The 144,179-nt window shown below is 36.0% G+C and overlaps 9 protein-coding genes across 15 annotated transcripts; 3 read left to right on the forward strand and 6 right to left on the reverse strand.

The window, feature by feature from the left end:
• The first annotated feature begins 11,765 nt into the window (after positions 1–11,765).
• Positions 11,766–53,190, forward strand: sema3fa (sema domain, immunoglobulin domain (Ig), short basic domain, secreted, (semaphorin) 3Fa). Of its 2 annotated transcripts, XM_026261250.1 has the most exons (19): positions 11,766–12,285; positions 13,110–13,279; positions 38,318–38,478; positions 38,595–38,657; positions 38,867–38,986; positions 39,787–39,876; positions 40,974–41,067; positions 41,215–41,334; positions 42,088–42,227; positions 43,413–43,527; positions 47,450–47,519; positions 48,840–48,984; positions 49,091–49,313; positions 49,679–49,767; positions 49,970–50,011; positions 50,219–50,376; positions 50,469–50,536; positions 50,648–50,781; positions 51,368–53,190. In XM_026261250.1, the coding sequence occupies exons 2-19, from the start codon at positions 13,150–13,152 to the stop codon at positions 51,800–51,802; spliced, it is 2,397 nt and encodes a 798-aa protein (XP_026117035.1). In that variant the 5' UTR covers positions 11,766–12,285; positions 13,110–13,149; the 3' UTR covers positions 51,803–53,190. The 2 variants fall into 2 exon arrangements, with proteins under 2 accessions (XP_026117035.1, XP_026117044.1); XM_026261259.1 differs by lacking the exon at positions 39,787–39,876.
• A 1,564-nt stretch (positions 53,191–54,754) lies between these two features.
• Positions 54,755–61,060, forward strand: gnat1 (guanine nucleotide binding protein (G protein), alpha transducing activity polypeptide 1). Of its 2 annotated transcripts, none has more exons than XM_026261282.1 (9): positions 54,755–55,038; positions 57,148–57,190; positions 57,336–57,477; positions 58,906–59,063; positions 59,171–59,299; positions 59,464–59,593; positions 59,685–59,838; positions 60,018–60,229; positions 60,342–61,060. In XM_026261282.1, the coding sequence occupies exons 1-8, from the start codon at positions 54,933–54,935 to the stop codon at positions 60,206–60,208; spliced, it is 1,053 nt and encodes a 350-aa protein (XP_026117067.1). In that variant the 5' UTR covers positions 54,755–54,932; the 3' UTR covers positions 60,209–60,229; positions 60,342–61,060. The 2 variants fall into 2 exon arrangements, with proteins under 2 accessions (XP_026117067.1, XP_026117075.1); XM_026261290.1 differs by having other exon boundaries at positions 60,018–60,219.
• A 1,618-nt stretch (positions 61,061–62,678) lies between these two features.
• edem1 (ER degradation enhancer, mannosidase alpha-like 1) lies at positions 62,679–70,079 on the reverse strand. The gene is made up of 12 exons (XM_026261270.1): positions 69,473–70,079; positions 68,825–68,897; positions 67,970–68,073; positions 67,594–67,765; positions 67,320–67,503; positions 66,683–66,857; positions 66,201–66,321; positions 65,377–65,547; positions 65,221–65,294; positions 65,039–65,135; positions 64,709–64,870; positions 62,679–64,180 (listed from the first exon to the last, which is right to left on the reverse strand). The coding sequence occupies exons 1-12, from the start codon at positions 69,934–69,936 to the stop codon at positions 64,091–64,093; spliced, it is 1,887 nt and encodes a 628-aa protein (XP_026117055.1). The 5' UTR covers positions 69,937–70,079; the 3' UTR covers positions 62,679–64,090.
• Positions 70,080–70,811: 732 nt separating this feature from the next.
• Positions 70,812–80,908, reverse strand: arl8ba (ADP-ribosylation factor-like 8Ba). Its single transcript, XM_026261303.1, has 7 exons — positions 80,659–80,908; positions 73,950–74,030; positions 73,763–73,836; positions 73,563–73,656; positions 73,405–73,472; positions 71,879–71,949; positions 70,812–71,779 (listed from the first exon to the last, which is right to left on the reverse strand). Exons 1-7 carry the CDS (start codon positions 80,779–80,781, stop codon positions 71,730–71,732), a joined length of 561 nt encoding a protein of 186 aa, XP_026117088.1. The 5' UTR covers positions 80,782–80,908; the 3' UTR covers positions 70,812–71,729.
• A 739-nt stretch (positions 80,909–81,647) lies between these two features.
• Positions 81,648–85,563, reverse strand: tnfrsf18 (tumor necrosis factor receptor superfamily, member 18). The gene is made up of 6 exons (XM_026261316.1): positions 85,400–85,563; positions 84,937–85,116; positions 84,642–84,729; positions 84,485–84,546; positions 83,777–83,947; positions 81,648–82,828 (listed from the first exon to the last, which is right to left on the reverse strand). Exons 1-6 carry the CDS (start codon positions 85,530–85,532, stop codon positions 82,683–82,685), a joined length of 780 nt encoding a protein of 259 aa, XP_026117101.1. The 5' UTR covers positions 85,533–85,563; the 3' UTR covers positions 81,648–82,682.
• A 9,803-nt stretch (positions 85,564–95,366) lies between these two features.
• On the reverse strand, positions 95,367–98,415 carry si:ch73-361p23.3 (tumor necrosis factor receptor superfamily member 4). Its single transcript, XM_026261328.1, has 7 exons — positions 98,240–98,415; positions 98,027–98,137; positions 97,718–97,849; positions 97,565–97,634; positions 96,743–96,915; positions 96,549–96,656; positions 95,367–96,438 (listed from the first exon to the last, which is right to left on the reverse strand). Exons 1-7 carry the CDS (start codon positions 98,319–98,321, stop codon positions 96,377–96,379), a joined length of 738 nt encoding a protein of 245 aa, XP_026117113.1. The 5' UTR covers positions 98,322–98,415; the 3' UTR covers positions 95,367–96,376.
• A 4,217-nt stretch (positions 98,416–102,632) lies between these two features.
• On the forward strand, positions 102,633–104,506 carry LOC113095994 (T-cell leukemia translocation-altered gene protein homolog). Its single transcript, XM_026261373.1, has 3 exons — positions 102,633–103,004; positions 103,166–103,220; positions 103,893–104,506. The coding sequence occupies exons 1-3, from the start codon at positions 102,794–102,796 to the stop codon at positions 103,933–103,935; spliced, it is 309 nt and encodes a 102-aa protein (XP_026117158.1). The 5' UTR covers positions 102,633–102,793; the 3' UTR covers positions 103,936–104,506.
• Positions 104,217–108,629, reverse strand: glyctk (glycerate kinase). Of its 5 annotated transcripts, none has more exons than XM_026261335.1 (5): positions 108,508–108,629; positions 107,383–107,793; positions 106,332–106,483; positions 105,728–105,903; positions 104,217–105,623 (listed from the first exon to the last, which is right to left on the reverse strand). In XM_026261335.1, the coding sequence occupies exons 2-5, from the start codon at positions 107,745–107,747 to the stop codon at positions 104,733–104,735; spliced, it is 1,584 nt and encodes a 527-aa protein (XP_026117120.1). In that variant the 5' UTR covers positions 107,748–107,793; positions 108,508–108,629; the 3' UTR covers positions 104,217–104,732. The 5 variants fall into 5 exon arrangements, with proteins under 5 accessions (XP_026117120.1, XP_026117133.1, XP_026117142.1 ...); XM_026261348.1 differs by lacking the exon at positions 108,508–108,629 and adding an exon at positions 108,336–108,485; XM_026261357.1 differs by lacking the exon at positions 108,508–108,629 and adding an exon at positions 108,332–108,472.
• An 18,462-nt stretch (positions 108,630–127,091) lies between these two features.
• On the reverse strand, positions 127,092–137,095 carry LOC113096003 (leucine-rich repeat neuronal protein 1-like). Its single transcript, XM_026261382.1, has 2 exons — positions 136,565–137,095; positions 127,092–129,550 (listed from the first exon to the last, which is right to left on the reverse strand). The coding sequence occupies exon 2, from the start codon at positions 129,312–129,314 to the stop codon at positions 127,161–127,163; it is 2,154 nt and encodes a 717-aa protein (XP_026117167.1). The 5' UTR covers positions 129,315–129,550; positions 136,565–137,095; the 3' UTR covers positions 127,092–127,160.
• Between the last annotated feature and the right edge of the window lie 7,084 nt (positions 137,096–144,179).

The raw sequence follows: 144,179 nt of genomic DNA on the forward strand, positions 1-144,179 counted from the left end.
ACGGCAGGTTGTCAGGTGTGCTGTGGAAAATTAACACTAACTTCCTTATCTCTAGTATATTTCATTGTTATTATTTTAAATTAGTGCTGTTGGTCACCATTATGTTTGTTTGTGGGTTTGACAAATATTTAACCAATGAAAAGCAATGAAAAGAGCTTGTGACTAAACCTCGTAACACCATTGGATCCTCAAATTGTCAGTCAAATTTCCTAACTCCACCCGCATCTATTTACCATGAAGTTTGAAGACAGGCGTCTACTTCTTTGCAATGCAAGGGTAAATCAAGAACTGATATTTGAACAAGTAAAGGATTTCCTTTACTCAAGAAACACTGTCTATGAAGGCTAATGCTTTTCTGTGTTTAAAGAGCATAGAAGAGTCTTAGCATTTGCTGTCTAGTTGTAGCCAACACACTTTTGTATGTTTCAAATATCTTGTGCATAGCGGTTCATCTTTTATATCATGAGATTTTGGCCAAATATATAAAAACAAGAGAAACTGAGTGCCCATATAGCTACAGTAAACTTTATAACCTGCCAACAGATGAAAACATGATGCTTTTCATTTACTGCCTCAGATGCGGCTGTACTAATGATGGACAAACACAGATCTCCATCATTCGGTCGTTTTTCCTGTGTATGAAATTAATCCTCTAATCATATCATTGAGTTTGTTTACATGTCAAAAATCAGCTCATTAGAAAAGTCCTGTCAACATAAGTCAAAATTAGTTTTGAAATTGACATGTTTTTCAGGTTTTGAGTTAAAAACATAAACACATATGCACTCAAGACTTGAATAACCCACCAGAATGTCTGCAAAGGAGAACAACATTTGAGTAGTGGGCAATGGTTCTTTTACTTCATAAAAGAACACAGTTTAAGATGTTTACATGAGCTTACATGTTGTTGGGTATTAAGCATAATCATAAACATACTCCTTGAAAAGTTGGGAGGATGTTCCTTCCACATCTGTGCTTTGTTTTTTCAAACATCTATACCGCCGATGGTGAGATGGTTGTATTTCTGACCAAACAAATGTTTCATAACACCTTTTTTAGGCTATGGCATGTATAATGTATATTGCCATGCTGCTAATGGGGCAGAAGTCTGCTATGACGCTAGTGAGGGCTAATGGGAGTTGACAGCAGAGAGCTGCCTGATGTCCTCAGTGGCCAAGAGCAGTCGGCTCACATTTACACTGATGACAGCTGATTAGAGGAGCACCAACCTCTGACTGACAGAGAAACAGAGAGGAAGAGGGAGAGAGACATAGATAGTTCTTTCATTTCTTCATGAGTGACTCATTTTCATGTTGGAGCATCAGTATTAATCAACACTGTGGCGCTGCATGTTCCTCTTTGCAGTTTGAAGTCAGTCAAAAATAACTGCAACCTACCTAGTGCATGAGGAATAATCACAAATATATTTGATGCATTACTTTTTTTTTTTTTTATCCTGGTCTTTAAGTTCAAACTCAGTATTTGCACTTATGCTGTAAATGAATTAGTCCAAATCAGGGTACGTTTTACTTCACACTGAGTTGTAATTATGGTGCCTTTTATAGATAAAAGCATGTTTGATGTGGATAAAACAAACCTTAATTTATTTAAAACTCAGCCCATTAGGAGTCCCCGTCTCTCTCACACACACAAATACTTTTGAACGCCTGTTATCAGCTTCAGTTCATAAGCAGGTCCTATCAGTGTATCACATTTCCCATAGTGTTGTTTGAGACCTGACAGAATAAAATCCCTTAGGCCCGTGAGCAGAGGTATCAGACATGCACTCACACATGCACACAAATGCACCGAGGGATAGTTAACGAGGTATATATCACCACTGCACAAACTATCTTTTTAGCTCTGCACAACCTTAAGATCTTGTGTGTTTTGTCCCAGGACATTTTCATATAAACTCTCAGAAGAGTGTGTACTAAAGCTGAAATCTCATATTCAGGATTGGGATTAGCTATTTAAAAAAAGCCCATATAAATTGACTAAAAATCTGAATGTTGATGAGATACATCACTGTCAATTTTCTATGGTGGTTACAGCCTTAGTCTATAGACTGTTTAAAAAGTCTATTTGCATAGTATACATACGATGGTCACTTAAAAGGCCAATACACACTGCACCAAACACGATAGAAATCTTCATGTGTATACTTTTAAATTATTATTTATTATTGTTTATTTGATCATGTGATCATAGGTGGCACCCTAACTCTAACCTCTAACCTAACCCTAACCCTAACCCTAATGTTGGGTGGCCAAAAAACACTGAGATATCTTCTTTATATTCTATAGAAAATGTTTGTGAACTATCCCTTTAACAGCCGTAGACTTCAGTTTTGTTGCTACGTTATCCAATTCAGAAATAGAGAGAAAGAGAGAGAGAGAGATAGAGAAGGTAACGTTGAGAATGTGTGAAGCGACAAATGCACCTCACGCATCAGCTAATGCCAAATTAAAGGTGTAAATTAAATTTCTAGTCATAAATTACTGAAGTGCTTTGAGAGAACCTTGTCAGTTTTATAGCACAGTGCTTGAAGCTAAGTCTTGGTTGAGATTTTGGTGTTCAGATATAAAAGAACCATTTTTTTTTTTTTTTTTTTTTTTTTGGAGGAAGACAAATTCCATCTAGAATGTTTTGACATGTGGAGAACAGCATATTTTGTTCTTCAAGATGTTAACTTTTGACTGACATCTCGCTGTCTATCAAAGCCTGACCCGCACACCTATTTTAATGAGATCCATACCATGATGGTTATCCAGCATTATCACAAATAAAAACCATATGCACGTGTTCAGTTCTACGAAGTCTGTTTTCAAAGAGATTCTTTTTCTGTGCCATTTTAAATAATAAAGTATATAAAGTTCATGTATATACAGTTCAGTAGAGACTTAATTTGAAATATAATATTTGTAGCATTGTTAAAGTCTTTACAGTCACTTTAGATCTATTTAATGCCATTTTGCCGAATAATTTTGAGTGTATGTATATATTAAACATTGACAAATTGTTATATTAGTGGCATGATTTATGAACAGTGAGTAGTTGTGTGCATATTTATAACATGTTACCTCGTCAATCAAACGCTCATCAGCGTAAAATGTTGTTTCTCATTAGTACCTCATTTGTCTGATTGATAATTAGCATGTCAAGTTGTGAGTGCCCCCCCAGCAGGGTCTTACCTGAGCCTTATGCAAACACTGTCTTGTGACTCTGTGCTAGTGGATGAATTTAATTTAACATGCGGTTAAAATTAGAACTGAGCATTCTAACTAAATATTTATGATTCAGAGTGCATGAGTAATGAGCACGAGGTCACATGAGGTTACAGTGCCTGAACTTTTCAGCTCATGCAGCAGAAATGTTGCTCAGGTATGGAGGTTTTAATTGACTCATTTTGGGAAAAGGTTACCAGGTTAACCATTCAGATCATTTGGTTCCTGCTGAATTTGCTTTTTTGAAGATTATATTATACATCTTGTTTAAAGGACATGCATACAATATGCATGCTATGCAGAGGTTATGCGTTTAATTGGAAGGTACAGTCTCTGGGTACAGGTACAGAGAAGGTACAGAGTCTGGGAAAAGATAAGTGTGCTTCATATTGTTTTAGATCATATTATGTTTTGATAATTGTCTTGTTTTGCTGCAAATAAACCTTAAAGCTGTTTCTTTTATAAAATGTTGGCAATCAACTTTCACATGGCTACTTTTTTTGTGATTGTACAAATGATTTGCAGACTTATTTAATTAGTACTTTTTGAATATCTTTATAATACAGGCAAATTCTGCTTGTAATTGTTTTAGAGCTGATCAGACAACAATTTAATGCTAGATTATAATGTCCTGATGACAACTGAATATTTTTTTGTAATAGTGCTTGAAAAAACAAAACATTTAATTATTATTTTTATTAAAATCTTAATTTTTTTTATTAGAAAATCAAATTATTATTGTTATTATAATATTATTAATTATTATTATTTTCTTAAAAGGGTTTCATTTTATAATGTTTAACATTTGCTATAATAATATCAAATGTTAATTTAAAATAATTTGTTTAATAGTTATTGGGTTTTTAAGTATTATTATAATATTATGATTTATAGTAATACAAGGGTTTTTTATATTTAACAGTTGGGGTAAAACAGCAAAGCAGCTTGTTATAAAGCAGGACTGAGGCAGATTTAATCTTTATGGGAAAGGACCTGCTGTTATTTGGCTCTTAAACATGAATAATTGCTGCTATAATCAATGTTTCTTTGACTGGCCGTGCAGTGAGGTTTATATAGACCCGTAGCTGCAGAAATCACTTGGGTTTTGTTACTTAAGGAGGTTAAAGATGTGGAGCACGCTGCAGCCAATCACAGACATTCCTCAAGGATTAATAAAAGGGCAGCTGTGACATCACTGTAAGATCAGAGCCACATGTTGTGTTTATTGGTGTTTAATCTGACCACAGTGAGTGTGCACATGCACACATGCACAAGATACCTCATACTAAGCGCTGACATCTGGGTAAGAGATAGTGGGTCTCTTGAAAACATGCATCCTGTTGGAAATTCCTGGAGCAGATGTGTGAAAGTAGTCATGTTTTTATTACATTAAACAAGATGGAAATCCAACACTGCTGCCATTCTTCTCTCCTAACATTTGTTGTTTTTACATCATCTTATATCATAGAGAGTTATATAATTGTATTTGTGGCGTCCTTACTAATTTTTTTAAGTTGATTTTGAATGTTGCCCTTGTGCTTAATGGATATGCTGATGTTACAGATGAATCATTTGTGTCATGCAAGAATTTCCTAGCTTCTTTGATTTTACTTGAATACACAACGAGAACCAAGAAGAGCTTTAGAATCTTTTTTGTGTTTTTTCTTTTAAATATTGTGTATTGTCTAATTGATATCCCCTGAAAACATTTATTCATGTATTGTATGATTTTAACAAAAGCACTGTAATGCAAATGAGGAAAGCACATGAAATTTATTGCAGGTTTAACACAGTGAGAGAATAGTACACAGACCAAGGTAAAATTTCAGAAGAGAAGGAAATTCTCCTCAGAAAACTTCTGAATTGTTCTTATTTTACTTTGGTTAAATACAAATTTTAAATGCTCTAATTGGATCAATTGGTCAAAAAAGTGCAGAGAACCCTTCTATTTTTTTTTATTCTGAGCTTTTATGGCATTTCTGTCATGCTCATCCTCATGTCCACCACAGGATTAACTGTTATTAATTCAGGGGGATTTAAACATGTTCAGAATGTTCAGGCTCAGTGATTCAGGGCTTTATGTGCCAGTCGCTCTCGCTGGCCTAAATCAGAGGGCAACTGTGCCAATGTGACTATGTCAGCTTCTCTGACCATTAATCAGCATTTTCATTAAAAAAAATCAGATTTTTTTTTTTTCTACATTGATAACAAGAAATTTCCCACCAGATCAGAATATATGAATAATTTATGAAAGATCAGGTTAGACTTAAATAAATGCAGCCTTGATAAGGATGATAGACTTCAGAACATTTATCTATACACTCTCTTATATATGTTAAACTGAGAGTTAGACGGCGTTGCTCCTTTTGTGTTCCATGAGAGATACAAGTCACATGAAAGCAAAAAAAAAAAAAAAAAAAAAAGTCAGACATTTAATTTTTAAGGTTAGCTATTTCTTTGAATGGGAGGCACCAGGAGTTTGTAGCCTATAGACAATTCAGAAATCCTTACTCTTTTGTATCCAGCAGACTGCAATACTGTATCTCAAATCTGCGGTGACCCACATCAGTAGTTTCTACATTTCTCATTGTATTCATCTAATCCCAAGTGAATTAGATCTAGCGAGTCCAGTTCTTGGATCATTCTTTTCCATCCCCCGAAAAGACCCACAGAGCCATATTTTTCTTGTTCTAAAACCATCACCTCCACTCCAGTAGAATCATTCATGTCTTCAGCCTATTTCCTTGGTCACTAGAGCTTTAGATTTTGTATATTCAGTACATAGTTCAGATTTGGAGCATGTTTCCTCAGCGTTCACCGGGCTAGTTGTTCATATATGGGCCATCAGTGGTTTTCTGGGGCGACGGGTAGGAGTTTGAGGTGGGTTTTATTCAGCCAACTCTGACAAGACGATGGTTACACAACCCTGCTGGCTGTGGGATGTGAGAAGAGAGGCTCTTTCAGACGGGGGGCATTTGAAATGAAACCATTGTTGTTATTCGTGGGACACCTCAGTTTGTAACAGCCATGATTACATCCATATGTGACCACTGCAGGGAAGCTCATACCCTCAGCCCTGGGAAAAAGGAAAATCCACTGACGCTCAGTCTATTGTTACTGTATGTACTGTAAAAAAGATAGTAGGTCACTCAGAAAATCGAAAACCGACCATAGACGAAACATTGTTAAAACACGACTGCTTTTCTGAGGTGACAAATCGGAAACATGCACAAGCCTTTAGTTAAACTTTCTCCCCCTCTCCCTTAAAACCACAGTCTTGGTTGCTTCAGTTCAGGATCTGGAAAAGATCAGGGACAAGCAGACTATCATCTTTTAAGCTACTTGTTCCAAAGATTGACAGATTGATCTTTCAAGCACAGCAGTCTGGCTTTCTATAACTCAAAACAGATCCGATAATGCTAGCCTGCTAAAAAGACTAGATTCATTATGGTTTGGTGCTGTTAAAAGAATAATTGAAATGAAAATTTTCAAAAATATTTTATCAACCCAGAGGTCATCCAAGATGTAAATGAGTTTTCTTTTTCATCAGAATGGATTTGGAGAAATGTAGCATTACATCACTTGCTCGCCAATGGATCCTCTGCAGTGAATGGGTGCCGTCAGAATGAGAGTCCAAACAGCTGATGAAAACATCACAATAATACACAAGAAATCCAAATCCAGTCCATCAATTAACATCTTATAAAGTACAAATCTGCATGTTCGAAGAAACAAGTCCAGCATTAAGAGGTTTTTTAGTTAAAATCTGAATGGTTAAAGAAAAGTTGAAACCATTGCAAGTAATGCTAAATTCCTCCAAATCTCATATATCTACTGGTAAGATATGAGCATTCTGGTAATGCTCTTTATTACCAATAAAATAATGCTTTTTGATGAGTTTTCAAATAATTGAGTAATATTTGACAGTTTCTAAATGCAACAAAACAATCGTTTAATAACTGCATGAACAATTGAATAAGCATTCAAAACTAACTGGTTAGAATGTAGATTTCTAGTAAACCCACTGAGAATGTAACAAACCATATTTGTTCTCATGAATATGCAGATGTGAATTAAATAGCCAGCCTTCATGTACAGTGAACTGCTTTTGAAACAGTGTTGCTGAACTAATCTAAACAGTCCTCCAAACACAACAGCTAATTTGTTTACAATCCAGCAGTCCTTTGTGAGCAGCCAGAGATAAAAGCCTAAGCTCCTATAGTTGTTCTCAGTGTTTTATGAGGATAAATTCAGCAGAGGCGTAGAATTTAATAGGAAGTCCACTGAAGTCTCTCCGCTCTTTGCTGTAGGTATATGACTTACAGGCAAACACGGCTATCTCTTTCCCATTTAAATGCTAATGAACAGTAGGCTGGGGTGCTGAGAGTGGCAGCGGAGGCTGTGCATTTTTAATGTCTTATCTCAAAGGTAAAAGGTCCTGTTCCGTGACTGAGGGTTGATACATGATCAGACATTGTTACAAGCACTAGAGGTGATCAGACCTGCATGTGTTTGTGTTTGTGAGAAAACTATTTTCATATAGTTGCATATGCATATTCTTACAGGCCTGTCATGACAGGAAATAGTCAAACGTAAGAACAGATATTTATGGACTTGATCAAGAGTGCATGTGTAATCTTTTCATGATTGTGCATGAATCAAAACTGTTAGCTTGAGGTGTACACACCAGAAAAAAAAATATAATTTTTTGTTTGTTTTTACAAAAAAGTATTTATTTATTAAATATATATTATGTCATTTTTTTAGTTTATTAAAATAAAATTGCATTAAGTATTTTTTTTTGTCATCCATCAATTTATTTAACTCTCTCTTTTAATAATTTTTATTTATATTTAATGAAAATATTTTATTTTATTTTTAGTTTTTTTCTTCAAGCATTATTTTTATCATAGGGAAACTACATCCCATATATATATATATATATATATATATATATATATATATATAAATAAATCGGATCTAGACAACTTTCCCTTGACCTTTATCTGTGAATTAACTACAATGAATTATGTCATTTCCTCCAGTCCATTTTTCCCCTTGATTTAAAGTGCTAAGTGTTTTTCCTTTCTACTTTAATGCCATTGACTGTATCCGTCCATTTCTCCAGACGGTTTTAACTATTATCAAAGATAATGTCAGAAGAAGCTGTGGATCCCACTAACAATATTCCACACAGTCATATCTGATTCTAACACACACCATAAAAATCCCAAGACATCTGCATCGTTCTGAATGTCATTTTTATTTGATCTAAATTACCCAGCATCTGGTTGTGCAATCATGGTATTTGATGATAATCATAAATGAGATTATGAAGTGTCACAAAGAACCGCAGATAATCTTTCAGATAATTAAAAAGTAGTGATAATCGTACAGTATATTTAGCTAACAGGCCTGCAGCTATAAATTACATGAAAATATTTGCATATAGATGATGGAATTTTTTATAACCTTTGAATAGTCAGTTTTGAATACTGAAGAAATATTTTGGGTTTGGGTTAATCGCACTTAATCAAACCTTTATTGAATATATCATATCACACAAGAATCATGCTTAATCCACTCATCCGGTGTGTATCGCCATCTCCTTTCTATGAAATGGATTGGAATGTACTCACACACACACAAGCCTGTGCTTTGACTGACTGCTGAGGCAGAGATAATGAGATGCTTTACTGTGCTGCGAGTGGTAATTGCCTTGGCTTGGTGTGTGAAAATCAAGGCCACTCTGTGTCTCTGTGTCATTGTCATCCTGGAACACACCTGTTATCTGTCTGCTCGAGCCGACTGCTACCAGACACTTACAGTTCACACACTCTCACTGACAGTACTCGGCTTAACCATTTCTTTTTAAATCAAGGATATTGTTTTGGCTGCATTTGCTTAGGCTTTTGAAATCCAGGCACAGTGAGTCATTTTGCCTATCGAGATTTCAGACTAGCTGTTCATTTCCTCTAGTGCACAAACACACACTGGCACAGAATGACATGCTTCGCTAGCAGACAGTCAGGTGTTGAAAGGAACAAATCTCTCCCTTATCTGTCTAACTTTATCTGTGCTTCTTCAATGGCCTCATCAGACAGAGAGAGTGTTTGCACACACATTCCAACTTCAAAGAGAAAACATCATCAAGAGATTCATCAGCTATCACAGAAAAGAAACTGATTTGAACTCCAGCTCAAACATTCCTTTGTTTTAAAGAGCAGTTTATTTTTTATATCATAATAGGATCATTATTATTTAGCTTTGATCACTTTAATGACTTTTTCTACTTTTGCTAATCAAAATATGTTGCAAGAAATGTTGCATGTTGAAGCATGCAATATAATACAGGGAATGAAGCATTCATTATTTTGTCTTTAAGAAATAGTTTTAAATTTGATGAAAATGTACTCAAACTCAAGCCACCCAAGATGTAGATGAGTTTGTTTCTTCATCAGACCAGATTTAAAGAAATTGAGCAATAAACTGTGCATCGCTTGCTCACCAGTGCTTCACTGCAGTGAATGATTGCCGCCAGAACGAGAGTCCAAACATCTTATAAAAACACCACAATAATCCTCAAGTAATCCACACCAAGAGCTGCTTGTTTGTAAGGAAACAAATCAAACATTAAGACATACTTTAAACAGTTTATAGATGAAATAGTCCCCTATAATGCCATGTTTTCCCAGTAAAATGCTGTCTCATCTGAATCAGGAAAGAAATATGCACAGATCAAAAACCATTTATAAGCGAAGATCATCTGAATCAGTTACATATATGTTGGAGGTTTTTGATGTGAGAGGACAACAGGGGGTTGACTTTTTCACTGGATGAAGCATTATTATTGACAGAAGAAAGGCCTAATGATGGATTTGTTTCTTAGAAACATGTAGCTTTTCACTTCAAAAAACGCTAATTTATAGACTGGAGTCAAACTCATCTACATCATAGACAGCCTGAAGGTAGGTAAATTTGAGCACATTTTCATTTTTGTTTGAACTATTTTGGAGACCGGATAGCAAGAATAATTATTCTGAAAATGCCATAAAAATTTTGCTTTTAACAAACCATTAGTTAAAACACCAATAAAGACAGACTGCATATAGACAGTTGTATTGGGTCAGAACATTGCAACATGACTTTCCACTCTAAATTACCCTCATTCTCACTTTCTTTTTATCACACACACACACACACACACACACACGCACACACACACACACACACACACACACACACACACACTCACACACAAAAGCACTAAAACAGTAAAATAAATAAAATGTAATTCACAAATCCGTCAGTGACCATTCTTAATTAAAGGTTTGTATATATTGTGGCTTGGATGTGTTTTGCAATTCATCCATTTATTTGATGAATAGCTCTCTAACTGGCATTTCTGTGGTTAGGCAATAGCTATTTTGTGCAAACTTGGTCTAACATCAGGTTGTGCTGTTTTTTGCACAAATATTTGGACACACAAGCATGCATGCAAAATCCATATTGCAAAATGACTCCAGGTTCTGCTGTGTTCTTAGGAAACGCAGGGCCTTTACTGAGAGTGCATAATTAACATCAACAAATCTACAAATCATGCTGTGCCTTTATGCCATTTTTACAGAAAAAGACACAACTCTCACACAGTCCTTATGTGTTCTACATTGACATGGACTCCTCTCTATTAAGGGCAGATTTCATACTTTACAGAATTTATTCTAAAATGACATGAAATAAAATCGTGGATTGAGTGAGCGAGTTTCACTGTGCTGAATAACAACAAACACATCTGTTTGTCATAATGCACTGTGAAATGTTTTTGATCCATGAGGTTGTCAACAAAAGTTCAACTTGGAGGTAAATTAATCCAGTCATGTTTATAATACTGCGAATTGTATTGCTAATCAGAATCCATGAACTTGTACATTGTGCTACAGAAGCCTTGTGATTTTTAGTTTTGTGATCTAATAAAATCAACAATTCACCCAGTAAAAGTTTAAGTGAAAGGAAAAGGTACACACACTTGAATAAAAGGGCGGTTGGCATTGCCCTTTGACCTAAATATTTTTGGACCTATATCTACAGTAGGTTACCAAAAAAAATATTGGTTTATTTTTAGAGATTTGTTCTAGTTTGGTTAAAAGCTGACATCTAGCAAAGTATCCTCTGTTTGAAAATCAGGTCTACTGATTAATGAATACTGTGTTTTTGAATATCATGCATGTTTTTTGCATGCTATGGAGCAATTGCTCATTGCTCATGGTGAAACATGCTTTTTTGTGTTTTTCCATCAGTATTTATTATTTTTTTTTTGGGGGGGGGGGGTAATCTTGCACTTTAGTGTCAGAAAAATACACGTTTTACATAAGAAGGGGGTTATGTTTAATAAATATATATTATTAGTCTATAATTTTAGACACAATTTTTTTTTTTTGCCTTTATTTTCTGAAAAATGCACTGAAAATGTAGCCTTTTATCTCCAAAAAACCTGTGTGCCACTGTTGTGAAGGCGTGTAGCGCGTGGGCGTCGCCCAGAGTGATAAAGAGTGAGTAAGAGCGCAGTCGTTCGCATGTTTGCCTGTGATTTAGTGAAGATAAGCGCTGCACCCCCATTACTAACATGTCCCGTGTTTTTGTTTTGTTAGCTCCGGATGCATTTGTAATGCCTAATTGCGTTGAAAACATAAATGGGTGTTACTTTTAAGGTAAGTCTCCGCCCAGGGGGAGTAGCAGCGCTCCATCCACCTGCCAGACTACTTCAACAGCAGACAGTCAGTGGACCTGAAGCGCGCTCGCTGCTGCTGCTGCGTGGACAAAAATACACGAGACGCGTTGAAAAACTCCGGGCGAGAGGGGATACGCGGACTTCATTTGAGCTTCCACGGAATCACAGTCACATAAATTAGTTTAAAGGAGCTACTACTTTGAAGACACGTGTATGCAGTTACTTTTGACTGGACGCATTGTTTTGGTTTCTGTACGCTTTCTTTGCGCTGGATTGCAAATGATTTGTACATCGGGACACACAGGAGCGTTTGTGACGGACGTCTTGTAGGTGAGATCTGCATTCATTTAAGTTTATTTTATTAGTAGTATTGTTTTTATGCTTCATGTCACGTACATCACAAACACTTGTTTATATAGACAATCAGCACAGTTATTATCTAAATGGTTTCATACGCGCTTATTTTTAAGAGGATCAGTCCATTGCACGGCACTGAAATCCGATGAAATCCAATATTTTTAGCGATTTGTTGAGAGATTTTTGGCTGGAAAAGGGAATGCCACTGCTATTGATAATTGAAGTTCAATTGCAAGTCATGTGCTGATTTTTTATGTGAATTTTATTATTATTATTATTATTATTATTATTATTTGATTGAAAACAAAAAACAGTAGGCATAGCTGTGACAGAAATCAATCACTTCAGTTTTTTATGACTGATACTTTACTGGGTTTTCTTTTATATCTTTATTTCCATTTAAAAAAAGTAATTAAAAAAATAATGATTTAAAAAATATATATTTTCAACACAATTAACTTAATGACTATTATAGAGCAATAAAAATATGATGTGTTTTATGAATATTTTAATAATAATAAATGAATTATGACAAAGTGAAATGTTTCCACAAAGAATTTGAAACCGTATTTTACCATTTTTTGGTAGACTTAGTATTACGAAACCGATAACAAATTAAGTAGAAGTGTGTAAATATCTGTGAAGATATCACTCCAGCTGTAACTTATCAGCGTGTCTCTATTACCAATTTCTATTTTCTTCCATTCAATAAAAAGATAAGCGAATGGTTATGTGAAATCTCAATCATGAATGTATCAGTGGATCCTCACCCCCTTCCTCCCTCCCTTCCCATGCAGGACCGAATAAATCTCTTGTGGGTCTTTGGATAAAGTGATCATGCAGGGAGCCGGGACTTTGGTGCTGGGGACCCTTCTGGTGTCTGTGTTCTCAGCTGTCTCGGTCCACAGCAGCCCTTTGTCTTCCCTGCCACCCGCTTCTGTTCCACGAGTCTTCCTGTCCTTTAAAGGTAAGATGCATTTCTGTTGTATATGCTGTCTTACACTGTTGCTTTGTGGGTGAAATCCACAAATTAACATAGAAATATAAACAATCGCAGTTGATATGGTATAGATTGCATGAGAAACGTGCATTATTATATTTGTCTTCAGCATTTCCAGGAAACCGAGCCTCATTATATTAACTTTCAGTTATATGCTTCTACTGTAGTATTAGGAAGTATGTTTTCCTTATTGTTTTGTGAGAATCTCTTCAGTTTTTTGCTGAGCAAGCTACTTACATTTTTAGGTTACCTGTTTGTTCACCTTTCTAATTCAAGGAGTTTTCACAGTCTGCCGCCTGAACTTTCTTTTCTGTTGCATGTTATTGTGCTTCTTTAATTGGTTTTTCAAACACTCTTTGGTATTGAGCATGTCTGCCAGCAAAGACCTAAATTCAGAATTTGCGCTACACTCTGTGACTTTGAGTTTAACCCTTGCTGGGGGAATTGGATTTCATGTTGGGTCGTTTGAGGTTCGTGCACAGCTCTTGGTTGGATAAGCAATGCAATTAGTTTTTAGTTCTAAAGCAGTATTTCCCTTGGGATTCTCTGAGCTGTTTTTTCTGAATATCTATGTTCTTGATAGTAGCCCATTTTCCAGGACTACGCATCCATGATTTGTTAACAGTGCAGTTTTATTGCAATTTTATTCTCAGGAATTTCAATTGGAAGGCAGCTTAAACTATATGTTTACAACATTTTCTCCAAAATGGAATACTGATACTCTATGCGATATTGGACGGGTTTGTTTCCCAGGACCTTTATGTCCAATCGTAGTGTACTTCTGTCAGTCAACACTGACACTGACCACTCTTTACTGCCAAGATATACACTGGAGACATACTACATGCATGCACTGGATGGGATATTCCATCTTACGATATGACAGAATATGATCTGTGAGTTTCTGGAGATTATCAAAACACTGTAGATAAAATAAAAGATCTATTCTGCTTTATGTAGGTCGTGGTGAAAGCCCTTTGGATGGTTTAAAGTTTTTAGTTGTGGTTACTTCTGTTCTCTGTCCAGCAGCCTTGATTAAACACTTGAATCATGTTCCTCCCTTGAGAGTGAACGTCTTGTGAAGAAGGCTACATTTGTTTAGGGCTTTAACTCACTAAACACTCTGTTCTCTCCCACAAATAGCGTCAAGCTTAGTGGGATCTTGTTTTGGTTTTGTACTTGGATGTGCCATTAGAAAATCATTATAATGGCTGACCAAAATCCAGGCTTACGTTGTAATTGCTTGCCTCCGTGCCTTTACTCTTTGAGACACATAACATCCTGTTTTATATCCCTCTCAGTTACTTAAATGTGACTGTTTGAGCCATGAGGTCATCATCTGTTCACTGTTGTAACCGGGTTATGCACCATTCAGAATTACACCGAAAATACTTTGTACAATTTAGTTTTATTTTACGGACAAACTAAATTGGATGCACAATTACAGTTTGAATGTAAGGAAGTAGAAATACAATTAATTTAAATTCAAATAATTTTTACCTTGAAAAGAAACATTTTAAATGACCAATTAAAATGCTGACTTGGCAAAGCCTTGTTTCGAAGGTTATGAAAAGTTCACTGATTTTTCAAGCTTTGTATTACAAGGTAAATGAACAATGTCTTTCTCCGTGTTGCCTGCCTGTTTATTTATCATCGTTAGCCAGTCGGATCGACTGAGGGTATTTATGGATGTTGACCATTTTGGAAAAGGGGAATAGCACAGCCCTTTTTATCTGTTTTAAAAAATAGAAATTGCATTTGTGCTGCATAAACAGCCAACATTTATTAAAAGCCTCTCTTGCCAGTGGTGATTAGATAGATAGATATATTCTTCAGTTCTGAATTTTTAACATCCCTTTGTTGTAATATGTTGTTAACATTTTTGATATAGTAGTGGTTTTAATTTCATGCATGAATTGTAATGATTCAGTTTAGCTTGAGGTCCGGTTTAAGAAAAACTGAGTAAAGAAATAAATTAATAGCTTTTAAGTGATCATCCCTGGGGGGATGCAGGCATAACTCACTAGTACGTCCCTCATACACGCAAGCTTGAACACAAGCATAAATGCACCCACTCACACACACATTGACTGCGGTTCACCAAGATCTCCCTCTTTCTGATAGATTCTTATTCTCCAGTTTGAGTATGTAGGGAGGGAGGGCAGGGAACTCAGCCAGACAGAGTCAGTTTTCGTCTCCGAGGGAGGACTTGGCTGGTGTTTTAGCGGTGTCGGTGAGTTAAGAGAGCAGATACTGGTGTGTTCTTGTGCCCTTACACATTTCAGACAGTCCAGACCACAAGAACATCCCTGGAAGCCCAATCATCTGTGAAGTTCATGGTCTAGGGCTCTGCAGACATGACTTATGACAAGTTCAGACTCTTTTCTAAGGCTCTTCTCTTGTCTTTTCCCTTTTTATGGGAGTAACTATGATGCATTTGCCCTTCTCTTTCACATGCACACACTTCTTTTTAAATCCCCTCTTTCCCATGTATCTCTGCAAGCCTGGGATTTACATGCTAAAAGGTAGCCCAGAGGACTTACGAAGAGTCACATGACAGCCTAAGTTCATTTCTTGCATATGAGCCCTCACATAACTCCTCATTTTTGGACATGACAGTGGATTTATAGGCATGTTTGTGTGTATTATATCACTTTATAGTGGTTAGGAGAGCCCAGGGATGATTCAAGGAGGAATGCTTGTGTGAATTGGTATTTTTTGTGTGTGTGTGTGTTTGAAATTGGTGCCACGGGTGTTGTTTGTGCACACTGTTTTAATTTAAATTCCATCAGTAGATTCTCTGAGGGGCAGAGCGCTTATTGCTCAATTTAGACAAATGTTCTCAGACAAAGAACACTTTAAAGTAAGTATCTCAAGGTGCATCAGTCGTTCTGATGGCAGTGCATAAATTATCGCAATTAAATTAGTGTGCTTCATTTTCCTCTTGCTATTCATGTTAACCCCTGCAGAATGTTTTTTAAAAACACTAAAGCAGTAGTAGGCGATGGTCTGGATGAAAATAAAAGCTCATTGTCTCTGGTTTGAGAGCTTTAGGAGTTATCATATAGGGAAAAGTGCTTATAGACCCTATCTTCTTCACATAGATCCATGACCAAGAATTTGTTTTATTATTATTATATGGATATGATGCCCCACTCCAGGGCTTCTAGTCCAATAATAAATCAGAAATAATAAATAATAATTAAAAAAAACGATTTCTTCTATGTTAGAGTCTCGTCAAAGAGGTCAGTGGTGGTAGTGATAGTTTATTATTTTAATTTTTAAATGAAGTTTAACTGAACATTAGATGACAGCAAAGAAAGAAATAAGTGATTATAACATGAAAACATATTACACTTGTGCGTGGATTTGCATACATATGAATAGAACATAAAAGCTAGTGTGACAGCCATTGTAATAAAGAAATATGAAAATGACAAATGAATCTTTATTAGTATTTATAGGTTAAGATTTAAGATTATATGCTTGTTTGAGGGTGTATTATCATGTTTGAGTTTTATCTCACTGTATGTGCTGGCAGAATAACATCAAAGATATATTTATCTTTGACGCACCATCCTGTGAACTCGCTTAGATGCTTGATGTTTTGAAGTGTCATAAAATATCATGGTTCTGTAGGTGATGAATGGTGGTAAACCAGGCCTGGCCCATCTGCATTTCTTTTTATACTGTGTTTGCTTATCAGTACTAGCAAATAGCAAATACCCAAAAATATGTATACTCAAACTACTATACAGTACCTGCTTCCAGCTATATTTTGATGAGCATGTTGAAAATTATCTAGAAGTTTTAAAAATATACTCTGACCCGGGCACAGTATATGTGTGTGTGCATTTGTCTGTGCTGGAGGCTTTTTCTATCTTCAAACAAGCCCTAATAACAGCCTATTTGAGGGTGCCAGAGGCTGAGGTTGTGACCCCAAAAAAACAGAAGCAGGTCATTGTCAGGGTGATTCGTCCTTGCTGTGTGGGAAAGAGTGAACACATTCCTGCTATAAATGCTTGTAATGCTAATCTGCAGACCCATTTAAAAGCATTTAACTCTATTCTTGCTGTTCATTTCATTATTTCTGAGTAACACCTGGATGCGTAATTGGCCATGTCCAAAAAAGCAGAAAAAGCTGCTATACAAATATATCCAAACACCCAATTAGACCATTACACTGCTGCAGTGAGAACATTATCTCACATACAGCCACTGCAGACAAAGCTTCCAAGATCATTTTGTATTTCTAGAGCATTTTGCAATTAACATCTCATCACATTTTCAAATACACTGGCTTTCTCTTGTTAGTTCAGAATATCATTGTATTGTGTGGCTGAGGATGAAGCATGGTGGCTTTTCTTTTAATGCTGTAAAAGCATTTTCTCTATTCCCTTTTAAAAATTCTCATTTACTATTTATGTAAATGAGTTTGGCCTTAAGCATAATATCTGTTAGTGTTACCAAATGATAAACAAAGTAAAAAAAAGGGGAATGAAGACATTCAATGAAAAGGAATGAGCTTTTGTACCACATAGGGAACAAGAAAGAAAGAAAATTGCTATGCATTTTTCATGTTATGACTGATTAGATAATGGATGAATCTAATTAATTTTGTGTAAATAACAAATAAAACGACACAAATTAAACCAAGCCTGTGCCATTTTAAATGCTACAGGTGAATTTATGCATCAAAACTGTTTAACGTTAAGTATAAAAATGGAATATTCTTTCTGAGATTCGCTAAAGAGTATATTTAAAATATTTTATACCTTATACTATAACACTTATTCTACACTCAATACTTTCCACTCATGACGTGATTAGGTTTATCCTTCATGTTGTCTTTACCTGGGTTCTAACTGGGTCAATTGCGACACTAGAGACTTCTCTAAGTGCTTCTCTCTGACAATGCACACAGATACAGAGAGAATGAGAAAGCATATGTGTGAGAGAGAAAGAGAGAGCCCGGGAGCAATCACTGTCTCCCTGAAAGATGAACCTCCTTCGACTTGCCAAGATATGCCTGGGAGATCTGCTCAGACAGAAGGTGAGACACTGTCTCTTTCAGTTCGCACACTAGAGAGACACTACCTTACAGCTGCGTAGAGACTGTAGTGCCATTCAGTTACGATTATTACTTCAGAATCCAGCCCACCTGTGGTGCTGATGGGAAAGTATTTGGAAAGGCCCAACCCTCTTTTGGATTTCTCATTGGTGTCTTGTATAAATTTTCTCTTGATGAACCAAAAAAAAAAATTGTTTGTCTTAAGGTTACACTGAGGTTTTCTAATTTTAGCTGAAACATGCAGGCTCAGTCAAGCTCTTGCTTTATAAGTGAAACCGCAGCGGTGGATCAGAACGGTATTAAAATCCAAAAAGCGATGGGAATCATCAAAAATGCATTATTCTGAGCTGCTCCCATGAGGCTTTCTCTAATGGAGCTCTTGGCAGAGTAATAAACTTAACCTCTTGACCCTACATTGAGTTTCAGCTTCATAAGAATCACTTAGAAAAGGCTGCATGGGACACAGACAGGCGTAGGTTCGGAAAGGAAGGCCTGCTCTTTGTTCTCTATTCTTTGTTGTGTTTGTTTTTGCCAAGGGTGATGTGGCCCTGTGCTATATTAACTAAATTATGGTATCTTAGTCTCGCAGTTAATAATGTTTTCTTCCGAATATCTCGACTCTGCATCATTTTGTAGTCTTATTTTAGACCAAACACATTTGTATGTAATGCCATGGTGCAGCAGATGCTGTCTCAGTGCTGTTTGTGTCAAGGTGGCGGTGCATCCCAGCATCCTGTGCTGCGGCGCTGGATCTAAACTGTCACAGCAAGAGGAGAGTGAAGGTGACAGCAGTAGGGCTAAATATAGAGACCCTGCCCTCCTACACCCCCTCTCTTTCTCCCTTTTCTTTGTCTTCCTCTTTTTGTCACTAACAAAAATACTACAAAAGTACCCTGGTGTCATGGTTTTTTAGACTTGCATTGTATTATTTTCAGAACCATGTGCTGTCATAACAGTTTAGCAAGGTTGTTTTTTTGGAGATATAAAAAATATAAGTATATATAAATATACAGACTTATAAGTTACCACCACCTATCTCTCAAATGGACCATTGACACTCCTAATTGAGATTGTAGATAGTCAGTGGTCCATTTGAGATATAGGTGGTGGTAATGCACTTATAAGTCTGCGAACGCCATAAAGGATGAAGAAGATGAAGAAGAAGACTCCTCACATGCCATCTGTTAAGAACGCGCTCAAGATAGTTCGGACATTGCGGTGAATTGGAGGTAAAAAACAGTATAAATACTGTTCAGTTTCTTGGACAGACTGATGGTTTTGTTTCTTTACACATCAATGGTTAAATTTGTTTTTGTTTGTGTATGTTTTTTCTACTCTCAAACCGTGATTCCCATTCACTTCCATTGTATGACTGACAGTTCCTAGTTAGAATTGGTCCCTTAACTAGTATTAATATATGTAGTATTTTTTATACATTGACTGCCCCTTTATTGAATTACCATGGTATAAGAGTTCTACCCTCAATCTACTATAGTACTGCCACTTTAAATCATTCTGCTTGTCTATCCTTTTGTATGTTTTTGGATTCTCTGTCTAGCTCTCTTGTATTTTGTGCTGTTTTCCATCAATTCCCAATTCTCTATTTCATTACTGTCTCTCGGTTGTCTTCCTTAGCTTCTTCTTTCTGTTCTATATTTTCATTCTCTCTGCTCCCAGAGGAGGCGTCTAACATGTCACTCCCTGAAGGAGTGTGGAAGCGCTCCCATGAGATGAGAAAGAGTGCAGACATTCATTTGAGTGAGGTCTGGGTCACAGCTCCTCACATGAGTCATTCATTGGGTTGGTTGTGGGTGCGTATGTGGCAGAGAAACGTTCATTTTGAGAAAACTGTCATCTATGCAAGGAGACTGTGCATACTTTTTTATTTTTACAACATGTCATGTTGTTGTTGGACATCAGGACCCGGTTGTGAAAAAGATGACTGCTATGGATGCCATTATTGGCCTTTTTGTGGTTTAATGAAAAATCAGTTACACGATTACATCTGTTACCTAAGACATGAGCAGATTAGTATTTTAATGCAAATAACTTTATCTGCATGCATGTTAAGCCATGTTCAGTGTGATCTCATGGGAAAATGTAACTTATTTTCAAGGTGCAGGTTTTTAGTTTGAATTCATATGATTTTTAAATAGAGAAAAAGCATGAAAATTGAACACTAAACAAAAACCATCACATTGTGCTTGCTTTTCTGTAAAAGAACCATCTTCTGCACTACCATCTTCAGACAGATATTTTGTGTCATCAATTATTTTTTGTTATCTCTTCTTGTAAAACACAGCCATATCCACAGCGCTCACACACTCTTGTCTTGTAACACTCATTTGCAGTCCGTGTGTTTTATCATTGCCTTTCTCATTGCTTATCAGCATTGACATTCACTCGTTTCTGACACTATCACTCCCCTCATGTTTTATTTTCTATCTGACAGCAGCTCCCATCTCTGTTACACCGTTCGCTTCAAAGGCATTTAAAAGCATCAGGAGTGTAGATGGCTGCCTTGTTATAAAACCGCCTCAGAACCAAAGGTTATCCGGTCTGGATAAATGGTTGCACTGTCAGCTGGTTTGATGTGTTTCTTTCTGGAGTGCAACACGGGGGTTTCTGTAACCTAATGCAGAAACTCATGCAGAGTATCAAAACATGTTTCTATTGCTGATGGAGAGCAGTTTTGGGAAAACGAGGCAAATCTTCTCACTTGTCACTTTGAGAAACAGGCAGGGTTGGTATTCTGCACTGATAGAAGACAAAGATGCTCTGTTTGTAAGCTGTGTGTGTCTCTTTTAGCTCTCCCATGCTGATTGTCTTTTGTGAGGACAGATGGAAATGTGTCAGACAGAATGAAAATAACCTGATATATGTTTCCTGACTTCACTCCTTTAAAGTTTCCCATCCCTTTTTAGACTGAAAATAGCTAGATTCAAGCTGCGTTCAGCATTAGTAGGGCTGCAGCTATATATATTAATTGATAAATCTGTTGTAAACATAGGTTACAATATAAATTGATAAAAAAAAACAAGTTTAAATAAGGTTACATATTCTGCATAAAATGTACACTGTTGTTTAAAAGATTTTTTAATGTGTCTGCTTTTTCTGCTTAGCAAGGCTTATTTAATAAACAATGCTCTAAAAAAAGTAATATTCTGAAATATTAGGTTTTTAAAAAATGTTAAATTATATCCTACAATGTAATTTATTCGTATTGGTAAAGCTGACTTTTCTGCAGCCATTACTCCGGTCTGCAGAGTCACATGATCATTAAAAAAAAAAAGATATGCTGATATTGTGCTCAAGAAACATTTCTTATTCATATCAGTGTTAAAAACAGTGGCTGCTTAATATTTTTGCGGAAACCATGACAGATTAAGATTCTTTAATTTACAGGGAAAAAAAACAACAGTTATTTGAAATCGATTTGTAACTATGTAAAAGCCTTTTGATCAATTTAATGCATTCTTGCTGATTAAAAATATTTGAAAGTATCTTGCTTGCTGACCCCAATTTGCATATAAATACATTTTGCATTACTTACAAGGATCTCTCAACTTATTTATTAATCATTACTTAGGGGGTGTTTTTTTTTTCTTTTTCTTTTTCAATGTCGCCACTTGTTTAGTGACAGTAAAACAGAGTGACATGAGCATTCTGGTGAGAGAAACTCTCTGTCCGCTCCCAGACCTTAATTGCTCAGAGAGGATCCATGTTGGCTCGTCCTATTGTAGTCTTTTGCCACAAATGAAGAAAGAGAGAGACTGTGTGGTCCACTGTGAGTTGATTCAGTTAGACAAACCAGCATTGAGGTCTGTTTATAATGAGAGGTTACAATAGGCTTTGTTACCAGGCAGCTTCACTGCACCCCAGACCTGGACCCCCATGACACTTCTGTGCAGTCAGGGGAGTTACTGAGATGCAGTGTGAGAGACAGAGACAGGGGAGACAGATCTGAAGGCAAATATAACCAACAGCATCAGATAAAGTAATGAAAGATTCTTATAAATAATGATTCTTACAGGAATAGTGCACCCCAAAGTAATTATACACTACCATTCAAAATTTTAGGGTTGGAAAGTTTTTTTTTTACTTTTTTTTCTTTACTTGTTAAATATATTTTAAAATGAAATGTATTCCTGTTATGAAAAGCAGAATTTACAACATCATGACTCCAGTCTTCAGTGTCACATGATCCTTCACAAATCATTATATATATATATATATATATAGAGTAACTTTTTTTATAGTGTTGCATGGAGAATATCAACTTATAGATTCATAATGGTTGATGAAATTAATTTTATTTGTATTTTTTTCCATTTGTGAGGCAACTGCACCTGTTAAGGGTGAGCCCACATTGGGCTTGAAGATGAGAGCAGAAGAGTGGGTTTTACTAATAATTTCCCCCACAAAAAGTGTGTGTGGTAGTGTGCTATAACAATGTGTGTGTGTGTTCATATGCAATTTCTCTTCCATCAGCAAAGACAACGCCTTACCCTTGTGTGTCTACTGGTTTGGTTGCCATGGCAGCATTTCTTTTGTTACCTGTCACTGTTATAGCACATTTCACCTGTTATTTGAAAACTATGTCTTTCTGCAAGTTCTTAAAATTTCTCAAAATTCACAGTTCAATCTAACCAAATAGAGGAGGTCTTGGCCATGGGAGTGACAACAGATACAATCATTTTATTCTTGGCTGACAAGAGTGAGAAGATGAGTTGCTACATTCACCAACACACACACACACACACACAACAACAGAGAAAGAGAGAGATTCTCCCTCCAGATGTGGTCTGGGTGTGGGAGTTACAGCCTGGAGGTTACCAGACATGCTTGACCTTAGGGGGGGCCTGAGGTCAAGGGCACCTCTTCCTTCATGTTGTTTTAGACTGCCACCATTTATTACCATCTGTCAGTCAGGCATGGACTTTAATTCCACGGCAGTACTAAGACTCAGACAATGATATGTGCTGACAAACCAAAGCATCATGACGGAGAAAACACAGGGGGAGCTAGCCAATCAGAGCGCAGGAACGACACTGGATGCAGAGAACAGAATGTGAATTCACAGCAGGGGTTATTGGGTGGTAAAAGGGAAAATGTGTTTATCATTGACTGGCTGGCATTTGTCCATCATGTTCGAGGACAGAAAAAGAATGAGACCAAAAAAAAAAAAAAAAACAGCATTTGTTTATCCTTAAAATAGAAGTGTATTTATTATTCAGTTTATATAGGCTAGATGTATACAATTCTTTGTAATGGTTTTGAAGTCACTTATGCTTAACAAGGCTACATTTATTTGAGTAAGAAATACAGTAAAATATGACATGAAACATTTCTTGAAAACAGTTTTTACTGTGATGCAATACAAAATTTTATGGTAAGATTACAAAAAACTTAAATAAATGTATACTCTTCAGCAAGAGTGCATTAAATTGATTAAACGTGACGGCAAAGTCATTAATAATGTTACAAAAGATTTCTGTTTTAAGAAATGCTTGTCAGCATGTCAGCATACATGACGTTACCCAACTGTCTGATATAAAATAGGTTCACCCTTTTTTTGATGCAAAAATCTTCAAATAAAGCATAAAAATTGCTCAGAGCAACACGTATGGTGTTTGAATCGATGTTTTTGAAACAATCGGATGAGTTAATGATTCAGTGACTCACTCTTAAAGACCAGTCATGTGTTTCAATCCTAAATGAATCAATAACTTGATCTGATGAATCGATTTGAATGAATGATTCAGTGAGACACTCGATGCCTGTTTGATTTTCTTATCTAATTCTCAGGATAACAAGTAATACATGCTGTCGCTGTCGAAATTCTCTGACTATGTCTCATTTGTTTCAGATATGTCAGTACCATAATATTTTAGACAAATGTAGACCTAGTAATTAATATTTATCAGAGTAGAATGATATTGTCATCTGATATCACTGCTGTACCATGGCACCTCCATGATACTTGTTTTGTAGAGAGTTTGGGAAAATGCTGCTGTTACCATATAGCTGTTTACTGGTCTTGGGATCATTTACGTAATGAGAGAGAATTGGAAACCTGATTTCACTGTGCTTGTTAAATGTTGATGTAGTGTTTTCTAAAGTATATACAAGTTAGAGCGAATTACATACCTGGCAATTTAATGATAGGGTAGATAAGAGGTAACAATCATGCACACTGGCAATCTACTCCTATGCTTAATTCAGAGGGTATGCATCCGTGCGTGTCTGTGCATCACTCAGGTAAGTTTTTCCTCCAGATGTTCCTCGTCATTTCAGAGGAATGGCACATGTGGGCTGGAGAGTTAGATGGGTGGGAAAGATGGGCTTGTGGTTCTCCGCCAAATTCAGCTGGAGTCTCAAGTGACATTACATGCTGTGTAGATAGGCGTGTTTATGAATGTCTGGGATGAGACTGGAATCGTTGGTGATGTTTGTGGTGGCAGAGAGCTGTTTGCTTATGTTGTTGTGTGATGAAGTGATCTCATGCTCATTAAAGGCAAAGTTTGTTTAGGAGGTCAAAGAGATGATGCCTCAGACGTTCCTCTATTTTTGAACTTTGAAGTTGAGGCCTGTGAATGTAGACACCCCTAAGGCTGCATTGGCTCTTCTAGAACTTGGCCGCTGTTTCTGTCTGTCTTTCTGTGTCTCTTCTATTCTTTTTGTCCCCTGCTGTCTTATTGCTCTTAGTATTTGCCTTGCAAAACAAATAGCTCTATTGTTTGTAATTGTACCCCTTTTATTTTATTCCTGGGTGTTTACTTGAATATGAAAATATGAAGCAATGTTCACTTATTTTACTTTAATATTGAATATTTCATAATATTGAATATCTAAATACCTTTAATTTTTTTCTATATAACTCTGTATGCTGCTTCTCTTGATTTAATTCATAATTGTCTGCTTGTAGTACTTGTCCAGTGGTTATTTTTCCTGAAAAACAATCCATTTTAATTTGCTGTTTCATTTTAATTTGCCATTATCCTGCATTGGTTACAAGCTTCAAGCTTGTGTGGTTGCCAGATATCAAGGGTTTAAATCCTCCAATCAGAGCGGTGGTTAATTAAGCTTCTCAACCTGGCAACCATGCACACACACACTCTTTCTACATTACGGAAAAGCACTGATGAACTGAAGACACTGGCAAATTGGCATCTGCTCAAATAAAGGTGCAATACCATCTTTTTCTTTCATTTTTTTTTTTTTGAGCAAAATATTTGATACCATTTAAGCATTATCATGCATGATTGTTATCATTCTATTTTCCTCTACAAACTGTCACTTTGATCACTTTGAACACACACCTCACCATAAATTGATGCTGACATGTGGGTTACCTTTTTTAAATAGAAGAGAATTGATTGATAAGGATATATTAGGATTTAAAACAACACAGAGTGTGAACAACCAAATTATTATTTTCAGATCCTTGTCATTGATCTGTTTAAAAGAGGGTTCTTACAGCAAATACAAATGTTTTCACGATGATTAATTTCTATCTATTTACAGTTATTTTGTAGATATACAGCATACAACTTGATGGATATTCAAATTCAACTTTATATGTCTAAAAAATATATATTGGGCTACTGTTTAAAAGTCTTTTAAGAAAAGAGATAAGAGATAATCAATTTTCAGGCTGTTTTTAATGATAAGCTATTAACACTTTACAGGTCATACTGTACAAACCTGACTCACTTATATGAGACCCCATGATTTAAAAATGTTCCCATTGGATTAGTTTGACATTACCACTTAGACATTAGACAGTAGATGCAAGTACAAAGTTCTGAGAAGCATGTCAAATACACCTGCCAGAGGAAGTAGCGAGTCTTTTGGGATGGAGCCTGACAAGAGATTTTATTAATTGTGGTCTGAGTACTTGGACAGGATATTGGATCATATTTTCACCTCTAAAGACTTTCAGAGCCTTACGCTATAGAAACGGTAAAGCGATAAAGTCAAAATCATCACTCTTATAGACACATTCAGGTTAAAACCACAAGCTTGAGTATTATCATCCCTCGACAGTTCGAAAAAATAGCACGAGGGCCAGATGATATTTTTTTAAAGCTGAGATTTACAGCTTGAATCTTGACTGGTCCCATTGGAGGCAAAATAGATATGCTAAACCATACCTTTTGCTGGAAAAAAGACACAGACAGATGTGAAATAGGAGAGCAAGAAAGTTTGTGCATATGTCCCAACGTTCAAACCATCCCACAGTTCATAGTCCGTATGTGAGTCTCCTGTAAGCTGAGAACGCATTGACTCGATAACAAGATGAAAATGTAGATGGTATGTATTGGGAAAAAGAGCGTAATAGGATAAGAGAGATGCATGCTGGAGAGACGCCAGGAGGAATGTGTTAGGTGTCTGTCTAGAGTCGGCTAACATCTGTTTCTGCAATTTTTGAGAGTGATGTCTGTGCTGCCTGCTGATTTTCTTACAGAGGGAATCAAGCGCTCCAAGCTGCTTCCCTGACGTATGTGTGTGTGTGTGGCTGGGCATTGCAGCTACCCATGAGTGCATTGTACTCACCTTTATAAAATTGTAGCTTTAGTGTACATTTTAGTGTACATTTTTCTTACAGTATAAGTGCATGTAGTATATAGTTACTGAAACGGTTTCTCACAATTATCAAGCAGCCTATGATCTGTACTGATTATTATGAGTGCAGACTTTATGAAAAAGTGAAAACACCATCTCCAGTATTTAATAAAATTGATAATGAAATAGTTGACAAAAATGCCATTGTCGTCAGTGTTTTAAAGAGATAGTTCACCCAGAGTTTCAAATTCTGTCACCATTTACTCACCCTCATGTTGTTCCAAACCCTAAAGGTTTGCTTTCTTCTGCAGAACATGCAAAAAAAAGAGAGGATATTTTGAAGAATGTTTCAACTGTTTGTTTCCATACAGTGAAAGTCATTAGGGTCCAAAGTAAGATTGGATCCCACTGACCTTTTGTTACACAGAATAAAGTCATGCAAGTTTATTAAATAACAATCTTTATATATTGCATACAGTGCATAGCATATATTTACATTTTTTTTTGTTTGTTAGCATTCAATCAGCACATTGTTTAAAGGAGTGTCAAGGCCACACAGATGCAGAAAGCTCTGCAGATTTCCTCAGATTTTTAACAGCCGTTATTACTTATACACATTCCCTACCCTTAGCATGTTTGTTTATTAAAGATATTGGACACATTTGTTGTGTATTGTAGTACTCTTAGCTTTGTTTATTAGATTTGACCAAACCCATTTCTGCAGATTTCTTACCCCAAAATAACCCAGAAAATGTGCATGCTGCCCAAGATATGGAATAACATGCATTTCAACTGCATGCCATATGTACTGTGTCTGTTCAAGTAATTGATTGAAATAGTAATCAACAGTTTAATAAAGATCAGAATAGCTGTTAGCTGCAGCTGTTAAATACATACAGATGTGTCTGAGTTGTAAGCCTCTGAGCATAGTGACAATACTCAAAAGAAGCTTTTTGGTTAAAGAAACTTATAATTGAGAATAGTGCTTGAGAATCCAAACACGGGAAGAAAGAAACATTTGAACTCCCTTATCAAAATTTCCCAATTAAGTCCTTATGTTGAGACTTTGCGCCGCGATTTCCCACGTCATGACTCTGAAGACTGATCATGTTGACTTAGCCAGTGAAAGCATACCTTATTAATCCCTATCATTTCATTTTTTGTTCTTCTTGTTTTCCTTCACAGACCGTTTATCACAAGCTTGTTTCATTTGGCTCATGAATTCAATTAGTTAACCGAACAAGAGACAATCCCATTAGATAATTTCATGGCTGGTTTGGATTTAATTGGCTGTAACATGGATTAAATGATTGGTCTTATTAAAACATGCAAGGTGATCTATTTTTATGGAGGGGGGGGGCATCTAACCTCTGGGACTATCTGTTGCAGATGTCAAACCAGCAAAAGAAAGAAGAAAAATAGGATGTTATTTCTCCTCGCTGAAGCTTGTTAACTTTTTCCATTCACTGACTGTGATTTTTAAATGCACTTTATTCTCTCGCTCTTTTCATGTTAATCTCCATCGTGCTAATAATAGGAATTTAGCCACTTTGAGACACTCTCTATTCTGTTTCTTTCATCTGCTCCTTCTGTTTCTGCTGGATATTGTCAGCTAAAGTGCTCTAGGAGAGAGATGGTGTTGGGCACGGAGAGCTTAATGCAATAAAGGAAGAGCAGAACTAAAAAGAAGTTCACTGCCATCTCTGTGTGAAAAGCTTTGTTGTCAGGGCTCAGAGGTCATGGGGTCGCTGGAAAGGACTGCCCACTTGTCTGTCAAATGAGAAAGGGGGCTTTAGACCTAAAGCTCAAGCTCTCCTTTAGTGGGCGGGGTTAGCTTGTCTGTCACCATGAACTGCAAAGAGGCAGTAATCCATTGGCTTGTCAAGCTGTCAATCAGCTTAGCATAGCATTGGGTATTATGTATTTATGCAGAAGATAAAAGCTAAAGACTGCTCTCTTAATCAGAATGGTTTTCGGTGTGCAATGACTATGCATTTCTTTTTTATTGAAATTCTTTCTTTATTGAAACTGAGCTGTTGTGGGTTAGTTTTTCTCCATTTAATCTCGTCAGTGTCTAGAGGTGATGGCCATTTGAATTGTAATTAAGTCTTACATGCTCAATCTGTCAAAGGCCACTTTTATTGCCCCTCACAAATATATTGGAACTTTTGTCTTAAATGAGAGTGAAAATTAGACCACTTTTTGTCTTTCATTCAACGTGTCCTAAAAGCATATTTTCTGTCTACTCTCTTTTGACATATAGCTTCTATAGGACATACGTGAACAAATCTAAAGTACATCTTAAATGTAGTATTTTGTATTTTAAATGCATTTATGAATTTATTTTTAAATTACTAATTTTAGATTCCAGCCAAATGCACAAATCATAAGCAATATTATCACTGCCACAAAATAATTAAGGTTAAAAAAATTTCTTTCTGCAGAAATATAATTCAGAACACAAATTTGGATCTTAACATGCAATATAATCAATCAATAAGAGGTCCTTTCCAATACCAACTCAAGGAAATAGGAAATAAATATAATATTTATTCACAAATTGTGCATACACTTCTAAAAAAGGACAAAACACAATAAAAATGTTCTCTGTGTGTAAACCTTTATATTTTCTTCCTTTCCACATTTTTCCGAATTTACATCTTTCTGGCATATCTTCTAATTTATTGTCTTTAAGATGGCTTGCTGCCGGCATCAGTCCATATTAAATAGAGTCATTCCAGGCAGGCTTTTTCTCACAGGCATTTGAGTGCCTTAAGTGGTTAATATGCATTTTGATTGACACCTCTTATGGGGGGTGGGGGAACGCCTTCCAATTCTTATGGTCTCTCTCCCATGAGACTGAGCTACATATGTTAATGTGATTCAGTTTGCACACTTGTGTGTGTGAGAGTATGAGAAATGGTGAAATGATAAGAGACATTGATGCATTCTGGTTTTTTTTATTACACAATTATGGTGGCATTGTGATGCATATCTTTCTGTGTCTTTGAGATCCTCTGCTTTTGAATAAAGCATTACAGAGTGCACCAGAGTATTAGTGCCATGTCTAGAAATTAGTTTTGAGAGCTAGCATCATGTACCATAGATGATGTTGCATTTTACTAACAATTATTGCAACTGTAAATATAGACAACCCACCCCTTAACACATGTACAGTATACTATTGTTCAAGTTTGGGGTAAATAAAAAAAAAATGTTCTTGAAAGAAAATAATACTTGTATTCAGCAAGGGTTAAAAAAGACATTAATAATAAACATAATAAAGACATTAATTATGTTACAAATGTTTTAAAATAAACTGTTTTAAATAATTCTGTTCATTTTATTCATCGAAGAATCCTGAATTTTTATTTATTTATTTCAGTTTACACAAAAACATTAGGAAGCATAACTGTTTCCAACACTGATAATAAGAAATGATTTTGAGCAACAAATCGGCATATTCAAATTATTTCTGAAGATTGGAGTAATGACGCTGAAAATTCCGCTTTGATATTGCAGGAATAAATTACAAATCAAAAATCTATTAAAATAGAAAACATTTTAAATTGTAATAATATTTCAGTAATATTTTTACTGTATTTTTGATCAATTAAAAACCTAAAAAAACTTTTGATCAGGGAATGTAGATGTACATTCTTATTGCATATTTGAATAAATAATGATTAATGCTGAATATGAAGGTTAATAATAATTTTACATTATAATATATAATTGGTAACACATTATTTTAAGGTGTCCTTATTACAGTGCAATTATACATTTAAGTACTGAGTAATATTAATTAATTGGTAAGGGTTAGAATTAGGGTTTGGCTTAGGGTTACTTGAATATATTTTGTACATATATATATATATATATATATATATATATATATATATATATATATATATATATATATATATATATATATATATAATATGCTTAAACATATTGTTATAATAATAATAATAAGTACATGTAATGTGTTACAAGGACACCTTTAAAATAAAGTGTTACCAAAATGTGTACAAATTTTACTTTTAATATTAAAACATCTTGTCACTTGGGCAGTACACTTGAAGCTTTGTAAAAGCATTTATTTTATTTTTTTACACGGAGTAAAATTTTTTTAAATGAAAATTATTAATTAACTCACACTTATTGTTATTCCGAACCTGATTTTCTTACATGCACTGTAACACAAAAACATAATTAGCAGAATGTGTGGGCTTCTTTTATTCAATAGAATGAAAATCTTGAAAAAGAAGGTGTAAAATGAGGAAAGATGGAATGATGATAAAGATAGAAACAGGAAGGAAAGCACACACTTGACACCATCAGTAAGAGGAGGAGGAGAAATTGCACAGCAAATTCTCATGGACACATACAGTACATGGAATGATTGAATGTAAACTGAGGGTAAATGAGTTTAGAGCGACATTAAGGTATGCAGACCAAGACTTTTCATTTGTGCATGAACTATCCCTTTAAAACCACTGCCTGTCCCTGCATTTTACAACATTCACAGTGAAGCCAAAGACAGAGGTGAAAGGAACCCAATGAATGAGTGCACCGCAACGGCCAAATCAAAGCTTACAGGCTCTCTCACACACTCCTAATCAGCAGGCGAGCAGTGGCTGCCACTTTCAGATGCTTGTTCTCGCCTGTCACATGCCGTTAAGGTCTTCTGCTTGGTTACGGGTCACTATGACTATTCACTCCCAAAATGACCTGTCCCTTGTTTCCAAGCAACAGAGGTCAAGTGGATGTGTGCTGAGTATCCAGTAGGCAACCCACTGACCCCACCTTTAATGACCCGGCTGGAGTTTTAGTGCATGTGTGTATGATAACCTTTGTGACCTCTTGACCCTGATCTAGCTAACCGGCGTATCCATTGTGTGTTGAGTGGACACGAAACTTAAGCACAATAGAGTGGTGAAAAGACCACTAATAGGATACTGCGCAAACAAAAAGTGTTTGCTTTCTTTCTTCCTCAGTTTTATTGAAAATTCTTCTTGAAATTCCTGAGATACACCCTTGCATAATCAACAAAGTCTCTGGGAATTTGTGATTTGGTACGCAGTATTTCACTTATCCAAATCACAATCTCTTTTCTTTAAGGTTTCATGCATCTCTTGTGACAGACGTGTGCAACTAATACACAAGAGCATTGAAATCACGATACAAGATTGCATGTCACAGCCTTTTACATGTTACTTCAGTACAAGTGTTGCTAATTTGAAAATGAGTCAGGAGACAAAACCGAGACACAAGTAAAGTATCTTTGTACAACTGTGTGAAAGATAATGCTTTCTGAATTGGTCATTCACTTCAGAGAATGATGTTGTAGCAATAGGCATGTTTAAGACATATTTCATTTTTGTTCATGAAAAAGATCTGTGTTTGATTCAGAAATAATGTTTGTGTGTGTGTGTGTGTGTGTGTATGTGTCAAATTTTTTTTTTTTTAATAAATCCTGAAAAACGTTATCATGGTTTTTACTAAAAAAATGTCTTATCATAATAACTTGCAATCCCTGTATAAATATCTCCGTATGAATGGTCTGTAATGCATAGTAAATAAAGGCCTTTAGCTTCTTTAAGCTACATACTATTAAAAAAAACATAAATAAGTCAAGAAGAATTATCTTTAACACCTACATTTACATTCTTCTTTATTTAACACACTCACCTGACCCAGAAAGAGTAGCAGAAGATAGAAAGATATAGAGATGAGAGAGTGTGAAAGTGAGAGAGATTGAGTGAGAAGGATCCGAATTATCCATCATTTCGTTCCTGGTATGTAGATACAAACTCACAGAAAAAGAATCTGAGGAAAACTAGACAGAAAATGGAAGTCCAGCCTGATTAAATCTGTTTAATGCACTATAAAAACTGACAAAAACCATCTTAAAGTGAAATAAAAAGCCAAACTATGCAAGTTTTGATTCAGAGATGTGATCTTGAATTTTTGTTCTAATTAGATTTTTTTCTTGCTTTAAGCGAAAACCTCACTTTTTTTTTTTTTGATTATGCTTAACGCAATTAGAAAACCATTTGCTAACTTAAAATTATGTTATGTTCTCTGAATTGTTTTAATGTTTTGTTATTTGAAGTGCCACTAACATGATGGTGTGAAACGCAGGCGGGAGGACCGATCTGGTGTTGAAACGCGTTAAAAAAGAAAAAGATTAAAGGAGAGAAGGAAACAAGCAGATCTCTGATTGCGTTTCTCGTTGGAATGCTTATTGAAAGATCTGCCGCAACCATCAGATTTACCAATATGATAAAACTGAACAGGAAGAGGAGCTGCGCTTATCTGTGTCTGTTTGTTGACAACTTCATTTAAGACGAACCATCCCAGAAATATCAGAAGATGGTGCGATAAACACCTCAAGGTCTTCTAACACGTTTGCGTGTTTGAGTGTAGCGTGTTAAGCTAATCAGGGTCATCAGACAAGGCTGTGTTGAATGCATGCAGGGGTAAATGTTTTTTTTTTTTTTTGGTCACGGAAACTCAGAAAGCTTGTTATGAATGGACTTGTCTCACATAATTTCACAGCATTAAACCTATTTAGCCAGCTAAATTCAATTTATGCTAATAAATTGACAGCAATAGCAGACCAACAATATGATGCAACTTTTACCAGACTGCAAAAGCTACATTATTTTGAAAACAGCTTAGCTGCTAACAAGCTGTTGACAATTATAGCTAAATTGTTAGCGAAGCTACTTTTATTTAAATTCTCCACAACACTAACTAGCATTGTTTTTCACACATTGGTTCCCACACTTTGTTTAACACCTGAAAAGGAGTGCTACAGTTTGTTTAGCTGTTCGCCAAGGCTAAGCCTGATTCTTCAAGAACATTAAGTGATATGAATCAATAATCTGAGGTGTTGTATTTGGCTATGTTCAGTACACAAGACAAAATGAGAAAGGTCAGGGCTTACCAGACATACCATACATAATAGACTGTCACATCAAATCCTGATGTAAAATAAATAGGCCAAACTATAGTGTATTATAGACTGTGATCTTGTGAAAACACATTCTGACATCTTTAATAAGCTCCTTAAACTAGAGCAAGGACTTTGGGTCATCGCACCAAATGGAGCCGTGGCCTGTTAATTATTACCATGTTTCTGCTGCTTGGCTGCTATTTGTGAAAAGGGAGAAATGAAGAGTTTTTAGAAATAATTCACTGCAGGATCACATGGGTCAGGGTAACACGTGGTGCTCGATTTGTCGCTGAGTGTGCGCCTGTGTCTGTGAGCATGATCTATGACCCTCACTCTCACTGAAACTGTGGGCCAAAGCAAACAGCAGCTCCCACCAATCCCTGAGGGGAGACTCCCAACCGTAGAGATTCACCCCCCCATCTCCTCCTCTCTTTCTTCATCTGTGCTATATTGGCTCTCTTATTCCTACTACTGTAGTTTTTTCAATTCATCACTTTTTTTCCCCAATTCACTCTTTCTTTGTCATAATTCTCATATGCTTTATAAGTTCTCCTGAGACGAATAGCATTTCCCCTAGGTCTAAACAGCCAAAATGCCTGGTTATGAATGTACAGTGGCCCCAAAATAATTTGGTCACTTTAGCCACAAACATTTTTATGTCTTTGCAGTAGTTTTGCTATTTTATTTTATATATTTTTATTATAATATTGTATTATTAAATAATTGTATTATTAAATAATTGTATTATTAAATAATTGTATTATATTATATTATATTATTTTATTATATATATATATATATATATATATATATATATATATATATATATATATATATATATATATATAATAATTATTATTATTATTATTATTGATTCAGTGTTCAGAGGTATTTTTTTAAGTGTCTTTGTTGGTTTTCATTTAATTAAATTTTATGTTAAACACTATTCAGTAAGAACATTTCACAAAAAGGCATTTGAAAATATCAAACAATAAGTGTAATCAATGTAAAAAAATAAAATAAAATCCCTCAACACTTTCTAGTGCATTTTCAGTTTTGTGTGCAAAGTCACTAATTGTGACAGTTGAAACATAGTTAAATTATTTACAATAAGAGTGTATCAGTAAAAGAGCAAAGAAAGGGAAAGGGAAAGTGAATTTGGAGGTCAGATGTGACTTTGTGAATGCTTTAAATACTGGTCTTTAAATACTTTTTCTAAACCTTTCCTTTTGTTTACAGGCCCCACTTAAAAAAACAAAGGGAAGTTACTTGCCATATACGTATACGAGATTCAAAATGTTGCTTAACTGTTCAAATACTACTTGGAGTCGCTTTGTTTATGTGTACATTGTGTTGCAGATTAAATATGTCCCTCATGATTTCTGAAATAGTAGACTACCTCTACCATATACTCGTCAAGTTTTAAGTTTATTTGCCCTAAGTTTATTTGTCATAAGATTTGAGAGTAAAAAGAGAGAGAGTAAAAAGACATTTTATCTGTGTGGTTTGATTAAATCCTTTGCTTTAATCACTCCGTCCTGTCTTCCCAGACGATAAGGATGATGGAGTAATCCTCTGTCAGGGATGAGGGCTGTTAAAATCAATGCCTCATACACATGATGAACGTGAGAGGAAAGTTTTCATTCGGTTAAAGTCACACACACAATTCAGTGAGAGCAGACTCCCTTCATCATATTCTGTCCACCGTCCTTCAACCGGTCACTCAAATCCATGTCAAATGACGGCCCTGTGAAGCCAAGAGATAAGAGCTAATCTTCAAGTGATCATTTAGATGGACAGCTGAAGGAAAAGCTCAATCTCCAAAGATAAAGTTAAACATTTGTGTGTATATGTAAGATTAAATTTAGTTGGCTCTGCAGACAGTAGATAATAAAAACTAGTTGCTCCAGATGTCCTTCAAGCATCTTTGCTGGTTTGATATCTCTTTTAAAATAAATGGTTCTTACATTTAAATCAAGTTCTAAAACTTCTGAACTAAAATTGGCCTTACATTTAAGAACTTGTTTTCTGACACAAGCCAGTTCAAATCTGTTTTCAGATCTAAAATGTTCTTGTGTTTTATTGTGCCAGTACATAACTTGCTATCAATAAAAAACAAGCTATTTTCTTTATAGAGATTGTTACTAGACTGCATTATTAGTGATGGCAAAGACACATAGACTCATAGACTTGTTAGAACATGGCGGACCTGCCCTTGTGCTTAATTAGAACCCTGAAATGAAAGAGATGAGGAATTTTAGCTATGTGCCAGGAATGCCCATACAAGTAAATGAGATTTTATGTTGTCTGCGGCCCTGTGCTAAATCTCTTTGTATAAGAGTGGAGTAGATGGTGTCTTCTGATAGAACTTTCCTATACTGGTACTTTGCAGAGATGGGTGCTTCTCTATGGCAGGCACATTCCACTACATTACCAAACTTCCAAGCAGAATTTTCTGCCAAGCTTGACTGTTATAAAATTATTACTTTAAAATAAACCCTTTCCTGTCATAAATAAGTCCATTTCTTTTTATGAGGCACCCAATGTTTAGGGAAAGTAAAATCGGAGATGTTATTATGTCATTTTTGTCTAAAGGAAAATTAGGGAGTTTGGTGAGAAAATGATATACTGAGTTTTATTTATACGTATTGTTCAGATTTCATAAATTATCATTATTGCTATACAAACCACAAACAATTACCAAGTCAAAAAAGTAAGCCTAGGCTGCATTTATCCTATTTTCAAAGTGTTTTTGTAGCATCTGTGTTCTTGGGGTTGTATTACAGACTATTTCGTTCATTTTTGAAAAACTTTGATGGCACTTTTCCATCATTTGGGCCTTGAGCAATCAGAAATTATGTCTTTTTAAACGTGGTTACGTGGTGTGGTGTCTCTTTTCAGTTTTAGAGTTGCAAATTTGACCTTGGGCTGCTAAGTGTAAGCATGTGCTTCAGACTTTTAGCAAAGATCTGTTTCACAATAGAATGGGGGATTGTTACAGTAAGATTTGGAATTGCAATTGTGCTGGGCCAATCTTTCCCGTATATACTTTGCCAGCTATCTGCAATTAATTATTTCTTCCTCTACCATCTACCATTCTGAAGTAGACATTAGAAGCCAATATGTTGTCCTTACATTATTCAAAGGTTTCCCTTTGGCTTACTCTGCAATAGTGGAATATCTGACACAGTCCTCTGTGGTCATCCAAAGGGATGGTGCTGTGAACTCTATGAACCATATTGGATCATGATATCTAATATCATGAGAATTAAGGAATCAAAACATTATAATACAATATGAAAAATGGATATTCATTTTGAGGTTTGCTAAAATTACATGTAACAGTTATTAGATTATTAGTGTCTTTAAAGACTAACTTTAAGTGACTGTTAGATTGCCAAAAGCTAATCTAAATACAGAAATAAAGAAAAAGAGCATGTATAGTTAATATTCAGCATCACTGCAATGCATCAAAGTCTCCCACAGACCACATACTGTACTCAGTTTCCAACAAAGGGAACCAAGCTTGTTGGGAAAGAGGAAAATAAAGTGTGACACCCCAGTATTGGTAGTAGAATTTAAATATAAGACTCGGGAGGCCCCACGAGAACTCTCAGAGAGCCAAAAATCCCCAAGAAATCCACCCTGTAAAAACAGGACTGTAACAATAATAATAACAAAGGACATAGGAATGTAGCCAGGGCATTGAACCTCAGGGAAACTCTCCAGACTGGTCATATCCATACAGCTGGACAGATGCTGTTTTACTGAGGAACTAATGTAACTTGGCAACACTTGTGGTGTTTGGATTAATGTGCGAGTCCTTGTAGAGTTTGCGGATTTGGAGCGTGGCTATGCATCCAATAGAAAACCTATTATATTGAATAAATCTTTGGAGGTGTTTGAAAGCATTTTGGCTGCTTTTTTTTTTATTTTGTTTGTATTAACTTTAATGTTCATAATCCTAAAAAGTTGCACTGACAAGTCCGTGTGTTCTGTATGAATTCCAGAAACTACTGTGAGTAAAACAAATGGGGAATAAAACACTGCAACCAACAGTGCAGAGAAGCTTTGGCCTCCTATGCTGAGCTTTGGGTTAGGGTTAGGGTTCAAGTCCCATCTGGGTTGAGTTTCTATAGAGCAGTGTAGTTCGAGTAGCCATAACCCAACAATGGCTTTACCAATATTGTGAGTTAGATGTGGAAACTTGTTTGGAATTTTTGTAATTACATCAGGTGCTGCTAGTGGCAGGACTAACAACCTTCAGCATTTCTATAACAATATAAAAGGCCCTTTATTACAAGAAAATAATTGATTTGATAGAATAATTGGTTTGTGTGTCACTTTTCATAAAAGCATGTGTTGAATAAATAAATAGACTGTTACACTCTGTCGTTTTCAGAGTTGAAGTCTACTGGAACTGCCCATCACTTTGCCTTTCTGCTCAACTCAACGGACTACAGAATTCTTCGTATGGATGAGGACCATGATCGCATGTACGTGGGCAGCAAGGACTACATCCTGTCACTAGACCTGAACGACATCAACAAAGAGCCCCTCATAGTAAGACTTCTCAGTTACACAATACAGATTGCAACAAATTAAACTATAAGCAAGGCTTGGCAGTATAAATCTGGTCAGTAGATTAGGATGACTGACGTTTGTGTCTTTCTCCTCAGATTCACTGGCCTGTGGCTCCTCAGAGGAGGACAGAATGTGTCCTCTCAGGAAAAGACATTAATGTAAGAATCCGCAATTCACATATTCTTTTCTGCTATATTTATTTATCAAAGTTTGGTGTCAGAAAGATTTTTTTAAGGAAAGCGCTACTATTTACCACAATCGTTATAAATCCCCAAAAAAATTTCCAACACGGGCATGTCAACATCCATCTGCAAGTATAATTTCTCCATGACAGCATCACTGATATTATTCAGTTTTGTGTCAACAGGGCGAGTGTGGTAATTTCATCCGTCTAATCGAGCCGTGGAACAGGACTCACCTGTATGTGTGTGGAACAGGAGCTTACAACCCCATCTGTACCTATGTGGACAGAGGTCAAAGGGCACAGGTAAACTGTCATTCACAGATGACCCGCTACCATTTGCAGGTCAAGGGTTCAAACGGTTGGCTACCTTAGTCTAAAGGTATTATTTCATTCGAGGAATGTTTTTCCACCCTGGAACAAACAGGATAATCTGTACCACCTGCATGTCTTTCGCCTCTGTTACTTCAAAAACTCTTCCTAGTGTTTAGGAGGGTAATTGCATTTAAACATAGTCCTAATTTCACCTCCCTTCTTACCCATGTCCCATCATTAACCACTGTCCATAAAAACATCATTCAAAATGGTCTGAGATCACATTGAAAATCTGGAAACTTTCAATTTTAAACTAGAGATCTAAAAGAAATTGAAATGTATCATGAAAATGTATTTCAAATTCTGTTCTATTTCTAGGACTCTTTTCAAATATAAGCACATTTTTGACATTGATCATGAACTTTCCACTCACGTTGATTAAATAATTGGCAATTATTATTGACAATTTTTGGATATTATTATAAAATTTGCTTTTTCACTAATGGTCTCAGGCTTTTGGATCCTACTGCATTTATTCTCCTTTAATGGGGTTCTGCAATATGCATGTTTTTTTTTTTTTTTTTGTTCTTTCATACACAAAGGCAATTTCATGTGTTAACAAGGGCTTTGAGCATGTGCATGTTTTAGACAACTTCATATGACCTCATCAAACGGCAGCCATTATAATAGCATCTCAACATCTTCTCGTTTGGACACCACCTTGGCCATTCTCGTGGGTCCTAACTGAATGAATAAAAACAGGTCTTTGAGGCACACACCTTGTTTTATAGGGCATGCTCCAAGATCAGATGCCTCGCATGGGAGGCCGAACCAATCGAGCCGCAGACCCTAGTGCTTCGCCAGAACCATATGCACCCAAGGTGGGAAATTAACTCTTCACTGGGTCCTTTTTGTACTTTATATTGCACTTTCTTAAGATGCACTTTCAAGACATGGTTTTTACTTAGAAGTGTAAGGAAAGGTTCTGTTCTCACAGTATTTGGATTTTCAACAGCTGGTTTCCTCAGCCACTAAAGGCGTTGAGAGAAACAGCAGAGGAACTGTTGTCTTTAGAGCTTGTCTTTCTCAAGTTTGCCTACACTTGTCCAGAGCCTGTCTTTGGCACAGAAACCTAGCAGAACATGCACAGATTACTCCCACGCCCACACTCCATCATGCTTGAAAGTGGTTAGTCAGCAGAAAATTTATCGGTGGCTTATATTACATTTGTGGTGTGCGTGTAAAGCTTAGAAGGTACAGAGGTTCCAAAAACGTTTATTATCCAAAACAAGCCTTTCGTTGAGACTTGAACTTGCTGATATCTTCTTTGTGGCATGTTGTAGACTCTTTAGATGTCCTTCTACATCTCTGCTTAGATTTTAGTTACTGTGTTAATTCATGTTAGATGTTTCCCAATTGCTTTGCATTAATTATACTGTTTTACATCTGTGTGACTGTAGACAGAATGCAAACTGCATGGAGTGAAGTGGACTATTAGCTCGAAGAGATTTAAATACCAGAATTTAATAGTTGTCACTAACCCAACCGAACCATATAGACCATTTTAGATTCATATGTTGAGAAGCTGATTGTGAGAAACTGTTCATTTTCTTTGGCAACTACCAGGAAACTTGGAAACTTTGGATTATGCCATTAATTTCTTTCTTCTGGGCAGTTTTACACTAGCTGCCTTTTGTCAAACGGCAAGATATTGGTGTTGGCATTAGACAGTTATGTGAGACGCCAACATTTAAAAAACACAAACAATAAGTTACCTAAAGATATTTAACTTATTTTACAACCTCAAATAGTTTGTTGTTGTCATTTATCCCAGTGAACCTGTGTGCATTTCACTTCCTGGCTATACCTTAAACACTGGAAACTTAAAGTATCTATGTAAGCTGAGAATCAATACTGCTCATCTAATGTGATCTATTGCGCTGTCATTAATGAAACCTTCATGCTCTCCCTGTTCCAGGAATACATTTTCCGACTGGAGCCTGGTAAAGTAGATTCTGGGAAAGGGAAATGCCCCTTTGACCCCAAACTAAACAGCGTCTCAGCTCTGATAAGTGCGTACCTCTCTTATTGCCTTTATGCTTCTATTAGAAAATATACAAAACATAATTTCTTTTGTTTCAGACTCGGATGAGCTCATTTTTCTCAAGTTTATCAGTCTATCTCTCCTTATCTCCTTTACGCTCACTCTGTTTTGGCAGATGGCCAGTTGTACGCCGGCGTCTACATCGATTTTATGGGAACGGACTCGGCCATCTTTCGCACGTTGGGAAAACACACGGCCATGAGGACCGACCAGTATAACTCCCGCTGGCTCCACGGTACACACCACATTTTTGAACCATGGCATATCACCAAGACACAGTTCTTTGTTTAGTGGGGAGAAGTGCCAAAGATGAATATTCAACATTGACCCTTCATCCTACCTCCTGCAAACTAACCTCATATCTCGTACACTTTTGCAAAAAACAAACAAAAAACAATACCCCTCAAGCAATTACTGCTTAGTTAAACTCAATCCTTGACCCTTGTTATAATCCCTGACTATATTATAGCTGTGATTCCACTAATTATCATTTTTATTTTGTATTTTCTGAAATGTATTTAACTATTATTATTTAACTATATTTAGTATTACTGTATTAGTATTGTTAAGTTATATACCAGCCCTTAAATGCCAGACATGTTCATATTCTTTTGCTAGCAATATTTTTTACGCTGCCAATTTTATCTAATAGTTTGATCTTTGAATGTTTTAGACTGGATTTCCCTTGTATAACACATGACTCCTATGCTTCAGTTTTGCCTTTTTGATCATGAGTGTCCACAGTGAAAACCATCACAAATTTCCTACAGATGTCTAAAATGTGAACAGTTCAGTGTAGGGAATGAAAGGATAGACTAACAGAGCATTGCACTTTCTACTGAATGTTATATAATATTATCCATTTGCTGTCCTTTTTATTTTCTCTCTGCTTTTTGCTCCAACTATAATTTATCACTTTTGCTGTTCCCAAACTATAATTCATCTCTTTTGCTGTTTCCCTTCCTCCCCCTTTTTCTTTTTCTTTTAGATCCAACATTCGTCCATGCACAGCTCATCCCTGATAGTGCAGAAAAGAATGACGACAAGCTGTATTTCTTCTTCCGTGAGAAGGCCTCTGAGATGGGACAGACTCCCATGGCTCAGTCCAGGATTGGCAGGATTTGTTTGGTGAGACATTTCCTTAACCTTTGTCTGATAAAAGGCATTGTTCATTTATTCAGCCTCATGTTGTTTCAAACCCGTGTGACTTTCTTTTTCTATTGTATACTACATGACAAAACTACAACTAAACTGCTTATGTTTTTCCATGCAGTTACAAAAAACGAGGACAAGTTTTTAAGCTTTAAAAAACTATTAAGTGGCATGTTGTCACACTGATACAATATGCAATAAGTTTTGTTTGAATAACACAAAAATTTGAGTAGTAGTTTTTTTTGATAATCATCTGCCTTCTGTGATCTAACTGCCTCATCCAAATCAAGTCAATGAGCTTGATAACCGGATTAGTCGTCTTCAAGAATGAATCAGTTAGACTGTTTTGAGATCTGATTCATTGAAAAGATCTGACTCAAAAGACAAAGTTATCTCTCCAGCAAATAGAGCTGGAGAGGATATCGGGAATTTTTAAGGTTTCTTGAAATTTGACTTTAAATATGGTCTTGAGGACTTTTTATGTGATTTTTGCATGATTTTTTAAGCTTGAAAAAACTTCTGTCCACATTTATTGTAACTGTACAGAAAAGACAGAAAACTACATTCTTCAAAATTTTTGCTTTCCATGTAAGGAAGTCATATGAGTTTGGAACAACATGAGGGTGCCTAAATTTTAACATAGTCCTGTCATTGTTCTTTTAAGCACATCTACATCTTACAGTTGGGTGTTCCTGTGCTGAACATGATGCTTAGGAAATCATATCCATGCAGGACAGAACTGTTGACTGACAGATCCTCGGGATCCATCATTGTCCAATGCCTCCTACATGAGCAACCGCTTGTTTCTTGGTTATTTTTTGCTTTTCTAATGTGAATCAAAGAAGCATGTTTGTAATGTGTGGGTAGCTGCTGGCGGCTGGTCACTGGGCATCGCTGCGTCTCATTATTGAAGTTGGCTGCTGTCCACAGCAGATGGGGCTGAGCAGTGCTCAAAGCCAATGTTTACAACCCAGTCACAGCCAGTTAATGCAAACCCACAGAAATAGCCCTGAGAGAAGGACGGCTACTGATGTATAGCAATCACTTAATTTCACACATACAGACTTTCAAGGTGTCAATCAAATCAAACTTTACAGGTAGTATTTGTGTGGTGTCTAACAGTGAATCTTCATGGCTAACGTGACCTCACTTCCTCTACAGAATGATGATGGAGGACACTGCTGTCTGGTGAATAAGTGGAGTACCTTCCTGAAGGCTCGGCTCATCTGCTCAGTGACTGGCTCTGATGGCATTGAGACACATTTCGACGAGCTTCGTAAGTCTCTCTTTTAGCTGAGCCATACATTTCCTGTGACTTGATCATTTCTGTTGATTACTGACATTTGATCTAGATTAGATATCTTTAGATCAGCATGCTGTACAATACTAAGTCAGATTTACTTTTGTTATGTCAGAAAATACTATTTTTAATAGTCCTCTTTGACCATTTGAATTTAATAGGACAGGATGTTTTAAATTAAATACACGCAGTCTAAGAGGACAGTTCTGTATAGTTGAATTACTTTTACAGAAAAAAAATTGGTACTTTAAATATATTAGACATAATGTGTGTTTATTATATGGTAAATATCCAAAATACCATGACATTACCATGGTAATACAATGAACTGTCTATTACTTTTTTGGAGGTGTAATACCATAGTAAGCTGACATATAGGCCTACCATAATGTCATAATGCTCCCTTACAAAACATACTGTGGCAATACCATAGTAAAGTGTTGTTTCATCAGATAATCCATGGTACTTTTGAATATTTTAAATATACCACCTTATAATAATTTATTATTTTTATCTTTTACATATCAAGATTACCATGCTTATACCTTAGTTTTTTACATTTTCATAAGTGTAATACTGTGGTATTGTGATGTATACCATAATACTAACCTTTACAAAAAAAGGACTGTGGTGGTACCATGGTTGTGTTAGCATCATCAGATGTACAAAAATAACTATATTTTGGTGCTACCATAAGTGATCAGATGATAATACTATAGTACTTTGTATCACAATTTATGATTTTCCACAGAAATGCCATAGTACTAGCATGGTACATGGACGAAAATGTGGTATTGTCATAGTACATGCCTAAGACAAACATAACAGTGCATTGCCAATGACTGATTATTTGATAAATCTTTCCAATTCAGATATCTTGGGGACATTTTATGTTCTGTGATTTTGTGGAGAATGCAAAATAGGAAATAAAACAGCTTTTCCATTTAATTGACTCCATATACAGTATATAGTGAGGTGTTTTACCCAAGGTGCATTATATTCAGTTCTGTTTTGTTAATTTTCACGGTATACTTGCTGAAATAAGAGGCCTCTTATTTCAGGATAGGGCATGATATAGCTCATTTGTGGAAACCGCTCATGTCTGATGGTTCAATGGATATGTCTCTCCAGAGGGTATAACTTGGAAAAAGTAATTTCCTCTCTTTCCTGTATGTGCAGCGTGTAGCATTTGTGCTTAAGCGTAAAGTGCCACAAGGGCCTGTGAGAAATATACTGTATAGAGGCAAGCAGTTCTGAGTATGAAGTTCATGTAGAGCTTAAAATGACAAATTGGGCTTTTAAAAACTGCCTGAAAATGGCTTTTTTGTGGTTTTACATTATTCCTCATACATGATTGTGCATTTATGTGCACATGTGTGAGGTAACGCATGCATGTAAGCTGCCTCTTAACAGGCTTTCACAAAATGGAGTCTTTCCCGGTGTGGGAGAGTTTGATTGACAGGACTGAATAGGATTGGCTGACAAACCAGCTGTAACAGCCTCTGCCACTCTTCAGAGGCAGATGAATGTAAGCGCATGAATGCTGGAATTTTATTGCTTTTGCAATGTGCATAAATTGAGTAAGCGGTCATTCTGTGTTTGCTTCATTTCACAGCTCCTATAACATAGCGCACAAGGTACCCTCAGGACTCCTTTTTTCGTCTCTTTCTCGCTTGGTTGGTCATCCACCCTCCCTCTGCCACTGTGTTTGAGGAATGAACTTGTCAGTGGAGTTTTTGACTAGATGTGTTCCCTTTTCCTCAGAGGGGCAGTGAGGTTTTATGGGTTGTTTTTTGTGGCTTGGCAAGAGCGAGATTCATTTGCTGTAGACTGGGATTTTCCCTCAGCACTTGATTACTTAGTCCGTTTAGCCGTGACTATCCGTTTGAGGTCATCTCCGTTCTGTTTTTGATGGGACATCTGTCTATGCTTTTACCACTTGCCCTTCTTATTCCCTAAACTATCTGAGTCTCCTTTTGTTTTCTTTCCTTCTGTCCCTTTTTTAACCTTCTTCTATGTACCTCTGTCTCCAATCCTCCTTTCACTGTCCTTCAAGTAAAACATTGATGGTGCTCAACTGCTCTTATGATGAAGCCCCCCAAAAAACGGTCCTGCTCTGCACGTTATACTCTGTTTCTCCCAATTGCCTTTTTCCATCTTTCTCATTTTGGCTAGCAGACTGGTCCTTTGTGGTTAATTTGTGTCGAAAAATAAGCTGGAGAATTTTGGAGACTGAGACAAAGACAGAGAGGAACAGTGAGAGGGAAAGATTGTCCTCTCAGTGCGTTGTTTTGTGTGATGTTAGATTTGATGACTTGCCACATACACTCACAGACTTTTGGCTTTTTGTGCGCCATGCTGATATGAAGCTGCAGAAATGTTGGAGTCACTGGTGGTGAGCTGCAAAAAAACGACAGATTTCAAACACGTTTCTTAACCAATCCACCTGTCTGCCATTGTAAAAAAAATGAAAATAAAAAAAAATAATTGTATGCTTAGATGAATAATGCTCAGAATTGGAATTAGTGTGCCCCATTAGTACACTGAAAACTATGAAGCCCTTTAAAGTGATGGAAAAAAAATATGAGATTGGAGAAAAAAGTACATTTCAATGCTTTCATGTCTGTTCTCAAAATGTATTATTCCCATAAAAATGTTGCATATGTTTGCCAAACATTTGTGTTCTCTCGCAAAAGTATTGAATTCCAACAAGAAAGTTTGCATTTGTTTCTAAAGCTTTTAAATATAGTTTTAGTTCTCACCTGATATTATTTACCTCAGAAAGGTTTTGCGAGCAAACACACAGTTTCTTGGGGGAACGTAGCAGTTTTGTGAGAACACAAATGCAATGTGATATTTGGCCTGCCGTTCTCATTTTTATTCCACCACATGTCCCTTTAGGGGATCAGTAGAAAACAACATGCCATAGGTGCCTGAATGAAGTATGGTTTCCAGTGAATTTTCAAAGTGTGCTAATCTTTCCCAAAACCCCTTGTGTAACAAGGGAGGAGTTTGTGACTGTTCTCTTTTGACTTTTTCAGAGCAAAAGTAGTAAGAAAGGAAATATCAAAAGCTGCTTAAACAGTTTTAAATGTAAAAAAAAAAAAAAAAAAAAACTGTGCTTAAAGCCATTAGCCATTTTGATAACTTCAGCTAACAGTTAGCATCTGCATTAGACAATATCTGCTTCATCCTTGAAATACACACCCAGAACTAAACACCAAATATAAGGAATATCAGAGCGTTCTCTGATTGGCTACATATTTTGTTTGACTGTAAACAGGGTGGGCCACTTCCTGTCTCTTTTTTGCTGTATCCCTAGCCTATAGCTATAAAAAAATAATAATCATCATCAGAATTTGTAATGATTTACAGGTTATAATGGGAATGTACTGGTTTTAATGGAAACTGTAATGGTGCCTATTAGCCTTTACTGGTTGGTCGTCTTATATTGGTGGCTTGTTAAAACCATTAAATCCTAATGGAATATGTCCCAAAACACCCTACAGGAAACCATTTAATAGTTTAATGGTTAAAAGTTGATGGTTTGTTATGTTTGTAATGTTACTATTTGTAGTGGAAACCATTAGAATTTCTATGATGCAGTTTTTCAGCAGGGATTTCAGTAATATCTGCCAGGTAGTTACATTTTACCTTAGAAATTGTATTTCTTGTCTCTTACTTTAAATGTAGATAGATTCTAAATGTAGCTAGCTGCTATGCAACTAAGGAACTTCTGTTATCAAGACAGTCACGTGTTGTTATATAATATAATATGTCTTATTACGTACTAGTTTTCTTATTACTAAGAAGTATGTGCTTCCTTGTCACCACCAAAGTACACACTTTAGTATGTGAATTTGCTCATTTGTCTAAAGTAATTCAATCTTTCTTTCAGGGGACGTGTACATCCAGAAAACCCAAGACACCAAGAATCCCGTCATCTACGGTGTTTTCTCCGTGTCTGGGTGCGTAAGTTCGGGATGGTCTCTCCCCAAATACGAGATCCAATCCTCACTTCTCCTCGACGCCTCTTACTAATCAGGCCGCTTATCAGATTGTCAAGGGAGCTTGAATAGATTTGCTTTCATATTCACACTCCAGTTGCCCACGGGGCAACACCCCCATTTCTCCGCTGCTGAAGACTGTTTCTAACATACTGAATAACAAGTGTTTGGCAGGCTTCACAGACAGTAGTCCTCCAACGGCACGAAGGAAGGAGCTTTTCTGTGAATCTGAGATGTGATATTCTCATAAGGACTTATCCACATAATACCAGCGCTATCAGATGCGGTTAGGAGAGGATATTCCTACACGCTAAAATATTATACAACTGGCCTCAGAGGCAGCTGTCAACATTTTAGATGAGGTTCACATGTTAATCATCTTGTGTAAATACACAAGGCCGTGTGTGTGTTAGAGCAATTCACAGTCTCGCTGTAGATTTCAGATCAAATCGGCGAAGCCTTCGGGCTCTGTCTGAGCTCTTTAAAACCAAAAGCACCATTCTTGGTGATAATAGTGAAAACTCTCCATCAACTGCAAGTGATTTCACAGCTCTATCTGTCCCTCTGTCTCTTGTTTCTCTCCTCTCTCTCTGTATCTGTATTAGTGTTAATTTGTAAAACTGCATTCTCTAGTCATATAATGTCTGTAATACAGACAGTTGGGTCCAAAGGCGTAAGATCACTATTAAAAAAATGTTGTATTTTGTACTTTATTTTTTTTTATAACAAATGTTATTGTCAGCATTTATATTTGAGTCTAAAACTGAACTCTTGAATTAATTTTTTTTTTTTTTTTTTTTTTTTTTTTTATTTCAACCTTCTGCAAAGGAGTTCACATGCATACTGTCACAGATTTCTTTATTTGATTAGTGACCTAGTAATGGTCCATAATCTTATGTATTTCTTAATTAAATTTTAGGGCATAATCTAATCTTTCATTGTTTTATATTTCAAAATCTTGAAACCTTGATTAATTCCAATTATTCCGATTTTGAATTGCATATTTTCAGTGTGGTCTGACTTTTGGATCCCACTGTGTTTCTAAAGTGAAAGAAACAAAACAAATGTAGGCTGAGGCTTGATTTTAACCAGTAGGAATTGATTGGATTGTGACATTACATACAGATGGTTATAGTCTATTCTACTCTATTTTATTTCACTCACATTTAATGTATATATAGATATTTTGCTTTGTATATCAAAGCCCATGTGGTCTAATATGGTGTCTACCACCTCTCTTTTTGTTTTAATGCATGGATTCTTCTCTTTCTGCATCTCTAGGTCTGTGTTTAAAGGTTCAGCAGTATGTGTTTATTCCATGGCTGATGTCCGCATGGTCTTCAATGGTCCTTTCGCTCATAAGGAAGGGCCAAACTACCAGTGGGTTGCCTACCAGGGTAAAATTCCTTACCCCCGACCAGGAACAGTGAGTGTCATTAGTAAAATGTCATACATTATATAAAGATGATGTTAGGCAATCTTAGATGCTGAAATAAAATAAAAAATACTCAATTTTATCCCTGTGATTTCAGTGTCCAGGAGGGACGTTCACCCCCAACATGAAGTCTACTAAAGATTACCCTGATGAGGTTATCAACTTCATGCGCAATCATCCGACCATGTTCAATGCCGTTTATCCAGTCCACAAGCGCCCCCTAGTGGTCCGTACTAATGTGGATTATGAGTTCACCACCATCACGGTGGACCAAGTGGCTGCAGCTGATGGCAACTATGAAGTCCTTTTCTTGGGAACAGGTGAACTTGCTACACATCTCCACATAGACATAGTCTTGTTATGTTATGTTTTATTTTTATTTTCTACAAAAACATTATGCATAATGGTGTCTAAAAGTCTCTGGTGTCTAAAAGTCTGGGACCACATTGAACTTTGGCATTCAAAATCTAATTTTAATTTATAAATAAACATATGGAAAATGTATAACAATTTACAACTGAAAATTTGTAACACTTTTAATATTAGTTATTTTGTACACAACAAAGCAGCTCTATATCTATAAATACAGTTTAGTACATTAATTGTCTTTTTCTGTTTTCAACTTCATTCTTTGTAATGTTATTTTTCTACATTTTTCTGACTCCTTTATTCTGTTCTTTTACAGATAGAGGGACAATTCAGAAAGTGATTGTCCTGCCTAGAGATGATCTACAGACTGAAGAGCTGGTTCTGGAAGAGGTTGAGGTCTTCAGAGTAAGATGTTTTATTTTATGTTTCCATTACACTTTGTGTCAACTTTGTGTCTTTTTTTTTCTTTTATATATGTTTGTATTAAAATGTATATTTTATCTTATTATATTTAATAAAATTGTTCATTTCTATTAAATAATATTATATTATATTTTTGTATTTATTTTTTCAATAAAAAATAACTAAAATTATTTTCATATTACAGGTTCCAACTCCAATCACTACTATGAAAATTTCTCCCAAACGGGTAAGTTGCACATCATTTACTGTATGATTCAGAATCTTTAAAACAAATTTAGACATATTGATAGGTATAATATTAAATACAGTTTATTTACATTTTTTTTAAGCAGACAGTTTTATGCAATATTGTCATCGTGGAATTTTCTAAATCCCAAGTGTATGATGTATTTTGATTGAAACCCTTGTTTTATTTCCCTGTCTCCCTGTGTAGCAACAGCTGTATGTGAGTTCAGGGGTGGGCGTCACTCATCTGGCGCTGCACAGGTGTGATGTGTACGGAGAGGCCTGTGCTGACTGCTGCTTGGCCAGAGACCCTTACTGTGCCTGGGATGGAAAGTCCTGCTCTCGCTACTCAGCAAACCAAAAAAGGTTAGAGCTGCATTTGTGTAAATGTCTTCATTTTGATCGGTATACTTAGAATGTAACTTACTAGACTTGTTTTCCTCCTCTGAATCTTGTAGGCGGAGTCGGAGGCAAGATGTGAAGTATGGCAACCCTATAAGACAATGCAGGGGCTATAATTCCAATGGTGAGGAACCTAAAAATACACTTAAGATGTTTCAGTCTTAAAATTAGATGGAAAACATATTTTGGAATTTGGTTCTTGTTTTAAAGAGTCTTTTGTTTTAATTCCTGGCAGCCAATAAGAACACGTTGGAGACAGTGCAGTATGGAGTAGAGGGAAGCACAGCATTCCTGGAGTGCCAGGCCAGATCTCCTCATGTGTCAATCAAGTGGCATTTCCAGAAGGAGAACAGTGACAGGAGGAGAGAGGTATGTGTGACACAATGTTATGCCATGATTGATGTAATGATAAAGCAATATCCTGAATGTTGTCAATTTTATTAATGCATTAATTACAATATATATTATTTGTTTAATATAATCCTTTACACTACTGGTCAAATATTTGGAAAAATTAGGATTTTGAAAGTTTTTGAAAGACATCTCTTGTACTCACTGGCTGCATTTATTTTCTTCAAAAATTTTTCTATTTTGATATATTTTGAAGTGTTTTTTATTCCTGTGATGCAGGAAATCATTCTGATGTGCTGATTTTCTGCTCAAGAAGAATTTCTTCTTAGTGATAATGCTGAAAACAGTTTTCGCTGCTTATTGTTTTTGTGGAAACAGTAAAACATTCTACAGGATTCTTTCATAAATAGGAAAAAAAAATTTAATAGTATTTTTAAAATAGAAATATTCTGTAACACTATAAATGTCTTTCTCACTTTTGATCAAATCTTATTATCAATTAATAATCTATTAATCTATTAATATAAATAAAAAAATTAATGATGAAAATCCCTTTTCCCATCAATGTACATTTGAACCTTTTTTCCAACCTGATGTATTTCAGATTCGTTCTGATGGACGCGTCGTTCGTACGGAGCAGGGTCTCCTCCTGCGCTCTCTCCAGCTCACTGATGGAGGGGTTTACCAGTGCACCTCCACCGAGAAGAACTTCAAGCACACGCTGGTCAAACTTCAGCTGGTGGTCCTTTCCGCTCGCACCGTCAACACCATCCAGACCGAATCCACCGGCCCCGCCGCGCCACCTCTACAGTCCAGCACCTGGACGCCCAGCGCAGAGCAGTACAAAGACCTGCTGACCATCCTCAGCCAGCCAGAGATGGGTCTCATCAACCAGTACTGCCAGGACTACTGGCAGATGGGGGACGACCCCGCCGCTCACGCACACAAGAAGAAGGACCTCAAGGAAGTACAGAAGGACCTCCGGAAGCCACGGAACAGGAGACACCACCAGGAGCAGAGCAGCATGGCTGAGACATGAGACGGAAAAACATCTCACTCCATCCAAATGAACGAGACTCGAGGTTGACCTCAAGGTCTTTGACTACCATTACACACAAGCGTATACCTGCAACCATTATGACCGAGGAGATAATAAACAGTACCTTTTTGAAAATTCATAGTATTTATTGTAGACTGTACATAGTTAGATTCTGTGGATATCTTTGTATGGAAATAGAGCAAAAAAAAAAGAAGAAGAAGAAGAGGAGACAAAAATGTTTTGTGTATAGATCTGTGCAAATATTTTGTTATCATTGTTACCTTTCTTCCAATATATTTATTACAATGGTATTCGCATAATAACACGCCATGTGACTGTTATCATAAAACTTTATGTACATACCACTAACTGGATAATTGGAATCTCTTGATGGACAGTTTGACTGCACTTGATGTTTTGATACCAGAGGAAAGCCGTTGTACATTTAGCAGACTTTTTTTAGCCAAGCACGTGTTCTCATTCTGCAGATGTACGGATAAAGAATTTCTACATATATTTGGTGCATCTGAGTATTCCGTGACCTCTCAAAAAGACTTTGAAAAACACTTCATCATCATCAGAAACTCATCTTTTAATCTTCTTGATCTTCCATATGTTGCTATGCTAATGTGTGTTAAATATAAAGTCGTTTCTGCGTGTTATATGTCTGGTTTATTATTGATTACAGCCTCCTGTACAGTATGTACATCACTTTATTTTTGTTCTTTTCATTTATATAAATATGTACTATTGCACGCGAAAATTTCAAAGAGCTGTGGGTTCAAAACCCATCCATCTCTTTGCAAAGCAGAATTGTTTTTAAATATGTACCTCTCCAGACATTTTTAGTAATAAGCGTCCATGCAAGCACCTCTAAACATATGATAGGTGATCATTTGGAAGCATTAATCATTTGGAACTAAACTTTAGGGGGCTTGTTTGAGTTTGCATGAATTGTATTTGTACTGTACAGATATGTAGTCAAATTCTGTATATTGCTGTGTTGCTGTATGGTCTTTGACATAAGGAATTGAGAGAGAGAGAGCGAGAGAGAGAGAGAGACTGTTTCTTAAAGACAGAGGACTTTGCTGAACTATTGATGGAATCAAGCACAATTACCTGATGTTGTGTTTTCTTAACACGCATAGCAAACGGGCTGTGTGAAATGGTTATTGTAAATGTATTTTGTTTTCTTTCTTTCATTTGTAAGACGTTATTCATCACTGTGGTTTGTCCCCTTGTTTTGTCTTTAGGATGTTCTAATGTGAAAAAGATCCTGAATTAGAGCTTATGAACAGTTAATATTATATTAATGTATTTTTTATTTGTTTTGGGTTTTTTTCATCGTTGTTGTTGACTAATTAAAGTTATATATATTTTATAACAAATACAGGTTGGCCTTTCTGCATAAAAGTTACTGGGTGAACCTATACTTCCCTTCTCTTGCAGTCTCAGCTTAAAGATTGAAAGAGACACTTGAAAGAGGTTATGGTGAATATTGTTCACTTTACACCAAAAGTATACCAAGGAAGTTGGTCTTCAAATGTTGATTTTCCTATTTAATTAACTGAGAAAATAGTACATTGTTTGGAAACGTTACATTAGGGTCATTTTACAAGATTGAGTGTGATTTGTAATTTCTTTAATACTGATTATAAGATTTTATGCTGCATTATTTCACCTCTGCCATTCCCAGCATTCACAGAAATAAGAGAAAAATGTCTAAAACTTTCACAACTAGCAAATGTCACGACACCACAGCACATTATTTCTAATTAATGTTTGTGTACCTTTTGCCAAGAAAAAATAGAATAGAACAATAAAAAAAACATAAAAATCTCAGCTCTATTTAAAATTTAATCTTGCATTACAAACTAATCTGATATAAATCTATCAATCCTGACTGATTATTGTCTAATTATACCTACATTGTCATGATGACAAAGATTTTGCAGAAGTAGCACCGGTTCCTAAGAATAGCCTATTAATACTCGGAGTGTTATTTGCCCAGATAAATGCAAATACATATTTAATGCAGCAAATAAAAGTTCCAAAAGTGGGGATTTCACAGCGATGCCAAAGAACCATTTTTGGTTCCCCAAACAACCGTTCAGTGAAGAGTTCTTAAACCATTTTTCTTTTCTATGAAGAACAACTATAGAACCTTTTTCCACCTTAAAGAACCATTTGTAGATGTTAACGTTTCTTTATGGAACCACTGATGCCAAGAAAGAAATGTGTTATTGCATTTGGCATTAGAAAAGCTTTATTAATACTAGTTTATATGATGATTTATTATTAAACATGCATTAAAATGATTTGTAACAAACTCTCAAAATATTGAAATTAATCGCTACTGATAAACAGTACAATGAAGAATGTCTCTCTCACATGTGATGCCGGTGGATTAAAATGTATCAGTCTTCAGATTGGGGTCAATGAGCTCTGTCCCATAAAAGACTAAAGCTCTTTAAACGCTGCGCTGCACATTGTGTCCACAACATGGAAAATGTCAACTGATCCTGATGACTACAGTGGGAAAGTGAGATTAGAATTACTCATAGAGATTTCAATATTCAACATCAAAAGCACCTTCACATTCAGTCCAAGTTCTATTGAACTCCTAAACTATAGGCCATAGAAATGTAATTTTCTTTCATGAGGTCAAGCACTTTTTACACAAAATGTAGATACAGAAAAATATATCAAGCTCAAATCAACATATTCAATCATTTACGAGACCTGTTTTCTTTTAGCTTCTACCTTAAATATCATATCAACAAACAAGTAACTTTTGTAAGGTCACATTATTCCACTTACACAGCCGCCATGGCACTTGTAATATGTTTGTGAAGACGATGGCCAGATTATCAGCTTTTGCTGAGCACAGCACCTTCTCCTCCAATCTGAGGTTCGATGACCTCTCAACGCTTTCAATGCCTTCTGTCCTTGTTCTTCATTGGCCCCACCAACCCAGGTTATTAGAGACATCTCCAAAAACCCTCTACGACTCCAAGCAGTTCATCAGGTCACCAAGATCCAGTCGAGGTGTGAGCTGTGAGCACCTGGACGCCTCTGGGCAAGCGAGTGGTCATCCAAAAGGACTTCTTTTCCCTAACCAAAAGTCAGTATGGGGGCCGGGGCGAGCGCAGAGGAGAAACACTCCAGAGAGCTAGAGAAGAAACTGAAAGAGGACGCCGACAAAGATGCCAGGACCGTCAAACTTCTGCTGCTAGGTAACAACACACAAGCCGACTCAAACGATCGCTCAAGTCCAAACATGAAGAATAGCTTGTTTGCTAGATTTGGAAAACGGTATAGGAAGCCTTCCTGTTTAAAATTTCATCTAAACAGGCAATGGATTCACATCATGGCTATAAATATTCTAAAATAATTTTTATGTTTTAAGATAGTTATATGAAAGGAACATTAAATATTTTAAGCTCAAATTGCGAGATGAAAACTGATGAAATTCAAACCAAAGTGTAGTAAAACTGGAGACTCAAAATATTATTTCCCTTAGCAAAAAGTAGTATACTTCAAGTTTACAAACTTATAGGTATACTGACAGTTTACTAATTAAATTAAATACTTTGTACACTTCGAAGTACAGTTTCAGTAAACTACTAGTTTAGTAGTTTTATACAGCAAGTATACTCATAAGTTTTCTTTAAGTTAAATTTACATCATACTTTAAGTATAATACTATGTCCCTATTTAGGTTTGATTTTGTATAGATTTTTTTATATGAATATATGAACACAAAACATCAAAAAAATGACCAGGGTATCTGCTTGTAAACCAAACCATTTTCTTCTAGCTTCATGCGATCTTTTTTAAACACTTTAATGTGGGTAAGATTCATAAAAAAATAAATAAAGAAATAACATTTTGAACAAAAAGCTGAAAAAATACTATTTTGGAAATTCTGTATAGAAGATTTGTATTAGCGCCCTCTACTGTATAACAATGAAAACATGGATTCTAGGAGCACAAATATAGTTCAAATATATGTATAGACTTTTTGTAAGTATAAGTCAAGTATACTTAAATGTAATTTTAAGTATATTTCTGAGAAGTACATAAAGCCCATTTCTGAGAAGTACATAAAAACTACATAGAACTCTATTTTTAGTTTAAAAGAAGTACACTAATAGCACTCTTGAATAAACTTCTTTTTTTGTAAGGGATATCTAAATCTTAGTACAAAAGACACTTAATATACACATGCCTAAAAAACAACTTTCATTCCAGAATCAAGACATATTAAAAGTATACATTTATATTCAACAAAAGATGTATCTCTGTTTATCATAACTGCAGGTGTCTTTGTCCGTGAAGTGATGTGGGTCAGGGTCATGGGGTGTCGAGCTTGGACAAGGCTTAGGACAAAAATAATAAGCCTCAAGCCTCTTAATGTAATCCTCCAAAAGATAAACACAGTAGAGAAGGATGTGTTCACTGATTCACATATGCATGCCAAGATAAATAAATAAAAAATACAATTAATTAATAATTAAATCTTTTATCTTTCTATCTTATGTTAGTGGGTTTACCCCTCAAAACACTGGCACAATGTAGGTCTATGGTTTTCAAATGGCCATTATAAAAATAATAAAGCAACCAAGGCTTACCACACTTTTGTCGAATCAGTCAACTAATAATCAATATCAGAAATTGTATTATACTACATGAAATCCATTCAAAATACTGATACGTTTGTCTCATGATTGTCTAACTTTGGTCTCATGATTTTGATTTTCTAAAACATAACTGAAAGTCTATTATTACAATATTTTACCATCTAGTTTTATCTCAGCTAATACATTATAATACAAGTGACATCATGAAAAAATTATTACGCACTGCAACAAATGACTTGCTGCTATACTGTGCATAAACAATTGCAAACAAAATATTTCTTTCTTTTAAAATACATTTTAAGACAAAGTCTAGTGTTGAAAATGTCTATTTCAATAAATAAACACTGTTCTGTTATTTTAGTTCATTAAAGAATCCTGAAAAAATATATCAGTTTCCACAAAAATATTAGACAGGACAACGGTTTTTAACATTGATAATAAAAAGAAATCACAGGAATAAATTACATTACAAATTATATAATAAAACAAAAACAGAATAGTTATTTTAAATGTAATAATTTCACAGTATTACTGTTTTTAATGTATATTTGATAATAAATACAGCCTTGGTAAGCATAAGAGACTTTGTTTAAAAACATAACAAAATTCTTACCAACAACTAACTTTTGAAACGCATGGGAATATGTAATAAAAACTGAATCAAAGCAATAACTGCAATATTAAACTGATTACTCTCTTCAGGTGCTGGTGAGTCGGGGAAAAGCACTATTGTCAAACAGATGAAGTAAGTGCTGAGAAAAAACTAAAATAAAAAGTATGATAATACCATAAATTTGGCTTATATGTAAGACTATACTACTTATTCATTCATATTCAGATCTCTTTTATATGAATAGTTTGGTCAATGAAATGTTCTTTTTTTATGACAGAATTATTCACCAAGACGGTTACTCCCTTGAAGAGAGCTTGGAGTTCATTGTCATCATCTACAGCAACACCATGCAGTCGATGCTGGCTATTGTGAAAGCCATGACCACGCTCAACATTTCCTATGGAGATGCTGCTGCACAGGTGCTCTACCCAAACATTCAAGCATCTGTTGGTGATTTACAGAAGTGAACAGGTTAAAATGATGGAAAATAACTGTAGAGATACCATGGCACAATGAGTATATCAGATGGTAATATGTATGTACATGATCAAAACAACATGGTACCTTGCAAAATATGAGATCACACTTTATATTAGGTGAGTTTAAATATTTGTACATGTATAAAAACATTAATTGTTTGGTATATAACTAATTACAGATATGTTTTAAATACATGTACAACAGAAATGGTTTTTGAATGGTTTTGAATGAATTATAATTCATATATATATATATATATATATATATATATATTTTTTTTTTTTTTTAAAGCTGCTGCAATAATAATAATAATAATAATAAAAGATCTCCTTTGAAATAGTTTTCACTCAAACTAACACAATGAACTAAAAGTGAAAGTTTTACGTAAAACAAAACAAAATTTAAAAATAGATTAAAAGGGGAGATCATGAATGTTAAAAAAGACTATTAAATCATGATGACCTTTACTTGACCCTCTTACTCTACTCTTCTAATTATTATTATTTATTTTTTTACTTGACGCTTCTATACTTGCACTCTCAAAAATGTAATAAAATTAAACCTAGCTTCTCTAATCTTTTTGTATTCTATCTATTTGTTTTCTTTTATTTATTATATAATTATGCTCGTAGGGAAGTCGTGGCCTAATGGTTAGAGAGTCCAAAGGTTGCAAGTTCAAGTCTTGGGCTGGCAGGGATTGTTTGTGGGAGGAGTGAATGTACAGCGCTCTCTCCCACCTTCAATACCATGAGTGAGGTGTCCTTGAGCAAGTCACCGAACCCCGAACTGAACTGCTCCCCAGGTGCTGCAGCAAAAAATGGCTTCACTACTCCGGGTTTGTGTTCACGGTTTGTGTGTGCACTAAGATGGGATAAATGCAGAGCACTAATTCCAAGTATGGGTCACCATACTTGGCCTCACTTTCTTTTTTTATTCTTTCTGTTTTCTTTTTATTATATAATAAAAAACTTGCTACGTGTATTTCATTAAGCTAACTGAGACTTGTCCTAGCACTTGCATATTGCTCTTTTGTAGATTTTGATTGCTTCCATTGTCCTCATTTGTAAGTTGCTTTGGATAAAAATGCCTGCTAAATGTAAATGTAATGAAGATTTTACAGTATTTAAAGTCACCTTTCATCACTTTAGAAAAATGTGTATATTAGCTAATACTTAAACACCTTTAGTTACAACGTCCCAAATACATAGAAGCTGATAAATATGTAAAAAGAAATTCCACATTCTTTAACTTAAAAAAATTGAATCTTGAAGTTAAATCATTTCGAAGAATTAAAGTAACGTAAAAACATGTATTGCCACGACTAATTGAACAAATCATTTATGACGTCATTTACCTGTTTGCTGAAGGATGATGCAAGGAAGCTGATGCACTTAGCAGACACCATCGAGGAAGGCACCATGCCAAAGGAGCTGTCTGACATCATCCTGAGGTTGTGGAAGGACTCGGGCATCCAGGTGTGCTTTGACAGAGCCTCCGAATACCAGCTCAACGACTCTGCGGGATAGTATGGCCTCATAATTAGCCTTTTAAATTATTTTTTAATGTCCATAATCAAATCAGTAATCAAATTTTCTTGAAAAACACTGCATTGATTCTTACTCTGTCTTCAAGCTATCTGAATGACCTGGAGAGGTTGGTCAAGCCTGGCTATGTCCCTACTGAACAGGACGTCCTGCGTTCAAGAGTGAAGACCACCGGTATCATCGAGACCCAGTTCTCCTTCAAGGACCTCAACTTCAGGTACACCTTCAGCCTCCTCAATGATAGCTATGGCATGAAGTAAACCAACCAATTACCATCATTATCATCTCAAAAATTCCAAGCAAGTGTAACAATCAGAGTAATTGAATAAGAAACGTTTGAATGGACACCAATGTCAACAATCTGATTTTCGTGGTCTGCAGGATGTTTGATGTGGGCGGTCAGCGCTCGGAGAGGAAGAAGTGGATCCACTGCTTCGAAGGTGTGACCTGTATCATCTTCATTGCTGCTCTGAGCGCATACGACATGGTGCTGGTGGAGGATGATGAAGTGGTAGGTTGCCATTGTGGTCCATCAATGAGACGTTTTGCATGCACTATTACTCATACACAAACCCTGTTTTTTTATGTCGTTCCAACCAAAGAACCGAATGCATGAGAGTCTCCACCTGTTCAACAGTATCTGTAACCACCGTTACTTCGCCGCCACATCCATTGTACTCTTCCTCAACAAGAAGGACGTCTTTTTGGAGAAGATCAAGAAAGCTCATCTGAGCATGTGCTTCCCGGATTATGATGGTGAGACAGCATTTTGTCTGCAAACAAAAATATAAACTTAATTCTTTAAATTCTATTATTTAAATGGATAATATTAACACATTTTAAGTAGGGGTTCCTCATGGAACATCACTCATAATTAGGCTTCCGTTTCTGATATGCAAAACCATTCTTAAACTACAATGCCATGCATTTCTCAGGTCCCAACACCTTTGAGGATGCTGGTAACTACATCAAGATGCAGTTCTTAGATCTGAACTTGCGACGAGACATCAAAGAAATCTACTCCCACTTGACCTGTGCCACAGACACAGAGAACGTCAAGTTTGTGTTCGATGCCGTAACAGACATTATCATCAAAGAAAATCTCAAAGACTGCGGTCTCTTCTAAACAAGCCATCTGTGGGTAGAGGTAATTATAATACCGGAAATATTCAGTAAGAATATAAAGCATTGTTGTAGTATAGTAAATATGACTATAATTTCCATATGTGCATAATTAAAAAGTCTTTCTTCTTTTACAGAGCAGCTTAATCAATAAATCCCAATACTGACCCACTGCCCATTGTAGTCTGTGTTCCTCCCTGGGTAATGAGGAATTCTCCAGTGCGCACACACATACATGCAAGGGAACTGAATCGATCAAAACTTAAAGAAGTTGTTATATCATTGCTGTTGGGATCTACGTCTGATTAAACACACTGCACATAATTAAACATCAGAGTCTGATACATATTCATAGCAGCAAGTCATATACAACAACCCATATATGAAGGGTGTTTGGCACTATTAGTTTTGGCAGTGATCTATCCTGTAGATTTGCGCTACACTTCACGCAGCGGTACACCAAATAACTATCCTACCGAAACACTGGCATATATGCACTTCAGCATCTTGTAGCAAGAGTCATTTATGAAGTATTACAGTTATACGTTACAGCAGTTAGTGTGTCAAGTTCATACTATGAAGCTTTGACTTTACTGGGAAACGAAGTTCTGTGTTATTTACAGAGTTGTTATGTCTCATGATCAGAATCTATGTAAGATGGATGACTTTGATGAAAAGATAGCATGTAATAGGTTGTTAAATCAGGAGCAGCTAGCTGAGAGACACAGAACACAATTTTTGAGTGAATTGTTTAAATGAAGAAATCTAATATTGATTAAAAGGGCACAATTGACTGCAAAACCATTTAAAACCATGGAAATGAAAATTGAACAAATAAAGCTTCTGTAGAACTTGATGTTTTTGCCTTTAAATGTCTTGAAAAGATGCAAACCAATGAACAACTTAAACCACACTGGGATTGTAGAGTGTTTAATATATACTTACATATTATACAAAAATTTTATTTCTTGAGAATGATTTATATTTTAATTAATCATTTTACGAACATAGATTTTTATCATCAATTCATATATTATAAAACCTGCTAAATTGAAGCCTCTTAACACCAGCAACAACACCAGGGTAATTAATTTTGAGGTTTAAAGGGATACTCCACCCCAAAATGAAAATTTTGTCATCAATCACTTACCATGTTGCTCCAAACCCATAAAAGCTTTGTTCATCTTCCGAATACAATTTGAGATATTTCGATGAAAACCGGGATGCTTGTGACGGTCCCATAGACTGGCAAGTAAATAACAGTGTCAAGGTCCAGAAAAGTATGAAAAGAATCATCAGAACAGTCCATCTGCCATCAGTGGCTGTTATGAACGTTTTGAAGTGACGGGAATACTTTTTGTACATATAGAAAACCAAAATAACAACATTATTCAACAATTCGTCTCCTCTGTCTCTCTGCATCTCCATGGCACTATTTTGGAAAATATGAGCTGAACGCAAGCAGCTTACGTTCTTCTGTGTCAGCCGCGATGCAAGGACATATTTTCTATGTGTATTTAAAGTCTGTGTGAACCGGAAGTTGCAAACAACTTTTCTCCAGTGTTGTGACATATTTCCGAGAGAAACGGAATACTAAATAAGGAAAAATTGTGGGTGGGCTTTATTTTTCAAGTAGCACCTGATTGGATCTAGAAAAGTAGTTAATATCTCACAAACCCCATTTCGTGTTCTGTCCAACTTTTGAAGCATTTAGAGTGCTTCGAGCACATCCGTGACCTCTCTGTTATCCCTCCTTCCTCAATGTGTAAAAATTCGAGCCATCTGGACTGTAACAAGGGAATTTTAGGGAATGGGAAAAGTGTTTTGTGAGTGCCGCAACCAAAAATGCACCTCCTCACCATCTCTCCTCTCACACGCTGTCAATGCTCGCAAACACACAGGCAGCCTGTCTACTGTCAGTTGGAGGGGGCGTGGTTACGGATGCTAAGCAGACACCCAAACCATCAAACCTACATCATCAGGGAAAGTCCTCCAATGCAGAGGGGAGGGGCATTTTCTGATTTTGATTAAAGAAGCCCAAAAAATGTTTTTGTGTGTATTGACTTGCATGGATGAATTGTTGGCCACAAAACGATCAGTTTAGGCAAACAGAGTAAATATGGTCAATTTTGATTTCAGTTGGACTTTAAGCTTTGATTTGAAGGAAAATAGCGCATCCGACAAAGAAAAAAAAAATTCTGTTCCGAAGATGAATGGAGCTTTTAAGGGAAAGGAACAACATGGGGGTAAGGATTAATGACAAAATATTAATTTTGGGTTGGAGTATCTCTAACTACAACTTATTGATCACAGAAAATAAATTTGTTTTTTGTTTTTGTAAGCCAGAGATGCCACAGTACATGTATTAGTTTAAATTGTGGTCAACCCAGAACATTTACTTCATGCCAAGAATATCAAGACCTGACTGTCCCATCAACTGATACGAAAAACAGCTCCAACAAGCAAGACTGTAAAACTGTTGAAAAAGTCATGGTTTTAATTTTGATTTGATACAATGCACAGTGTAGACATTCACCTTTACGTCTCTTTGGACTAAAGGTTAAATCACAATCTGATCATCTTTAATTAGATAATACTTGCATCTGATAAAAACAAATCTTAATAAATATTTCCCCTATTTATGAGAGTATCCTCTCCTTATGTGCCCCAAGGAAATTATAATATGTAATACCAAAGAAATAAATTCTTCTGTTATCATACTGATCATTCTCAGAATCCCTTATTTCTAACTTTAGTTCGGAAAATATTTGCACCAACAATTAAGCATTAAAAGAGTTACAAGCACAGCACATCCATATCACCTCTGCATTATCAGAGACTCTATTATGGCATACTACTGATCCTGAGGACTGAAGAAAAATTAAATTAGTTAAAGGCACATGTTTTTTGTTAAATGTAATATTTGGTCCAATAAATACCACAATTTTGAATTATTTCCCTATTAATATGCATATTTGTTTACATACAAAATAGAGGAGCGGAGACTAATTATACTAGATTTCCAGACATAATTGAGAAAATCTACAGCACATCCTCGTCCTGCTGTGTAAAATGTACCAAATTATGAGGCTTGTTCTGTCAAAATAACATGCGAGTGGAGATTTCAAACCGTACCAAACATGTATGATACATAACAAAACCTTTCCAATTTCATCACAATACACTGACAGCAGAAAAACAATGGGTACAACTGGAAATGAGGAATCATGCAAAAAAACTAAAAACAAAAGAACACAGTGTTCTACGCTTTAAAGATGAAAAAAAAATATGAATGCGTCATACTGCAAAATGAAAAAAACTTCAGAATGCAGTTTGATTTGTATCAAATGAAGCCCTTCTGTTGTGTGTGTTCCTGTAAGGTGTATAAAACAACTGTAATATAAAGCTTATTTGCGAGCGTGTTCCTTGAGTAGAAAATCTGAAACATGCATAACATCTCAACCCACTGAAGCCCTTTATAATATCAAGTTTCAATAAACATGGCACTGAAGAAAACATGTAACTGTAACGTGTAAACATACTCGATTGCACAAAATAGAAATTTATCAGCCCAAAGAATCAAAAGCAGTTTTGCGATGCATTTTAGGATTCTGAAGAGCCAAACTGCCCTGACTGTTTTTTTTTTTTTTAATGCTGTGGACCTTTGCTGGCTGGATCTGTATACACAGCCAAACCCAAACACCTGGTCCAAATTAAGACAATAGATAAAAATAGAAGACAACTTTTATGTCCAAAAACACAACTGATACTGGTTGATTTGTTGACCACTTCATGTGCAAAAAGAGACAGAAAAGTTCTCTGATATTGTTACTGAACCCCTCCAGGGGGCTTGTATGTGTCGAGATGTCCAGGGACAGTACTGGTGTCAGGACAGCCCCACCATGTGGTCTATTTGCCTCATGTATATGCTCTTTAGAGGAAGGCCATAACGTCGCTCATCAGGAATCCTTTCACACTATTAGACAAATGAAAATATGTCATTCTTATTTCTAAGACCACTTTCAAGATCCATTGTTATGTCCACAGCAAGTTCATTTCATGTTTAAATTATCAAAAAAAGAAGATTAGACAAAAATGAGTTGCTCATTTTTTCACGTTTAAAAATGTGCCCCAAGAAGCTAAAAAAAAAAAAAAAAAAAAAAATTATATATATATATATATATATATATGGGGGGGGGTTCAATGTCTGATAATTATTTTCACTGTAATTTTTTTTTATTAAAAAACAAAAAAACAACAACACTCTTTTAGACAGCAGACTGAGAAATCAGCATTTAAGCAAATATCCTTAAAGGACATGTTTTGAAGAAGCATACAATTTACCAGACAAGCTGACTGGGAAAAAAAAAAAATCTTACGCTTACCATTAACCTAAACATTTCATTTTAATACAAGACAGTAAAACTGGTTTCATTTATTAATATCCCCACTGCTAATCATATTCATAAATGGAAGGAAAAATATTGTTAAATAAATATCTTACGTTGCTTAGGTTGGCTGGGGGCTCATTATTAGGTGCTTCACATGGAAACTGATCTTCCCAACTTTTCTCCCTGAAGCGCTGATCTATCGGCACTACATGGCCTTCTGTAGTGAAGATGTACTTACTCTCAGACTTGTGCAGCGGGTTATCTTCATCAAAGAGCTGTACATGAATGTTAAATATCATTTAGTGATGGACACGTCAGCTGCATAAAACTTGTGTATGGCTAATAAACCTGGCTGACTATGTTTGTAGTTACTCAAATAAAAGTATGGCTAAAAAGACTAGTAAAAACAGGAAAATATAAAGGGAGAATAATAGACAACGAACCAGGTAAAGGTATTTGCAGGTTTCGCTGAGGAAGAAACTTTCCATGCGATCTTCTTTGGACTTATCCACCACATGATGGAGAGTGGCGTAACCACACCTGAGAAGGACAAAACCAAAACATCTGTTCTGAGAACATGTCAGCATCCCGATAAAATCACTTTCTGCCCTTTTAAACCATATACCTGACTTTGGTATTTTTTTCAAGGCTTTCAAGAATGTCCATCCCAACATGAAGATAAAAAGGATTCTTGGTTGCCTGCAGAGATTTAAGTTTATCATTAATTATACTGTAATGCTGTGAAGTCTGAAAATCTGGTTATGATGGGACCAGGTTGTACCTGATAGAGTAGGTATGTGGATTCTACTAGTTCTGGTCTTAAAGGGTAGAAGAGAACATCTGGGGCCTGAAGCTGCCAGTTGTATCTTTCCGGAAGAGCACCGAAACGCTTCCAGATTGCATAGTAGAAGGCATGAAGGCAAATGGCATTTTCAACATCTCCATTCAAAACCTGAGCAAACAGAGATGTGTCCCTGGTAAGAACTCAAATGAACTCAATGAAAAAAAGCTGTCAGTGGGTCTACTTTTAGTTCAACAATTCCAGTCCAGTCCAGTCAAAGCCAATAGAAGGTAAACCTGCAACCATTAGCCATTTTTTTTTTTTTTTTTAAATGGATGTCATTGGAGGAGAGGCTTCACTATGCCGAATAAACTGCATTTTAGAGCAAAGGGCTGGTAATTTAATGAATGGACAGTCTATCTGATAATCTTCAACATGTTTTACACTAAGCAATACTTTAAACTACACTTTACAATACTTTAAAAAAAATTTAGTTCACACTGGGAAACAATGCTGTTTTATAAGAGAAGTCACTGACTTTTTGTGACCGGTCTGATTCAGCTAACAACACTATTATTATATTACTGTTCAAGTAAAATTTTTCAGGATTATTTGATGAATGGAAATTGTTAAGGTAATCTTAATGTATCCTTGCTCAAATTTTTTGGACCAATTTAATGGATCCTTGCTATATTAGTTTCTTAAAAAAAAAAAAAAAAAAAAAAAAAAAAAAAGTACTTACCCCTTTTGAACAGGCTGTATTGTATTATTAGATTATATAAAGACAACGGAGAGCTTGAGGGAGAGAGAAGCTAAATTGATACCTGTAGTCCAGGGAAGAATGCTTGCAGAGAGTCAATCCATGTGTTCATGATCTGCCCATTAAACATGTTCACATTCACATAGAGTGGTGGGTCGCCATCTCCTTCATTACATGACTCTCTTCTGTAAAACGTAAAAAGACAAAAAAAAAAAAACAGTTTAATAATAATTAATGAATGGACACCCTGAGGTGTGAGATCAGAATGTAACACCTATAAATTCTGCATATCCAAGCAGTTATAGAAAATGTATAACCTTAAATGTAAATCCAGACTTGCACTCATAACTACACAATCCAATTACACACTAAAAATTTGAATGCAAACAGTAAATTCATTGGCTGCAAACCATGTCACACTTAACCACAGATCCCAAGTGACACACTTTATCTGCAGGTGGTTAGACAAACACATGCAAATTCTTTTGGAAGCTCAAACTGCAGCCACAAACAGCTGTGGTCACACATGCACACATTTATAATCACCCTCTTCTCAGGTGGCTCTGAATGCTCTCATAAACGGCTGAGAACATCCTGTAGTCTTCTTTCTCTCCAAACAATATATAGGACTTGAGGAGGTACTCATAAAACGAGTCCATGCCCGCACCAAGACCGCTCTGCTTCCCTACCCACTGACCAGTCTGAATGTTCACCACATTCCCTGGAAGATGGACAAGAGAATCGTTAATGGTCAGACAAAGGCATGTGATCACGAATAAAAGACAATGGATTCAAAACAAAAGAAAAAGAAAAGATCTATAAAAGTGAAGTGATTGTTTAAAAGGATAATTCACCCAAAAATGAGAATTTCTCTCATGAATGTGTGCCAAAGAATGAAGGTATTCTCGTGTCTTCATAAAATTAAAGTTGAACCACTATTTTAACAACGTCATTACTTCTTTTCTGGGCCTTGAATGTGGTAGTTGTGTTGCGGTCTATAGAGGGTAAGAAAACTTATTTAAGATAAATATCTTGTGTTCTGAAGATCCATACAAGTCTTCATGGTTTGGAAAGACATGAGGGCAAGTAATTAATGACACTATTTTCAATTTTGGGTGAACTATCCCTTTAAGATATGACTAAAACAGACAAAACAAAACAAAACAAAAAAACAACCACTTACCCAACAGCCCAGTTTCATTGCTTCTCAAGTTCCAAAGAGCTTTAACAGCCCGCCGGGCGACCCACTCAAATGTAGAGTCACCAATCAGACGGCTCAGAATGCCAAACTCCACAAGAAGAGAGCCCGCCCCTGCAGTACAGGTCTCATTAATGCTGTCAGGAGGGACGCCTCTCTTTAAATTCACCTGCACAAAAACATGGTAGGACACCAATATCAAATGCAGAAGAAACGAGGCATCATCTCTCTAAAATAGTGCTATGTAAGCTGGTCTGACCCTGGGATAGGGGATGCCTGTGCTAGTGTTCTCGAAGGCAGGTAGTAGTCGAACCGCCAGGTCATGCGCAAGGTGCAGCAGCTCATTATCATAGTCTTTCAGCGCTATGTCCCCAAACGGGTGCCGTGAATCAGTCAGCAGAATATGGGCCGAAATCAAACTTCCTAGAATTCTGAAAAGGCAACAAGTTAACAACACAGATCCTGGTTTAAACATGTTTTTATTTATTCTAGAAGAAGGAAGGAGAAGATCAGCATAATTATTGCATTATGAAGGGTTTGTTCTGTCAGCAATGATGACTTCATTTGTTCACCCTCATGCTATAAACCACTGAACAGACTCAAATAAAGAGATCAATTAAAGAAAATTACTGCACCTAATGTTGGCCTCAAAGACTTGAACAGTGGAGTCCTTGTCAAAAGAGACCGTGTCAATCACAAGCTTAACAGCTCGATGGAACTCGGTCACATTTCCAAGAACCTGCAGGGACGGGAGCAAAACTTTAATCACAGTGCATTAATGTACATGGATGACTATTACGTTTTTATGAGGTGAAGCAAGTGAAGAATTCCTGAGATTATTTGTAATTAACAGTCCTTGAACAAGATGCATAGTTTGTTTAGGTGAGGCCATATCTTTTGATGATGCATAATTAGTTTGATTTATCTAGATAGCTGAAAGTTAATCGTAAGGTAAGATAAATGCAAGGTTGTTTACTAGAACACATCATGAAAACTACTACCCCCTTTCTCCCTTTTCTAGTAGTGAAGGACACAGCATTCTTGAAATATGAACAGAACAAATTTTAGGACTAGTTTCGAAACATGACTGTGTAATGTATCTGTTTAAATTACATAAACCAAAGACATTTACTCATAAATCATAAATTAGCCATTTAAAAACCTAAAGGAGGAAATCTGTGGCTTGAAAACAGTAATTCTATTCTGGATTTTAATACTATGGATTGCATTTTTATTTTATTTCATGTTTATTTTATTTGATTTTTTGTAGAAGATTATACTATACAGCCGTTCAGCTGGATTTTGTTGTTGCATCTTGTACAAAATAACAAAAAAAAAGCAACGCATCCTTTTACTGACAGTAAATAAAAAAGAAATTAGAAATTATTTAATTAAATTATTGACATTATCTAATAATTTGTGGGGATGAAACAGAACCAGTTTCTTATATAAAGTTAAACTTAAGACATCTGTACAATAGGATAACTTACCAACAGCGTATCAAGAGCATCGATGAGGGTCAAAGAGTAGTTTCCAAGGACATCGTTGATGTTGATATTTGATCTAGGAGAAATACACAAGCAAATGTATTTAAAGTTCATTATTGAAATACACTGGGTTATAATAAAGCCAAAAAATATGCAGTGCTGGATATAAGAGACATTTCTCCTTTTCCATGCCTCAAAGGTCTCATATTCACAGACATTGGGGCTGATTTGAAAAGTTGCATCTTGTGACTTGTTCTGGTTACATATGTGTGACATTGTGACATTTATGAGTCACCTCTTAGAAAAAAAAAAAAGAAAAAAAGATCACTATGAAAAGTTATGTGAATTTAACAACTGAACTTCTACTCTTGTCTTACAAAAAGACTAATAGAAAAACGCTTGATTAGCCACATTTTTGTGACAGGAATGTCATTCCCATTCAGCGCACGTCTTTGTCAGAATAATCTGTGTAAAGTAACTAAAGACTGATAGTCAGATAATTCTTATTTTCCTAAAATTAACTAAAGCTGACATCCGTCAAAAAATGTAAGAACAAGAATAATGATGACATTATGCAGCAGTGTTTTTTTCTTCTTCATGAAACACTAACGTACAGATGCTCGTTTTGAGGGGTGATATAATATAACTCACGGGTTAAGTACGTCAGGCCCTCGACCTTCACAAGCTATAGGGTTCAGCTCGTCCTCTGGAAAGGCAAACTTCATGTAGTTATCATATCCGAAATAAAACATGTCTCGGGCCATTCCCTTCATCTTGACTTTCAGCGCGTCAGGGAAGGAGCTGTACTTTCTTTCATATTCATCTCTGCCCTCCTGAAAGAAGCTGAGGTAGGATTTCTTTGATGAATTCCCACTAATCTTGGAGCAGGTCTTTGCTTGAGGGTTTCTGTCATCGTACATGTGCTGTAACCAGGCGTTAGTTTTGACGGGGGCTTGGTCGCCATTCTGGAGAAGTTCGATCTTATTCAAGTTGAACGTGAATTTGATGGGGAAGTCAAAGCCCCAGCTGGGTCCCAGTCCAAACACTAGCCATACCGCGCAGTTCAGCAGCACCCTCAAAACGAGAAGACCCACGACTACTGACCTCCATTGCATCTTTGCCTGCTGTCGGCCTTAAAGTCATAATTCACTTCGACATCGCAACTTATCGGAGCGCAAAAGTCGACAGTTTTCCTCCTGCTTTCAGTTCTCACACACTTCCTATCAACAAACCAGCCCCTCCCTGATCCTCAACGCTGATTGGTCAACCGCCAGCAACGTCACGACAAAGAGCAAATGGTTAATGCATTCGTCACTCACACAAGCGGTAAGCAGCGGAAATGTCGTGGCAGCTCAAGCATCCCTGCATTTCTAAGCCAATGAGAAAATCACATGTGTGCTCTGTGACTATGTACACAATCTTCTCAGTTTAGTTACTACTGACTACTGCCATTAATGCTACAATTACCTAATAAGAATAATACTAAATTTTAATGGAACAACTTTTTTCTTTGATAGTTTCAGCAGTATTTATCAATTTATTACAAAAATAATGAAAATACTTATAAATGAAAAATCTTATTTTTACACATTTATTTTTTATTCACAATTCATTTTTAATAAAATCAGTATTATAACGTTGACATTGCAATCAAATACTGATATACTATAAAATACACAGAAACTTTAGTTACAAGTACCACATTAACTGTTATAATAGCTTCCAATAATTTAAAAAAACATTTAAATCAAAATCTTAAAAATGTGCGAGGATTAAGGTTGAACTACGCTTAAATGGGAAGAGCAATAGCAATGTTTTGTTGTTTTAATTAACAGTAGCTTAAACAAAATGTACAGATTTACTCCAACTTTCAAACTTGAAATTTGAAAACAGGAAATAGCATATGCATGTATAGCTTCACATACTTAATTCACCATAATTTGAGATTAAAAAACAAACCAAATAAAAAAAAAGCCAAAACAATGCAAGATTCCTCCTACATGTTGACAATCTATTTATTGGTTTATATTTACAAAAATGCACTGATAATAGTGGGGTTTCCAACATTTGCTTCTTTTCACAAATATTTAGTTGAGAATGATAACAGTACAATAATATACCTTAAAAAGCATGCCTTCGGTACTTGCAGTTCAAAGTAAGGTGACTTTATCCAATCTAATTCCAGGTTGGCACACCCGGTATACTTTTTATCTTAAGGGACAGATACACTGCACAAGGCACTTTAACTTCACCTACTCGCTCTCTCTCAGCTCATGAACAGGATGCAAGGACATCATTGAGCTAAATGAAAACCTTTACCAGCAAAACATTCATCCTCTCAAATATGCTTACACTCATTTCTGTACAAATCTCTCTGAATCATCATTTGAACTGTTTATTTACTGGACTGCTCCTCGTATCTAAAGATTAAACAATTTTCAAGAGACAATTTGGGGGAAAAGAGAAAAGGAAAGAAATAAAAGCAACAGTCCCAACTGATATTACACGCTCTCAGGAGCATAACCTGACAGACTGGAGCAAAAAAGGCAGAACACGATATTTAAGTTTGAACTCTTCTCAGTTTTTATATAGATTTGTTCAGGAAACCCCAAGTGGAGATCACCGGAGCTGCTGGGATTTGCAAACCCATGAATCCATAATGTTCATCTGACAGCAGGCTGTAAGAGGTGGAGGAACTCATTCTGTAGGCTAGCGGCTTTTAGCGACTGATGTATCTTTGACGTAACTGATGCAGTTGGGAGGAGGAGCTTGTGAAGACTTATGGGAACAGACGAGCAGGGTAGTGTGAGGGGGGCAGTATGGAGAACTGTACAGTTTCACAAAGTGAGTAAGAAGTGGGGTGAGAGTAACATGGCAGCGGAAAAACTTGGACCCTCTGAAGACACTTTCAGCTTCTTCTTGACTTTGAGTGCTGGATTAGCCATTGAAGTGTAATGTCTGTGAGGTTCAGGGGACATAACAGTGTCATTTAAGTCAAGCAGACTGGCAACAGCATAAAGCTGACAAAATAACTCATCTTCACGGAACATTACTCACCAATGTTATCTTTCTCTTTGCAGGAAATAGAATAGCAGCAGATCTCCCGATCTTGAATAGCAGCCAAGTTCCTAAAGAAATAGCACACGACACAAAATTAATACAGCTATTTTTATGGTGTGGCTTCATTTCAGGCCAACAAGTTTATTCAGGATAAACTGTAAACAGAGACCTACAACAAGAGCTCCCAGGACACAAAGAAAGCCCCTACAACTCTTAGCCAACAGATGGCAGTAATTCACACAACAACATGAGACCCCCAAGCCACGCAACCTTTTCATTTAATCCAGACTGATGGTTAAAATCTGTCTAGACATTGTGACTCATCTTACTTTCACACATTTGCAAAATAAAAAAATAAGTGGTAAAAAGAGTGAAAAATTTTTTTTTATGAAACTGATTTTTACAAGTAGAGCATTCCTTTATAATGAAGATAAAGATAAACCGAGATGACCAGAGCCAGTAATGCAATTTCCTAATTATTATAATTATATTAAGTTTTCTATAATGGCAATGTAATCTTATTAGCATCATATGATTTGGCAGAATGCCATCAGAGACAGTAAAAGGCAGAGCCAGCCCAATCGTACAATACTGTAAATGAATGTGAGCAATCATAGCACTAAATGCAGCAGCTTCAGTAATGAATGTCCTACCTTCCTTCCACCCCAAGAACATGCATGTGAATGGATCAGTTATGAAACAATTTTGGCAAACAAAGTTATGCAAATTGGCTAGAGAAATAATAGTATAAAAAGCTATACTGGTTAACAATTTATTTTCCATCCCACATTACCAAATTATTACAATTTTATTTCAACATTTAATACAAATAATGTCCATAAATCTTTTTATGTAAGCGTGTTGACTTTATAGTGCCCCTATTATGGATTTTTGAAAACAACCTTTTCTGCAGTGTATAACACAGCTCTAACTGACTGAAAACATCCTGCAAAGTTTTACATCTGAAAGTGCACTGTGTATAAAGTTATTGCCTCTCAAAAGAAAGAGTCAACTCTGAATCATTTAAACGAGTCATTTTATAACAAATCCAAAGCCGTTTCATGTTGACAAAAACATGAAACATTAGCATATTGACCGTCCACTTGTTGCACATGTAGACCTGGGAAAACTTGAACCCCACTCCCTCAAACACCGTAGCGGATTCCTGTGGATAGCATCATGTTGAGAAGACAGTGCTCTGCACTATGAGGGTAAATCAGTTTTTACCCTCTGGTTTGAAAATGCTAATTCATTTTCCAATCACCAATCACCGCAGATTAATGAAACCCAAAGACGGTTTGGAAAAATGAATCGTTGAGCAAACCGTTTGGGAGTCGTTGAGCAAATAAGGTAAAAAAAAAATATAAGACAATGAAAGTGTTTTTTGACCTTGCACGCATGCCAACCTGATGCTGGGGACTCCCAAAATCTAAATATTAACCTTTCATAACCCATAACTGGGGCACTTTAATTAAAAAAGCACCAGAAAATCATCTACTGCCTTGTGGTGTAGAGCTTCTTACATTTTTTCAATTAGCTGTTTCTCATCCAACGCATTAGGAAGATCTCTCTTATTCCCAAGCACCAACACCTGAAACACAAAAATATTTATAAGAACTGATGCAATAAAGATGTTTAAGCAATGATGTGCTGTAAAAACAAGGTAAATAAAGTAGCTTACAGGGACTCCTTGTAACTGTGGCTTGTCTAAAAGATTGTGCAGCTCGTTTCTGGAAGCTTCAACCTTCTCCCGGTCTGCTGCGTCCACCATGTACCTTTGAGAGAAAATGAAAAAGAAATGAAAGAATGCACATTTCATTACTTCATAATTAAGAATACTGTCCTCTTTCCCTCACAGAAGATGGATGCATTAATACTTACACTATTGCATTCACCCCACGACAGTATCGCTCCCACATGCTCCTGAACCTAGGCTGGCCTCCTATATCCCAGATCTGCTCAATAATCAGACCCATGTTAGTTTAAGTATTTATTATTTAAAAAAAAAATTTTCCACCTTATATTTCTCTTGAATCCCAAGAAGCCAAGATTAATCGTTAGGACCAACCTTGATGGTGACGTTGCCTTTTGTGACCTTCCTCATGTTGAACCCGACAGTTGGAATCATGTCTTCGCTGAACTGGCCTGACTGAATAAAAAAAGAGAAGAAGATAATATCAACTCATGGAACCACTTTCAATACTTCACCTTAAACGGTTTTGTTTTTCGTTTTTTTTGACGCCCAATTTATTTTCCTGTTGCAAGAGTATAGGCCTGTAGGCACTAGTATTTAAGGGCTTCCCATCAGAAACTTTTATTTGATCTATGATTCATAGTGGAAGCAAAAATCAAGCTAGGAAATTTCTGCGTGGTATATTGCGATCTACTGTGCTTACCTACCGAAATTCTTAAATTCAGGTCACCTGCCTCTGTCAACTCTTCTGCCAAGCAAAGGTTTTGTGCCTGTATCGCACAGAAAAATGTGCAGTCGACACCATCATGGCACCAAACGTTAACTGTTTAAGAGCTTGTAAATTGAGGTGTAATTTTACAGGTTGCAATAGGAGTTCATACATTCCTCATGTTTATTCAAACAACTCACTCAAATCTGTTCTCCCATTTAGCAGTTCATCTTTTTTAATATAAGTCACGACAATAATAATGACTTATGAGACAGGAATATTTAAATTGCACATCTAAACCACAAGACCACCTTTCCTGTATTGAATCAGTTTTGATGTGGTCTGCCTTTAATGGGGAAATTCCCTCCCCATAAACACTTTCCCTTATTTGTCATGCTGTTGCCAGTAAAACCTAAACATTAGGACCACCTCCCTTCAGTTCTTGACTTCATAGTCATATCTAAAGATGTTATTCCCTCCATAGGCTAATAATAGTGATTATCTACGTCAGCCTGATAATAATAATAAAAAAAAATGCCAATATTGAAATTTTAGCAAAGATGATATCTATATCATGATGCTTACTATACCATGCTATAAAACTACTCATAATGAGATAAAAGATTTTGGTCACAACTCCCACAAGTAGTATATTCCATTTTGTTGTTGTTGTTGTTAAATATACAGTATGTCTCATACTAAAGCAATACAAGACAATGGAAATAACTGCACTTGACAAACATTCTTCAGTTTTAGAACAGGAATTTTGTCACCCAATCAAACAAACCAAAACACAGAATCTCGCTTCTCTATGAATTATAATTACTTAACAGCATGTTTACTAACTAGAAAACAACTGAGAATATGCTTTATCTTTCAAAAAAATAGTTAAGGACTGAAGTGCCAACATGTCTGGCTGCATGGCTCTTGCGGCTAATAGGAACAAATGATATTGAGTCAGCTCACTATCTCAGACTGTCTGGCAACAGGGAGAAAGTTAAGTGATCAGCCATCACTGCTCAGAGAGATGCTTCAACAAGATATTCTGACAGAGTTTGTTTGAGCACCAGGTGCAAATGGGCAGAAGCTCCAGCATCTCTGTGCCCTGATGGAAACATAACTGCACTTGTTGCTCCATTTGAACAATTAATGAGATATCAGTTCACACATGGTCACCTCAGGAGATGCTATTTCCACCTGAGGTGCTGAAATGATGAAACAGCAAGAGTGTATATATAGAGATGGTGGAGCAAAACTGCACAGCAAAAATGTTCTCCTTGAGGCTGTGAGACAGCTATTCATTACATTATGAAACAAACAAATTCAGCTGCAGTAGGTCAGGTCAGAAAACACAAAATAAACAAATAAATAAAAATATTTAAAATCTTTACTGTTTTTCTGTACCTTATTGCCTTACATATCTATCAAATATCAAATAATAATAACAATTATGTGTTTCTTTCTTTATAAACAGGGTTGAGGGGGTCTGCCTTGATGAGGGAAATTCCCTCTTGTCTGCTTTTCCACATCTAGTAATATGTGACCTTGGAGCACAAAACCAGTCAAGAGTAGCACCAGTTTATTTGTAGCAAATTTCTGTTTAGTAACATGCATTGCTAAGAACCTAATTTGGACAACTTTAAAGGTGATTTTTTTTTTTTTTTTTTTTCGCACCCTCAGATTCCTGAGGCCTGTACCATGAAGCTGGATTAGGTGGCTAGCCAGCTATGTTTCAGCATAGTTTCCGCCAACCCTGGGTTTTAGGTACTATGAAAGTAGCTCGGCTTTAATCGATGTTCGTTGCCATGGTATCTTACGCTGCACAGCTAACCTGCTCCAGGGCAGGTTATGTTCTCAGACTGAAGGTGAACCAATCAGATGTGAGAGAAGTGACACATGTCTGACACAAAGTCACTCCAGTTTATCTTGCTCCAAATTAAAGGTCACTTATGCTTAAAAAAAAAAAAAAGAATAATGGCTTTAATGATAATAACTGAGTCATTTTATGATTTATATAATTATTGTGATTCATATCATTATTTATCTCTTACACACAAGCAATTTTAGTTTAACAGTTATTATAAATTATTTTAAATAAATATTAATGTATACAGATCATGTAATATAAATAAGCTGTAGTGTCAAAAGACTGAACTATTTTAAAAATTACAAATCTGAATTTACATGTTCAAGTCTCTATCACTATATATTTTCAAATGTATAAAATAAGTTAACAAGTTCCACTTGTGACTACACTGATGGAGCAAGATCATTTAATATATTAGTCCTCCTTCATTTTTCATATGTCATTTAAATTTGTCATATTCTTCAATCTCTTAACCTTTAGTTTTGATTCTCGCTGGGTCTCTCGTGATTGGCTGTTCGCCAGTGATGTCACACTTTCATGTGCACGTGCTCCACAAACTCGGGATCAAAGCCTGAATTGACAAAGAAAGTTGATGAACAGCATCATGGTACCAACAAAGCCGGATTGGAGAGGTTTGGTTTTGTCAACTCAAAACTAATCCTGTAACTCTGAATTTGTTCAGCTACCATCATGGTACAGGCCCCAGCTATTCAAATAGTTGTATCTTTGCAAAAATTTTTCACATCATAACAAACCATACATCAATGGAAAGCTTATTTATTCATTAAGAGAGGGGTTATAAGGGTACATTTAAAATAAATTTACCCTTATGACTGTATTTGTGGTCCATGGTCCTGATTAAATGTGTCAACTTTTAATCAGAAAATGCAGCTTAATATTTTATTAAGTCCTATGTCCTATTCTAAAATGTAATCTTTTACTCCCTGAAATTTGCATTTGCTGCATTGACCCTGTTCAGCTGTACAATATCAAAGATAAATATTACCAACCAATGACTATTCAAATTACATGATGAAAAAAAAATAATGTGACCAATTCATGAAATTTAGGTGATGAATCTGACTGTTCTAATCTCATGATATGTACACCACTGCTTATGAAGGGGCTCCAGAATTTAAGACTCCCCTTTAGCACACTCACTCATGACTCATAAGCATGCCAGGCATGTAGAAAATCTTCAGCTTCAAAGAACTCTCCATCAAAAGGTCAATCAGACCTATTCGGGAGAGGAACTTTCTGAAAAAAATTTCAAGAAAGTCCAGACGTGGTCTCTAACAGTTTGAGAGAAGTGATTACAAAGACAGAACTACAAATGAAGAGTTTGGTTCCAATGACATAAACATTTTTTTTTAAATAAAAATCTGTATTGTGTCTGGTGAGTATTGAAAAGTAATTTTTTTTTTTTATTTCAATGGATTGAGAAAAAAAATAATATCATGGATTTATTGCATTTTGGAAAATTTATGATAATTCTTTGAAAATCAAAACCTGGATTTGAATGTTTAATGTTATTATAACCTAAAGATGCTATGTGAACGTTTGAAACAGAAAATAGTGGTTTTCATCTTGCCACTTTTTTTGGTAAAGAAAACACATTTTTACTCAAATTAATCAAAATGGATTTATTGCATTTTGGAACCAAACTTTTCAAATACAGGGATCAAACCATGCAAATGCTCACACTGAACACCTGAGTCTTTTGAGTAATTCAAATGAAATCTGAAAAGCTTTCTAATTTTACCAAATTTAAAGACACATTTTAGCCTTACAGTATCTAGCCTTCTACCAAAGCAGATAGAGAAAAAAATGTAACTGAACTGAACATTATCTTGTTGTGTACTCACACACCAAATCACATGAGGAGGACGTCACTTGACCAGGAAGAACCACATTAAAGTCTTGTGACTAATGGCAGAAACTCCCACACTGTCTAAACTCACACACACACACACACACACACACACACACACACACATACATACAGTGCATTCAAAAATGCAGACAAAGACGGTGGAACGCCTTGTTTTTTTTTTTAGTTGACTGACAAACTTTTTAATGGTGACTTTACACTGAATATGCACATTACTTTCACATTGCTAAAAATATTTGATTTCAAATAAATTGTTCTTTTAAAATTTGTATTCATTAAATAATCCGGAAAAAAAGTATCATAGTTTCCACACACAAAAGTTTTTAACAATGATTCAAAGAAAATTGTAATAATGGAGTAAAACTGGATCATCCAATGAACAATAACTATCCAGAATGCTATCATTAAGACATAAAAATATGGTTGAATGACCCCCACATCACACCATGCACTAAAAACATGATTAGACCGGCTCCCAAACATATAGTGCCTTTAAATGAACCAAAAAGACAGTAATTCTGTATCTATACTTTAAAACAGGGGTTGCTAACCTTTTTTATACCATGAACTGGTTACAGTATAAAAGCATTATTGTGGATCAATGAATTATATTGCGTTTTTATATATTGAGTCACAGTTCAGATTATTTTTTCGAATAAGCAATAAAAAGAAATATTTAAAGCACAATGACAATGCTATGAAGCGTTTTTGACAAGCTAAATTTGTGTGTACATATAGGCTACGCAACTCTGTATTTCAGCACTGTCTTAAAGTTTTATAGTGTAAATAATAAATATAAATAATCCGCCAATCACGTGCGTGCCGAACATTATAGGCTCTCGTCTGTACGCATCACAGATCAACTGTGATCCGTTTAACCCCTTATATGTGACAGATTTACTTATTTAACATGAAATCGTCAAATTGTTAGGCCTACTCCATATCAGTCTGATACCACAAAAATACTGAATGAGAAGAACAATCATTAGTGTCATATCTGTCATATTTATACACATTTTTCCCAGAACGTTCTTGAGACCCGGTAGCAATTCTTCCACGGCCCACTAGAGGGTCGCGAATTGGTGATTGGGCATCTCAGCTTTAAAAGATAAGAACTGATGCTATGTCCACATTAAGGGGAAAGTGTTATACATCAGAGTACATCAGAAAATCTGTTTCATCACCATTTAAGATTATTTTTCATAATTGCACAATACTATTATAATTACACTAAACCTGACTAGTTGAACTATATTTATATGTACAGCAAATACTTTTGTGCACTGCTCTGTCTTTAGATTGGATTTGGTTCAGGGCTAGGAATGAGATTGCAGAGCAAGTCTCACATGGTCGAGAGTGCGGGGTTATAAAAAAAAAAAATTTTGTTGCACCAACAATACAACTCAACGCAATGCAGAGAAATAATATGTATTATTAGGAACTTGTTAGTGACAAATTGGCTTATGCAGAACAAGTATCAAGCAGCATATCACTGTCTTGACTGTATATGTGCAAAGACACTAATAAGTGACTCACTTTTGATCGATGATACCTGCATTGATGAATGCTGATGTTGTGAACAAGATAAAAAAAGCAAGATGACTCTTGTGCTTCCTAGACCATACATCCAGTTTCCCAACAGCAAAATCAAGCTCATCAAAGGACCAACAACAAAAGGATATTTGAGCATGAAATCCACTTATGATGATTTATGAACTTAAATACTAAACTGCTACCACGTACTGTCACTAAAAAGGTTTGCAGGACAGCAGTATACATGATGCATCTATGATGTTTTTTTTATTATTATTATTATTATTACTAATAATAATAATAACAACTGTATAAATCGCATGGTTGATAATGTAAAGCCAACAAGGTGGTGTCCGTGATAGGGTGACCTAATCTAAGTAAAATTAACCTGCTTTTTCTGAAATCAATCAATCAATAAATAAATAAAACGGATATGTCTGTTGTCCTCACATCATCATATTTCTCAAAAGTGAAGTTGCCTTAGCATTTTTAATTAGTCAAATAGTGCAAGTGAAAGCTGAGAGTTCACTGGGTTTTAAATTCACATGCATGAGATTGGAGTATGTCACTCTAATCATTCCTGCAAGAATTATTCTTTACTTCTAAGCTCTTTCATGACCAAAAACTCTTTAAGCATACATAACAACCATAAAACTAAACAATACATTCAGTTAGTTTTGGTTGCCTTGCCACCATAAATTGGATTTTTATTTATCTCTAGAACTCAGATCAAGAAAACAAATGATTAAACTGAGTTGACGTTATTACAAGTAGGCTTTGGTTTCAGTGATATGTAATTTTACTATATATATTTTGTAAACTGTCAACTGGGGTCAAAACAAACCACCCACTATGCAATCAAATTATTAATGGTCATTTGGGAGCTAATGTTAGCCTTAGCTTTCCCAAAAACGTAGAATTACGTCCACTTAGCAAGTCTTGCCCACTAATATTCTGTGAAAGCATTAGCTCCATTGTCTTTTATATGTAAGCAAGCGTGTTCAGTGCCTGGTGAACTGGACTGACATTCAGTCTCTTGGATTTGTTGAACTAACGTTAGCTCATGCTAAACGCAAACACTCACCGCGATTACGTTAACAAACGTCGTTTTCCCCGAATACTGCAGCCCGACGAGGGTTAACTCCATTTCTTCCTTCCAGAAGAGAGACTTAAACCAGTCCAGAAGGCGGTTAATGAGTGCCAACATTTTGATGCTGGATTAAACGGGTCTGTGTTGGGTTTTTTGTTGTTTGCAATGTTTTTCACTTCTAGAATCGTAACGTAGTGTTTAGAGGAACTGACCGCTGTCATATGACTGTGAAACGTTTGCGAACTCAGAGTGTGTCATGTGAGTTGAAGCTGCGCCGCTCATGCGCAGGCCAGCAGTGCCAATGGAAAGTCATTTCAGCGATTCTGTTCCTTTGAACCGAAGAAAGCCAGTCCTGTGTGTATTCAACGTCATAAAGAAATTACTGTCCCCATTACTGCGTAAAAACCATACGTAGCCACACACTACTGCTATTAAGGGGTTTTTAAATTAACATTGACAATTATTGCCTATATAAGAGAATTTAGTAACTGTAAAGTTGTCCCAGCAGGGCCATAGCTGGGGTTTAATTTGTTTATTCATTGTATTTATTTATTTGTGCTATATTTACAAAATGTTTAAGTTTTTACATGTTTGTAGGTGTCCAGGTACAGAAAGCGAATAATCAAATGTAAAATGGCACTGCATAGTGTTCACTGTAAAAAAACAAACAGTCAAACCAAAATTTATTCAGTAACCGTCAGCATTTCTCACATTATCACAGTTTATTTGCTATAAGAGAAAATGGTAATAAAATAACTCAAAAGAACTCAAGAGTTAAACTGTGTCAGGACAAATTCATCTTGATAATGTCAGGTAATTTGATAGAAAGGTACATAATGGATTATAATCAACCAAAAACTCAGACAACTGTTATATGACAATATTTACACATCTATCTTTGTTGACCAATTACCAACCAATGCTTAATTTTGTTCAGTCTGTGGTGTAAAAAGTTCAAATTAGCAATTAAAGAAAAAAAAATACTTAACCAAAACATGGACGTGAAGGAGAGCTCGGTGTTGCTGTCAGTGAGACGCGGCTCTCTGTGTGCGCACCTTACAAACAAGCATGTACAATAAACAATAATAATATACATTTCTTGGCAAAAGTCATTGTAATACACTGCTACAACTCTATATATTGGACATTGACCACAATACAATTTAATAAATGAAAATAAAATGCCTACACCAATTTGCTGAAACTCTTTTTTATGATACACACCCACCCACACACACACACACACACACAAAACATGTCTATTAGTATATCCATTGATGTAGTAGTGACAATATTTAAAAATGTTTACACTTTCAAATACATGGCCCAAACCTAACGTGCAAATATAAGACAGAAAGTCTTGTTAAGAAAAAGTATGCAAATTATAGATTTTATATTATGTACAGAACCTGTTAACTTTAGAAAGTGGAATATAGAAAGTGCATGTATATATATAGAAAGTGACAATGAAAAATAAATGTGCTTATCAGATGTGAAATAGCTATAAAATGAAAGCAGAAAAGGCACATACAAGCAAATAGAGGACATAGTTCTCATGTGACAAAAGAAAAAAATCAGACGAACATCACAAAAAAAAGACAAATATGAAGCATTAAATACCAAAAAGGCTTGCTGTAATGTCTGTTAATCTTTGGTCAAATACTTAAGAGGTATTTCTTCTATACATTACTATTTCCCCAGGTAAATCTGTTGTGAAACGTTACATTTGTATTGTTTAATTACACACGTTGCTTAATTGCATAATGCAAACTGTTCTGTGCTCATTTAGAAACTGAATCTTTTAACAGGTTTTACACCTAAAAGGTAACATATAAAGTTGACAGGAAGCATCACTCCTGTTGTACGTCTTGCAAACTGTAAATCCACTTCAGAGAGCAAATTCTGTATCAGAGCAAACATAAACTTGTCACCTTCTGCTCATTCCTCCTCATATGAATCAGTTTCGAAACTGAGATGATGACACCTTTGTGCAGCGATCTTCACTTTACAGAGAACCTTTAGGGAAATCTGTGGACATCATGCTTGCAAGGGACTTCAGCGTGATATGTCAGGTCTTTTACCTCACCCTCTTCCTCCTTGGATAATTTGCAACTGCATGTATCTGAGGGCAATACCATCCTATGTGTGCACGGTGGTTTGCTTACTGTGGAAAGACACAATTAAAGGGTTAGTTCGCCCAAAAATGAAAATTATGTCATTAATAACTCACCCTTATGCTGTTCCAAACATGTAAGGCCTCCTTTTTTCTTCGGAACACAGTTTAAGATATTTTAGATTTACTCCGAGAGCTCTCAGTCCCTCCATTGAAGCTGTGTGTACGGTCTACTGTCCATGTCCAGAAAGGTAAGAAAAACATCATCAAAGTAGTCCATGTGACATCAGAGGGTCCGTTGGAATTTTTTGAAGCATCAAAAATACATTTTGGTCCAAAAATAGCAAAAACGACCACTTTATTCAGCATTGTCTTCTCTTCCGTGTCTTTGTGAGAGAGAGTTCAAATCAAAGCAGCTGGATTTCCGGTTCGCGAACGAATCATTCAGTTCACCAAATCGAACTGAATCGTTTTAAACGGTTCGCATCTCTAATAAGCATTAATCCACAAATGACTTAAGATGTTAACTTTTTTAATGTGGCTGACACTCCCTCTGAGTTCAAACAAACCAATATCCCGGAGTAATTCATGTACTCAAACAGTACACTGACTGAACTGCTATTTTTGGACCAAAATGTATTTTCGATGCTTCAGAAAATTCCAACGGACCCTCTGATGTCACATGGACTACTTTGATGATGTTTTTCTTACCTTTCTGGACATGGACAGTAGACCGTACACACAGCTTCAATGGAGGGACTGAGAGCTCTCGGATTAAATCTAAAATATCTTAAACTGTGTTCCGAAGATAAAAGAAGGTCTTACATGTTTGGAACAGCATAAGGGTGAGTTATTAATGACATAATTTTCATTTTTGGGCGAACTAACCCTTTAAATCAGACATGGTAATTTCAAACAAAAAAAAGTTTGCAAAAGGTTTACTAATATTTGACATGTGTAATAACTAGAAACTGGAAAAACATGAAAATGTTCGCTTACTTTTTGTGCCCATCTTGTATCTGAAAATTTTAAAAGCAGTATACATGATAAAAACCAGGCAGGTAAACACAGTGACTGCTAAACAGGCCACCATGAAAGTATGAGTCTGATTTCCATTGTATATTGTTGGTTGGCTGTTGGTTGTCTTTGAGTGAACTGTTGTGAATTTTGCTGTGAAAAAAACAAAAAACAAAAAACATTTGTAGCATTTCTTAAATACATAGGAAATCTACAAATAAACAAGGGATGTGTGGGAACCGCCTCGTTAGATAGGAGGATATATACTAATTTAAGATGCCTCTTCAAAATCATCAAATATTATTCAATACATTTAAAGGTTAGATACTGATACACATTTAGGGTTCTCACTGCCATGGCAATGGTAATCCAGGAATTATTAAAGTATTTTAAAATTCAGATTTCAAATTTTGAAATCGACACATTTCTGTTAAAAATCTTGAGGTCCGAAAGATTTTTCTTTTAATTATTATTTTTTTTAATTAATACTTTTTTTAAATTAATACTTTTATTCAGGTGGAATCCCTTAAATTAAACACAATAGTTCAAATAAATGCTGTTAGGGTAAATATAAATTATACGCTTTATTTTTAACTACAAATATGGGATGCGAATGGAAATCCATGGTCAACAGGCATATGAGCCCTATGACAGTATGTGTTAAACATGTCAACAGGAAAAAGTACAAACCAGGAGAACCACATCTTGCATTGTGGGTCTGGTTTCCAGGGAAGATTTCACCATCAACACATCTAATTTGAAAAAAATCGGTTATCATTTAATAAACAATCTCAAGGCATTTTCTATTTCAGAACTCCAATGAAACATAGCAAACACAAAGCTTTACTTTGTAATGGATTTACACGTGCTGTCCTCGACATCATTGTAAGTGTTACTTGGACATGGCTCACACAAGTAATTATAATCAAAGTTACCTGCCAAAACAGCAAACAGAATAAAAGAAGATGAAAATTTCAAACAAGTATTTGAACCATGTTAATGTCTCTCAGCCTCCATCTACACACTTTGACCATAAAAAGTCCCCATGGAAAGACCCATAACTCATAAATAACAACCATAGTGGAGACGTGTCATTTCATTTAATAATAATGATAATAATAACAATAACAATAACACTTTACCATATCTCTGTAGCTGATATCCAGGATGGCATATTTTCCTGGGCTCACATTTACCACATTTATCATTAGAACATAAGTGATTATCTTTGCAGAGACATTTTTCCATATCCGATGAAGCTTTTGAACATTTCTCACACACACTGTCACTTTTGTTCTCTGAGCATGGCTTGGGAAAGTAACCTGTAAAATGCAACAATGAATGACAATCAAATAAATGTAGAACATTTTCACATCTTTCTTCAGCTTAACCAACTTTGACTTTCTCCAGAGGGTTCTGCCAATTATATCATTTATCTTCTATAATAAGTGAAACTTGAATATTAATGTCTGCTAATAAAGCTTCTACTTGACTTATAGATAAAGAATATGTACAGCACTAAAGTTTAACATTTCTACATGCATCAATCACAAACAGAGAATGACAGTGCTCCTTCCAGTTTTGAGAATAGTAGAATGATCTTACCTGAAGGACAGGCTTTACAACATATCTTGTTATATTCAACCTCAGTGGTCCAGTCACAGTTTATATAAGCCAGACTCAGAATCCATCTGCCACAAATACAGAGCAGCATTAACCAGAGTTTAGCAGTGTCCATTGTATCACAGTGGTAGATTGAGCATTGCTATCTTTTCCCATTGCCTTTTATGACTGCTGTGACCTCATCTCATGACGTTTTCTCACACACCCACATGAAGAGGCGTGCAGGGCCAAAACCAATGTGACCAGGACTGAGAGTAAAAACACGCAAAGACCTGCAACCAAACTGCGCTGAGCTTTTGTTTCACAATCGCACTGTACATGTTCTAAAGAATTTCTTTGAGAAGTATGTGCTTTGTGTCAGGGAAAGGGGGAAGTAAACATTATGCAGTTTATGAGTGAGGGAGAACTATATGACCCTTGGATCTTTTCATCTTTTCCATTTAAGGACAACAAGGTCTTTGATGTTGTTGGCTGACATGGAAACTGTGGCTGGATGTGAATATCCAGGAAATATTTATGAAAAAGTCATCCACTCTTTCACAGATCATAAGATGATTGTGGGTCATGGTTAATCCAGAAATGAAAATTCTGTCACCATTTACTCACCCTCATGTTATTTCCAAACTTTCATTTTCTTTCTTTTGTAGAAATTTATAATTGTATAATGTATTATTATAATGTATAACGTATTGTTTAATTATAATTCTAAATTATACATACCAGGAAATAAAGAAAAGAAAAGAAAAAAAAACTTTCATAACCTTTCAGTGAACAGACCTTAAACCCAGACAGGAAGCAGTTTCGGCCCAGATCTGGCCCACATTTGGCCCGCATGGAAATCATCCGGCCCGGTTCTGAGCCGAAAGTGCTTCCTGTCTGGGTTTAAGGTCTGTTCACTGAAAGGTTATTTTGTAATCTTTTTATATGGACAAGAAAACCTAGACGCATTTTCCAGAATATCTACTCTTGTGTTCCACAGAAGAAAATCAGTCACACACATTTTTATTTTGTATCACAAAGCGTGTCAGTAATCATGTGGCATCTTATCACATGAGGCCCTAACAGGGAACAGGTATGAACCAGTCTAGTGAAAGGTCAACTTCCCCCTTAATATCAGCTAAAACTCACTACAGTTTAAGCAGTTTTTGTCAGATGAAATGACTGCAGTGGTGTCTCTACATTAAGAGTCAGTTGGACCAGGACCCATAAATTTGTGTGCCTCTTAAATGGCTGTGGCAACTGATTGTAAATTCTTAAGTATACACCACAATAACAATTTGTTAGAGGACATATGGCACTTTTAAATCAAGAGACAGTGACAGGGTCAGCATAAGTGATGGAGAAAGTGAAGAAGAGTCGAATCTATACGCAACATGAGCTGGAATCAAACTCTCCAGCATCGCAGCACCACATACACTAACCACAGGTGCACACATGCCAACCACTGGCCCACTACTTCATTAGCAATACTGACTTTTCAAAGAATGTAGGAAACCTAAGCAAACCACCATCTTCAGTTTTGACAGGCATGTATTCAAATAGTAGCTGATATACAACTTCTCCACCACCTACATACTCTGCTACGGGTAATAAAAACATCGCCGTCACCAGTGTTATCGGGGTCATCTATAGTGTGTAGTGTAAAAGGAAGGACCACAGCATCAGAAAGGATCTCTAAAACCTCCGTTGACAACATCTTTACCAGTCTGAGAAAATGTTACAGTCGGAAAGTGTTTTTTGCTTTCAATTTGTAAGATTATTTAAAGCGAATGTGAAATAGCATTCACAACCCATTTTACCTCAGTAGTGTAACATATTTATTGGCAAAATAAGATAATGGATTCAGTTTGATCATGAAAATTAGGATTTCCACCTGTTCCTCTGATGTTACAAACGCCACTCAGGACATTAGATTACAGGTATTATAGGCTGTTACCAATATCTACTGACCACATGTTCAGAGCTACATAATAATATTCATAATAATGCTAGAAAACAATGTTAAAATTTGGTACAAATGTTACAATTCTTGAAAGAGTTAAAAACAACACTGCCAGTACAAAATATGGGGGGGGGGGTACTAATGCATGGCCTCTATGGTTTCCACAAACTATCATTACTGATTTGCAGCAATACCATTTTCTCTGTTATGTCAGTGGAATTATATTAGGTATATTCTTTTCTTTTGCTTGACCTGTACTTAAAAGAATAATAATTTAATTGATTTCATCAAAGACTATTGGTATGAACATCTTTGCTAACTGAAAGTTGATAAATGCTTAAAAATCTTTCAGTTCTTGTTTTGTGTATGAGAGAATAGGCTGAATTGTGCCTAGATTTGCAAGTCAGCTATGACCTTTCGTTCAAAGATAAACACGTACCCACAAATATCAAATCCTCATATCTCGTCACTCATTCCACCAATCATTTACAAAGTCGTGAACATTGTTATAGTCTGCATATGCATCTGAATTTTCATGATTTTAAATATTTTAATAAAAGGCCTGAGATTATAAGGTCTTGCAAGTAGAGAGGATTGGACAAGATAAAGAAAATGTGCAGAAGTCAAGTCACCTTTACACAATACAGGCTGTGTCAAATCAGCTTTCCAATGTTAAACAGGGAAATTCAGTGTCGATAATGCATGAGGACAATGTTGATTTTGTCATTTCGTCATTGATTCAGTGATGTCAGCATCCAGCTCAGTTTAGTCCTTTTTAATTAGTGTTTGTATAATCAAGTCGACAATATTGCCAGAAATGAAGTGTCCCCAACTAAACAAGCCAAAGGCGAAAGTGGCAAGGACCCTGAGCTACCTGTACATCGGTGACAGAAATGGAGAAGAAGAAAAAACCTTGGGAGAAAGCACAGACGAAAACAGCATTGTGTGGTTTGATTCCAGGCTGCAACACAAGTCAGAGGACTCGTCTGGTACTTTAAGCCTTCGCTGAGAAATTGTGCTGTTGGCCGACAAGGTCTTCACAGGGAATCTGTCTCCAGGATTCATCTAGTTAACACGGTCTCTGCTGACATTCAGAAATCTTATACGTGTATGCCAGGCTAAATAGATGGGCATTTAATCTAGATTTAAACTGACAGAGTGTGTTGGCCTCCTGAACAACGCTAGGTGGATTGTTTCAGAGTCTGGGCACTAAAAAGGAAGAGGATATAATGCCAGCAGTTGATTTTGTTGTGTATCTAGTGAAATAATGTCACTATTTGGATAAGTTCTTAGCTAAATTCAATCTAGAGTTAAATATTTTAAATATATTACACTATTTTGAATGAGATCGCTTGGACCATTTTATTGGAGTCATATATTAAAGGTTTGTTTCACCCAATTATGAAAATTATTTTATTTAGTCCTTTGAATATTGTGGGTTTTTTGTTACCTTTGAAAGACCTCTGGGGTGTATTCCAGAAAGCAGGGTTATCTTACCGTGAACTAAACCCTGAACTCTCGGTTGATTAACCCCAAACCTTGCTTACTCGAGGTATGTGGTTCCAAAAACGCATCCGGGAGTAAGTTCATTCAACTCAGAGTATGTTCCTCAAGACAAGTTAAACATTACCTTTTCATAGTGTTTTATAATTTATACATACCTCTTAATACATAATTTATAGATAACTCTTATATATGCCAATAAAAGAAATAACCATATTAGAATAATATATTACCTTATTTATTACTTATATTAGCGTTTCCTCATTAACATTAACATCATTATCATTACATGCTATGATCTGGGAGCAGTTTCAGACAGCCAAGCGGGAAAACAAGATATGTACGTAGTTTGGTTGGATCTGGAGAATGCCTATGGTTAAATTCCCCATCAGTTAATCACTTTTGCCCTCGAATTCTTCATACCACCCAGCATTTGGAACCTCATCTCCAATTACTTCAGCAGATTCAAGTTTTGTTATGCAACACAGGAGGCAACGTCAGGATGGCACCACCTAGAGAAAGGCATCGCAATGGGTTGCTCAGTCTCTCCCATCCTCTTCACAGCAGCCTTTGAAATCATTCTCATTGGTGAGAGACAGATGGTTCGAGGGGTGAAATGACCGTCGGGCCAAAGACTGCCAGCACTGCGGAGTTACATGGATGACGTAACCATCCTCCTTCAAACAGCAGCCTGTACCAACCAGGTAATGAAGAGGTTTGAAGAACTCCTTAGTTGGGCCAGGATTAGGATAAAACCTGCTAATTTCCCGACTCTCCTCATACATAAAGAAGTCAGAAATTATCACATCTCTTTCACAGTGAATAGTGAGAAGATCCCAATACTAGCAGACAACCCGTTCGGAGTCTTGGGAAACTCTATACAGCTGAGTTGTCAGACAAGCATATGGCTAATACAGTAATGTTACAACTCACCGAAGGTCTGACGCGGATCGACAAGAGCCATCTTCCAGGCAAATTCAAGATCTGGTGATACCAATTCACCTTATATAGGCGGCTAATGTGGCCTCTCAAGATGTGCGAGATAACTACCCGCACTGTGCAGAAGATGGACTCAAAAGCCAACAATTAGAAGGAAGTGGCTGGGCTTACCCCGGAGCCTCTCCAGTGTTGGCCTATTTGGGAGGAATGCACTCCAACTGCCACTGAGGTCGATTCTTTTGGGCTACAGACAGGAAAGGCGAGGCTTGTCTTAGAGCTAAGGGACTCATCTGACCCATCTGTGCAGAACACCAAAGCCCCAGTACGAACAGGTCGCAAGTGGAGGGCAGAATTAGCAGTGGACCAGGCAACCAGCAGGCTGAAACACCAAGAAATTGTTGGTAGGACACAGTCAGGGAGAACTGGCCTGGGTTGGGGGACTACTCTGAAGATTTGGTCCAAAGCCACAAGGAAGGAGAGGAAAGACCTAGTGATTTCTGAGGTGGTCAGGACAGAGGAGGAGAGCTATCAGATCAAAGCTCTAAGCCAACGCCAGCAAGGACGCTGGACGACCTGGGAGGGAGTAATAAGTAGGACCATAGGTTGGGCTGATATGTGGAAGATCCCCCAAGCCAGGCTGAGTTTCCTCATAAGGTCCACCTACGACACCCTCCTAAGCCCCAGCAACCTCTGTCTGTGGTATGGCTCAGAGGAGAGCTGCCAACTTTGCAATGCCCCAAATCCAAGCCTCCAGCACACCCTGTCAAGCTGTAAAACAGCATTGACCCAGGGTCGGTATAGGTGGCGCCATGACCGAGTCCTGCAGAAGCTGGCGGAGATCTTGGAGGTACGCAGGGTGGAATTAGCCAGGGAGCGCCTACCACCGACATCAAGATGGATGATCCACTTCATCAGAGAGGGAGGAGGGGCCCCTAACATCAACGCAGCTGCAGAGATCAGTCTTGGCAGGCAGTTGCGAGTGGAATCTGAGAGTGGACCTCGACCGGGAGCTCCGGTTTCCAACTGAGATCACCACAACCAATCTTTGTCCGGACATTATTCTCTGGTCTGGCACAGCCCGGGCAGTAATTTTGGCAGAGCTCACTGTCCCGTGGGAAGGAGGAATGGAGGCAGCGTTTGAGAGGAAAAAAGATCTGTACCTCGACCTCATAGCCGAATGCAGAGAGGTAGGGTGGTCAGCTGTCAGCTATCTGGTGGAAGTCGGCTGCAGGGCTTTCGTGGTAGCATCTACCCAGCGGTTCCTGAAAAGCATGGGAGTTACCGGCCCCAAACTAAGAAAGGCTCTGAAAGACCTGACCGAGGATGCAGAGCAGGGAAGCTTTTGGCTTTGGTTAAGAAGGAAGGACCAGGCGTGGAGAAAGCATGGTTCCTAGGGCTAGCTGCACGGAGCGGCAAGGAGACGTCCCTGTCGTTGCTCCACCACCGTGAGATGTTCCAGGATTAATGGAGCGAAACATCAATGAAGGGTGGCTCCCGGCTGATGACCCTGCAGCTACCCCCAATGGCACCGTCGGAGGTGCAACAAGCAGAAATGCTTAGCAGGCAGTCACTTGCCTGTGCTACTATCTATACAGACCAAAAGTTTGGAAACATTACTATTTGTAATGTTTTTGAAAGAAGTTTCTTCTGCGCATCAAGCCTGCATTTATTTGATCAAAAATACAGAAAAAAATTTATATTGTGATGTATTATTACAATTTAAAATAATTGTTTTTAAATTTATTATACTTTAAATTATAATTTATTTCTGTGATGCAAAGCTGAAGTTTTAGGATCATTATCACATGATCCTTTAGAAATCATTCTAATATGATGATTCATCAAAGTTGGAAACAGTTCTGCTGGTTAATATTTTTTCAGAACATGTGATACTTTTTTAGGATACTTTTATGAATAAAAAAAAAAAAAAAAAAAAAAGCTATGTTTTTAAAATAATTGTATGTTATTGTTTTTTCTGTATTTTTGATCAAATAAATGCAGGCTTGATGAGCGGAAAAACTTCTTTCAAAAGCATTACAAATAGTAATGTTTCCAATTAACTTTTGGTCTGTACTGTATGTGCAGTATATATATATATATATATATATATATATATATATATATATATATATATATATATATATATATATATATATATATATATATATATATATATATATAAAATAGGCTATATTACATATTGTAAAATTATGGTGTGTGCTATCCGTCACGTCCACTGAAGGCTCGCTGAAGTAAACTAACCCTGGAACATAACCTGCTAAGTTCAGGTTAAGTTCAGAGAGTGAGTCGCTATGACTACCACCATACCCTGAAAGTTACCTCCGTTTTTGGAACCGAAAGTTGAGGTTATCCGCTTACTTACTCTTAAACATACGTATGTCACATAACCTGCTTTCTGGAATACCCCCCAGGTCTTTCCTGACATTACGAACTAACTGTTATAAAGCCAACGTCTACTGAATCTTTATTGAAGAGATTCAATATGCTAAAATAAAACTCCGAAAGGTACCTCTGCAGCTCTTCATTTGAGCTGTGCATTGGGAAACTCATAAAATAAAATAAAGAACAGATGGTCTGTGTGGTCTTGCAAGTGCCATGTGCACAAGTCTCTTGCGTAAAGGATTCACCCAGCAGAGCTGTTGCCATTTCAGTGCAGCTGATTGAAGTGGTCTATATGAAAGGTCACATGCTCTGCTGAAGGTTTAACGTCACATAACCATACATCTATGACACGTTCACACTCTGCTTTTTTATTTTTTTCGGTTGTGACTGAGCTATTAAAATTGATGAGCCAACGTATGTCACATCCAGTGTGGTCTCACTGTGCATCACAGAGTTCGTTACCATATACTGGCCTAGTCATCAATTCTACATGCAGCTAAACCCTGAATAATACAACTATTGCAAGCAATTCAGTTGAAGCATGAAAGATTTTTGTGTACGTGTTGAGTCTGTTTTGATGTACACAAAAAGCTGCAAGCTTTAGCTTACAATAATATAAAATATACAATAATATACAATTATTAGTGCTGTCAAACGATTAATTGCAGTTAACTGCATCCAAAATCAAAATTTTAGTTTACATAATATATGTGTGCTGTGTATATTTATTATGCATATATAAATACTCATACATGTTTTTTTTAGTTTATATTATTTTATTCTTTTGTTTATAAATTAAATATATTTATAATATAAATTGTATGAATATAAATATAGACATGCAATTACATGTACATATTTTCAAAATATATGCATGCACATATGTGTGTGTATTTATATATACATAATAAATATACACAGAACACGGGCATATATTATGCAAGCAAAAACATTTATTTTGGATGCGATTAATCGTAATTCATCATTCAAATACTTTATGCATTATACCGAAACATAGCCATTCATAGAAAATGTATTTCAAATACTGTTAAAAACAAAACAAAATGAAATGTAGTATCTCACACTAAAACTGTCACATAAAAACAAAAACTTTAATTCAAATAAAAATTCAATCATTTGATAGAATAATATAGTAAATCATATTGCAGAATATTTCAAATGCAATCTGATATTAAGTTTAACATTTTGCAAAACCTTTTCAAAAAGACAATGTCCATTTCATAGCATGGCTCTGTGAGTTCTTGAGTGTAGAATCAAGGTTTGAGTTTGACAGTGCACGTCAATAAAGATTCTCTAAATGCATATTTTCAGCAAATTTTCAACTGTAGTCAAATAAATGCATCAGCCTACTCTCCGTTACAAGAAATCTACTGAAAAACGTGAGGGGAACTCTGATCTTCGTGGCAGTGAGGTACTTTGACAAGAAGGCAAAGGATGTGGTTCCTTCTCTTGAACAACAGATGAGGTAAGGAAATTAACAAGTTCCAAGATTACAGAGCTCTCAGACCACTAATGCAACAAGATAACATCAAAAATGTTCTGTTGGTCATGCAAGCATGGCAAAGCGCAGAGGTATGAGCAGAAAATTGATTTGAGATAAAAAAAAAAAAAAACAACAACTCAGGCTTACAGACAAGATCAGGAAGTGAATTATATTTGTCTGCAGATCTTGTTTTTGACATCTGCAGCAATGTGGCCCTGCAGAGGGTGCTGCTACTGTACATCAAATAGAACAGAGGAAATTAAAATATATCAGAAACATTTAGCTACTACTTCTATGAAATTTATGTTGAAGATTACTTTCTATAAGCTGCAGTATTTCACATGCTCTCAACCCTCTTTTTTTCTGAAATTAGTGCGTTGAGCTGGTCTGTCAGGGATTTTTGTGGTTAACAAACATGACTTCTCATTTCAGATCCTCTACAGAACAGTTTCATGTGTCAAGTGTCACACTCTGACGCAAAATGAGACGTCATCACTTTTTAAAGTGGAAGCGAAGTGGATGAAACAAAGAGAAAATGTGTAGAGATCTCTACATCACATATGTTACACTGTAGCTTTCCATTGATGTATGGTTTATTAGGATAGGACAATATTTGGCCGAAACACCACTATTTGAAAATCTGGAATCTGAAGGTACAAAAAAATACAACAATATTGAGAAAATCACCTTTGAAGTTGTCCACATTAAGTCCTTAGCCATGCAGATTACTAATCAAAAATTTAGTTTTAATATATGTATGGTAGGAAATTTACAACTTATCTTCATGGAACATGCATCTTTACTTAATATCCTAATGTTTTTTGGAATAAAAGAAAAAAATATCATTTTTAGACCCATATAATGTATTGTTGGCTATTGCAACCAATATATCTGTTCTACTTATGACTGGTTTGTGGTCCAGGATCAGATATTGTATGATAAAAATAAAATAAATATCATAAAAACCTTCGGTACATATCATTGGTATATTTGTCTTGTAGCAGTTGGTAAAGGATTAGTCCTCACAAGTCTTATCTGCAGAGAAACTCTAGTTTTCCTATAGCACAAAACCAAGTAAACAGATGCAACATTTAAATTAAACTTTTAACAACCTTTCAGCTTCATAAGAGGGAGGTGCACAACGGCATTTAGCTTCAAGGGCTGGAACGTGAGTACTTTTGCGTGGATGGAAATTATGAAGAAGTTCAACCGAAAGCTGTCGCCTCCCCAGAACCTCAGAAGTGTGTTTTGCGTATCTAGAGACAGCCAGGGGCTGTTGTCGACTGTCGGAAGAAACATAGATGTAGGAGGGGACAATACCAGCTCTGACGTTGCTTAGCGCACTCGAAAAACAAAGATCCACATGATGACAATCCATGATTTAAATGTTAATCTTAGTTGTGAGACGAGAGCGTTGAGACAAGAGTTGATGCAACAAGAAGAAAAAAAAACTAAGAAATATCATTACAAATAAAAGAAAAAGAAATAAAAAAATAATATTACATATAACAACAGCAATGAATTAACCTGATATTTATACTAGAGACTATCAACAATATTTTAGATTTAGTCCTTTATTTAAAACTGTAAATTAGACACCATATAATCAGACACATTGCACAGAATGGAAACAGACATAATTTCTGCCTACAATAATGTCACTGGTCTATGCAACCAATTTATTTCCATTTCACAGAAACAACATTAAATCTTTATAATTAGGCTACACACACAAGAACAAAAAGGAAAGATTCTCAGACATTGTCCTTAGCCCACCTAAATATGGAAATCTCAGATCATTTGTAATTTGTCTCAGGAATGCATGAGTCACTACAGGGCATGTCTGTGATAAACAACTGTGGTGACAAGGAAAAGACTAATAAGGTTATGGCAACCATCACCCTACCAACAGCTGTTGACTGAAGTCCAATGAAGTGAAGATTTAATTTCAAATTCACTGATCAGCTGAATTCGAAGTAAATCTGTCTCCAATTAATGAATTGAAATCAATTCAAGGCTTATATGAAATCAGCCATCTGAATTCAAATGGATGAGCATTTACACTACGAAAGCAATGACTTTTTCCACACCTTCACATGTGGATGAATCTCAATTGATTTTGGACCCCGAATGTTTCAAACCGGTTGCCAAAACAGGAATAAACGGGGTCTTAAACAACCCTTGATGTAAGCTTCTTTTGACTATTTATAATTATTCTTACAGCACTGAAGAACAATAAAAATATTAACAATATTAATTATTTAAAAAGTTTCTTCAACAATGTAAGACAATTATAGTTAAGCACTCATTATTAGATAAGGTATAGTTCACTCATTTATCACCCTCAAGTTGTTCCAGAACTGTATAAGTTTCAATCTCCTGTTGAACACGAAAGAAGATATTTTGAAGAATGTTGGTATTCAAACATGCCAATGACTGACAGTGTTTTTATTTTCATACTATGCAAGTCAGTGGTTATTGTCAAGTGTTTGGTTATCAACATTCTTCAAAATATCTGTATAAACTATCCCTATCCCTACGTGGAAATGTAATTATGTTAACAGCAATTGAATATAGTTATATAACAACTAATAGTTATATAACAACTAATATTGCATGCATAAAACATACTCCATAAAAAGAAACACTGAGGCCGTTAACAATTGTGTTAGACGAGCAAAGACTGGCACTTTTCCCCAGATTCTTCAACAGGCTTTCTGCATACACTTTCTAGAGAAAATAAATGTGAGAAGTATGAATAGAGAGTAGCCACACACACACCCACACCCACACACACACACACACACACATGGTCATATAGTAAACTAAGGGTACTCCACCTTTTCGAAAATCCACTTTCTTGTGGTTATGAATACAGTAGGTGACTTTACACTTTCGGTACAGGAGTCCAGCCAGCAGAATAATACTAGCACTTGCCATAACCAGCCCTAGAATGAAATATGAATTAAATATTTGCAAGAAAGATACAAATTGTAACTGATTACTTAACCTGAAAGCAATAAAAGAAGATTACACAAGGCGTAGATGCTGTCTTCTTTTGTGTTAATGGAAGAGGAGACTGTAGTTGTTGAAGTGGTCGTGGTGGTAGTAGTATGGGCTTTGGGAGGTTCAGTCACCTCTTCCGAGGCATTTTTGCAGCTAGCATCAGAAGTGGTTGTGCCTGGGTCTTTAACCCCACTTTGACACCTAAAGAGCAAAAAATTAATGTAGTTCTCTTCATGAAACAATCATAAAGGTTAAGTTCAGTCGAAATGAAAATTATGTCATCACTTACTCATGCCAGTTTCATCACAAACCACAAAACTTTTCTTCTACATAACACAAATTTCGAGTATCTTTGTATTTTTCTTGCCCATACAATGACAGCTTAATTTTATCTACAGAAATACCTGAAACATTTTTCAAAATATCTTCTTTAGTTCTCCATACAGCTTTAGAATGAACATGAGGAAGAGTAAATGATGACACAATTGTAATGTTTGACTAAACGTCTCTTTGTAGTCTCAGTGCTGAATCATTAAACTTGCACAAGAGGGCGCTTATTAAGCACTGAAATAAAGCATGCTGAGATGATTAATATGCTTTTAGGTCATCACTGAACTTCATTCAACTTTTACTGGGGAATTTTTATGCTCCCCCTCAATAAGTCGGCTATAACAATTGAACAGGGTCCCCTTTGTATATCTGGGTTCAGGGACATCGTGGCTTGTTGCCTCCCGTTGACAATAAACCTTTTAACTGACATATGCATGAGGCATGATGCTATAAACTGTATATCATTTGATTTTTTTTTTCAATGATTGACTGCATTGATTTTTTGCAATACATAACTTACTCTCTCCATCTTTTACAAACCGAGTCACGTTTGTCTGTGAAGTAGCCAGGCTCACATTTTCTGCATATTCCTAAAAGAGAGACATGGTCCTGGTGTCATGAGATGCTCTTTAGTTTTTCGATGCGATTCAGAAAGGCAGGATTTAATGTGTACCTCTTTCATCTATTCCAGAACCTTTTTCACACACACAAATCTCTTCACTGAACCGATTAATGGGTGTAAAGCCTTCTTTACATTTGCACTGAGTGTCACTGGTAGGTGTGCAAGCCTTGAATACAATACTACCTGAGGGTGGGAATTATAAGTTATTGTTGAAAATAAAAATAATGTTTTTCTCTCTGACATTGCCTTTTTGTACACATCAAATGGTGTAAATTAAATATCACATACTGGGTGGATTACAGTAACATTCTCAGTAACTAAATTTATCAACAACAACAAAAAAATAAACGTGGCACTTACCTCTTCTACATGTGTTGCAGTTCTGGCAAACATTAGCTGTTCCAGGTGAAAGGCTGAATTGATTTGCTGGACATTTCTCACATTTGTTTGTATTATAATTAAGCCTCTGACCTACAATTAAAAGATATCTTTAATGAAGTGTTATGTGACTAATATCCTTTCAAACCGAATAGTAAGTCCCAAATTCAGGTATTAAACAATAATCATACATACCCGCTGAACAATTTGCGCTTGCATTTCGGTGAAGTAACAGTAAACACAGAAGAGTGGAGAGGACTTTCATGTAGCAGAACATGACAGTAAGACTGTCGAAGAGAACTGCAGCTGCACGTAACTCTCAAAAGAGAGGAAACAGCGACTGAAACCTCAAACTAACAGACAAGGTGAAATAACCCGTTCCATTTCACCCACGTTAACTGTGGAAAAAAAACACATGTAGGATTGTACCCATTTCCACTTTTATCTTTTTTTTTTTTTTTTACTTTATATGTTCTATTTTGATTGCTCTTAGTCTGACTGGTACATGTCAAATGAAATGTGCAAAATGAAATGTGAAATAAAAATGCTCTAAATTCAACAAATGATCATTTAAAACAGAAATTTGAAGGATTGGCATTGCATTTACATTCATTGCTTTTTTACCAGTCTTCCTGGTTTAATTTTCTGTAACATATACCACAACTGCCTCGAAATAATTTTGTATCACTTCTTCTTTTTTTTTTTTTTTATCACTTTTATGAAACAAAAAAGGAAATTAAATCTAATTGCTATCAGGTTCCTTGATGAAGTGATCAAATGTAATGACACATTAAGTTGCTCTCTCTTACTATGTAATCAGACATGTTTTGCATAAAGGAAAAGTCAACTCTTTATAACAGTACTGAAAACAGGTTGGTCTGACACATTTAGGGCAGAGTAGTAATTGAGATTACTTGGTTTACTGGTCTGCTGTTTACAGGAAAAAAAGAAGGGGGGTATGTTAGACATGTGCGGAGAATATGCATATACACTGTTTTACTCTTTATCATCAGCTGAGAAATAATGAATTGGGATAATAGTACAGGAAAAAAGCAAACAATGATACAAAAAACAAAATCATTGAAATGTGATTGGAAAATGAGTCAATCAGATAACAGGATGAACGGCACCGTTCTCTTTGCAGAAAAGAGTGCAGAGCTTCCAGTTACCATGACATACATAGTGCAGATTTTATCAAAGCTTCTTCTGGTTCTCAGAGAAGTTTGTGATCCTAATGAAGGGGATTTAAAAAGTTCTTCTAACTAAGTCGAGCGTTATGGCTGTGTGAGAGAGAGAGAGAGAGAGAGAGAAAAAGAAAAGAAACAAAAATAACTGAAAAGTGGATCACTTTTGACCACACTTGGTGTTTTCCCAACAAAATGACTTCTGCACTTTGTGCTCTTTATTAGACAGTTACTTGGCTTTGAAGATAAAAATAGAAAATGAAATAAAGGTGATGACACAGATGGAGGATGTTAGTTGACCTACTTCTGCTCAAAATCTTCTTTTTTTTCACCTTCCTGCTTATCAGTTAAAAGAAAAAAAACTCAAGGTGAACTTCAAGGTGAAATATCATGAAAATCCGACTTTTGTCAGTATTTAAGTGCTATATTTTGGTAACTCTTTCTCTGCAAGCTTGTGAAAAAAACAAGCCATGGTTAAAATTTGAGCAAAGCATGCTAACTGTTCTGTCTTTGGCTGAACTGATCTAATATAAACGTAATAGTTTTACCTTCACAGACATAACCAATTTTTTAACTCATGTGTGTTTTTAACATAAACTTAAATATAAAATAGTTAAAGTCCACGTGAAAATGTTCAATATTTATTTTGTCAGTGCACATTGTTAGTGTTAAGGTGAATAATTAATCTGTGAAAGTTAATCTTTTAAAAAACAAAAATAAAAAGTTTGTTTTAATAATCTTTAATCATAATCTGATCATTTGCCATAACACTCCAGAACGGCGCTGATGCTTTCACTATAACTATATATTAACATTCATTTTTCTTTTTTAAAAGATAAATAAATAATAATAATTGAATCAGGAATTTGATTCTGAATAAAGAAAGAAATATTTTATCCTATTTTGGTGCTGAAACTGCCAAAGTTAATAAACTTCATTCAGAATTCAAACTATGAGGACTTTTAGTCCTGTGGACTTTCAAATTCTTATATTCCTTCACACTCTCACAAGGGCGCCTAGGCCCAACCACTATGATTAAAGGCCCCCACAGTTTATTAAGACTTTTAAAAACGCACACTGATGAAGGAAAACCCCATCCATCAGCCCACAAGTACCTCTTGCACAAAGTTTGCACGTTACTTGTGTAATATCCATTGGCTCGCCTTCCTGATTTTAAAGCAAATATTTACAATATTACAACATAACTAGTTCCCCAACCCACCCACACTGGTGTTCATGGTTGGGGGCCACAGATTTTCACTACGCCACTGGACTTTGTCTATTAGTTAGCATAGTACCCTGCTCACTTTTGCAAAGGCAAGCCCAAAAATAATATTTTAATTACACCACTGCTCTCACATTTTTTTTCTTTATTTTTCTCTCTCTCTCTCTCTCTTTTAACACAAAATAAATGAAATTGGTTTAACCTCACATATAACGTCTTAAACATATAATAATTCATACTGGGGCAGTTTCCTGGACAGAGATTTAGCCTAGTCCTAGACTAAAATGGCCCTTTAAACCAGAGTATTAGAAATCTTCTTTCGCTGTTGTGGTTTTAAATAGTCTTAGACTTGGTCTATTATAATTTAATAGGCTGATTTCCTGGAGTTAGACTAGAGCTGTGTCAGGGCTCAGGACTAAATTGAGGCTTAAATTAAACCTACCAGTGTTTCCAGGATTTATATAACAAAATTATTGGCACACTTGGTAGATATGAACAAAGAAATCTGTGAAAATAAATCTGCACTGTTGACCATTTTGATAAAAAAAAAAAAAAAAAAAACACGCACCCAAAACCCTAACATTTCTTAGAAGTAAATTGGAAGTGAAGGGAAATCTCATTTAAAAGAAGTGTTTTTCTCTAATACAGATTGGCCACAATTAATGGCACCCTTCTATTTAAAACCTTTTGCAACCTCCTTATGCCAATTTATTTTCTTGACTTCATTTTTGGCGAAGCTCAACAATAATAATAAAAATAATAATAATTCATAATTACTATTTTATAATTTCCTATATTCTTTGTTTAATCTTGTTGTGATGGATGATAAAGTAAATTTAGTCTTTGTGTTCCTCATAGTTATACTCCTGTGAAATGGGAATTCATGGCTGGACAATTTCATGTTTCTTGCCCCCCTGGTGTGCTAAAAGTAAAAAAAAAAAAAAAAAAAAAAAAAAAAAAAAAAAATTAAAAATAGAAACATGTAAATATGAATGGGAGTATAGATCATCAGTCATTTTATTCATAAGAATTTCTAGAACTACAAATATTTGTGGCCAATGTGTATAAGAGACAAGTTTACTTTTATAATGTGATTTTGTTGAAAAGTTAGATTTTTTATTATTGTTATTTTATTTTTACATTTATTTTGGTTTTATTTTTAATTTTTCTTTGAAAGATCAAAATGTAAAAAATATACAGGTGTATTTTCACAACCTTCTTTTATGTGACTCTCTCTCTCTCTCTCTCTCTCTAAAACAGCTGCTTTATGTATAACAATAAATTAAAGACATTTATAAAATAAAGAATTTATGAAGGAATTAATTAAAAAGATATTTATATGCATTAATTTTCTTTTTTTCTACCCCTTATGTGTGCAGGTCTACTTTGTTTGCTAAAAAAAACTTTTATCTTGTTAATTTTTAGAATTTTGTTTGTCTATATTTAAAATGCATGTTCAAGTCAAGTCAAGTCTGCTACATGTACAGTACATACATACAGAGAATCGAAATTGTGTACGCTCAGGCCCCCGGTGCATTCAGATAACATTAACATTAAAGCCTAAAAATCTAGATCAAATATAAAAAGTAGATACAATAAGGGAATGTAAAAAAAAAAAAAAGACATAATAAAATTAAAAATAAAGTTAAATAAAGCAGTGCAAGGCAAATGGCAGATAGAGTGCAAATCAATGACGTGAAAACAGTGCAGATAAAAGATTTTTAGTGCAAAAAAACAACAACAACAAAACCTTATTAAGTCTGACTAAAGTGACAAATGGTTCAAGAGCAGTTATATAAGCTGTCCTTAAGTCTGCTGGTCCTAGCCTGGAGACTCTGCAGTGTCCTCCATGATGGCAGCAGACTGAAGAAGCTGTGTGATGGGTGGGTGGGATCACCTGCGATGCAGAGGGCTTTTTGAGTGAAACGGGTTCTGTAAATATTTGAAAGGTACCAAAAGAAAATACGACTGTGACGCTTTCAACTTGATAATAAAAGAAGAAAAAATCTGAAATTTGTTTGATTTCACAAAAGTAAGACGTGAATAAAAACAACCTGTAGCTGAGGAAACACCCATGCTCATGATGGAGAATCACTTTGCTTGTAGCATATAGACGGTCACACTCACCCCAGGCCGACAGATGGCGATGATGACGCCGCGATTATTATCAAACCTCCAGCTGACGATCACATCGCTCTGCGAAGAAGACAGCGGCTCTTTGTTTACTTTAAAGATGGATGATCTATTACATGTATTTTCTAAAAGCACTGGCAATCTAGTTTAAAACCAGACACTAGAATGTAAAATAGAAAAAGGAGAAGAAAAATAAAAAAACACAGCATGGAGGAATCGTGGGATTTTGAATTCTTGTCTCGTATGGTTGACAGTCTGGTGTCCTTTCTGTCCGAATTTGTGGATGACTGGCTGGCCAACGACACGAGAGTTGCAGTATTTAAGATTTTGTTAAGCTGGCTCATCATCAGTCTCGTAGCCATCCACTTTGCCTGGAAAATGTACGGGAACACTGTCAACGACATGTACTACAGACAGGGTGAGTGTTTGCCAAGGCTCTCTATTACATGCTGCCCCACCTAATCAATAAGAATTCATATAAAACTGCAGTTGAGTAACTTTATAGTTTTGTGACTGTATACCTGTATTTTGCGCCTTTAAAAGGGTAGGAAATTAACTATGCTTGTGATAATTCTTCAGGGACTGGAGGACAGAATGGCGGGACTCCTGACACTGCGCCTCACATGAGCGGATGGTAACTTTTAATTAACCAACCTTTCTAGTGTTCATTTAGAGTCAGTCACGTGACAAAATACTTGAAATTAAATGTATCGTTGCTTACTGATTTCCAAATTCTAACTCAGAATATAGCCAAATAATGCATGTGGAAATGAGCTGGGGAATTTGCTATTGAGAAAAAAAAACAAATTTAACGAGTGGCTTCTGAACCATTCACAGACGATTCCAATTGTTCGGAACCTCGAGTGAACAAATCAGTTTCGCTGAAGCTTTTCTTGTACATTCTGTAATGAGCCAGTGTTCTGAATATGCTATTTGATTCCTACGCTATATTTGCAGTTTTAGCCTTGAGGAGCTTAGTGAAGCCTGCCGTTATACCACATCATATTAATGTTATGCTGGTAGAACATTATGACTAGTTATTTCACTGACAAGCAGACCTACTTGCATGTTATGCTATCTCAGACTATGGTACTGTATCTGACAGTTTATCTTGTGCCTCACAACACATGCTACCCATTTTCAACTTAAAATTTTGAGTGTACAGACTGAGAATAGGCACAATAGATCTTTAATTCAATTGTAATAAAAAACAGTTAATAAAACGTTATTTTAAAAAAAGTAGTATACAATTCTTAACACAATGCTGTTCCATTGTCAATTCTAATATATTCATTTTTTTTCCTAGGGAAAGTGGAGCTGGTGATGCCATGAAAACCCACCGTGAGTGATGTACCTGCAACCAGACTATGAGAGCACAGACACATAAGACGGACAAAGGAAATTACATTCCTTCAAGAAGACTAAATAATTATAGCTTGTGCAACTGTATTGGTTTTACTCATTAAGATGACTGTGATGGAGTGGTGCAAAACTCAGGGTCCAAACACATGAATATATGCGCTACGATACCTGACAGAATGGTGCTGTGCACTGGAGAGAGAGCTTTAAAGGAGCTTGCTGTGATAAATAGCAGCTCTGAATTTTTGGAATGCTTTAATTTTTTTTTTTTAATTCTGGAAGTTAGTAGATAGCAAAACTTAAACCATTCACACACAGTACCATTTGACCAAAAACTGACAAGAATACTAGTCAAAATGAAGGTTCCAAATGTTCACATAGTCATCTGGTCTGTATGTAGAAGTCAAACATTTCATTTCAGTGGTGAAAGAAAATGGACTTGACAATGGATTTGAGATGAAAAGACATTAATTGTGCCTCTTACAGTTGTCCAAGAGGTTACTGCTGTTTTTATTTTTTTTATTTTTTGCAGTGCAAATAATAAATACAATTTGTATCTGATTGTGTATTAGTTTTCTGTTATTTATTTCATAAGTAAATTGTATTTCAGTCAGTGGACAACAATACACATTGAAAAAGTACCATACATTGGTTCAGGACCAAGCAGGAGTCATCCATAACAAGAAGAAAAAAACATTACTGGCTAAATTAAGTGATATGATGAAAAAATCTGTGAATTAGATTAGAAAGAAAAACATTTATACCTCCATAATTTAGTTTCTTCAAATTATTGGAAGTCTCTTGGGGCTGATGGTGGCAGCAGCATAACATGCACATCCATCACATTGGTTCCTGTCAGTCCAGGCATGAGTAACCGTCGTCCTTCAGAGAGCTGTGAGAAAAAAGTGAACGAATCATTATTGGTGAGAAAGCCATCGATGTCCAGACCTTGAGATGTGGCCTCTTCCATCAGTTTCCTGTCCACGACGGCACCAGCTGCCTCAGTGGGGCCATCCTGTCCATCGGTTCCCCCACTGAGGAACACTGCACCACACTTTACTTCATCGCTACTCAGCTCAAGGCCCACCCGCAGAGCCAACTCCTGGTTCCTCCCTCCCCTGCCATTTCCTGTCAGATGCACAGTGGGTTCCCCTCCAGCCAGAAGACAGGTCGCACCCCAGCCTTCCTTCTTCTCCTCTACGAGCACATTCATGGTTCGACACAAGTCCCAGCTTTCTACCCCAACCTCTGGTCCAAGCTGAAGGATCTCTGCAGCAAGTTCTGGAGGAGGTTCCTTTTCTGGGGAGCATGCAAATCGCGAGAGTACCCCATATAGCCGTGAAACAGAGCGAACGTCACCACATACTCCTGGAGACAGAATGACGGGCCGAAGTCCTAATTCAACAGCCTTACGGCTTGCACATTCAAGAGCAATAGTGTTTGAGCCAATTACAACATTTAAAACATGGTCTTTGACTACTTCTGGCTGTTCTTTCACCTGTGACCCATAATGGGGTCTAAGCACCTCTTTAACAGAGGAAGGAAGAGAGCCAGAGAGCTTATAACGATCCAAGATATCCCAGACCTCTTCTGGCTTGGAGTCGCTCCTGACAGTTGGACCGCTGGCTATTAAATCCAGAGGATCTCCAATAACATCTGACAGAATCAATGCCACTACCTTAAAGAGAATGTGATGTCAGAGTTAATATTATGCTCAAGTAACACCATTGGTTATTCCTCATGAAACAATTTTACATGTCATTTTTTTATTGTAATAGTTACCTGGGCTGGGTTGGCACATTGGGCAAGGCCTCCACCCTTCAACAATGACAGGGCTCGTCTTACTGTATTTAACTCCTGAATTGTGGCCCCTGCTGCTGCGAGTTTTCGTGTCACATCCTGTTTCTCCTGCAAGGTCATGGGTGGGGCTGGAGCAGGTAAAAGAGCAGAACCACCACCTGCACGTAGATGTATGAAAAGTAATCATGAACATTTCAAGATCTTTCAGAGAATACACTTCACTTCAAATATTATGGGTCAGTATGATTTTTGTTGTTGTTGTTGTTGTTTTTTAAATAAAGTAATATTTTACTTAGCAAAGATGGATTAAATTAATCAACAGTGACACCATGTTACAAAATATTTTCATTTCAAATAAGTGTGGCTCTTTTCATCAAAGAATCCTTAATACATTTATCACTGTTTCCACAAAAATAATAAGCAGTTTTTAACACAATATTTCTTGAGCACCAAATTAAAATATTATAATGACACAGAAGACTGCAGTAATGGCTGCTGAAAATTAAACTTATATCATAGGAAATAGTAGTAGTAGTACACACTCGAAGGAAATCTGATTCTATATTAAGGAAATAAGTTATAATACCAGAGATGAGCACGAGCAGCAGATCTTTCTCAGTCAAACCACTGGCCAGTTCTCGAATACACTCTGCTGACTTCTGGGCATCTGTATCCGGTAAATTGTTCTTTGCTCCTTCCATCACTGCAATTCTGCTGTTATTCTCAAGGAGCATCTTCCTGTCCGGACATAGAAACAGTTTTATGGAACACCCAGACTGTACTGTGTGCAGCTAAATACAAAATACAAATACAAACCTTGCTAAAAACTTGGACTCCAGGGGCTGCATGACTATATTTAATGTAGCATGAAACCTATTTGTAGCATCAGTGAATGTTTCTTGCATTGTTATATTTTCATGTCAATTAAGGAATTCCACACCTAATTCTAATGCAGAAATAAATATATTATTTAAATCAGTATTACTTAAGTACACCAAGTTATTAAAAATCATTAATTCATAATAAAACCAATTCTTGTCACATCACAGTAATGAGAATGTTTCACATTTGTGACCATGGACCACAAAACCAGTCATAAAGGGTCGGTTTTTCAAAATTGAGATTTATACATCACCTGAAAGCTGAATAAATAAATTTCCCATTGATGTGTGCTTTGTTAGGATAGGACAATATTTGGCCGAGATACACTATTTGAAAATCTGGAATCTGAGGGTGCAAAAAGATATTGCCTTTAAAGCTGTCCAAATAAAGTTTTTATTACTAATCAAATTAAGTTTTGATATACTTACAGTAGGAAACTTACAGAATATCTTCATGAAACAGGATCTTTACTTAATATCCTAATGATTTTTGGCATAAAAGAAAAATCTATAATTTTGACCCATACAATGTATTTTTGGCTATTGCTACAAATATACCCCAGCAACTTAAGACTGCTTTTGTGGTCCAGGGTCACATTTAAGCTACATTTATTATTATATAATCTGGGATACCACTGACCAACTAATCAACAAGTGATCAACTAATGAAAATCCCAGTTTATTGCTGTATAAACTGCTCACTAACCAGAGGCACATTCAAATATGTAATTTAAAAAAAAGAACTAAAATTCTTACTCTTTTCCATGATTGCGTAGTGTCTTCTGGATACCATGAGGCACACTGACCACCCCTTTAATTAGATGGTCTCCTACAATCCTCTCTGCTTCTGCTGCCATCCCCAGCACAGCCTTTCCAAAGCCCACCAAATAAAGGTTATTGGTAAGTGTGAAATTCTGTCCACCCACAAGTAGTTTGTCTCCATGTCTCTCCAGACTCCTGCGGACCACTATGTCTGGCTGCACACCTTCAACTGCTGCAGAAAACACAGCCCGGGCTCGAGTGTCTAATGATGACATACTGCGAGAGCACAATGATGCTAAGCTCACCCGCAGTGTGTGCTGCAGGTGAAGAGAACGTGAGAAAGCAAGAATCTGAGCCATAAACCAATCAAACGATCCAAATCAGATGAAAAGAGCCACTTAATACCTGAGGGGAGAATAGGACAGTAATTAGATGCAGATGATCTCAAGGCATTGGCTGAAGTAATAGTGAAAAAAAGGTCTGAAAATAGCCACAACTAAATGGCCAATTGTACTCAACAAATTACGAAGTGATCACATAATACACCAATTTCTATCATAACAGCGGAGTCAAACACCAGTCTTAAACAGATTTCAATGAGTTTATGAGAACATACCAGCACTCTTTTAAGAGCTGACAAAACCTTTTCAGAACTGCATTAAACTAGAGCCTGCCCTGTGCACTGAGTGAAGTAATGATTGACTAACTGCTGACCATAGGCCAGAGAAAAGTTTTCGAGCTAGACAGTAACAAGATGTTTGTGCATTAATCAAGAGTTAATCCCAAAACAGTTGGAGGCGTTCCTACAATAGCCTTGTGATCCTAAAGTTAAAGTCCAGTAATGGTGGTCAGTTACACAACTTACACAGGATGCAACAACCTTACAGACTGCATTGGAAACACACATTTTCCTCACAAATGACACCAAAGGATTATTTTTTACCTACGTTTTTCCTCAATCCTCCAACTTCTGGTCACTTCAGCCATAGAAAACAACATAAAGGTCTAAACAACATCTTAGCGTCATTTTTTATTTTTTTTTATCAGTCATGTCTGGTTTATACATTCACAGTTATAACGCCCACTTTCACTGCTTGTTGTGAAAAAAGATTGACTCACATGTGAAAGGCCCCCTCTCGATCAGCAGGGCAACAGAGCATAGTTCACGAATGAAATGTCAGTGCCACTCCAAATCGGTGTTTTGAACGAATCTTTTACATGAAACGAATCATTTAAAACACCGACTCGTTCGTTCGGTAAGTCTAACCAATGAAAAGCTCCTCCACAGCCCACACTCGAACGCTATTGGCTGGAACTACAGTCAAGGCAAGAAAACGAGTCAGTAGAGCTCAGGAACGATTCGTTCGCTTAAGATTAAGTCACAAACAAACACGATAACAAAGTGACGTGTTCTGCAGATATGAAATTATCAACAGAATAGTTCATTTAACGTATTTTACACAAATAAATGTATTATCACGTAGGAACTTTAAATTACTTATTTTGTTTACCATTTTTTTTACAAGTGCAAATCTTCTATGTTTAACATTAACACTGCGCCTGCGACAGTCTATTACACTATAGAAAGGTGGAAATTCGAGTTGAATGGAACGCAATATATATGGTGCTTCAGCACTACTACAATGTTTTTACATTTTGTGTAAAAAGACTGTTCTAATGAAGCAATAACGTATTTTCTTCAGAAGGTGGCAGTATTCAATAAGTCAGCTAATTTAAACTTAACATATGTAACATATATTCATAACGTGAAATTGCACACCAACGTATGTACAAATTTAGTCGTACTTCACAGTTAGTCTATTTCTGTGTCACCAAAACAGCGGAGGTGACAGCTTCATACTGTGTGTGACATCATTCATCCTGTTATCAGTGTCTCCCAGCTCCATCTGTTAGTCACACCCATTTGGAGAAGAGAAGCCTACAGTACAACAACAAAAGCCCTCATTTACAAGTACCAAACAACTTCACAATCACTTTCATTGTGCAGGGCTTGGGTAAACCCGGTGTTGACTAAAAACCTACATTTTGTTTAATTGTCTTTCTATTGTATTCATGGATGATCCACAGAACATATGTTCTTTATGAGTCAGGAATGATAGGCTTACAGGGACAGTTCACCCAAAAATGAAAATTCTGTATCATTAATTACATATTATTCATGCATCATGCCATTCCAAACCTTTATTGGATTCTGTCTTTGTGTGGAAGAAAGATATATTTTAAAGAATGTTGGTAACTGAATAGTTTCAGGTCTTATTGATTTTTGAATTTTTATTTTATTTTATTTTATTTATTTAGTTTATTTACTAATCAAGATATCTTCTTTTGTGTTCCATGTCATGAGAATGACACGATGACAGAATTTTCACTTTTGCATAGACTAACAATTGAAGAGAAATCAACAGTCATTGTTTCAGTCAGCAAGAAGAAATACATTTTCTATACGTTTTGTAAAATATTGTTTAAGGTCATTTTTCCATTTTATAATGTTTTAAAATCCAGTAGCATACTTTAAAAAAAAATATGCAACCAATATTTGATGTACATGTTCAAAGCCTCTCAGACACAATGCTAGTTGACGGTGCTGTTCTCTTTTGTTTGCGTTGCAGTTCTGTCATGTTTGTTTGTTGTACTATCTATTGCAGCACTTTTTTGTGTTGTCATGGATAATTGATGTACAGAAGGCTACGTAATTCTCAGGTGGCTGCAGATAGCAGATGGGAAGAGGTCACTCTGCTGGCTGATATTTTCATTCTGCAGCACCGGCGACCCTCCATCATTCTCCATGCGTAGTCTCCCTTCGCATGTCTTTCGTCTCTCCCGTACTCATGGCAATTATATGCTCCGTTATTTTATATTTGGCTACTGTGTGTAGGGTATCAAGCCATTGGACATTTTCCATCAGTGATCATTTATTCACCTGAGGCCTGAGAGGAATGCAATGAGAGGATGATGGACTGGAAAGACAACCGTACAGATATGATAACAAAGAGCTGGCAGGTGACTTTCAGCCGTACTAAGAGAGGCTGCGATTTATGAATACTCAGCAATAAAGAACTTCATTTGCATGACTAGAGGGTATCTGGCATCAGTACAGGGGACAAGCTTAACTCTCTGAGGTGGTTGAACTCTCACTTTCAGTAAGTGACTAAGATGAATCACTTTACTGTGTGCAATTAGATCTTCTCACTTTTTCATTAAAGCCAATATGGGGAATAATGGTAAATGGAGAAGATGGAAACAGAATTAGCAGGCTCGAATACTTTATCATATTCCATTGCACATTCATCGCCGGGGTTTTTCCCCGATTGCACCATCGCTCTTGTTATTCCATTAGAGCAAAAACAAAGAGAAATCTCTCTTTCTCATAACCGTATTTGGCTTGTGAGTGGCCATCTTATTGCCTTTGTGTTTTAAATATCCTGAAGCTACTGGATGGGATCTACATTCATATATAATGCAGAATATGCATGAAGCAAAGTTCTCTGATGCTTTGTATTTGGGGTTCTGATCATGGAATGATCACTCAAATGACAGTCCATAAAGTCGAATACTAACAAAAATTATGCATGCACTGAGATTTATGTATAGGGACATATCGAGATTTTACCATCCTCCTATATCCTTAACATTTCAATAAACCAAATAAAATTGCAACTGAACTTGATGGCCAGTGGTCATCGTGCATTTTTACAATTATAGTTATCATTTGATTATACCTTATTTTGTGTTCCATGGAAAGGGAAAAAGCTGTAATTTTGAGTAATATGATACCAAATCCCTGCATAATCAAACAATTTATTAAAAAAGCAGTTTTACACAACACTACTGTTTTCTTCTTCTTCTTTTTTTTCTTTTTTTTATCCACTTGGCTCAAATATTTGTGGGTTCCCCTTTTTTTCCAACGTATTACACGTGATCTCATTGCCACGAAATGAAACCCTCAAACCCACAAACCATGTCATGCTGTTCCCCGTCATTTAACTGCTTTTATACAGAGCCTCACAAACAAAAGGGATTTCACAGACTTCCTGTCTGTCTTCATTACCTTTAAAAGCTGATTATCATTGTTACTATGCCTTTGCCAATTATTCCAGCTTCCCAGAAAGCCCACCTACAGTGACTCTCCTCAAGTCCCTCAAAAGACCTCAGGTTTTCAGCCTCTGAAACATGGGGAGTGACAGCTTAGAGTTTTCATAATAAACCGACTCAATAGAACAATATATGTGTCTTGTAATCAAAAAGACAGATGGACAGAGACAAAAGAGAAATATGTGACTAATTTGGAAACAGGGAAAAGTTGAAGGAAGAATGAACAAAAACAAACACATTGGTGATCTAATTGAAATTTAAGCTCAATCAGAAAAACCTTAAAGTTATGGTAAAGATGATCCTTTCTGGAGGAAATATAATAAATACATTGGGCAGCAGCATGCAGGTAAATCAGAATGTTCTCAATGGGACAGCTTCCAGTGCTCTGCTAGGCAACTGCATGGGCACTATGTGACTCTTCACATGACAACATTTCTTCTGAAGCATTTAGGACCATTCAGAACATTCAGCTGTTTCCTAAGTGCCTGTTGCTTTTATTTATAAATCAAATATAAAGAACAAAAATTAGCTACTTTTCCTTTCAGCCGGGACTGGGTTTGGCAATTCAGTACATCCATAAAAATACTTTATGATCTCTGTCATAGTAGTGGACAAGTACATAATTAATAAAAAAACATCTTGTTTGAAAAACAAAGCTGCACACTTTTCTACTTTATTTTCAGTTTAGTAATGTACAATTTTCTATATACTGTCTGTACATAATTTTGGACTGTTTATTATTATTATTATTATTATTATTATTATTATTATTATTATTATTATTAAATTAAATCGGATGCAGGTCTTAATAAAAATTATTGTTGTTTTTAAAAAAGTTTCTTATGCTCACCAAGACTGCATTTATTTGATAATAAATAAAAACACTAATATTGTTAAATGGATTTAGATTTTAAAATATCTGCTTCTATTTTAATATATTTTATAATGTAATTTATTTCTCTTTTTACAGCAGCCATTATTCAGGTACTCTAGATCTTCAGTGTTACATGAACCTTCAACAATCATTTTAATATGCTGATTTGGTGCCCCAATTTTTTTTTTTATTATTATTATCAGTATTGAAAACAGCTGTGCTGCTTAAAATGTTTATGGAAACTGTGATCCACTTTTTCAAGGGCTAGAATGTTCAAAAGAACAGAGAACAAAAAGAACAAAAGAAAGTTTTAATTTCTTGTTTTAAAAATAAGCTGTATATTAATACAAAATTGTACTGTACCTATAATATTTTTTTATATACTTATAATAATTTATATATACATATAGCCATGTCTTAAATCAAGCTGAGTATGCACTTTGCTCTTTTTATGACTTGTCAAGTTCAGGAAACCTGCATAGACAATCAATTAACGTACTTTCCTTTTAAACGATGTAAAGGTATTTTAGTTAGCTGCTGTATTTTTACTGTAATTGGAGGAAATGTGGTTTTAGCATGCATGATTTTTCATGACAAGGGCGTATTATTTCTTCTGAGCATCAGCCACATCCTGTTTCCTGTTCACTTTGGTTAAAAAGAACCCTAGTTATCTTCTAAGAATGGACAATTCCATTACTCTGCACAACTGAGTGACAGAAACAGAGATATATGAGATTACCACGCCTTTGTGCGCCAGGAGGGTGGTTGCACATTTATGGACCATCAAAAGCTAAAAGTCCTGAAGCAGCAATTGTTAAATGATTACATTTGATTTATTAACTTAATTTGTTCAAGGGTGGCAGTTACTTCAAAACTGTCAACCAGTTTCAAGGTAAACAAAGAAAGAAAAGTTGATGCTGAAATACTATTTATTCTCAGAATGACTCTTAAAACAGTGAGTCAGTCGTTGCTTTAAAAAATGCCTGAAGAAGACACAAATCTCTCCATCTGTTTCAGTGATGCCAGCCTTAGATGAAAATGAAATTGAGCTTCTCATGACCTTTGACCATGGCAGTTAACCTTAGTATGATAGAAAATCATCCCACATACACTCTCAGGTTCTGAAACCCTCACATTCACCCCTGCTTTCAGAGGCTGTCTCTTCTTTGACAGTTTTACTGCCTCTTAATGATTAAACAGGACCTAAATCATGTCTAGGCAAACAGAAACTGAAATAAATCAGGCCATAATGATATTTAAGAGCATCCCCTTCACTGTCGAAGTATCCCCAGAGCGCACATCTATATTTACAAATGAGTCAGTGTTGTGACAGCAGCATCGAGTGAATGTAAATCAACCTATATATTAATGATATAAAAAAATCAGCTTCGCCAAGTCTAATTTTCAGATGCATTATTTAACATGATTTTCATATGAATGTTTACTTGATTTGTGTAACTTGATTGTCATAGCATCTGCTTCAGACCAAAAAAAAAAAATACAAAAATACAAAAAAGTTTTATTGAGCTCTTGAGAGAACTGGATGTAAAACACAGCAAGTATTGTATTCTCTCTAGCATGTGAATTATTTTAAGATTTTACCTGCAGTCAGATGTAGTAATTCAACATCACCTTCACCAGAGGGGTCTAATGCTGTGGTGGCATAATTACTGTTATCAGGGCCCCCTGTCTGGGTCGAATGAGAAACAAACCCAGGGGTGCATTTCATTTCACTCCTTTTTCTGAACATCTCAAGGATTCCAGAGCTTTATCCCCCTCCATCTTTGAATAACTATGTGGGATTAACTGTGATAAGACTACAAAGAACTTGAAACATTTCTTCTCTTCTTCTTTTTTGACAAGACTGATGGCTTAATCCAAAGCAAGTGAATTCTAAAGATTTTTCTGTCAACATAACACATTTAGGAAAGCCCTTATTAGCCTTGTGTTTTCTAGTTGCTTTGCATTCAAATATTTTCTGGATCTTATTTACCAGACCACTTCATTAGGCTGGGGCTCATGCACAACAGAATGGATTCCCATCCGAGGAACACATCTTTTTCTTCTTTAGGATGTATTCTAGCATTTTATTTTATTTTATTTTATTTTATTTTATTTTATTTTATTTTATTTAAATAGAAATTGTTTTATTGGTTGCTACTGATTTTACTGGAGAATGGGTTATTTCACCCCAAAATAAAAACTCACCCTCATTTCTCTCTCCATATAACTTTGAGCACACAAGACAAGATATTAGACAGAATCGCACTGCGCTAATGAAAGTAAATAGACACGGGTGCTGCAAAGCTCCAAATAAACATCATGAAAACAGTTTGAAGTCATATTATGGATTTGTGAGAGGAATGTTCAAGATGTTTCCTCCTCTGAAACATGCACTACAACACAGGTATGAGCAGAATTCCCTTTCTATGTCTGTGAAACACACATTAACACACTTAATTGGCATTTCATTTCATCCTCAGTCACACAAAAGGTACAAGAAACCATAAATGTTAAAAAAAGAAGATGCAAACCTTTAAGAGGGCCCTTTCTTCCTTTAAAGTTTAAACCGTCACCATTTCTGCAGAAATTGGGTCAACAGAAGTGTGATGGAGTGGGGCTGCCTTTGATGCTGTCCTTTAACCCATAAATACTGCATTGAGTGTGGGAGCAGATATAGCTACTCGTGGTACAGAGAGACAGCTGGAAGCGAGAGGTGAGGATTGATGGATTTTCTCTGTTATGTGGCACTTTTATTGTCCAGGGACACCTGATAAGGGCCAGAGGTTTCCTTCATCCCATTATCAAGTTGTTCCACAGATACCACAGGAATATCATCGTCTCGTTTGAGCAGGAAGTGAGAATCTGCCATGGTCAAATCATCTGTGCTCTTACAGGCGACATCCATTCATCAGAGCTGTCTTCAAATGTCAGTGCAAGAGGCATCTGTTATCGGAAAGCAACTCGCTTAATGCTCTTTGTGTGTAGAGTTAAAAATTAAATATTTTGCTTAAATATGACTTGTGACGGGATCAAATTTAGCATGAATGCATCAAATAAAGTCTCAAATGCTTATTTTCTCTCATTTTAAATGTAAAAATGAGTTTGAGCTGTATTGGGGTAGAGTACAGACAAATGCCTGATAAATCTCAGAGTACTGCTGGCAAACTAAAAGCACTCCGCAAGCCAATTGAAACTGTTAATTAGGTCCTAAGAGAAATCTCTTCCAGTGCAAAATCACAGCATACAATTCATACATTTAACACATAATTAACAATGCTGGAATATTTTTTCAAAGACATCTGTGAGATTTTGTTTCTCGCATTTATTTTTAAACCGTATCACTTTATCCTCACAGCTTAAAACATCCACAGGAATAAAATGTTAAAATATAAAAAATGATAGGCTGATAAGCTGTATTTAGCAATATGAAATATTACAATTAAAATTAGCTGTTTTCTCTTTTACTATATTTAAAAAATGTCATTTGTGATGGCAGAGCTGAATTTACAGATATTTCAGCATCATTTGATCTTTCAGAAATCATTCTAATGTGCTGATTTGGTCCTCAAAAACATGTTTATAACCAAAAGTGAAACAGCCATGCTGTAATTTTTTTTTTAATTATTATTATAATAATTTTTTTTTGGTAGAAATTATAATGCAATTTTTCATTATTTTATGAATAGTTCAAAAGAATAGCATTGATCAGAATTTTTAAATACATATTTTTTTATCATATATATATATTGTTTGATTGTAATTAAAAGTGACAGTAAATTAATTTAATTTACTGTCACTTTGATCAATTTAATAATGCAACCTTGCGGTTAAAAAAATAAAAAATAAAATAAAATTACTAACCCTATACTTTTGTACTTTTTACATAAACATACTGTAAAATATGAAATATTTATGATTTATAAATAGGGTATAAATATATAATATATTGAATTCATAAGACGATAAAATAAAGCTAGGCAGGCACTCATGACTGTTCTGTACTGTGAATATACTCACAATTAAAGGGCATTGTTAGGTACAAAGCACAGATGGACTGTCATGAGACAAAAAGTCAGAGAGAAGGACAGGTGCACTCTGCAGGAAGTCATAGAGGTCCACAGTATGAGTGTGAAGTCCCACTGCAACAGAATAAAAATCACTCTGTAAAGATGAAACTCTCGCAGTCATTGTCCACTGTTGAGTAATACCAAACCCACCTCACACTTTCATCATAGCAGAGGTTATGTTGACACATGGGTTAGAGAAGATCTCTCTGTCCCTATCTCCATTCTCAGTCTGTCTTTTAAAAAAGATGTTTTAAACAACACTGATGCTCAAAATAAAGCTCTCATAAAAAAGCTAAATAAATTTGAATCAAAGTATATACAGATTCTGAGAAAGAAAAACAAAAACATAAATTTACAAAAATTACTTTCATGTCCTACAATTAACTTAAATTAAGATATTTTTAAAATATAAATTTACAATAGTAAACATATTAATATTCACAAGCATATAAGCAGACAGGAAAACAGGTGACACACATATTTTGATGAACATAATACATTACCATCTATTAAAATATCAAGTAGTTTCTTAAAGGCTCACATTTTGCTGGACTATTTTAGGCATATTGACAGTGCACCTTCTATACTTTATTATGAACAATATTTTGTGTTCAGCAAAGAGACATACAGTACATGCTCACTCTGTTTAATAGGCCACAAAATGAAATCACTTACTATTTATCTTTATGGCACTTAATGCTAATAACCCATTTAAAGTGTTTACGATGCATGAGCTTCACCTGTAAACTTAAAAGGGAATTGAAAGTGCACAATTTTTCCCCACTCAGAAGCCCTAAAAAAAGATTAATTGAGGTCTAAAAATGGCTACTGCGACCGTGTGGGTGAACGGCTTGGTAAACAAGCCTTTTCTCAAAGTAGGACAGTTTCATCATTTAAAAAAAGAGAGAGATTCTATTTAAAAAGGTAGTAATTTTGAGGGCATTGCTTGATATAATTTAAACAAATAAGCTACCCAAAACAAAGTATATAATCAGACGTTGCAATGATCATAATGCTTCAGTTTAACAATGCAATATTTTTACCCAAATGACCAGTTTCCGTAAAGGTCCAAAGTGGATTTAGGGCTGCTTTAAAGAGTATTTTTATTTTCGTAAGCCAAATTGAAGATGTCAGGCAGTGCACAGAGGCTTGGCTTCCCACACACTGTGAGGGGAGATTAAATTCTTATTAATTTCTCACAGCTAGAGGTGGTGGCTATGGGCTAGTTTGATGAGCAATGTTAGTCTTACTGCGATCCATGGCACAAGGGAGGTCACTAAAGCTTTGGTTTGACCTGGGTCAACCCATGGTTCTTACATTTCTTAAAACAGTATCTTTAATAACTAACTTTAGGTTGTGCATAATTGCTGCTTTATCGAAAGAAACAGCTTTTCAGTAACGTGTTCTTCCTACTTGAGAAATGTATAACTTTTTCAATTCTATCTGTATTCTTAGGTGATAATTGGGTGTTGATTACCAACATTTATGGAACTGACAGATCTAGTGTGGAGACACTGTGGGATATAGGTGGTACAAGAATAGTCTGCAACATCAAGTCCAACATTTCCCCCCATGTCTGCAAAACACAACAACATGAATTTCTCTGGAAGTTGCATTTAAATTCCCCCATAGGCTCAAAACGTTTTTTGAATAGGCGTGATTCTTCTGCATCTGACAGTATTCACATTAAACATAGCTGTCCATGTCAGATTGCTCTTCAGATGCATGCAGAAAGGCTTACAGTAGATGCTATCATGGTTAATTTGCCATCAATATTCAGTCGCTTCACACTGAAGACTGTTTTTTTTACACCTTTGAGAGGCTACAAGGTGTTTTTTGCAGCTCTTTGCCTGCAGGGAGTTGACCTTGTCAGTGATATTTCTGTCTGAGTGCCTGGAGGCATCTCACAGACGCCACTGCCAGTTTTGGCAGGTAGAGAAATGGCGGGTTGCCGCAGAAACAGGACCGCTGGGAGGGGGCATACAGCATATTCCTGCAGACTGAAATGCAGCACGTCTGCCGAATAAAGATAGACTGTAAAGAGCAACTGCAGCCATACTGGTTTTTCAATGCTGGTCTGATAATCTGATTCAAATATGCTTCAGACAATTCAATTAAATACATTCAGTGATTACCTGGAATAGCTCACCCCAAAATCTATGTTTTCTAAAGTTTACCCTCAGGTCACCCAAGATGTAGACAAGTTTGATAATGGGAAGAAATTTGGAGAAATGTAGCATTAAATCACTATTGAGTTCTCTGTAATGCAGTGAATGGGTGCCATCAGAATGAGATTCCAAACAGCTGATAAAAGCTTCACAATAATCCACAAAAATTATAATTATAAAAATAATTATTAAATGTGACTCAAGTGTATCAGTTAATTTCAGTAACATTTATTTTAGCAAATTTCATCATTGCTTTCAGAACTTTAAATGTGGCAAAATATTAAATAAAATACAATACATTTATAAAATGACATAAAATAAAATGACAAAATTAAATGACATAAAATTAAATAAATGAAAATAAAAAAATTCAATTTAGAGCTGTCCATGGAATGATTATTTGGTGAAACAAAAATGTTCTTTAATGGCCCTGCTTTCTTTAATACTTTATTTTATTTTAAATAACTACATAATTTTTTCTAAATAAAAAACAAATTATAAACAAAACAAAATCATATTTTAACAAATGAAAAGTGTGCTGTTTATACATTTTAAGGAAACTTTATTTTTTTTAAGGAAAATTTATTGGCTTTATAGCTAATAGAACAAGAAGAAAGGAAGAAAGAAAGAAAAAAGACCAAGACCCACACCTCATTATTAAAATTCTGCCATTAATCACTCACCCCCATGTATTTTCAAACCTGTAAAAGCTTTGTTCATCATCGGAACACAATTTAAGATATTTTGGATTAAAACCGGGAAACTTTTTACTGTCCCATAGACTTCCAAGTAAGTTACTCTGTCAAAGTCCAGAAAAGTATAGTCAATAGTCCATCTGCCATCAGTGGTTCAACTGTAACATTATGAAGCGACAATAATATTTTTTGTTCACGAAGAATGAGCTGAACAAAGGCAGCGTACGCTCTTCTGTGTCAGCGTGCCTCAAGGTTGAGCTATTTTCTAGTGTAAAGTGTAAATACATGTAAAAAATGTATCCTTGTGTCGCGGCTGACACAGAAGAGCATCCATTGCCTGCGTTCAGCTTATAATCTCTAAAATGCCGCTACGATGATGTAGAGAGAAACAGAGGAGATTAAATGTTGAATAAAGTCTTTTTTTTTTCTTCTTTGTGTAAAAAAAGTATTCTCATTGCTTAATAACGTTACGGTTGAACCACTGATGGCAGATGGACTATTCTGATGATGTCTTTCATACTATTCTGGACTTTGACAGTGTAACTTACCTGGCAGTTTATGGGACAGTCTCAAGTCTCCCAGTTTTCATCCAAAATATCTTAAATATCCAAAATATCTTTTAAAATTGTTTATTGTGAAATGCGACGCAAGGCGCAGCGCAAGTGTGTTTGCTAGTTTCGGTCTGGCGCCGAAGTCCAGTGCTACGTTGTTTCATTAGCAAATGCTTTTGCACCTATTTGTGTGCCCACGAGCGTGCTGGTCTTAGAAAGAAGTGTTTTCAGTCGCACTGCTGGCGCAATGCTATTTTAAGGAGCTGAAAATAGACTGCGCATTAGATCAACTCAAACCTGGTCTAAAGTCTGGTGCAATGTTTTTTTCTTTGTTATTTAAAGAGCGGGTTAGTATAGGTGGGTCCACAACGCGCGTACATGCTGCTTATTAAACACAGAGATGCACAGCAGCACACAAACATGCCAAATATGAAACATTAAAGGATTGTAATGCATATATATATATATATATATATATATATATATATAGAGAGAGAGAGAGAGAGAGAGAGAGAGAGAGAGAGAGAGAGAGAGAGAGAGAGAGAGAGAGAGAGAGAGAGAGAGAGAGGCTATATATATATAATGTGCCAACCGTTTTTCCGTCATTAAAATAGCAAAAGTGGATTTGGACAAACTCTGCGTGCACCTGTGCGCTTTACACTTTGTGTTTAGATTGTTAAAATAGGGCCCCAAGACTTGAACTCTGCTGGGAGAATCAATGACATTCAGTGACATTTCTAGTATCTTTAAACAACTCTCTGAAATGTTCCACCTTATAACTGGGCTCCATTCTAATCTTTTATATTGTTAAAACAGAGCCAATAATGTACGGTCAACAGGTCAAGAACATTTGTTGGCAGCTCCACCTCAAGCAAATAGATATCTTAATTTATGAGGCAATTAACTTAAGAGATCCCACCAGACAGCAGGCTGGGTAAATGAAGCTGGAGATGTCCTAATGGGGAAATCTTGTTGGAGGAGCATGAAAGGTCATTCAATTTATTCCAGCTCCAGTAAACCATCTCTTATGCTCCTTAACCAACAGCTGTGACTGCGATGACCTATCTCTATGGCTATTAGCATGATGCAAGTGCAGATACGATGCATTTTATATGCACACCTAATTCATAATGCCATGCTCATGGTATCATCATAATAATGGCATGTTATATGATAAAAAATATACACTGATTATTATCAACACAGAGGAGATAGTAAACTGAAGAATTTGCAACAAACTAAAAGTGTTATCCTGAAAATTTACTTCAGTACTGTCTGCTAATATTCAGGATTTAGCTGAAATAATGCTCCTTGTGTCTCTTCAAATTAGCCTCTTAAAAACAAAATCACTGTATTTGTGTCATATCCACCCGATCTCATGAAAGAGAGTATAAGTAGCATGCCAAATAAAAACAAAAACTCATGGTATTGATGCGCAAAAATGGACTTTGGCATGTATATGATAGGCCTACGTGATGGGTAGGATTAGGGTCGTGGGATAGATGCATACTGCATATCATATACACGTGAAGACTGCATAAAACCCCAAAGTCCATTTTTGCAAATCAATACCATGAGTTTTCATTTTGATTTGGCATACTATTTATATGCATTTTCATGTGACCAGCATCAGATCAATAAGGGATTCCCTGGGGGGATTTCACAGTTTCGGCTGTATCTCAAACATCGTAACCTTTTGTCAGTACAGAGGAGCAGCAGTCTGGTAGTTTCTGCCTCAATCTGATGATAGCCTACATGATTGCAAAGCCTTTGAATTAACAGTTATGGTGTAGGTTTTACTTTTTTTAAAAACAATTTTCACTTATAAATTGCTAGTAAATTTTACAAATTATTACAAAGAAATGAAAACTAACATTTTTAAGTAAAAAGACTCAAGTAGTATGTTCTTGTAAAACGTACTCCAGTAATCTTGGTTGTATTTAAATCAAGGGCAGTTTGCAGGGGGATATGACTTCGCAATGTCTCATGACTCTCTCTCAGGACCGGCTTCACTAAAATGTATCACATTTTACTGTAGGCTTATTTATTGTGTAAAATTTAATCTAACTTCTTGTAGAATTTATATTAGATAATCTGTTAAGGGAATGGATTTTTCCCTATAGATGTATATAACAGTTTTGGCATGTTGTAACTATTGGTTCTAAATGTGCAGGCGGTTGTTTCTTCATAACAAATATATTAATTAATAAAAAATTAAAAAAGTCATTAATGGCCTAGTAATTAACAATATTATTGTACACATGGCCTCCTAATAATCCCCAACCACTTGATTGGCTCTATGACTCTCTCTCCTCTCACTCCCGTAGCTAGTGTGTGGTGTGTGCACTGCATGGCGCCGTTGTCCTGTGGCTGCTGTCGCATCATCCAAGTGGATGCTGCACACTGGTGGTGGTTGGGGAGAGACCCCCCACATGATTGTAAAGTGCTTTGGCTGTACAACAATACACAATAAAGTGCTATATAAATGCATCATTCATTCATTCATTCATTTATTCACACAACCAACTGTATTTATTACCACTGTTCTTATGTTGCTGTTGTTCATAATGTATAACCCCACTGCACTCCTATTTATATTCTTTACATACTCTGCTTAATATTAGCAATATATATATATATATATATATAGAGAGAGAGAGAGAGAGAGAGATAGATAGAGAGAGAGAGAGAGAGAGAGAGAGAGAGAGAGCAACTCCACTGTTATAGCTTAACATACTCTGCACTTCTGTACATAAAACACTATATTCTTGCACTTCTGGTTAGTTGCTAACTGCATTTAATTAGCTCTGTACTTATACTCTGCATAATGACAATAAAATTTAATATAATCTATAATCTTTAATATAATCTAAAAAAATCTAATCAATACATACAATACGCTATATATATATGTGTGTGTTGTATGACATTATATCACATTTTAACCAATATCGGTAGGTATTTCACTAATGATTCTGTGTTTTTTTTTAATTTATTTTTCAGTCTATTGCATTGCATTACATCCTGTCAGTATGATAGCACTTGGCATGAAGTCAGGGGTAGCTGACAGAAAGCAATTAAACACCTGAACAGCCCAAGGAGGAACCTCCTCCAGTTTAATTCTTTGGCAAATCCTTAGCTCTATGTGTGGGTGATTCTTAATTATTCCTCAGAATCCTTTTCACCTGGCTCAACGTATTGAGTCTCTAGCAATCTTTCAGTCTTGGCCCATGAAAGTGGTATAGGTTAGGTCCCTGAAGAGGCAAAAGAGCTTCATTAGAAAGACGTAATTTTCTCTCTGAGATGAAATGGTAATTGCTGATAAAAGTTTCTTTGGCCATAAAGAAATTATGATAGACTGTAAGAGTGGTATAGTCTGTTCTATACCTCACAGTGGAATTATTTGACTGATTCATTTTGTGTTTTTCCTTAACTATTGGTAAACGACCAATCAACTGTACATTATTCAGCTTATTGCATAACTACTCATTAATAAATATGTGGATATTTAATACTGATGCACAGACAATATTTAAAAGTTTTCAGTACGAAAAAAAGGTCCATTACAGCGTGTACACAACAACTGTCCTTGAAAAGAGATGAGCACTACAAATAAAATTACAATAAGCTAATGTTAATATGGAAGTCAGCGAAACCAGTAAATTGAGACACTATCAGCGTTGGGTAAGTTACTCTAAAAAATAAATAAGAATTAATTAATTACTAATTATATCTTCAACAGTATAATGAGATTACTTTACAAATTTCTCTCTCCAAAAAGTAGTTTATTACTTATTACTAATTACTTTCTAAATCCTATATCAACCTCGACAAGTTAATAATACAAGGATAGACATGAAATGGTTCTTTTAATTCTTTCAAACAAATAATAGAGAACTACATAATTATTCTGGTCACACTTTAGATTAGAGTCCAATTCTCACTATTAACTATGACTTTTGCTTCAATATACTGCTTATTAATACTTAGTAAAGTAGTTGTTAAGTTTAAGAATTGGGTAGGATTAAGGATTTAGAATAAGACATTAATATGTGTTTTTTTAAGTAATAATAAACAGCCAATATTCCAGTAATATTCATACCAATAACCAACTAGTTAATAGTGAGAATAGGACACTAAAGGGTTACTGATGTTCTTATTAAAGTGAGAAGGGTACATAAAAAGCATGAATTGTAAGGTAAGACTCTAAATTTTGATGTTAAATCATTATTGTATTGTATATAAAGGTTCTACAGTCTATACATATTATTACATTTAGTTACATAAGAAGTAACTGTAATTACAGTAAATGACAGAAAAAACAAGAAGAATCCTTACTTTAGTTTTTCAATGTAAATGTAATTAAAGGGGGGGTGAAATGCTCGTTTTCACTCAATATCCTGTTAATCTTGAGTACCTAAAGAGTAGTACTGCATCCTTCATAACTCCAAAAGTCTTTAGTTTTATTATATTCATAAGGGAAAGATAGACTGTACCGATTTTTCCCGGAAAAACACGACCGGCTGGAGGCGTGACGTGTGGGCGGAGCTAAAGAATCACGAGCGCCAGTAGGCTTTTGCGTTGAGAGTGTTTGGAAGCTGTGACTTTACCGTGAGGAAAGCAGTTTTACTCACCGCCTGCGGTTCCAACACACGATCGTGACCCTTTTTCGTTGGGACTGCATTATCCTTAAGAAATAATCAATGTACAAATCCGGCGTCAAACTGGGCCTTGTTTGTAAAACAAGCATCTTCGAAATGCAGGGGAACTCCGTTGATGCTCTGTAAAAATAAACTCCATCCACTGGTCCCTTAATGCTGTTTTTTTTTGGTAATCTGTGCAGGGTTGTCTTGCCCTGGTAACCAAAAACACTCCTTTTGTGACATTTCGCGACGCTCTCGCTCTGATCAGTGAATGTCTGTTGTGCTCTCAGTGCTCTGCTATACTGGAGCGCGCGCTCTTACGGCAGACGTGCCCTAGGACCCATATAAGGAAATTCCGCTCCATCTAACGTCACACAGAGCCATACTCTAAAAAAACGTTCCGAAATTTGTGACAAACCGGAAGGAGTATTTTTGGAACAGAAATACTGCTTCAAACGCACAACTTAATTTTTGAAACTTTGTCCATGTTTAGCATGGGAATCCAACTCTTTAACAGTGTAAAAAACTCAGTATGCATGAAATAGCATTTCACCCCCCCCCCCCCCCTCTCTAAATTACAGTAACTAATTACTTAGTAACTAGGAGACGTCAAAGTAGTGTTCCAGTTGCCTGGAAGAGGGTTTACTATAGGCAAATTTAGATGAATATTAGGAAATATTATCGCTGGATGCCACGAGTGAAGCAGCCTTTTCCAGATACCAGTGAAATCAGGTATTCTATCAACCAATTTGTATAGTGAGTTCATTTGTTCGAATATAATACAATACAAGATGAGAGTCTTATTTCACTGATATAAGATATTTCTAGAAAATGCTTTCTCAGTCAGGAAATAAAGATAAAAGATTGGATTCCCCATCCACATAATTATATTCATTAGTACATAAAACTGATTGCATCAGTTTCTAGTCCGTAGGCCAGATTTGTGATCTTTTTTTTTTTTTTGCCCTGCCACTTTCTACATAAAAACATTCACTTTCTAAGAAATATTAAATCTTATCTTATTCAATTTTTTTATTCCAGTCATTTTCAAAAAAAATTTAACTCAGAAATGTCGATAGTATGGGTTCTCAAACTTCTGTATAAAAGAAAGACATTTTAGCTAAGAGCTGATCTGAGCAGGTGCAAATAATCAAGAACAATTTACTAGCCATGACATGAGACTAAAGTAGCATAAGAAAAAAAATAGGAGGATTCTCTGACAAAGACAGATATTAAAATGAATGGGTGAAGGCATAATTTCCCATTGGAGGGGTACTGAATGTCAAAGAGGCAATCAGACTGCAGACATGAGCAATGTTTCAGAGGCTCAGTATACCCCTTTAATGTTGTTTTGGGGAATTCTTTGGATTTATGACTCTCCTTGGGTAATTCAGATAGTGATGCCTGTGAATGTTTGATATTAGCAAGAGCACCTAGCATTTAGCTGATTAAAACCAAGCTGAACACTCTGGGCTGCATGTGCCAATGGAGACTGGTTAATTAGCCCTAATCACAATCTTCTTTGGTTTTTGGTTTATTTACTCTTTTCTTCTGTGATTTTCTGGCTCTTTACTGCAACATGTGGCCAGAACAATAAATTAATTATTTTCTATTAATGTAAATGATCACACACACACAAAACCCTGCAATAACATAAACATCCCATAATTTGTCCTTGTAAGAACTTGGTGGCAATAACATGAATCATATTTGTTGTTAATGAATTAAAGATTTGTAATGGAGACCTTTAACATCAAGAGCAAACTGAGTCACTCAATAACTTAAAAAGAAGTGGGGATGGGGAGAGACAGAATAGGAATGAAAGATAGAATAGGAAATTAAAATAATGACACTCGACTTGAAAATCATTGTATAAAAAATATCTGAACAAAATTGTATTTTATTTTTGTTTGCGCTGTAATATGCAACATATTTTGCATTTGTAAATTACAACAGAATTAAGCGATTAACAGATTCTACCCAAGTAAAAAAAAAAAAAAGAAGAAGAAGAATCTGAGTAATTAAAAAAAAGCATTTCTACTAACTAATTATTTAACATTCACAATTCTATTGCTGGTTTACAATTCTTTAATCTGCAAAGTTAACTTCTAAATCAAAAATTACTTTTTAGAAAATCCAAAATGCTCAAATTATAGTTGATACAACATTACAGAACAATTGCTAACATTTTTCAATAGTGTATCAAGTCTAAACTCACCTTGTCAGCTTACACTGAAGTCCTAAGACAGATTTGTTCATATATTTCAGTGCACAACAGTTAAACTGCCTTACGAAAGAGAGAAAGAAACAATGCATTCTCTATGAATACTGCCAAAGACATATCAATATCGGATCAGATATAGTGCTACAGCATTAATCGACCCAAAGTCAATCCTTAACAATATCTATGTTGTGCTATCAAAATATAATGAACGAAAAGAAAGAGCACAGCTACTAACATGTCTCGGAAGCTAAACAAAGCTGCCATATTGAAAGTCAAAGAAGAGGAAAAGGCGATACACTCTACGAAAAAGTCAGTCTGAATAGTTGCTTGCAGTAAAGCAAAGCAGAAAAAAGGAAATCCATGTCTTTTTTTTACGCACAAATAAGCAAAGATGTGTCTTTGTGCTCTAAAGAAGAAATAATGTCTGGTAAGATTCACCACATGTAGTAACTTCTTGTTGTGTCCACCTGCGTCGGCTTAGTTTCTGAAGAACAGTCCTTGTCCTTCTCGCTGTCTGCCTCCCATAAGTTAATGAGAGGAGGGTAGAGTTCGTTTAGGGGGATAGAGGAAGTTTTCTGCATGTACTTCTTTAAGGAGTGGTGGTAGTTCTTCCTCTTCCATCTCTTTGCAATGTAAAGCGTGATTGAGCCCAGGCTGATGATGGCCAGTATTGTGCCCATTACTGCCGCCAGTGCCGTATTGGTGCCTTGCTCAGAGATCTCCACTGCAAACGTAGCGTGCTTGGTCGTCACATTGACACATGACTTCTGGGTCTGCTGGTGGATATTGGAGACCGAGAGACAGACCTCATACTCAGTGGCCGGCTGAAGGTGCGTGAGGTTATACTCATGAACATCCACAGGAACTTTAGCTGTATAGGTGATGTGAGGGTTGTCGATTTTCATGGTGGCTGATGACCACTTCAGATTGGACGACATAACGTTGGAGTTCACTTTCCAGGATACTAAAATTGAGTGTGACTCTGTGTGTTTCACATAGATCTTCATAAGCTGGGTGCTATCCAGAAGAGTCCCGTTGACTCGAATTGCGGTCACCCGAGTGTCCGCTCCTTCTGTATTCTGGGCCACACAGGTATAGTGGCCAGAGTCATCCACCTGAATATGGGATATGCGCAGAGTTCCTGCACTGCTGAGTTGGTATTTATCGGATATGGTATCCATCATGACTTTGTTACCAGATGGGGTCACCCAGTATATTTCCGGTTCAGGTTCAGCCATAGCACGACAGTCAAGTTCTACCGTCATCCCGATGTCTAGGTTGAGGTGATTGGGGAATGTGTCGTGAGAGATCATTGGCAGGCACTGGCCTGTAGATTCACGAGAAAGTACGTCTCTCACACGCTGACCTCTAACCTCAAGTGGCATGGCGCAGAACATGGAAAGAGGCTCCATAAATCGAATGGTTGTCTTGTTTGAACTCATCCATTGAATTACACAGTCGCAGCGCAGTGGGTTGCTGTGGATACTGATCTCCCTCAGGTTGGGCAGGGACTCCGCCGTTGCTTGGTAGAGAGAGTTTAGAGCATTGTTATTGAGCATTAGACTCTCTAGTGATGGCAAGTCACGGAATGCTAAACGGCTCACGTAGGAAAACTTGGGGTTGTTGGTGGCTTCGAGTTTGGTCAACTCTGGGAGGTTATCCAGGGCAAAACGTTCAATGGACACAAGTTCTCCCATGTTGTTAATGCCAAGTTCTTTTAGTCTTAGCATGTTCTTAAAGTCGCCATCTTGAATTTTATGTATTGGATTCTTGTTCAAATCCAGAAATTTCAGATTTGGAAGCTTCTGCAGAGCAATCTGTGGCACCCGGACTAGTTTGTTATCATAGAAGGAGAGACTCTCCAGGTTGTCTAGTCCAACAAATGCATTGCCTGGGATATCAGTGAGCTCCATTCCTGCCAGGACCAGGCTTCTTAAGTTGGTTAGAGGTTTGAAGTTCAAATCCAGGATGCCGACCACAGGATTTTCCCCAATCATCAGGATCTCCAGGTTGGGGGTTGATTCAAACCAGCGACTGTCAATGGCCTTGAGTTTGTTGGAGTTCAGATGGAGTCTCAGAAGGTTACGCAATCCGGTGAAGGCATTGGGTGCAATGGAGCTGATCTGATTGTGATTAATGTACAGCTCCTGTAGATTGGTTAGGTCTTGCAAGCTTAAGTCAGGCATCTCGACTATTTGGTTTTCTTCTAGGTGAAGCGTTGTGAGCTGAGACATGTTGGTCAGGCCAATATCCCGGATGTTGCTGAAGTTGTTCTGGGACAGGTCGAGTTCTGTGAGATTCAGTAACTGTTCCAGCTCCTCACTAGTTCTGGCAATGTAGTTACTTTGCAGAAGCAACACCTGTGTGTCAGCGGACAGGTTCCCAGGGATGCGTGTAAGGTGAAGGTCATTGCAATCAACAGTAGTTGCTTCTCTGTAGGTGGACTGGGGTGTGAACCAAGGCCGGATCTCACACACACAAAGCTGCGGACATTCTGTACTCTGAACTGAAGAGAGGCCAAGTGAAGCCAGAAACAGGAAGAAACAAATCTGGCCCTGCACAACAAAAAAGAAAGTCCCTCTTGCCATTCTGACTGTAAATGTTTATCCTCTCAGATCTGAGCTGGAATTCCTATAGCGCCAAAATAGATGGTGAGGTGAGATTCTCATTCAATAGAAGTGTTGCAGAACAGCCCTTTTATCCCTCTGAAAGCTTGAACAGCGGGGTCAAAGAGCTTCCGAAAGATTTCAAAGACTGTAGTTCCCGTGGGCTCATATAGGTTTGAAATATCCTCACAGAATGAATCTTGAACTGTTGAGTTGACCTAGAAAACAAACAAAGAGAGAAAAGCCTGTTACAATAATCAATGGAAGAATTCCTTTACATGAAAAACTGTGTTATATAAGCATATTCTAACACAAATGGATTCAAACCATCTACACATGAATTAAGCAAAAACTGAAAAAAATATGTACTTGCATTGACATTTTATTTGTTTACCAAAATAAACATTAAATTATAAAAGAGTTTTAAGCAGATATATCTAGCTTAACCACATAAATATGCAAAATTGGAAAAAGATTTGTCACAATATAGTTACAAATACCTGCATTAAGTCTCATAATTGTAAAAAAAAATTTTTTCAAATACAAAATATAATAAACCTGTATACAAATATAAAGATAATGTGAAAACCAGAGGCACGGCTTTTGTTTCCTGCAAACTGTCATGCATGAAGAGGCGGATCAAAGATGATAGAAATTGTGACCGAAGCAAAGGAAGGAAATTTTATTCATCAGGGGATCAAACAATTGCTACTGTAAACAAAGACAGAACATTAGTGAGGTGTAGAAATGATTCTGTACATTTATTCATAGTCTTTCCTGTCAAGATGTTACCATACCCTGATTCAAAATGGTTTTTTAGGTTAAATAACTACAGTATTATCTTTCTTTGCAGCAATTATGTAAAACAAAATACATAAAAATAAGATATTACCCAAATGTTAACAATGACAAATCAATCATATCATGACTTGATTCTGCATAGGAAATATGTGCTGTCCTAGATTAAGGAGGATCATTTAACACTAGAAGGGCTTTTGGATTTTGGAATGAAATAAACGAGCATATTATGCACCCATCACAAGAAAAAGGCACAAAAAGGTGGCATGTTATTGTGTTTGTGACAGAGCAGTGAACGGGGCATCTGCTATCCCATATGTTGCTAATGCTGACTCAATCACACAAACAGCAAGCCAGAGGGATTTAGTCCTTGCCAAATACCACCTACATTAAGAACAGATACTCCTCCACAAAAGTTGCTCAGCCTTGTTAATGTTTCTTAACAGCACAATTCAAAACAACTGAACTACACTTATCCTGAAAACATAAGATTTAAAGACCCAAGATCTGAATAATTCCACCCCTATGACATTTAGATTACATGTGCCATCATATGCAATATGTTCACTTCAGAGCTTTTGGAGTCTCTTGTGAAGCTAAATCCAACAACAAAAATACAAGCTTGGACAGCTTGAACAATTTTATGTCTCATACTCCCAAGCAAAATGAATGGAGGAAACATGGTACAGCTGGTGTAAATGATTCCTATAATGTGAGAGTGGAAATCAATAAGAGGCCTGATCTCCCCCCTGTGGCCAAAGAAGCATCAGGGCAATTTAGAATGAGAGCTGACTGTAACTGCCAGTTTTGGCAATTCTCATAAAAGAGTGCAGTACACAGATGGGACCCGGCCTGTGTTGAGTTATCAGCACCATCTTTAAAGTTTTTTTTTGTAATGCAATACAGAATGACACCTCACACTGAAAATAGCACTAAACTAGTGAAGATGGAAGCCAAATAAAAAAAAAAAAAAAGTCTAAGGGGTGACTTTGGCACTTCACTGATTTAACATTTTCAGTCCATTCTCTTACAGGTTTGAACAAGAAAAAATGAAACAATGAAAATATACATTATCTAATTATCTAGGTTGTAATACAATATATCAAAAATGACATGTGAAATATCTTAATAAGGTAATTAAGAAGATCGATTAAACTTATCTGTTAAATGGTAAGAGAGGCAAATGAATGAATGAGATAAGAAAAAATAGACTAAAGTGTTCCATCATTTTCCAAGAATAGCAACTAATTACCAAATTTTACCAAGAGGATGATCATTGCTTTCCATGACACTCAATTTGTTTTATGTCTTAAAGGGATAGTTCACCTAAAATAAAAATTCTGTCATCATTTTAACCCACCTAACCTGCATCATTTTTTCTTTTCTTTTCATTTTTTTTCTGTATTACAATATACAGTAAGATATATTCAGTAATGATTTGTCTCTGATACACGAAATGTCAAAGGGGTCCAAAACAACACTGGATCCCACTGATTTTCACTGCTCTACAGAGCGTTTTGTCACTTTGTTGTTCTTGTGAATAAAACACTGACACAATGATGAACAAGTACATTAACATATGCAATAGCATCGTTTTATTTAATTAGGTAAATATAATTACTTGATTTAGCTTTGTAAAGAAATCTCATTGCTCTCTGATGTCTTTAACGACAACATCTTTACCTGTATCGGCCACCATAGTTTCTCCAAAATGAGGGGTCGGGGGTGGGGGGTTCTGAGCCATTGGTTGCAATTCGCCACCTCACCACTAGATGCCGCAAAAATTTACACACTGCACCTTTAAGTAAAGACTTTGGTAAAGATCATGTTCCATGAAGATGCTTTGTAAATTTCCTACCATAGATATGACAAAACATTTTTAAATAGTAATATGTATTGCTAAGAACTTTATTTGAACAACTTTAAATGCAATTTTCTCAATTTAGATTTTTTTTGCACACTCCAGATATTCAAATAGTTAGATGGCCAGATATTGTCCTTTACTAACAAACTTTACATAAATAGAAAGCATATTTATTCAGCTTTCAGATTATGTATAAATCCCAATTTCCAAAACTTGACCCTTTTTGTGGTCCAGGGTCACTGATAAACTGCCTCTGTTATGGTATTTTCCATTGTTTAAAATCAGTAAACAATGGGTCAAATGCACCCCATATTTTCTGCCATTTTCACATAAATCATGTTTAATGTTTTACCAATATTGAGGTCAATCTGAGATTCAGCACTTAAAAGCAGTATTTACCAAAGTGGAGGCCAAAACCTTTCCAGTAAGTAGGATTAAGTAATCCAGAGATCACAATTTCATATACACTATATACTGGGTCTTAAAATTAAGACACAATTCCAGCTCTGTTTTTATATTAAGGCCCAGTTATTTTTCTGTAGTTCAGAGACACCACTTCATGTTTTATTAAGCTTTATTGATCTTTTGGCAGCAGAGTTACTAAACAAAACTAATGTTGATGCAGAGTGAAGGATTCAAATAAGCCTAAAAATTAGAAGCTTTACATTTTTTCTTTAAAGTAATGCCTCATAAATTAGGATATATAAATTAGGATTAGGCTATTATAATATGATGGTTAAAACTGAAAACTTTATTAGAAGGTACAAACAGAGAATTACTCGTTTTACATTTCAATAGCTGTATTTCGGAAAAACTGTGCACAGGCTGCAATTATGAATGGAAGAAATATGATTTAACAAAACAAACATATTTCTCACAGTACCATTTGCCTAAGGACCACACAAATAGGACACCCTGAAGATCCTCATAAATATTCCATCTTTGTAAGTAAACAAGATCTGAATCCAAATTAATGGCTATTTATGTCATTCCAACCTCATTAGGTGAACTTCTGCAACCAGCTTGCTTCCTGATGCCCAGACCGTCATCCTGAACTTCCCCTAGTCTTGGATAACAAAAGACAGCTGTGAAATTCAGTGGAAGCCTATTTGAAACACCTGCCATTTCAGATCACCAACAGATGCAGATCTGTTCTCTGCAGAGACTGAAGACTTCTGTTTTGAAGACATGTCTGATCTATGGGTCACAGTACTGTCATGCTGTATTATTTCAAGTTTGAGGAAAATGTACGTTGCAAGTTTATTTTAAGTGTACACTAAGAGCTAAACCGAGATTCGAATGTGATCCTGAGTAGCTCTTTGTTTTGATGCCCCAAATATTAAGTGAACTTAAGTGATTACAAACATTTGAATCTGTCAATGCAACTTCCAAAATGGCTGTAAACCAAACTCTAAAGATATTTATACAAAAAAGATGTGCTTTCCTAAATAAGCAGCTTAAGCACAGTAAAGTGCACTTTTTAAATCTCACAGGAAATCAATATTTTAACTACTACCAACAACACTAATGGGTTAATGCTCGTATAAAAAAATAATGCTTTTGGATTTGTACGCAAGCCCGAGCTAATGGCAAGGATCCACACAAACATTAGAACGTGTCATTTGTTGTTCATGATTTGATACAGTGATTCATCAAGCCACTTATGAAAAGCAACAGAAAAAAATGTTGCTGCTACAGATATGAACAGGGCTGATTGTGTTTCTCACAGCCTACAGGACTTAAAATATCCTGAAAATACATTTCCAGGAAACTGTATTTGCTTTTCTAACCCTCTATATGCACACAGCTTTCTGTGAAGGCAGAGGAAACACTGGAAATACATTCCCAGCATACAATACGAAAGTCCAAATAAACAAGTGGAAAAACCCAAAAGGCCTGCTAAAATGGCTTACATCATCTAGAAAAAATGACCATCTTGTCTCTAACTCATGTCTTCTCTCTGCTAATCTCCTCAAGGAGCTCACTTCCTAAAAACCTTCACAGAAAGTGAGTGAGAAATTAATGGTAATTAATTTTATTCTTGGATCAAAAAGGCTTTGCAAAAGGCCAAGAGAGCAGATCTTTTCACATCCAGCATTCAAGACCGTCTACATTTGCCAACCCTTAATCTGAGGGCTATTATTAATTGCATGGTGAATCATAGCTTTGCCCAGGGTTGAACTGTGGGGTAATGGCATGGGCGGTATAGAGCTGTAGAGATGGGGACTGTTGCGAATGGCATAAAAACATTGATTGCCGATCAAATGGAGTCCTCTGTGTCACTGCACAAAGATGAGGGCTGAGAAGTAAATGCACGGGAAGCCGCAAAGGTCTCATTTCAATTATTTTCAGCACTGTGTGTTTCAAATCTTTTGCACTTATAAACATCACTGAGTGGATTACCAGAATTCGTAATATCAAAAATTCTCAAAATCTTCAAATAGCATTTAGAATCACTGCATATATATATATATATATATACATATATATATATATATATATATATATATACATATATATATATATACATATATACATATATATATATATACATATATATATATATATATATATACATATATATATACATATATATATATATATATATATATATATATATATATATATATATATATATATATGCAGAATAAGTCAAACAGCTGCTTGGTGTATTACACTCTTTATCTCTGTGATCAACATAAAAGACAGACTTATTCTTTTCACCAACACTGACCACTGTTACTTCCAATCCCCCAAAAACGATTAATTCCAAATTACATTAATTACCATTCCAAATGAACAAGCCTCTTACAGTACCACCACAGGAGCAATATTATTATAAAAAAATGACAACAATTTTTATTACACTAACTGTCACTGTGTCTTAATATGTTCACATTTATTTAGCAAAATGTTATCGTTATATTATGAGTGAACATTTATATTAAACAAAGTGTAGAATGAGAGCCACACAATGGGGGGGGGGCAACTTGTGCAACAGACGCAACAGCTGCAACAAGGGGTGGCGTCCCATGGGACAATACAAACCCCCTCCTCAAACCTCATTATACATCCTCCCCTGACTAAAAGACGTCTTCCCGTGTTTATTGTCTTTCCTAGGGAAGTTGTGGCGTCTTATTTCGAATGAGTAAGCAATGAAACATCTGCTGAAGTGCCTGGACATTGAGATGCAAATCACATTTTTGCATCGCCAACCAGACTCCATGCGCACGCCTGCGGTAAGCAAGCAATATAACGGGATCTGATCAAAGTTTGGGATCGATTTCCGCCATAATTACAGTGTAAAATCACTCTCAGGAGGCTATTTATAACAAACGAGTGAATGAAGAATTTAAATCATGCAAACGGCATAATCAAGTAGAACTAGAAGTAAAACTGATCCGTTAAACAAAACGCAAAAATGATTCACGGATTTATCGTTGCATGCATTCACGTTTGATGTAAAGCTTTAAAAAGTCACCGTTTACCATTCCCATTGCATTCTGCTTGCTCCTTATACACACACATACGCTGTAACATTATCTTTTACCAGGCTATTGTTCTAAAAAAAATACAACATAGATTTTGTGAACTCATAAACAAACCATAAATGATGAGTGAAAAATCACACACGTTTTGCCCTTGAACATCTCAAGCGCAACAGCCGATGCGTCCTTGCCATTAAATGCAGTAAATCACGCCGTATGGCAGGCCAGGTGAACATTATTCATTAAAACTATTTATTTGTTTTTATTACACTAATACTTATTCTTATATTTTTAGTTGGCTACAGCATTTCTTGTTCTAGTAAGTTATCCAGTGTTGACTAGTAGCCTATAACACAATTCATTCTCTACATACTAGTAGCTATTTATTTTCTTTGGTACTAGTCAGCTATCCAAACAGTATTATTTATTTCCTTATTTAACCAGGAAGGTCCCATTGAGATACAATATCTCTTCTACCAGTGAGCCGTGGTCAAGATAGGCAGCAAAGGACAAAGTTACAAAGAGTTACATATAACAACACAATGAACAAACACAAAACAAAATTCAATAACATTAACATTTAACAGTAAAAATGGGAAAGTTTATAGCTTATAATGAATAAGTAGACTGCTAGTTAACAGCTGTGGGTGAAAAGATAACCATAACTACTGTATTTATTCATAATAATAATAAAAAAAAAATGGTTTATTATAGTAGGCTTATTTATAAACGAGTGTCACTGTGAAAAGAGGAAGTCGTTAAAGGAATAAATGGTAAAACGGCTTGCCATACACCTAATCCATAAAAGAGAAGCCTAAAAAGCAACATAGACACCATCTATTTTCAGTTTACAAGAAGTAAAAGCATTTTTTGGGAGACTAACTTTAAAACCCCAACTCATTCTGAAAGACAATGGTTTTGCAAGTAGCTTTTATTTTTTATTTTTTTATAGTATTTTTAAATAATTATTATTGCACTGCGAAAACCTGTTTAGTTGCCCATGGTTCTGGTTTAACATGCACAGATGCTCGTGCACAAAGAGAACAGTATGTGTGGATGCTTCAAAATCCATCTGAGCATACCTCTTTGGTTTGCCAGCCTACACGTTCCGAATGGCACTGAAGTCCTCCCTTCGCGCTGACTGCTTCATGCACTTGCTGTATCTAGATACAGTATCTACGTCCTTGCGAAAGAGCACTGAAAGAAAATCCACAGATAATAAATACCATCTCGTCGCTCGTAAGTTCCGTGTAATTAACTGCTTTACAGCGGCATCGTTTCGCTACATCCACTCCGCGAAAATTCATGTGCAATCTTCGCCAAGCGCATGGTCAGGTTTTGCATGGAGTTTTGCAACGGGAATCCGCTGACTGGCTCCCATCCGCCGTGTCTCCGTGTTACTGTGGAGCCCGTGCTGCGTCGCCAAGGAAAATATGATGACAGCACCTGGCGCTGTCCAGGCGAGTCAGCTGATTTCCAGGCAGGCGATTGGTTGCTAGCCGGTGGCTGTCACTCGATTCCCAAGCAGAGCACCATCTGTTCAGGGATTGTTGTGATGCGAACAAAGGCGGGCAATGGGGGAGCGCAGTGGGGATAACGCGGGGCGTGGAAGCTGAAATGTTAAGGAGCTGATATTCTCTTATGAGAACGTCTTACACTGACTCCCTCCTCCTCTTTGACGTAGTGATGGAGGACTCTGCATGATGTCCCACTCACCAAAGATTTACAATGAGACAATGTCCCTTTGTTCGGTGCCTCACTTTGAGGAAAGTTCTTCCTAATTCATCCATCCTTTCGCATTGTCTAGAGATATTCAGACAAAATTTCCTGTTTTAAAACAAAGAATAAATTTCCTAATAGCTTATGAATTTAAAACATTTAATAATGACAATTAAATTAATCTGTGTGTTTACGGAGAACAGGTGTTATGAAACTTTTTGCTCTACATAATATGCCAAAACTACATAACTACATAAATAATTAAAAAGAAAGAAATCCCAGGAGACATGTGGTGGATGAAAACATATTTCAGAGCTAATTTATTTGCCTGTTAATTAGTCTGCTCACATAAAGCACCCACTTGATAAGAGGAAAAAACATCATGCAATAACGGTGATTATTTTCCAATTCACTTTTGAAAGGTTGTAGAAATAAATGACTTATTGTTATTGTTATTATTATTATTATTATTATTATTATTATTTTTTTTTTTTGTAAACTAATCAGTTTCATAATTATTGGTTTGGAAATTGTTGATCTCTGGACTAGAACATGCAAAAAATAAAAAAGATAATTACCCATACAAAGTAAGGTTTATTTTTAACATTTAAGATTTTACTAAGTATTTTAATAATACTTCTAAAGCAATTATTTATTATTTTATTTCATTTATTAATCAAAATCAGTTAATTTTTATTTCCTAATGTTAACAAAGAGTAATAAATACCAAATGTATTGTTCATTGTTATTGTTAAATAATGTATTAACTTGACATTGTTGTATAACATTACCTTAAAATGCTAGGCCTGATTCAAAGGCACTTGATGTGACTAAACATCTTCTAATCTCTACTGTATTTAGATACCACAATTACCCAGAGAGTCAGTGAGTTTAAACCACTGGATGAATGCGTAGGCACCTTTTCTGAGTCACCTTCACATATAAATGGAGAACTAGAGGCAAGCAGAGAATACAGCTCCTGCACTTCCTCCCCCATGGTATTCTTTATCCCCAATGAGAGATTCCGACAGATGGAGGGCTGCCAGTGTCTGTGTCTGCGCGTGTGGGTGCAGGTAACACAGGGAAACTTTTTTTCAAGTCACTCTTGCCCTGAAGGCCTTAGATGGCAGGTATAAAATCACTACAGGGACACTGGCTAGATTTGCATTGTGACATGATGGTGAAGATCAAACACGTGCACTAACGTAACTAAACCAACATTATAGGTAAAAAAAAAAAAAAAATCATACCATGACAAATCTAGGAATAATTGGCAAAACAACACCTGTTATGTGGAAACATCTAAGTCAAAAATATTATCTCGTAAGACTGAATGAGTGTGACTATTAGGTTACACAAGCACACATTTCAAGAACCAGCTCAGGTAGAAACAGCTACAGAATAAGATCTTAAATAAAAGTAAAAGACACCCTGCTGACATTTAACAGCCTTGCTTCAGTTGCAGAAAAATTCGGATCACACATATTAAATTAAGATATTGATTTATTCCATTAAGACGAACAGTAAACAGAATAAGATATGTCTGCTTTAGAGGATTCCCTCAGCATGCTAATCATACTTTACAGGTTCAGTCTGTTCATGCATGAATATACATCTTACAACATCAGTATGCATTTTTATAAAGTGATAAAATCAGACTCAGCAACAGCACAATATTCAAAAAAGGAATCTGAAATGCTGAATTCCATTATAAAAAGTGTTATCTATAGAATTATATATATAGTTTTTTTAATTATTATTTAAATATGGAAAAAGCATAATTATAATGCAACACAAAAACAAACAAAAAGTTAATAAATATTTTCTACTGTTTGGGTAAAATAAAATAAAACTCTGAATCAGTACTGCTGGCATTAGAATGGCCACCATCTCATTCAGACTGACACAGAGGTTAACAGAAGTTAAACCGAAGCCTAGGGTTAGCCTAGCTGTCTGATACAGCGAGATTTAAAATCATGTATTTGTTGTGAGAGGGTTCACAGAAGCACTGAGTCAGGCGGGACCTGTGGATATAGGGTGCTGGCAGAGGTCAGTCTGTCAATAAGGCCACATTAGAGTCTTGGTGTTCTGTAGAGGTGAGACAAGAGGACACGGTCCTGTTCAGCAAACTAGAGCACACATGCATTCAGTGTTCCAGAAAACAGGAAAATAAATCAGCCTTTTCTGTTTAGATTTTGGTGTTTTACCCTTGTCCCAGATCCTGGCTTTTAATCCTAAAATATTAAAATATTATATTATACAAATTTTATATTTTTATATCAACAATGTTCGAAATAAAGAGTAAAATAAACCATTGTGTAAAACTTATTAATATCTTTAAACATAGGCCTACTATTTTCTCACAAATTTTGATTGTCACAACCAACAGTTTTGGCAACAGTTTTTATTTATTGAAATTTTTATTATAAAGTTGGTGATGCTGAAATGAAATATGAAATGAGAGTCAAAAGCATAATGTCATCAAACAAATTACTTTTTGAGATGTGGTGGAAATGACATTTGTTATTTCAGAAATAATTTTAAAAAAGTTAGAAAATGAATAAAAATCTTTAATTAAACAATAATAAATTGCAATGAAAAATGTATTAATAAATTAATAAAAAATAAATCACTATATAGAAATTAAGTGAGTTTTGGATTTTTAAATACTCACAAGGCCACACCCAAATGCCTCTTAACATGCAGCTTTACAGAACTAGCTTATTTCCCAGGAAACATCTGAGAAGCTGCTGAAGGGCAGGTTTGTTCAAGTGAAGTCTCCACGTACCTCTAAATGGGAGTGAGTAAATGAAATAATGGGTTTAGTGTGAATCTGTGTAAATATGTGAGCTCATTTTGTGCACCCCTGATCAAATGATCAGCTTTTAAATTCTGACATGGTCACCTAAACACAAACCTACACAACCACACACATATACGCACAAGATACATGATCCAAAGCATTGAGGCCCCCATGGTCCTGTGGTTCACTATTTTACACTGTCAACATCATAGTTTTAATGTCATAACGCAAGCAAAAACATTTATACACACAAGTACTTAAATAGCTTATTATATATGCAATCTTCTGTAGACAAGAACTATTTTCTCCATGGCATTCTCATCTTTCCAGCCCACTCCAAGAAAGAACTCCTCCATAATGCATTGTTTCTCCTCACAAAAGCTCTCCGTTTCTACATTCAGAGAATCATCATGCTCTCTAGTCTCCAAACCCAGACTCCATGCATGGCCTAACCTGAATTAAGAGCTTTAGATGAACCTGGGCAGAAAACTAACCATTAGAGAGCAGGAAATTAAGACTCATTTGAATAAAGCTTAGGTTTAAATTAAAAAAATAAATGGCCTTATTTCATTTGCTTTTAGTTCTATCAATAACTTTAACCTAGGGATGATGCTCATGGGGAATGTGTTTGCTCAAGAACCAGCGAAGGTACAGATTCAACCCCAAAGCATGAGAGCACCAGCTGTATTGCTGTTTCTCATGGGTGGGAGGTCGCTCCTCTACAAGGTTATGGTGATTGATTGTAGTAGTTTCTTTTCACTCAAGAAAAAAAATATGATTGAAATACTGTTTAATAAAACCTAAACATTCTTTATTTATGCACAAATTATATTAAAAAAATATTTCAGAGAGAAAAGTTACATTTATTGTAATTAAGACAAGAGTGTCAGAAAGTACCTTGGTGTTTTTTGAAGAAGCTTTGTAAATGGTATATGGTAGGAGAAGAAAATATAATCATTCACTACCATGGTATATATCAGTGTGGCAAACCATGGTATTGTGTCTGACGAATCTCTCAGAGATGGATGACAGTGCCTTCATATGTGCCCCTCCTCCCAAAAAAGCAAACAAACAAAGAGAGAGACTTGATGGCAAAATCTCTTGTCTTGGGGTCACAATGGTGACCATGTTTTGGGTCAGGGTTATGACCTCTTGCACAGAGAATGGATAAAAAGAAGAGAAAGGGTGGGGGATTCTTTCAGGGCAAGAAATTCCCTCACATAGAGCAGAGAGAGCTCATGCCTGCACAGCAACGGTTGCCAGGCAGATTGGATGCCTCGATAGTTCCTCTCTCGATGGCAGAATCTAATCCCCTATAGCAAAGCATGTTCACTTGTCAACCTCTTCCTCAATCTCCACTTTATATGAACTGCACAGCCAGACTGCAATTTCCACCATTACAAACAGAATTATACTTGCTACTTTCTTCAAGATTGAGGTTCATAATCACGAAAGTACCAAACGAATTAGTAGCCTACAACTGCTGCAATGCAGGGCCACAAATCACATGCACACACTTATTGCTATTGTTCATCTACTCAGGAAAATGCAATAACAAACCACTTGAAGCCTGATGAACACAAGCAGAAATGTTTTGCATTTGTAGATTTAGTAGAATGAAAAAAAAAAAGAAAAGTAATTGGATGAAGTGGCAAAGAACAGTGTTAATAGTAATGTTTTTCAAAAGCCGAACGTATAATATATTGGATAACCTGATGTACTTTTAACCAAGATTTTTTTTTTTTTTTTTTTTTTTTGTAGCAATCACATTTTGTTTTAATGTGCTTTAATTGAAATAAAAAAGCTTACATTTTGGAGAGACACTCCCGTATACTCACCCATTTAAAATTTAAAGCCGAACTATGCGATATTAAATTCTCCAAGATGCATTAACTAAATTCTCCTCTCTCAAAGTGTTGTGTCTTCGCCACATCACGTCAAAGAGGCGATTCACTTAGTCCACATGTAGTTTAAATATTAAGCAGCTCTGCCTGGTAACCAAATAAATGCAAACGTAAATGTGACAAATGAATGAGTCATTTAAATATAAATATAAATAATATTTGAATGCAACCATTTAAAATAGATGTACAGTAAGAAAATGTAAAATACATTTTATATTTCTTACTTCTTGCTTTTATACTTCTGTTTATTCAATTTAATGAAACTGCTGTTTCTGAGTACACTGAAGGAATGTCCTCACTATTCAGGTCAAAGTGAATATTTCATTGAATGTTCTATGAACTATGAGGTTGTGAGCAGGTCAGCAGCTCACAAGATTTAAATCTAGATTTTCCCCTTTGAAATCAGCGTTATTTTCATTCTTTTAGTTTTCAAATAAAAAGCATCTTATGCAAACGGATAAAATTAGACATAATTTTTCAGAGAAACAATGAAAGCTATGAGATAGGCCATGCAGATATACATGAATATGTAAATTATATATATATATATATATATATATATATATATATATATATATATATATATATATATATATATATATATATATATATATATATATATATATATATATATAGAAACCTTGTCTGATATGTAGACCTGCAGTATTTGCATTCGTTACCTGTTCTTTTCTCGCTCTAAATTTGAGATGGTTTATCCCTCAGGATTTCAGCACCATTGAATTACTTTGCAAAGAGCTCTGAACTACTGTAAGTCTGAGAGAGAGCAAGGAAAAAAGTCTGAAGTAAAGAAGTCAACCATTCCTACATACTTTTATAACACAGATTGTGTGCCATTTTCGATCAATGATCCCCCATCACCCGGAAAAAAATAAGACAAAACTGATGTGCAAACATGCTGTTAATCTGTATAATCCAATGCACTGAGAGATTATATTTAGAGGCTTTTTTCAGCTTTAATGGGGGGGCTTTGTTCATCTCAGCATTAAAAATAAGTATCTGCCATTCAACACAATATATCTAAGAGAAATAATATAAGGAAGTGTTGATGGATTAAAATAAAAACTACTATTGACACTTTTCAAAACAAAGAATATATATTTTTTAAGAAAATTAGAAAATGAATAAGAAATAACGAATTGATTAAAAACCATTGATTAAAAATCAAATAATGAAAAATACTAAAACTAACACATTAATAGGGTTATAAGGATTACGAGAACATGTACAAAATGTGATTGATAGTAATGAGGAAAGGTTTAGGCAGTGAAATGCATAATCAGGGGTGTTGGACTGGGGTAAAACCAGTACTGATTACCAGGGCCCCAAAGACAGAGAGGGCCCTTGAAAAGTCTGGAATATATTTTATTTTATTTGGGGGCCCATCAGGACTGCCTATGCTTAGGGCCTGGGATCATGTGCAACACCCCTGTGCATAATATCGACTTTTTCCTCCTTTACACTTACTCAATATAGAATTAAATGATCAAAGAGACTGAGATGCAGAAAATCCTCACATTACTGCTTCCTCTCACTGTGCCTACTGTAGTGTTTGTTCATACAGAGGGCTAAAATTGGGAACATAATGTCTTTCAGCAGATATGGGACGTCTCGTCGCTAAGCCATTGCGGTTTAGAAATTCCCATTATTTATTTATTTTCTCCAGCAGAGCACTGTTAACTAGGCCACCAATGAATAGCGAAAGGTTGATAAAACTATGCTAAATTACTACTCATAATTTTCAGATAATTCACAAAGAGAAGCTACTCCTCTCAACAGGGACAAAGCAGCTAACCATGAGATCAAATAGGGATTTTGGGAATTACTATGCCGTGTAACAGATGGCATTCTCTAGAATCTGCTTTCATTACACAGAAGGTCAGATGTGTTTTTTTAAGCAACATTTCCTTATGATTTTAATATATAAACAAGGTAGTGAACAAGACTATGTACAATAAACTGGTGAATTTGGCTCCCATGTAGTTGCCATCAAGATGTCTTGTTTGTAAAATTTACAGACATATGGGCATCGCTTTGTTATTGTTTGCACACACTTCCTAGTTTAAGATGATTCTAACTCAACTACATGCATATGGTGGATTACACCTGCTAGTTTGAAGCAGAAAGAATCAGGGAACAATAGTCCTCTTTAAACTTTCTAGACTGCTATTCAGTATGCGTGAATTCAGTACGCATTCACTCCACACAGCTGATTGGCATTTCAGACAGAAGGAGCTTAAAGTTGGACCACAT

Source organism: Carassius auratus, chromosome 6, assembly GCF_003368295.1.
Source record: "Carassius auratus strain Wakin chromosome 6, ASM336829v1, whole genome shotgun sequence".
NCBI lineage: Eukaryota > Metazoa > Chordata > Actinopteri > Cypriniformes > Cyprinidae > Carassius > Carassius auratus.

Coding starts and splice junctions, on each gene's coding strand:
- edem1 (XM_026261270.1), bottom strand. CDS start 69,936: ATGCAATGGAGGTCAGTAGTCGTGGGTCTTCTCGTTTTGAGGGTGCTG. Junction 67,504..67,593: donor CAGGCATCCCCTATCCCAGG/GTCAGACCAGCT, acceptor GTTTTTGTGCAG/GTGAATTTAAAGAGAGGCGT. Junction 66,858..67,319: donor CAATGAAACTGGGCTGTTGG/GTAAGTGGTTGT, acceptor TCCATCTTCCAG/GGAATGTGGTGAACATTCAG.
- gnat1 (XM_026261282.1), top strand. CDS start 54,933: ATGGGGGCCGGGGCGAGCGCAGAGGAGAAACACTCCAGAGAGCTAGAG. Junction 57,478..58,905: donor ATGGAGATGCTGCTGCACAG/GTGCTCTACCCA, acceptor TGTTTGCTGAAG/GATGATGCAAGGAAGCTGAT. Junction 59,594..59,684: donor TGGTGGAGGATGATGAAGTG/GTAGGTTGCCAT, acceptor TTCCAACCAAAG/AACCGAATGCATGAGAGTCT.
- LOC113095994 (XM_026261373.1), top strand. CDS start 102,794: ATGGAGGAATCGTGGGATTTTGAATTCTTGTCTCGTATGGTTGACAGT. Junction 103,005..103,165: donor CGACATGTACTACAGACAGG/GTGAGTGTTTGC, acceptor ATAATTCTTCAG/GGACTGGAGGACAGAATGGC. Junction 103,221..103,892: donor GCGCCTCACATGAGCGGATG/GTAACTTTTAAT, acceptor TTTTTTTCCTAG/GGAAAGTGGAGCTGGTGATG.
- LOC113096003 (XM_026261382.1), bottom strand. CDS start 129,314: ATGGCAAGAGGGACTTTCTTTTTTGTTGTGCAGGGCCAGATTTGTTTC.
- si:ch73-361p23.3 (XM_026261328.1), bottom strand. CDS start 98,321: ATGTTCTGCTACATGAAAGTCCTCTCCACTCTTCTGTGTTTACTGTTA. Junction 96,916..97,564: donor GTTTGTAAAAGATGGAGAGA/GTAAGTTATGTA, acceptor TTTGCTCTTTAG/GTGTCAAAGTGGGGTTAAAG. Junction 96,657..96,742: donor AGACAGCATCTACGCCTTGT/GTAATCTTCTTT, acceptor ATTTCATTCTAG/GGCTGGTTATGGCAAGTGCT.
- sema3fa (XM_026261250.1), top strand. CDS start 13,150: ATGCAGGGAGCCGGGACTTTGGTGCTGGGGACCCTTCTGGTGTCTGTG. Junction 39,877..40,973: donor CAGAACCATATGCACCCAAG/GTGGGAAATTAA, acceptor TCCCTGTTCCAG/GAATACATTTTCCGACTGGA. Junction 41,335..42,087: donor TAACTCCCGCTGGCTCCACG/GTACACACCACA, acceptor TTTTTCTTTTAG/ATCCAACATTCGTCCATGCA.
- glyctk (XM_026261335.1), bottom strand. CDS start 107,747: ATGGCTCAGATTCTTGCTTTCTCACGTTCTCTTCACCTGCAGCACACA. Junction 106,484..107,382: donor CTACGCAATCATGGAAAAGA/GTAAGAATTTTA, acceptor ATGTCCGGACAG/GAAGATGCTCCTTGAGAATA. Junction 105,624..105,727: donor AATGTGCCAACCCAGCCCAG/GTAACTATTACA, acceptor ATTCTCTTTAAG/GTAGTGGCATTGATTCTGTC.
- tnfrsf18 (XM_026261316.1), bottom strand. CDS start 85,532: ATGGACACTGCTAAACTCTGGTTAATGCTGCTCTGTATTTGTGGCAGA. Junction 84,730..84,936: donor ATATCAGCTACAGAGATATG/GTAAAGTGTTAT, acceptor CTGTTTTGGCAG/GTAACTTTGATTATAATTAC. Junction 84,547..84,641: donor ACGTGTAAATCCATTACAAA/GTAAAGCTTTGT, acceptor TTTTCAAATTAG/ATGTGTTGATGGTGAAATCT.
- arl8ba (XM_026261303.1), bottom strand. CDS start 80,781: ATGTTGGCACTCATTAACCGCCTTCTGGACTGGTTTAAGTCTCTCTTC. Junction 71,950..73,404: donor AAACAGCTAATTGAAAAAAT/GTAAGAAGCTCT, acceptor CTATTTCTTTAG/GAACTTGGCTGCTATTCAAG. Junction 71,780..71,878: donor CAAAGAGAAAGATAACATTG/GTGAGTAATGTT, acceptor TGAACCTCACAG/ACATTACACTTCAATGGCTA.